Source organism: Thalassophryne amazonica, chromosome 2, assembly GCF_902500255.1.
Source record: "Thalassophryne amazonica chromosome 2, fThaAma1.1, whole genome shotgun sequence".
NCBI classification, from domain to species: Eukaryota; Metazoa; Chordata; class Actinopteri; order Batrachoidiformes; family Batrachoididae; genus Thalassophryne; species Thalassophryne amazonica.
Genome location: NC_047104.1, coordinates 37,754,026 through 37,898,204, shown reverse-complemented (window position 1 = coordinate 37,898,204; position 144,179 = coordinate 37,754,026). Strand labels below are relative to the sequence as shown.

At 45.3% G+C, this 144,179-nt stretch overlaps 4 protein-coding genes across 4 annotated transcripts in view; 1 reads left to right on the top strand and 3 right to left on the bottom strand.

The window, feature by feature from the left end:
* LOC117503539 (vacuolar protein sorting-associated protein 13C-like) overlaps positions 1-939 on the bottom strand; it is a 305,374-nt gene extending 304,435 nt beyond the window's left edge. Inside the window, 1 exon segment of the mRNA XM_034162801.1 lies at positions 759-939. Coding sequence (XP_034018692.1) covers positions 759-858 — 100 coding nt within the window. The 5' untranslated portion in view covers positions 859-939.
* A 37,425-nt stretch (positions 940-38,364) lies between these two features.
* On the top strand, positions 38,365-42,371 carry agrp (agouti related neuropeptide). Its single transcript, XM_034161027.1, has 4 exons — positions 38,365-38,423; positions 38,844-39,042; positions 40,671-40,762; positions 42,102-42,371. The coding sequence occupies exons 2-4, from the start codon at positions 38,904-38,906 to the stop codon at positions 42,291-42,293; spliced, it is 423 nt and encodes a 140-aa protein (XP_034016918.1). The 5' UTR covers positions 38,365-38,423; positions 38,844-38,903; the 3' UTR covers positions 42,294-42,371.
* An 8,828-nt stretch (positions 42,372-51,199) lies between these two features.
* On the bottom strand, positions 51,200-102,703 carry LOC117502033 (chymotrypsin A-like). The gene is made up of 7 exons (XM_034161016.1): positions 102,621-102,703; positions 97,773-97,879; positions 91,978-92,057; positions 83,769-83,847; positions 80,908-81,088; positions 66,164-66,288; positions 51,200-51,402 (listed from the first exon to the last, which is right to left on the bottom strand). Exons 1-7 carry the CDS (start codon positions 102,670-102,672, stop codon positions 51,244-51,246), a joined length of 783 nt encoding a protein of 260 aa, XP_034016907.1. The 5' UTR covers positions 102,673-102,703; the 3' UTR covers positions 51,200-51,243.
* A 40,658-nt stretch (positions 102,704-143,361) lies between these two features.
* The window catches only part of LOC117523487 (chymotrypsin A-like), a 13,431-nt gene continuing 12,613 nt past the window's right edge, over positions 143,362-144,179 (bottom strand). The window contains exon 7 of the mRNA XM_034185045.1: positions 143,362-143,588. Within this exon, the coding sequence (XP_034040936.1) occupies positions 143,427-143,588 (162 nt within the window). The 3' untranslated portion in view covers positions 143,362-143,426. The remainder of the gene's footprint in view (positions 143,589-144,179) is intronic.

Genomic DNA, 144,179 nt, shown 5'->3' with positions numbered 1-144,179 from the left:
CAGAGGTTTGAGCCTAAATATTGCATGAACGCCAAGTTAATGGAAAATAAGTCAAATCCTTCAACAAGTCAAAGAATTTTTTTAATACAATGAAAGTGTTTATACCAAACATCGAGTGAGGCCGAAGGCCGATGATATTGCCTTTTGGTGTCAGATGCCTGACTCCATAGGGATTAAATAAGTCAGGAGTAACATTTAAATGTTTTTAAATTACTGATCTACCAAAGGGAGTGGCAATATGGCAGCCGACGGCTTTACTTTCTGTCTTTGCAGACGAAGCGGTTTGTTTACTTGCGCTGGGAAGTGACGTTTGACGTCACGCCTTCACACCAACCCTCGTTTAAACAGCCATAAAATTAATGATAAAGTACTTATGTGCACGTATACAAAAAATAAAATAGAATGGCTGTGAGAACTTTTAAAGATCACCAGTCGCTTGTCATTTCGGCTTAAAGTAAAAGCACAATAGACTAATATGGTGAATAAAATGTCCCATTTTCTGCCTACAATTACAAGAATCAGGTGACAGGGTGGGAACACCGAACAAGGAAGCTGACACGAAAACTTACGTGTCATTAGGACAGGTTCAGTTTGTGAGACATACGACAAAGTTAAGCATGAATTCTGTCGTAAATCCCGACGTGTTCTGTTCTGTTGTGCGCTTTGTGTGTTGCTGGAGAATAATGAACGCGTTAAAATGTCACATTTTCTACGGAGTCTGGTCTGCTGTGGCAGTAACTGCTAATTAGCCTTCTTACCTCCCCAGATCCCGATCTTGAGTTGGGATTTGTCCAGATTCTCCACATAATCTCCGATAAATCTGTTCAGCAGGTCGCTGACCAGAGACTCGAACACCATGGTGGGACCAAACAAAAACGTTCGATTCCGCTGTCAGGATCAAGAACGATTAGCTCTGCGATCCCCTGTGAAGCTCGATTGATGATGTCTACAGGTCAGACCGTAAAATAAAAACGCTGCTAAATTTGCTATAAATATTCCAGTTGTTTCATACAACCTTTAACTTTTAAATTATATCTAACATGCTTCAAAATTAAATCCTACAAATAATCTGAAAACTGAAGAATTGTGATTATAGCATCACATTTTAAAATAATTAAATTAATTACAGTAATACTCTGAAGATAAGTAGAATATAAATTACAATTTCAAAAATAATTTTCTAAAACTTTCAAAAACTTGAAAGGATATTTGTAATTGCACAATAAATGTAAGGTTGGCTCATTTTCTTTTTTCAACTATCAAATGAGCATGTGGGCCTTAACCCTTCTTAAGAACAAATCTGTTCCTAAGTCCTCCTTAGGACGTTTTTACGAAGATTGTAGCATTCATGAATGTTTTCCTCTTCATCCCCAGACACTCGAATGAACACTCAGGAGTATTCTTACGCACATTTCAGTACTGACATGTTGTCACAGTGGTTGTGTTATGTGAAGGACATTAAAATATGATATTACGGTGATATGTCCACGTCTGTTCATTATTATATGTTATGTTTTGGTAATTTACAGAGTATTTTTATATTAAAATAAATTACATGTACGCTGTAAAAATGATAGCCCCTTTAAGTTAAGTGAACTTATGTCTTCTTGTTTACGTCACTTGTAATGGCAAGTTTAGGATATTGGACTCAAGTTTATATGTTTTTAAAATCTGAACTTAAAGCTAGCCATTGTCTTAACTAATTGTAAGTTGAAACAAAGCTTATCTTTAAGGTGAGTTAACTGATATTCAGTTGAATTAACTCACATTTTCAAGACAGCTGGTGAACCTCAGTTTTTACAGTGTGCCAGCACATTAAACAAGTAGAGTAGCAGCCGCACAGGGAGGGAATGGAAGCATTGCCTTCTGTATCCAGTTGATGGTACTCCTAAAAAGTAGGGTGGGGGGAAATTAAATATAAAATTATTTAGATTTTTCCCATAGCATACCTGAGAGTGCAGTCTCCCCAGTGATGGCCCTGATGGGCTAGTCCAACTTGGATAACTTTTGGGTATCTACTGTTCCTACTCCACTCCGCTGCGTCTTCCGTCAGGATTTTGAGATGTATTTTTTGGTGTCGGATTTTAAATTGAACCATTTCTTTTTCGCTTTTTCTTGCACTAAGTTGGTACCCGAGTTGCAACATTGACCTATCCCAAAGACCTGAATTTGAATTTTTTGAATTTGAATGAATTTATTCGGCACACACAGATCCAAAAGAACAAAAAACATACTACGGTATTATCTATAGTATCAAATGCTTTCTGTAAGTCTATAAAAACCCTACTGTGTATTTTTGTTTTCAGTTGCATTTGTCATATGTTCCACAAAATCAATTATCGCCAGTGTTTTGGTACAAATCCATATTGCTGCTCATTTAGTATGTGATGTTTGGTTATAAAATCATCCAGTCTCTTAATAAATACTTTTTCCAGAATTTTTGAGAATTAAGGTAGCAGTGAGATTGGCCTATATAATTTGAAAAAACGTGTTTATCACTGGACTTGAACACCACTTTAGCTATTTTCATTTTAGAAGGAAATCTCCCAGTCATTAATGACAAGTTACAGATATAAGTTAAAGGTTTAATGACACAATCAATTTTTTTTTTTTTATCAAAGACATATAAAAATTATTGTAATCAGTTGATTTTTTTATCCCTTTAGTTTATGTACTATGTCAAATATTTCATATTCATCAGTTTCTCTGATAAATATTGAATCTGAAAGGTTAGTCCTCATTGTCCTGTTATCCCAAGAGCTCGGAAGGGACAACTGAATTTGCAAAGAAATTTTCCCACATTGGCAAAATAATCATTAAAATGATCTACTATAGCTTTCTTTTCCTTAACCACTGTATCAGTATTTTAGTAAAAACATGTTGGATAATCTTTGACAAATTTTTTATTTTTGATGATTTCATTTAAGAGCTTCCAAGTATCTTTGATGTTTGTTTAATTTGTTTCCAACAAATCACTGTAATACTGCCTTTTGCAAGATCACATGTTATTGGTTAACTTGTGTTTATATGTCTTGGATTTACTCTCAGCCTCAATTGTTCTACGTTTTAAAAATTGCTTGTACAAAAAAAAAATATGTTTACATGCAGTCAGCAGTACCTTAGTGATCCGTGGTTTGTCAGTATTTCATCCAACGTTTAATATCAATGGACAATGTTTATCATTGCCAGACTCGGTTTAACTGCTTTAGGAGATAGACACACTAGAGGTGATTTAATTGAAATCTACAAAAACTTATATGGACATGAAAATATTAATTTAGAAATTTTCTTTGAAATGGCCTCAGAGGTCATGGGATGAGGCTTGAGGTTGAAAGATCTAGACTGAATATAAGGAAAAATGTTTTTAGTAATAGAGCTATTATGTTCTGGAATAGTTTGCCTTGGTATGTGGTTTCCTTGCCTAGTATGAATTCTTTTAAACAAAATTCTGATTTGTATGACAGGTTTGATTTGTATTGTAACCATTAGATTTTAATACATTATTTTCCTTTTTGTTGTTATGATGTGTTGGTATATACAAATTTGTATACTTTTTTACACATAAAATGAATTATGAATTATAATTATGCAGCATTACCTTCTCTTCTGAACTGCCACAGCTCTGAGCTGAAATGGATTTTTCTTTTGCTTTTGTTTCCTCTTTAATATGTATATATGTCACAGACATGAACGAGCGAAGCTCTTCAGCATCTCACCATGTAATTTAGGTTCTTCAGACTTTTTTTGAGTTAATGCTTCAGGGGATAATGCTTCCCATGACCTCTGAGGCCATTTCAAAGAAATGGCTAAAACCTTTCAGGCCCCCCCGCACTGCCTTTTTAAGCACTTTTCTTTATTTGCCTCTCACATGCCTGGAAGCTCCTCACCATCTAACCATGTAATTTAGGTCCCCCCCCCCCCCCCCCCCCAAATTACAGCCCTCTTAACCCCCTGCCACATTAAGCATTTTTTTTTAAATGTAGATGTAAATTAATATTCAAAGTTTTCAACTAGCTGACAGTAGGGCTGTACAATATGGCCAAATGATCATATCTCAGTATTGTCATATCAATATGATATATGATAGATATGATATGATATATGATAATGATAGGCTAGACCAGACCAAGCCGTGAAGACCAGACTATTCATTCTAATCCTGTGCATATGGGAGACAAAAGCCGTACCTACAGACCTGAAGGACGCCACCATCATTGCCATCTTCAAGAAGGGGGACCACTCGATCTGCAGAAATTACCACGGCATCTACCTCCTCAGTAGTGCCCAGAAAGATCTTTTCACGGGTGCTGCTTGACAGGCTTCTGACTGTCACTGAGGAGTCCTTCATTATCGGGTGGGGTAATGATCTCCTCTCAGAGTTCTTTGGATTGGTGTCAGACAGAGTTGCATTTTGTCCCCTCATTTATTTAATATCTGCATGGAGGACCTGAGCCACAGGCTAAATATATGCCATTTGGCTGCTGTTATAGTTGCATACTAATTAACCACATTATTTATGCAGATGACCTCATGCAGATTGCACACTCAGTGTGGCAGGGCTAAACAAACTGTTGAAAGTATGTGTTGTGAAAGTGTAGTGACACGGACCCACAACAGGGGGCGCAAATGAACGGCCAATAGATGAGCCAAAAGGTAACAATTTAATGTTGTGAAATGTGCACAACGAACATACAGACAATCTCAGAATATAATTACAGTCAATCCACAAGGTGACATGTGGGCAGGCTCGAGGATAGAAGACGTCTGTCCTGAGAAGAGCCGGAACCACACGATTTCCGCCGCCACAGAACCTGGTGAATACTGGAGCCGCCAAGTCCTGAATTCCCAGGTGATCACCGTCCCCGACTGTCGGATCTGGTACTGCTGGCGAGAACAAAGACAGTCAAGTGTGGGTGTGTGTACACCCAGTAACAACAGCGGTGGGAATGCCACCTCCACCTCTCACTCAATACGTGCTGCAGCGATCCCTCAGAGGAAAAAGAGTGCCGTCCTGCACAGCCTCCACAAACTAAGGACCGGTACTCCTGCAAACACTCACAATAGAAAGATTTAGAAAATACCAAAAAGGCTGAGGATATTACCTCCAATGAAGTATGATATCTCGGCAACGAGGTGGAGATGACGTCTGGTCTTTATGGAGTGAGAGGACATTGAGTAGATGGGTGACAGCTGTCAAGAGGTAATGAGTGACAGCTGTCACCCCCGGCTGCGTCCATGGCGGCAGCGCCCTCTCGTGCCTGAAGCCCGCACTTCAGGCAGGGCGCCCTCTGATGGTGGGCCAGCAGTACCTCCTCTTCTGGCGGCCCACACAAAACAGGACCCCCCCCTCAACGGGTGCCTCCTGGCGCCCGACTCGGCTTGTTGGGGTGTCGACGGTAGAAGTCGGCCAGGAGGGCCGGATCCAGGATGAAGCTCCTCTTCACCCGGGAGCGTTCTTCGGGTCCATACCCCTCCCAGTCCACCAAGTACTGGAACCCCCGGCCCATCCAACGGACGTCCAGGAGCCGGCGCACCGTCCAAGCCGGCTCCCCGTCGATGATCCGAGCAGGAGGCGAAGCCGGTCCGGGAGCACAGAGGGGTGAGGTGTGGTGAGGTTTGATGCGTGACACGTGGAAAACCGGATGGATCCGCAGTGAAGCCGGGAGTTGGAGCTTCACTGCGGCAGGACTGAGGACTTTGAGGATTTTGAAGGGGCCAATGTACCTGTCCTGAAGTTTCGGGGAGTCCACCTGGAGGGGGATATCCTTCGTGGAAAGCCACACCTCCTGCCCGGGCTGGTAAGCAGGGGCCGGGGATCTCTGGTTCTTGGTCCCGGGGCGATAGGTGATCCGGAAGTCAAAACGTCCGAAGAACAGTGACCAGCGGGCTTGCCTGGGGTTCAGCCGCTTGGCGGTCCTGATATACTCCAGGTTACGATGGTCAGTGAAAACCGTGAATGGCACAGACGCTCCCTCCAACAGGTGTCTCCACTCCTCAAGAGCCTCTTTCACCGCAAGGAGTTCTCGATTGCCGACGTCATAGATCCGTTCAGCCGGGGTCAACCTGCGTGAAAACTAGGTACACGGGTGAAGAACCTTATCTGTCTCTCCGCTCTGGGATAGCACGGCTCCTATCCCTGAGTCAGAGGCGTCCACTTCAACCACGAACTGGCGGCTAGGGTCGGGCTGCACCAAAACTGGCGCAGTAGAGAACCGTCGTTTCAACTCCTTGAACGCGGCTTCGCACCGATCCGACCAGGTGAAGGGGACTTTTGGAGAGGTCAGGGCTGTCAGGGGGCTAACTACCTGACTGTAGCCCTTAATGAGCCTCCTATAGAAATTAGCAAAGCCGAGGAACTGTTGCAGCTTCCTACGGCTTGTTGGTTGGGGCCAATCTCTCACTGCCGCAACCTTGGCTGGATCACGGGCGACGGAGTTAGAGGAGATGATAAACCCCAGGAAGGACAAAGACGTGCGGTGAAACTCGCACTTCTCGCCCTTCACAAACAGTCAGTTCTCTAATAACCGCTGCAGGACCTGATGTACATGCTGGACATGGGTCTCAGGATCCGGAGAAAAGATGAGAATATCGTCCAGATATACGAAGACGAATCGGTGCAGGAAGTCCCGCAAGACATCGTTAACCAAGGCTTGGAACGTCGCGGGGGCGTTGGTAAGGCCGAACGGCATGACCAGGTACTCAAAGTGACCTAACGGGGTGTTAAATGCCGTCTTCAATTCGTCGCCCTTCCAGATCCGAACCAGGTGATACTCATTTCTAAGATCCAGCTTAGTAAAGATTTTGGCTCCATGCAGGGGGGTGAACACGGAATCCAACAATGGCAACGGGTATCGGTTGCGAACCATAATCTCATTCAGCCCCCTGTAATCAATGCATGGACGGAGTCCGCCATCTTTCTTGCCCACAAAAAAGAAACCTGCCCCCATCAGGGAGGTGGAGTTCCGGATCAGCCCGGCAGCTAATGAGTCCCGGATGTAGGTCTCAATTGATTCGCGCTCAGGTCGTGAGAGGTTGTACAGCCTGCTGGACGGGAACTCAGTGCCTGGAACCAAATCAATGGCTCAATCGTACGGACAGTGCGGGGGAAGGGTGAGTGCCAGATCCTTGCTGAAGACGTCAGCAAGATCGTGGTACTCAACCGGCACTGCCGTCAGATTGGGAGGGACTTTGACCTCCTCCTTAGCCTGTAAACCGGGAGGAACCGAGGATCCTAAACACACCCGATGGCAGGTCTCGCTCCACTGAACCACCACCCCAGACGGCCAATCAATCCGGGGATTGTGCTTCAACATCCATGGGAAGCCCAAAATCACGTGGGAGGTAGAAGGAGTCACAAAAAACTCAATCGCCTCCCGATGGTTTCCAGACACCACCAGAGTTACTGGTTGTGTCTTGTGTGTGATTAAAGGGAGGAAGGTGCCATCTAGTGCCCGCACCTGCACTGGCGAAGGAAGCGCCACCAGAGGGAGCCCTACCTCCCTTGCCCATCTGCTGTCTAGCAGACTCCCTTCTGACCCCGTGTCCACCAGTGCTGGGGCTTGAAGGGTTAAATCCCCGCTCAGGATTGTAACTGGGAGTCGTGTGGCAATCTGTGTGTGTCTCACGTGAATGTTTTGACCCCCCCTTAGCCCAGTCTCTGAGGGCGGTTGTTGTTTTGGCCGTTTGGGGCAGTTTTTCTGTGTGTGCTCCTTTGAGCTGCAGAGAAAACACTCCCCGCGGATCAGCCTCCTCATTTTGGCCCTGTGCGTTTCCCTAACAACGTCAGCAGGGGGAGCTGTTGCCCCACGGAGCGCTGCGGCTGTGGAGCATGGGGAGGGCGGCCCCTTTTCGAACCCGGAAGGGAGAGGGGCGGCGCGTATCCGGTCACGTCCTTCGCCTCGCTCCCGACGGCGTTCCTCCAACCGATTGTCTAACCGTATAATGAGATCGATAAGCCCATCTAAGTCCCGCGGTTCCTCCTTAGCTACCAGCTGCTCCTTCAGGACCAACGACAGTCCATTAATGAAGGCAGCGCAGAGCGCAACGTTATTCCAGCCGGACCTCGCAGCCGCGATGCGGAAGTTGACTGCATAAGCGGCTGCGCTCTCGCGTCCCTGTCTCATTGACAGCAGCACAGTTGAAGCGGTCTCTCCTCTGTTAGGGTGATCAAACACTGTTCTGAACTCCCCCACAAACCCAGTGTATGCTGATAACAACCGTGAGTTCTGTTCCTAGAGTGCCGTAGCCCAGGCGCGTGCCTTACCCCGAAGCAGAGCAATCACATAAGCTATTTTACTAGCATCTGACGCGTACATGACGGGACGTTGTGCGAAGACGAGCGAACACTGCATGAGAAAGTCCGCGCACGTCTCCACACAACCTCCGTACGGCTCAGGAGGGCTTATGTATGCTTCAGAGGATGGTGGGAGGGGTTGTTGAACCACCACTGGAACGTTCATATCCTGCACAGGGTCGGCAGGAGGAGGAGCTGCAGCAGCGCCCTGAGCGCTCGCCGCCATCTGAGCGGAGAGAGCCTCCACCCTGCGGTTCAGGAGGATGTTTTGCTCGGTCATCTGATCCAACCGAGCCGTAAAGGCGGTGAGAATGTGCTGCAGCTCACCAATCACGCCTCCTGCAGATGCCTGCGCTCCCTGCTCTCCCATTGGTCGTTCAACAGCCGGGTGACGCCCCTCGGAGTCCATGACGCTGGCCGAGATATCCTGTTGTGAAAGTGTAGTGACACGGACCTACAACAGGGGGCGCAAATGAACGGCCAATAGATGAGCCAAAAGGTAACAATTTAATGTTGTGAAATGTGCACAACGAACATACAGACAATCTCAGAATATAATTACAGTCAATCCACAAGGTGACGTGTGGGCTGGTTCGAGGATAGAAGACGTCTGTCCTGAGAAGAGCCGGAACCACACGATTTCCGCCACCACAGAACCTGGTGAATACTGGAGCCGCCAAGTCCCGAATTCCCAGGTGATCACCGTCCCCGACTGTCGGATCTGGTACTGCTGGTGAGAACAAAGACAGTCAAGTGTGGGTGTGTGTACACCCAGTAACAACAGCGGTGGGAATGCCACCTCCACCTCTCACTCAATACGTGCTGCAGCTATCCCTCAGAGGAAAAAGAGTGCCGTCCTGCACAGCCTCCACAAACTAAGGACCGGTACTCCTGCAAACACTCACAATAGAAAGATTTAGAAAATACCAAAAAGGCTGAGGATATTACCTCCAATGAAGTATGATATCTTGGCAACGAGGTGGAGATGACGTCTGGTCTTTATGGAGTGAGAGGACGTTGAGTAGATGGGTGACAGCTGTCAAGAGGTAATGAGTGACAGCTGTCACCCCTGGCTGCGTCCATGGCAGCAGCGCCCTCTCGTGCCTGAAGCCCGCACTTCAGGCAGGGCGCCCTCTGATGGTGGGCCAGCAGTACCTCCTCTTCTGGCGGCCCACACACAACAATGTGAGCTGTTTGGTGACAACCACTGTGTACTATACAACCCCAAGAAGAGTGCTGTAATGTGCTTTAGGGCCAGCTATCTAAAAGGGGTAGATTTGACACGAAGCAGAAAGTTCAACCACATTACACCCATTTTGGCATCCCTTCACTGGCTTCCTGTCCCAGTGAGATCAGATTTTAAGGTTCTGCTACTAGTCTATAAAATTGTTCACGGACTGGCACCTCCCTACCTAGCTGACCTAATGAAACCTTACATACCGGCCCAGGCTTTGTGTTCTCAGGGTGCAGGACTACTTTGTGTCCCTAGGGTGAATAAGAAGTCTGCGGGTCACAGAGCTTTCTCTTCTCGTGCCCGTGTTCTGTGGAATGATCTCCCCGCATCAATGAAACAGTCAGATTCTGTGGAGACTTTCAAGTCCAGACTTAAGACGCACTTATTTTCCCTTTCGCATGGCTAGCATGCTGGCATAGTATAGTTCTGTGATTTTTACTCTTTTAATTCATTTTATTAGGAAACTGAACAGCCTCAACTTTACCTAAATTCTGGGTCTTTTAGTGAAGGGCTCGTGGCCGGCGATCACCTTAGTATTATGTGCTTTTCTTGTTGTTTAATGCTGACAAATTACACTGAATTTCTTGTCTCTCTGATGCCTGATTCTGTTTTTTTCTCTGTTTAAGGTGCAGCTCCATCCAAAGATGGGCGTGGTATTTGTGCTGGAGACCCTCCTGTCCTGTGCACCAACAGCATTTCCTGTATATTTGTTTTGTGAATTGTTCTGTAATTTATGTTTGTAGCATGGCCCAAGCAGAGGGTCACCCCTTTGAGTCTGGTCTGCTTGAGGTTTCTTCCTCAGAGAGAGTTTTTCCTTACCACTGCTGCTCTGGGGGTTAGTAAGGTTAGACCTTACTTGTGTGAAGCGCCTTGAGGCAACTCTGTTGTGATTTGGCGTTATATAAATGAAAATAAAATGAAATTGAAATAGATTTACTAGTGTTTAAACTAAACGGTGAAGTACTAAAAGAAGCTGACTCATGTAGATACCTCAGACACATAATCAGTAATGACCTAAGTGATGACCTTGATATAGCCAGACAATGCAGGCAGCTATATGCTCAAGGGAACATGATGCTACGCAAATTTCATGTGTAATCTTGATGTTAAAAAAAACTTGTTTCATTCATACTGCTCGCCTATGTACACAGCTCAACTTTGGTGGAACTACAAGAAATCATCTATGAACAAACTGTATGTGTCCTATCATAACATTTTAAATTATTCACTGGCTTCTCCAAATATTAAAGTACACTCTGCACCGTCCTTGACATACAGTGATGTCAGGCTGTGATCTCCACTGTCTTGGATTGATTCTTAGTAGTTGTTCCACTGAAAGAAAGAGGGACTTCCATCTATAGTGTCATTTGGGCAAATAAGTTGGAGCTTGCACTCCCTTTCAATAACCTTTGCAGCTGTGGAGGAGCAAGCACTTTTGTTCCACAGTGCCGAACACTTTGCAAATGTTGCACATGATATTTTTCTTGTTCATATGAGTTGGCTTTTGTGGCATCTACTGCAAGTTCAGGAGATGTCAACTGTTCTGTACCGCTCATCTTAGGTTCATAAACTTGAAGAAACGATGACGTCGCACTGGAACTATGAACATTTATTTACAGGACGTCCAAATAAAACAACCATCTTGTCGCCGTCATTCGTTCTACTTCTGCCTTGGCTGCCTTGCAGTCACAGGCTTTTAAATGGACCGAGCACCCCTGCACAAAACCTTAGTTACTGCAGTCATAGAATGTTCCAGACACTACAACAAGCACAACGATGATGCTTTGGGAGCTTATATTCAAAACAGGCATCCTGTTCATTTATGAGGCCTTGTACCTCCAACGCCCTCAAACTCTTTCAGATCCACATCTTCCTCAGTCACTCACATCTTCGTTCTCTCCCTCGTCTTGCTCTTCATCGAAAGTATAAACCCTGAAGGCCTTTACAAAATTTGAGGTGGTGTCTGTAGTGGATCACACAATCGTTTCACGAATGTTGTATTCATTATGGATGTCATTAAGAGTAGCTGTTAAAACGTCAAACGTATGGGATCCCTTAAGCCTCTTGCATGCAAGAGCAACCAAAAATCTTTCTAGGCTGTCTGACCCAAACCAGTGGGCGGTCAGTCCAATAATAGTCTGACGAAAAGCCATGTTCAATGTTCTGCATCACTTTCTTTACTTGTGCTTTCATTTCCTATTTTGTTTTTTCAGTTTTGGTTCTGACTGTTGTTCTTGACGTCACCATGTAGTTTGGCGTGGTATGCTGCATTAACTCCTTAAATCATGGTTGTTCCACAACTCCGAAGGGATGCAAACCCTGGACAACAAAGTGAAATACTGCCTGATCTGTGCTCTTTTTTGAGGCTTTGGTGTCCTGCAGTCTCTGCTGCTTATGTGCTGATGCACTCTCACCAGCAGGCAAGCTTCCCTTCCTCCTGATCGCGGATGTTGTCAGTTGAAGGTATCGGTCGAGATAATGTCCATGTGTTCTGTGAAAATAAAAAATATCAATTCAATGTTAGTTAATTACATAATTCTAACTCATTTACATAACACAATGCATATAAGTTGTGTCAGCATGCCCTTTGAGATACTATCAAATTCGGTAAATCTAGGTAATATATGAGTGATGGCAGTGGTGGGCACAGCTAACCAAAAAGTTAGCGTTGATAACCATTAATCTGATAACTGAAAAGTTATCTTTTAAACCGATAAACTGCTAAAAAAAAAAAATCTTTATTACAAATAACTGATGACTTTTAGTATTGATTTGGACGCGGCCACATCAGATTACACTGTCAGCTTCTGATAAACCAGTTTCACTTTCACTTTTCGCTGCTGGGTAAATTCAAGGATCACAAACACATAAGAACGCACGAAAAATGAATGAATAAAAAAAATATAACCCCAAACACTGTCATCACCTTTCAAAAGCAGTAAAACACAGTATTAAAAGTATGAACTAAAAAGCTGCTGCTTTTTTCACACGCTTTGAACCCTGTGACTTAAACAACCAAAATACATCCATTAATGCACGTTAGTGAATATAAATTCTTACCTGTTAGTTAGTTTCAGTAGGAGTCATATGAAGAAATAATCATCTGAAGAAATAATCCACATAAAGCGTCCTTTAAAAAAAAAATCCAAAAGTGTCTAAACAATCAAGAAAAGTCCCTCTGTACACAGTTGCCCCGTGAGCCCCCCCCCCCCCCCCCCACACACACACACACACAAGTCTTGGTGATTGAATTATACCATCAACCACAAAGAAATAAAATAAAATAATGTTAAAATTAGTCCATTTTGTTTTTGAGCAGACGACTCACTGTAGCGTCCAAAGTGAACCTGACCTACACTACCCACAACGCTCCCTGTGTCAACTGGCCAATCACATTTTGCGATTAATGATGACCTCATCAGCAAGTGACAGGCAGCCAGTCTTCCACAAACACAAAACAGATGGACTAAAATGTTTGATTTTAGGGTTTACAAATGTTTTTGACCATTAAACTTTGCTCACTTTACCAGCAAAAAAAAAAATTGTTATCGGACTGAAAGTTATTGGAACTAAATTTATCGGAAGATAATTGGTCTGATGATGGTTGCAAAACTTATCTGAAAAGCTAATCCGCTAGCAAAAGCATTAGCTTTGATAATTATCTGTTATCAGATTAGCTGAACAGTGCCCACCAATGAGTGATGGTACCCATCTCAGTAACAGGGTGTAGTGGCTGAGATAAGGCATGCTGAAATATATTTAATGTCATCTATTTTCTTCTTGAAATAATCTCAGAAATCTTCGGCTAGAAAAGGAGAGTGACTTACAGGTGTTAAATGTTGCCACTGTGCCGAACAGGAACTTTGAGTTATACTTGTTTTTGTTGATCAAATCGGACTATAGTCAATTTTGTAGTAGTGCATGCTTATAGTCTAGAATAGCATCGCACCATGCTAGGTGGAATACTTGTAGTTTTGAAGTAGGCATGAGGAATGCCAGATGACCCCTACCTGTGGTCCTGACACCTGCGTGGACTTCTCATCTTCTTTATATTATTATAATGTTTGATTTCCTATTTTCTCTTTCTTCAGCTTTGTAAAACTTTGCAAAACTCTTAGAATGGCCTAAGCAGTGGGTCACCCCTTTGAGTCTGGCCTGCTTGAGGTTTCTTCCTCAATATCATCAGAGTAAGTTTATCCTTACCACTGTCACCTGTGTGCTTGCTCTAGGGGTTGGTAAGGTTAGCGTTTACTTGTGTGAAGTACCTTGAGGCAGTTTTGTTGTGATTTGGTGCTGTATAAATGAAATAAATTGAAAAAATAAACTGAAATTGAATTTGAACTATGCCATTTTCGTTCTAGACCTCTAACCTTATGCTTGAGGCCATGTAGGTAATCATTGAACCTGTTATGTGTCGGACGCAGGACGGAGAACCGACCAGCGTTTGAAGGACCCAGTATGAAATAAGCAGAGCACGGTACAAAGGATAACAAAATTTAATGACATAACAGTGCGGTGCAAAAGTATAACAAATTAGAGCGCGGACTGGCGAGGTGGATATACGGTGCGCTCCCAGCTGCACAAACGGTCCGGAGCCAGAAACAGTTTGGACCCAAGGACCCCGCCGACACCCCCCAGGTGGCCGCGACAAACCGAGTCTGTGAAAGAAGAAATCATCATGTGAGTCCACACTCCACACACAGAGAGACCGCTCAAAGGTGTACACAAACAGCAAACACTTCCTGGCTTAATCACTAATCAGCTTCCCACCCTGCAGGCATGGAACACCCCGTTCACATTACTCACTGCAGTGGAAGCTGATTAAACGACTAACATAACAGCTCAATATAATAAGGTGTGAGGGACACCACATTTACTGACTGTACAAATGTTAGTCACAAAACCTGACGTACCTCAGGAAGTGTGCTGACGAGTGTGAGACCTCACCCCCTCCTCTTTCACAGACCATGGCATCAAACCTGGACGTTCTCTGCATCCATAATGATGAGATGGCTCTCAAGACGACGATCTCACCCGTCTGGTCACAAGGTCGAGTCTCTGGCAAATACACACTGTGTACTCCAGACTTAAATGCCACCATGCTCCAATCCGTGTAGATGCACCACAGCTGTGAGTCCTGACGAGCTGCACATGATCAGCCTCAGGTGATCAGGGTGAGGTCCTGATAACTCAGCCACACAGCCACTCAGTCCTGAACGCATGCCACCTGGAAGGAAAAACAAAAGACAGAACAGAAGACAGAAACAAAGGCAGCCAGGCACCCCCAGCCACACAACAGCACCCCACCCTCATGGGAAGCCTCCCGGCGACCACACAAACCTGGCCCAGGAGAAACACCCCCCTCCAGGGACCATGGCTGGAAACCGTATCTGCATTCATCTTCCAACAGAATCTTCATCTAACAGAACGGTTGACGTCTTCTCCTCTGACTGCATCTTTGCCCTTGTTTCTGTCAGTCAATTTGCACAGGTGTGGCCAGGAGTTCTTGAACCTGTGCGGTCAGCCTTCGTCCAACCATGTTTAAAATCTGATTAGTCATAAAACAAAAAAGACAAACACAAACAACCAAACCACCCCCCCCCTCCCCAGAGGACCGTCCCATCAAACCCCGGGAAGAGGAGAAAAGAAAAACAACCCAAACTTAAGCTTGCAAATAAAAACGCTAACACCCCCCCCCCCACGACATGTAGGGACCAACACCCCCCAGAGGACATCCCGCCAGCTCCAGGAGTAATAACCACAGCCGAGGTCCCTCTGGGATCCAAAGTCACCCACGGGGACTCCCAGCGCCTCCCAGAGGACCGTTCCATCAACCCCAGGAGGCGCCCCCCCTCATGACTAACGGACCCAGCCCCGGCCGTCTATGGCTAGATGGACCCACAGCCCTTTCCCCCCCAGAGGACACCACAGTCACACCCTGAGGGCGGAAACTGGGGGGAAAAACAAAAGAAAAAAAAACATACAAACAAAACAACCCCAGCCCCACCCCCTCGGCGCAGTGGAAACTGGAAGCACGTCCAGCGTCACCAACCATGACTATACCCCAGAAGTCAACCGGGAGGAGTGTAACAGCGGTTATGGCAGACGGCACAAAACGGCGCCACCCCTCCGACTTCCAAACCAGCCACCAGCTGCGGGTATATTCCACTGCCCCAAACCTCAGCCACGCCAATGGCAGACGGCTCAAAGGCGCGCTGAAGCCGGAGGTGGAACAGGGAATCAACAAAAAAAAAACAACACCCCGAACCCCCTTCCCCCCTCCCAGGTGCAGAGGCTACCTGGGAAACGCCCAGCATAACCAAACTGCACCACTCCAGCAACGCCGACAACCTACGGCTCACACGGCTGGAGCCAGAGGAGAAGAGAGGGAATAAAAAAAAAAATACCCCAAACCCCCCCCCCCCCCTCCCGGGTGCAGAGGTTACCTGGGAAACGCCCAGCATAACCAAACTGCACCACTCCAGCAACGCCGACAACCTACGGCTCACACGGCTGGAGCCAGAGGAGAAGAGGGGGCATAGCAAAAACAAAAAAAAGAAAAAAGAAAAAACAACCCAATTACCCCCCCATCACCCCCCAGAGGACCATCCCATCAAACCCTGGGAGGTGAAACCAAAAGAAATAAAAAGAAAGACTAACAGACTAACATAAAGTGACTTGGGTCTTTTTTTATGCTCCAGACAGACTGCAGGGTCACGACCCCAGACACTAATAGTGTAAAAAATCCCACACAAAAACCAACTCAAACACCCACAAAAAATGAACCAACACAAAACTAATAAGTGATTTATACCGTCAAGCTCAAACAAATGGAACACACCTGTTCCACCTTAAGAGCTATGACGGTAATGTGACTCAGTCACCAACAGAGGGAGCCAAAGTGCTAAAAATAAAAACCCCTTTGGTAACAGAGAAAACAAACTCATGCTGCTTTTCCTGTGCGCAGCTCTGTGTAACACACAACCAAAATATGTTTCAACTAAATTACGCCGGAGCTGACACAACAGACGCAGTAGTTATCTTCACCCGGGGAAACGGGGCTACAACTGTAACACAGGAAGCACAGCGACCCGTGGCACAGAGCTCCGCCGTGCACGTTCACCCATTACAGACACACTCTTGCAGCTCCCGTTTAAACCTCTTATCCGGTCAAAGTGTGACGCGAAGCCGTCGCCAGTCACACTCCACCACGACCCTCGGATAAGGCACAACACAGGAACACGGCTGCAAGAGAGCTCAAATCAGTATTCGATAATGGGTTCTCAAACACGCACCATCCGGGCGGAGATCACCCTCAACTGATCCGGATACCTTCTGAACGTCTGCTGCCGCATTCCCGGCGCATTACCGTCTCTGCTACCGCTGGGTCCGTGATGTTTGGCCAGAGACTACTGTTATGTGTCGGACGCAGGATGGAGAACCGACCAGCGTTTGAAGGACCCAGTATGAAATAAGCAGAGCACGGTACAAAGGATAACAAAATTTAATGACATAACAGTGCGGTGCAAAAGTATAACAAATTAGTGCGCGGACTGGCGAGGTGGATATACGGTCTGCTCCCAGCTGCACAAACGGTCCGGAGCCAGAAACAGTTCGGACCCAAGGACCCCGCCGACACCCCCTAGGTGGCCGCGACAAACCGAGTCTGTGAAAGAAGAAATCATCATGTGAGTCCACACTCCACACACAGAGAGACCGCTCAAAGGTGTACACAAACAGCAAACACTTCCTGGCTTAATCACTAATCAGCTTCCCACCCTGTAGGCATGGAACACCCCGTTCACATTACTCACTGCAGTGGAAGCTGATTAAACGACTAACATAACAGCTCAATATAATAAGGTGTGAGGGACACCACATTTACTGACTGTACAAATGTTAGTCACAAAACCTGACGTACCTCAGGAAGTGTGCTGACGAGTGTGAGACCTTACCCCCTCCTCTTTCACAGACCATGGCATCAAACCTGGACGTTCTCTGCATCCATAATGATGAGATGGCTCTCAAGACGACGATCTCACCCGTCTGGTCACAAGGTCGAGTCTCTGGCAAATACACACTGTGTACTCCAGACTTAAATGCCACCATGCTCCAATCCGTGTAGATGCACCACAGCTGTGAGTCCTGACGAGCTGCACATGATCAGCCTCAGGTGATCAGGGTGAGGTCCTGATAACTCAGCCACACAGCCACTCAGTCCTAAACGCGTGCCACTTGGAAGGAAAAACAAAAGACAGAACAGAAGACAGAAACAAAGGCAGCCAGGCACCCCCAGCCACACAACAGCACCAAGGCAATTGTGTTTTGGAGGGGTGTGTGGTTTTAGTATACGTGGAGTGATCATGTCGAGGGTGGTTGTGAGCACTAAGTTTAAACTGTCCACACAACTGTCTAGCGAATAGCCATTTTCCAAAAGTGATGCTAAGATATCAGGCAGCCTGGCAACAAGTTCAATTGTAGTTGAAGAGTTGATGTGTTGCCGAAACAATAAATAAGGTTCTTGTTCTTGGCAAGAAGACTGTAAACTTAATAAGTGAGTGATTGGAGACCACTGACGCAAGAGGCATGATGTCAGTATTTGTGGCAGCAATACCGCAAACGAGGACCAAATCCAGGGTATTTCCACTAATGTGTGTTGAACCCTGAATGCATTGCTGGAATCCTAATACATCCATAATCTCCATAAATGATTTGCAAAGGGGGTCAGAGGGCTTTTTTCCCCCCACACTTTAATTGACTTTTTTCATTAATGAGATAAACAACAAACTGCAAACATTTAACAACAGCCCTCCCTCCCACCCTCAACAGAACAAGATTATTCGCAAGGAAAAAAGAAAAAATAATTAAATGTTTAAATAAAAATAATAATAATAATAGTAATAATAATAATAATAATAAAAAATAAGATAAAATAAAATTGGACATCCAATCTCCAAGAATTCAAGCTAAAACAGTAAATGATCATAGATACACACATACATACATTTACATACCTACATATAGTGTACATAAAAAAAGAAAAATAAATAAATAGAAAGTTAACTTGGATTAGTTTAATTACAGTTGACATGGCAAATCCCAGACCTTCTTGGTACGATGATGGTGGTGGCACCAGTCCTTATCCAGTCATAGGCAGTTGTACATTTCAGTCATCCATAAAGAAAGAAGTCCACATCTCATAAAATTCCTCAGTTGTATCTCTGACTATATAAGTCAGTTTTTCTAACAACAGATTGCAAGACATCTTCCTAATCCACTGACTACAATTAGGTCCCTCAGTATCTTTCCATTTTAAAGCAATCACGCGTTTGGCTTGCAACAGCCAGAAATTAATACGTTTACATTCCTTTAAATTTGCAGAGAAACCTTCAGGGTAAATATGGAGCAAACATAGTCTCGCTTCCATTGGAATAATGCTATCTGTCAGTCTAGAGATCAGTTTGAGTACGTCTCTCCAGAACATCTGGAGTTTTTGACATTCCCACATGCAATGGAACAGAGTTCCAACTTCCCATGTGCATTTGACACAATTATCAGGAATATCTGGATTAAAGCAGTGTCATTTAACTGGTGTAATATATGTCCTGAGCAACCATTTATACTGTAACAGTTTGCCTCTGGTATTTACAGTTTGGGTTTGGGCCAGAAGGCATGTCTTCTCCCACTCCTCCATCGAGATGTCCTGCTATAGGTCATTTTTCCATGCAGATATAGGCTTATTTATATGAATGTTGAAGTCACCAACAGTCCGAATATTGCCATTTCACCTCTGTTTAAAGCTTCATCTGCACGAATCACACATTTAATGGAAAGAATTTGTGTTTTTTGACATGTTGATAATATAGTCGCATTGGTTTAAAATTGGGTGAAAAGACATTCAGACAGATATCATCCAGTTTTCAACCAAAAATCAATATTGAATTTACATCTTGTGCTCACTTGGATATATCAAAATCCTCATTTCTAAAGCTGCTGAGAACTCTCTTGACTTTGCAGGGCTGAGTTATGAGGCGGTGAAGGCTGCATGGGGTGGGGGGCGGGTTTGAACACTTGAACCTTCACAGCAGGTGGAAACTCTTGTGGTACATGTGTCTTTCCTGGACATGGTTCTTTAATTTGCTTCTGTTGGTTCTTGATTTTGACCTCCGTTTGTCCATCTGGATTTATGATATTTGCTCCTTGTTGACCAGGATGAGTTATGAGTCACAACCTTCTGCTGTGATAAATCCACACACTCAAAAGAGTTCTGACCTTTAACCGCTCTGCTCCCCCTGTCCTAGCAGAATGTGTGAGCTGAGGTTGGTGGGGGTGGGGCGTGGGGGTTGAGGAGAATGATGAAAGTTAATGACTGCTGACAGAGACCTGAGTGGAGCTGCTCTGATTTGATTTGTTCAGACACTGTTGCGAACCCGCTGGATGGTTCTCGTGGTTAAATGACACGCCGTCTCATTAATGCCTTCTAATCACAGCACCATGACAACCATTACTGTGTCAGGATGCGCCATCCCCGCACCACGCCGAAGCACTGTGCGCCTCAAATGCATCCTGCACCAATACCCAGAATTCATCTCTGTTTATGAAGGCTTCACCATTAAGTTGTAACCTTGTTAAATAAATCCTGTGTCAGAACATTTACGGACATCATTACAGAAAATCAAAGTGAACGGAAAACAACAAAGAGAAGGAATGAAATAAAATACAAACATCTCTACTCCTCCCAGAAGCATACAACGGTGCAACGCGCAGCTGAATCGGCCGCACAACGGAAGCTAACAATACCGAAAAATCTATCTATCTATCTATCTATCTATCTATCTATCTATCTATCTATCTATCTATCTATCTATCTATCTATCTATCTATCTATCTATCTATCTATCTATCTATCTATCTATCTATCTATCTATCTATCTATCTATCTATCTATCTATCTATCTATCTATCTATCTATCTATCTATCTATCTATCTATCTATCTATCAGTACAAATGTGTGTGTGTGTGTGTGTGTGTGTGTGTGTGTGTGTGTGTGTGTGTGTGTGTGTGTGTGTGTGTGTGTGTGTGTGAGATGTTTAAAGAAGTCTACAGTTTTGATTCTGTCTACACCTATTTTGAGGTGCTGATAGTTTGGGTCACTGGGTTCCTTATGAGCATATATAAAGTATGTTTTTTTTTTCACATTTAACAGAATATTCACATTCATTCTTCTATACTGCTTACAGTTTTTCTCAGTCGCTTTGGTGCATTTCTCACCACACAATTTATATTTGCACCACTGCTAAGGAGTTTCTCAAAACAATTAGTGCAAACTGCAAAACATAGTAGATAACCTGCAAAAGTGAGTCACTTGATCAAAATAGGTAGTTCATTCTTCAAAAGCAAGTATTTATTTCAATGAAAGGGTCAGTGATGTCAAAATGTCAAGTCCTGACACCAACAATCAAGTCAAATGGCTTGAACATGTTTTCATTGAGGTAGCAGGACTTGGAAACATGGAATACAAGGCTGGAAGCGAAGGCACAAGGCGCAATGATCTGGCAAAGGAGTAGTGCCACCAGTGGGACATAAATACACCCAGGTGATGAGATGCAGATTAGAAACAGGTGTATGGAAAGATCCAGAACTGGGTGTGGCCAAAACTGAGTGCAACGCCCACCACCAAGCACCAAGAGACACAGACAAGAGAGATAGGGACAGAAAAAGAGCAGGCAGGAAAAACCCAGCACCGAGAAAACCATAAAAACCTAAAGCACAGGTACAAAGCATGACAGGACCCCCCCTCTAAGGGCCGACCCCTGACGGCCCAGGGGAACCAGGGTGCTGAGCGTGAAAGTCCGCGACAAGGTCTGGGTCCGGAATGAAGCGGAAGGGGATCCAGGACGTTCCTCAGGCCCATACCCCTCCCAGTCCACCAGGTACTGCACCCCCCTCCCACGCCGCCGGGATCCCAGGAGGCGCAGAACAGAGAAGATTGGCCCCCCCACCCACAAACCGGGGGAACAGCCGGAGGGCACAAAGGGCTCGTGTGGAAATCTATCTATCTATCTATCTATCTATCTATCTATCTATCTATCTATCTATCTATCTATCTATCTATCTATCTATCTATCTATCTATCTATCTATCTATCTGTCTGTCTGTCTGTCTGTCTGTCTGTCTGTCTGTCTGTCTGTCTGTCTGTCTGTCTGTCTGTCTGTCTGTCTGTCTGTCTGTCTGTCTGTCTGTCTGTCTGTCTGTCTGTCTATCTATCTATCTATCTATCTATCTATCTATCTATCTATCTATCTATCTATCTATCTATCTATCTATCTATCTATCTATCTATCTATCTATCTATCTATCTATCTATCTATCTATCTATCTATCTATCTATCTATCTATCTATCTATCTATCTATCTATCTATCAGTACAAATGTGTGTGTGTGTGTGTGTGTGTGTGTGTGTGTGTGTGTGTGTGTGTGTGTGTGTGTGTGTGTGTGTGTGTGTGAGATGTTTAAAGAAGTCTACAGTTTGATTCTGTCTACACCTATTTTGAGGTGCTGATAGTTTGGGTCACTGGGTTCCTTATGAGCATATATAAAGTATGTTTTTTTTTCACATTTAACAGAATATTCACATTCATTCTTCTATACTGCTTACAGTTTTTCTCAGTCGCTTTGGTGCATTTCTCACCACACAATTTATATTTGCACCACTGCTAAGGAGTTTCTCAAAACAATTAGTGCAAACTGCAAAACATAGTAGATAACCTGCAAAAGTGAGTCACTTGATCAAAATAGGTAGTTCATTCTTCAAAAGCAAGTATTTATTTCAATGAAAGGGTCAGTGATGTCAAAATGTCAAGTCCTGACACCAACAATCAAGTCAAATGGCTTGAACATGTTTTCATTGTGACAGTTCACTCTGGAAGTGTTTCCTAATGCGAAATAAAAAGTTACATTTTGGTATTTTTACTTGAAAATGCTCAAGGCTGCATTATATACCATTTATGGTATTTTGAAAACTAAAGTAAAATTATACAAGACACTGAATATGCATTTTGCACATTTTACTTTACAGTATATAGCAGGGGTGGTGGCCAAGTGGTTAATGCACTTGCTTTCAGTTCAGAAGGTTCCGGGTTCAAATCCCACCCCTGCCACATTTCTCCATGTAATGTGGAGTTGCGTCAGGATGGGCATCCGGTGTAAAACCTGTGCCAATTCAACATGCAGATCCACCTTGGATTTGCTGTTGCAACCCTGAGTGCAAACAAGGGAGCAGCCGAAGGGACTTACTTACTTTCCAGTATATGCCCTTTGCAATTCTACTGTAATGTGTTCACAGCATTGTGCAAAAGAAAAAAAATAAATAAATAAAACATTTGCATTTACAGTTGTTTCATGTACATTTCAGTCCTTCTGAGGACTCGGTCTATGGTTGCAATTGATATGAATTGAATATTTCCAAAAAAGTTGTAATTTTCTAGAACTGCACTTTGTATTTCTCTCAGTCTTATGACATTGTTTACAACCACCATTGCACAAATGCCTTCTTCTTGCTGCAGAGTAAAAAGGGGACCTCTTCCACCTCTGCGAGGTTGTCTTGTAGTCCTACATGGTGCAGAATAAAAGTATAGTAAATATGGCAAATCTTTACAGTACTATAGTACGGCAATATTGTTCTACATTATGACACTACGACACAATATACCACACCAAATCTATGCTTCAATAAGGTTGTAAGTCTACATGTAAAATGTTACATGGTTATGTCCCAGTGCAAGCCTCATGTATGACAGCAGTGCAGAGCAAATTGGTTAGTGCTGAATTACTCTCAATTACAATATTCTCATCTGTTCTCCCGATGAAATGTTGGTATGACTGAACTGACAGTGGTTTTCCCAACATTTGGCTGCACCCTTCGACCAGCCTCAGCCATTGTGACGCCGTGATTGACAACATGATCCACAATTGTTGCCCTGATTTCATCAGGAATCTGCCTATGTGGTTGACCTCTTCTTCCCCGGTTCTGTACCCTTCCTCCACGCATCCTCACCCTTCTTCCACGAGGCTGACCTTCCATGTGTTGCCATATTGTAGATACAGTATGCACCTTGTGCCTATCACAACTCTTGGTTTATACATGCTTGTAAAGTGGGGGTTCATGGGATTCAACTGGGAGTGACTCTGAAAAAGTGTCTCATCATTGGTTGCAACTAATGCTTCACACACCCCTCTCATTACAGTTTTTTACAACCTCTATGACCTGTTTGTCAGAACCTTAAACACTTTTTTAAAACTGTTAATGCACATCACATCTGAAACACACAATTCGCCAAACAGGTAATTTCATACTCAAATTCACACAGTTTAAATAAACACAGACACACACTTTCAAAATACAATAATACACTAACACAGTTCACCAAATCTACCAAAGCACTGACACACGTCTTCCAACAGAAACATTTAGTCAATCACAGCACAATGTCATAAAAAACACTGGCAGCTATCAGGAATGGTGGACAGAAATGTCTGGACACAATTGCAGGACTCAACAACGTAGGTTTGGTTGGTAAAGGCGTTTACTGAAGGATTCAGTGGGGTCCGGTACACGGCAAGGCAGTCCAAAACAAGCAAACAGATCAAAAACATCAGGCTTAAGGCGTGGTCAATACAAACAGGCAGGTGGTCGAAACACAACGTGGTAGCAGGACTTGGAAACATGGAATACAAGGCTGGAAGCGAAGGCACAAGGCGCAATGATCTGGCAAAGGAGTAGTGCCACCAGTGGGACATAAATACACCCAGGTGATGAGATGCAGATTAGAAACAGGTGTATGGAAAGATCCAGAACTGGGTGTGGCCAAAACTGAGTGCAACGCCCACCACCAAGCACCAAGAGACACAGACAAGAGAGATAGGGACAGAAAAAGAGCAGGCAGGAAAAACCCAGCACCGAGAAAACCATAAAAACCTAAAGCACAGGTACAAAGCATGACAGGACCCCCCCTCTAAGGGCCGACTCCTGACGGCCCAGGGGAACCAGGGTGCTGAGCGTGAAAGTCCGCGACAAGGTCTGGGTCCGGAATGAAGCGGAAGGGGATCCAGGACCGTTCCTCAGGCCCATACCCCTCCCAGTCCACCAGGTACTGCACCCCCCTCCCACGCCGCCGGGATCCCAGGAGGCGCAGAACAGAGAAGATTGGCCCCCCCACCCACAAACCGGGGGAACAGCCGGAGGGCACAAAGGGCTCGTGTGGAAAGGCTTCACATAGCTGATGTGGAAGGTGGGGTGCACCTTCATGGACCTGGGCAAAAGCAGACGGACTGAAACAGGGTTAATCACTTAAGAGATGGGGAATGGACCAATGAACCTGGGAGTGAGCTTTCCCGGAGGAGGCCACCGATGGGCAGGTGGCGAGTGGAGAGCCAGACTTTCTGACCTGGGGTGTAGGCTGGCACCGAAGACCTCTTCCTATCGGCTGCGGCTTTATAGGCCACTGACGAATGTTGCAGAGCTCGACGAGCCCACTCCCAGGTTCGTCAGCAGCGAAGGATGAGGGACAAGGCAGAGGGCACCCGGGAGTTCAAGTCTGTGGGAGGAAACAAAGATGGCTGAAATCCATGTGACACATGAAACGGGGAGTAGCCTGTGGATGCAGATGGTAAGCAGTTATGTGCTAGCTCAAGCCACACTAACTGTGAGGCCCAGGTGGCCGGATGCTGAGAAGCCAGGATATGCAGGCCCTTTTCCAACTCTTGATTAACTCTTTCAGTTTGGCTGTTGGCTTCTGGGTGTTGTCCTGAGGTTAGGCTGGAGGTGACCCCCAACAGGTGACAGACCTCTTTCCAGAAACGAGAGAGGAATTGAGTCCCTCGATCAGAGACTATGTCCTGTGGGATACCATGCAGTCTAAAAACGTTAGTCAACAAAACTTCAGCAGTCTCTTTGGCGGTAGGTAATCCTGGCAAGGGTACGAAATGGGCCTGTTGTGTGTTGGGGGGTGTGGCTGGATGTTTTGGTGTTCTTTTCTTTTCTTTGCTCTTCAGGTGGCATGGAAACTGATTTGTCTGTGGAGAAGGTGCTGGCTGAAGAATCCTCACCCTCATCAACATCATGTGAAGCACCTGTGACTGGTGCTCACATGCAACCTTGAGGACTTTCAGCTGAAGCAGATAATTGGATGGCGTTCTGCTTTTAAGGCATGTGTGATTCAAGCAGAACTGCCAGGAACTCGACCTTGTGATGTTCGTTTGTGAGACGCTGAGGACCGCACCTGGGTTTGACACATCGAGCCGTGAAGCAGGGAAGGGTGAGGACACATGCTGTCAGCACACATTAAAGGTAATTAAGTATTTGACTAATTGTTGATAGTAACTTGGTGTTTTGTTACACAGTATACTTGAATTGTGATGAGAATTGTGCAGTTTGCTTCTCACTGCTGTGGCGTGCAGGATAAGTGATCCTCCACTTGTTGTGAGAAGCTGCTCATTTGCATAAAGATAAAAAGTACAGACCTGAATGTGTTGCTGATAGCGTGTGTCTTTTGAAAGACATTGTTGTAACTGCTGACTTACCTCACATCTTCTTTGCTTCACAGAGAGTCAGTTTGTCGTGTCCACCTGGGGGGTGTTTGTCTGGTGGTAGTGGGTCCAGGAGCGCCGGACTTCTCTCCTTGCGGGCGCTGGAGAGCGTGCCAACAGTCACTCCTCCAGAAGGACGTTGGTTTTGGTTTTGTACATTTTATTTAGGCACAGGTGAAAAATAAATTGTTTTTGTTGTTGGAACCGCTTTCTGGTTATTTTTAGCGCTGGGTTCTGTCTGACGCAGGTTCGCTCCTCAATCTGCGTCGACACATAACAGTAGTTCCCGGCCATTCCATAATGGACCCAGCGGCAGAAGCGGTTCCTTTTGTCGAAAAAGTTCAAGAACACTTGGAGAACATACGGGAGCAATTACAGCATCTCGCGAACCAAATTAAACAAACAGACGCCCGTGTTACGGAGCTTGCAGCGCAAGCCGTTCTGCTTCCTGCTGCTGCGGCACTATCGATACCGGTGCCGATAACTCCGTCACCCACAGGTTGGAATGCCGCAGTTTTACGAGGCGTATTTGTAGATGGGTTGGGTGAGTCATTGAAAGATGAGCTGGTAGTCCGTGACGAGCCAAACGAATTAGATGAGCTAATATCGTTGGTGATTCGTCTAGATGATCGGATGAAGGAGCGTGGACGCAAGAGAGGACGCCCATCAGAGCGGGTTTTTTCGTCTCGGGGCTTTCCCCGACACAGATCTGGGCCGCCTCTTCTTTGCCCCACTGAGGCTCCTCCGACGGGACCTCTGGCTCCTCCTGTTGACGAGCCCATGCAGCTCGGACGAGCAGAGATTACTGTATTGCCCCGACATGTAAACGTCAAGAGAAATAATGGTGACGTGTCTCCAAGTGATCCGGGACAGGCAACATAACACACATAAAAAAAAAAATAATAAAAAAAAATCTAGCATGGGTAAATGTTTTTTTTCCTTAAATAGGGGTTATAATTGTATGTGGAGTCAGAGGCGTATCTGGTGGAGTGACTGTTAGGCGGTTGGAAGTCCGCCTGAGCTCACGTCTTTATTAATTTTTTTATGTGTTTTTAGGTATTTTCTGTTTGGGTTGTTGGGTCGTTTTATTTTGTTGTTTTTTATTTCTCTACATCCCTAACCCCAACCTCACTTGCCCCAAGACCGTTTGTCTTGTGGGTGGTGGGGTGGTGCAGGTTGGTCACGCTGAGCATTCTCAGAAGACCTCTGCACCTAGGGGGGGGGTGTTAGAGGCGTTTTTTTTGGTTTGGTTAGGGCCCGGTTCCACGCCAGCCTCGGTGAGCCTTTGTACCGTTCGTCATTGGTGTTGCCGGGGTGTGGTGCAGCGGAGACTTACCTCAGTCGGAGGGGTGGGCCGATCTGTTGCCGTTCGCCATTTCGGTAGTTCCACCCCTCCCGAGAGGCTGGGGTATGGTCGAGTTGGGGCACCGGACGTATTTCCGGTTCTCTGCTGCGCCTTGGGGTTGGAGCTGGGTTAGTTTTTTTTCTGTTCCCTTCTCCGGCTTGATATTTTGAGCCGTTCGCCAAAATTGAGCCGCCGAAGGCTCTGGGAGGGACCTGGGGTCTTTCGAGGTGCCGGGGAGGGTAACAGGGTTTACGGTCATTTTATATCCCCCCAGGGTTGTTTTTGGTAGTCCTCCGGGGGTTGATGTTTGATTTTGTTCTGTTTCCTTCCGGGTTCCACCTCCAGGGTTGATGGGACGGTCCCCTGGGGGGGAATTGGCTTGGGGCCAACTGGCCAAGTGTGACCGGGTCTGGGGTTCCGGGGTTGTGGGGAGGGTACCTCCTGGGGTTGATGGTACGGTCCCCTGGGGGGCGCCATTTTGCTCCATGTATACCTGGGGACCTGTGTGGGATCATGGTTCTGGCTGTTCCTCCTGGAACTGGCGATGAAGGCCTTCTGGGGGGGGTTGGACTCTGCAGGTCATTCTGGGGGGGTTGTTTGTTATTTTTCTTTATGCATTTCTGTTTGTATTGTGTTTGTGGGGCTGTGTTGGGTTTTGGCGTTTGGGAGTTTTTCTTTTCTTCCCGGGGTTTGATGGGACGGTCCCCTGGGGAGGTTTTGGGTGGGTTTTATGTTTTTTTTGTGTGTTGGAGTGTATTGGGGTATGTTTTGGGGCTTTGTTGATTCCAGCCGGCCTTCCAGCTGCGGTGCCTGTCCTGCTGTCTGTGGTGGACCTTGGGAGCGTGGTGCTGTCTACTTCCTGACGTGGACCCTGGAGGGAGGTGCTGTTCTCGGGTTTGGTCTGTTCGGTCGCCGGGAGGCTTCCCGTTGATGGGGGGGTACTGTTGTGTGTTGGGGGGTGTGGCTGGATGTTTTGGTGTTCTTTTCTTTTCTTTGCTCTTCAGGTGGCATGGAAACTGATTTGTCTGTGGAGAAGGTGCTGGCTGAAGAATCCTCACCCTCATCAACATCATGTGAAGCACCTGTGACTGGTGCTCACATGCAACCTTGAGGACTTTCGGCTGAAGCAGATAATTGGATGGCGTTCTGCTTTTAAGGCATGTGTGATTCAAGCAGAACTGCCGGGAACTCGACCTTGTGATGTTCGTTTGTGAGACGCTGAGGACCGCACCTGGGTTTGACACATCGAGCCGTGAAGCAGGGAAGGGTGAGGACACATGCTGTCAGCACACATTAAAGGTAATTAAGTATTTGACTAATTGTTGATAGTAACTTGGTGTTTTGTTACACAGTATACTTGAATTGTGATGAGAATTGTGCAGTTTGCTTCTCACTGCTGTGGCGTGCAGGATAAGTGATCCTCCACTTGTTGTGAGAAGCTGCTCATTTCCATAAAGATAAAAAGTACAGACCTGAATGTGTTGCTGATAGCGTGTGTCTTTTGAAAGACATTGTTGTAACTGCTGACTTACCTCACATCTTCGTTGCTTCACAGAGAGTCAGTTTGTCGTGTCCACCTGGGGGGTGTTTGTCTGGTGGTAGTGGGTCCAGGAGCGCCGGACTTCTCTCCTTGCGGGTGCTGGAGAGCGTGCCAACAGTCACTCCTCCAGAAGGACGTTGGTTTTGGTTTTGTACATTTTATTTAGGCACAGGTGAAAAATAAATTGTTTTTGTTGTTGGAACCGCTTTCTGGTTATTTTTAGCGCTGGGTTCTGTCTGACGCAGGTTCGCTCCTCAATCCGCGTCGACACATAACAGGGCCATTTTTGAGAGATGATCCACAACCGTTAATACTACTACCCCTTAGAGGGCGTAAGGCCTGTGACAAAGTCAATGGAAATGTGAGACCAAGGTCTCGTTGGAATGGACAAAGGCAGTAATTTACCGGATGGTGAGTGTGTGGAGGATTTATGCATAGCACAGGTCTGGCAGGCCTTGATGTAATCGGTGATATCGGAAAGCAGGCAAGGCCACCAAAACCTCTCCTGAACAATGCGCAAAGTATTCTTGATACCTTGGTGGCAGGCAAACCTGCTATCATGTCCCCAGCATATAACTTCCCCTGTTAGAGAGGCAGGTACAAATAGTTTCCCCTTAGGGCACCCTGGAGGAATGGGTACATCACGTACAGCAGAACGAACCTTAGACTCAACATCCCAGGTGATGGCAGAAACAAAACAAGACTCTTGAAGGACTGTACTAGGTTCTGATGGAGCAATAGAAGGATCCCCTTGTCGGGAGAGTGCATCCGGTTTGCCGTTTTTGGATCGAGGGCGGTATGACAGTACAAAATTAAAACGGCTAAAGAAAATAGCCCAACGAGCCTGCCTGGAATTTAACCATTTTGCTGAGCACAAATACTCTAAATTTTTGTGATCAGTCCATACCAAGAATGGCACTTGTGCCCCCTCAAGCCAGTGGCGCCACTCCTCCATTGCCACTTTAACCACCAGCAGTTCTCGGTCACCTATACTATAATTACGTTCTGCAGGAGATAATTTTTTTAGACAAATAAGCGCATGGGTGTAATTTCTTGTCAGATGGGTCATATTGAGACAGGATCGCTCCAACACCTATGTCGGAAGCGTCAATCTCAACCCCAAACTGTCGGGCGGGGTTTGGAAGGAGTAGTATGGGGGCTGCTGTAAAGCGATTCTTTAGGACCTGAAAGGCCTCATCACACTCAGGAGTCCAATTAAAGGCCCGGAGGGATGAGGTGACGTTGTGCAGTGGTGCGGCTATGGAACTGAAATTACGGATAAATTTATGGTAAAAATTAGCCAATTTGAGAAATCTCTGTACCTCCTTTCGGTTCTTAGGGTTAGCCCAATCGTGAACTGCTGCCACCTTCCCTGGATCCATCCGAATCTCCCCCTTTGAAATCACGAACCCTAAAAACGACACCATGGATCTATGAAATTCACACTTTTCAGCTTTTACAAATAGGTGATTGCGTAACAGGGTCTCCAGAACTGAGCGAACGTGCCGCATGTGAGTTTCTTCATCTGGAGAAAAAAAATCAGAATATCGTCCAGATAAACAAATACAAACGTATTCAGGTACTCGCGCAAGACATCATTAACCAAATTCTGAAACACTGCAGGTGCGTTAGTTAACCCAAAGGGCATGACAAGGTACTCATAGTGGCCTGTGGGGGTATTGAATGCCGTTTTCCATTCATCCCCTTGCTTAATACACACTAAATGGTATGCGTTACGTAAGTCAAGCTTGGTAAAGATTGTGGCACCCTCTAGTAGTTCAAATGCAGTGGTGATGAGAGGCAGGGGATAATGGTTCTTGACAGTAACATCATTAAGGCCGCGATAGTCTATGCATGGACAGAGTGACTTGTCTTTCTTTTCCACGAAGAAGAACCCTGCCCCTGCGGGTGAAGACGAGGGTCGAATCAAACCTGCCTCTAATGATTCCTGGATATACTCATTCATGGCGATGCGTTCAGGGGCAGAGAGAAAACAGTTTTCCTCATGGAGGACTGGTACCGGGAAGTAGCTCAATGGCACTATCGTAAGGACGATGCGGAGGTAGCGATTTAGCTCTGGTTTTACTAAAAACCTCTGCAAGGTCATGATAACACAAAGGAACCCCAGTGAGATCGGAAGTAGATGTTAAGACTGTTTTAGTGGAACTGATTAGACACCAACCTGCACAGTCGGGTCCCGCGGACCAATTTAACTGTGGACAGTGCATTTTTAACCAGGGGTGCCCCAAAATAGCTGAATGAGTCATTTGATCAAATATGTGAAAACTTATCATCTCAGAGTGATTTTCTGCAATAATCAGCCGGACTGAATCAGTGCAATGAGTGATACGACCGAGCTCATGGCCATCCACAGCATGCATTACCACAGGATGTGGGAGACGGTTTAATTTAATATGTAGGGACCTGGCAAAAGAAGATTGCATCAAATTAGCGTCTGAGCCAGAGTCAATAAACACCGGCACCATACAGGATGAATGCTCTGAGAAAAACCTGGCTGTGATTACGTTTTGAGGAGTTACTGAAGAAATGGAATTCTGACTCGCCCGCAGTACCGGTTGTGACCGCGCGAGGGCACCCCTGGATTGACACTCAGTGACCACATGTCCAGCCCGCCCACAGTAAAAACAAAGGCCCAGGTCCAGTGGTGGGCACAGATAACCAAAAAATTAACTTCGATAACAGATAATAAGATAACTGAAAAGTTATCTTTGATAAAGATAAACCGATAAACCACACAAAAATGTATCAGAAGTTACAGATAATCGATAACCGATAAATTCCGGTGTTGTCGCCATCCGGAAGTCGATGGCGTAGTCAGCGACTCGTCTCCTTCCCGAAACGGAGGTGTTCCTTTGTCTCGCTTCCAAAGCGAATCGGTCGTGACGTGCGAAGCCTCCGCGCGGCTTTCCATGACAAAATCTCTTGTTAAAAGTGAAATCTGCTGGAAAATGGCTGATGTCCAGCTTGTGATAACCAGAGAAAGAGCACACGACGGTCTTGTATCCACAGAGCCATCCGTTTAGAAATGGTCCGGTGGCTTGTGCCGCGTCGTCGGAGCGCGGCGCGCCGAGCATCCTTGAAGGGGTCCTTAAAGCTGTACTAACAGACCTTATTCTCTGTGAAGCCCATAAAATTTTCACCGAAAGCCAGATAAATTTTTCGAATGGTTTCCAGGTGCCTGTCTCTAACAGCTTCTGAAAAAATTCTGATGGAAAAAAGTCCTTTTCATTCCGCCATTTCCAGACAATGAAAATCCGACGAGGGGGCGGGACCACTCCTTCCCAAGGCGTGCTCACAGGCGAATGACGTCACCGACAGGCGTGGAAAAACTCACGCATGCGCACGAGGGTTCAAGCATGTCTGACGTAAAAACATATGAATGAAATCCATATAGTTTTTGAAAAAAAATAAAAAGGACCGTTACTTTATTGACAGACCTCGTATGTACTCAATTGCTACATGTCCAAAAGCATGTGCACTTGGATGAAATGAACATGAAACTGCCACTAGGTTGTGCTCAAAGGACTAAATGTTGTGGAGGTTGCACTAAGTGTTGTGTACAGTTTAATACTGTTGTGAGAAATGCACCAAAGCGACTGAGAAAACCTGTAATCCGCATCTGGGCATTTTACAGCCCGCAGGCTGCATACGGCCCTTTGGCTGACTCGGACCGGCCCGAAAACACCTGGAAATTTGAGAATAAAATATTTACTATTCGACCAAGTTAGTGTTGTAGGTGACCTTTGTCCACCTCCCAAGCCATTTGTGGCTGTGTGTGCGTGTCCTCCAGGATATAGCAGAGCCTGGCAAGGAGCAATCGGCCCATGCCACACATCCTGGCACTGTGCCATTGCGAAATGCACACTACACAATCTGGCACTGCGCCATCGTGTAACAACAAAGCCTGGCACAGAGCAATCGCCTCACGCCATGCATCCTGGCACTGTGCCATTGCGTAATGCACGCCACACAACCTGGCGTGTTCGTGTGATCCATTGGGGACAGCGACGGAGATGGTGGATGGGGCCATGGATCCAGCGCTGGAGACATTTGGTTTTATACCCACTTTCAGTGCCGTGATCGTGAATGTTTCATTTTCACACTCATGCACTCTTGATGTGCAGGCCTTTCAGTGATAGCAAAGGTGCAGGATCATTTGTCCACCATTTCCAGACAATTTGTTTTGAGTTTTACTCCTTTGTTCAGCTGTCATCCTGTGCCGTGTGAATGGGCCTTTATGACTGAACTAAAATTTAATTTAATGAATTTAATTTGTTCTCGGAAATGATTAATCCAGTCATTGTGTACCGCTCCTCAAAAATGTCCACTCATGCCAATAAGAGAAAGGTGGATGCTGAATGCTGGATTTTGATGAAGTTTAATAAATCCAGGTCCAGGTCCTCTCTCACTGATGATCATCTGTCAGCTGAGCTTCACATCTCCACCTCAGACATGCAGCCTGACTTTGATACACTTGTTAAATATCAGACTAGATTTCTCTCACTGAACAAGAAAAAAAAGAACTGAAAAACACTCAAATGTGGAAAGTAGTGGAAAATACAAATGTAGTCATGAGGACATGATAAGAATTAGTGAACTGGGACACTTTTCTCTTTTTTCTGCACAGTTCAGTGGCAGTGATATTGTGACTTGTCTTTAATACCTGGTTTACAATGACAATTGGTGTGATGTCTTCAGAAAGTTAAGAACCTCCTTGTTCCAACAGTTTCAGTTTCAACAGTATATTAAACTCAAAATGTGTTTTGGGGTCAATGTGACTGAAAATGATCACAAATGTAATGAGTCAGAAATGTTTCACATTTTGTTCACTATTGTCTTGGAAAATTTGACTGAATAAATTACATTTTTGTAAGGTAACCTTTTTTTCATCGCCTAATCAGAACATCTAACAGTTTGTCGAAATAATGCTATTTACTGCTTTTTATATAGGAATGAAATTATTATTGTGCAAACTTGAGTTTAGCCTTTTGGCTCGGCCCTCCACAATATTTTCTGTTTCTCATTTGGCGCTTTGCACAAAATAATTGCCCACCCATAGATTAATCTATAGGCTAGCCATGCTGTGGCTGACAACCCATGTATGGAGAATGAGGTGGAGCATGGGCAAGACGCGGTGAGAACAAGCAACACACAAGTGCACCCACACCTCTTGTTATGCATTTTATGGCTTACAATGTCTTAAATGAAGGAGTGAGTAGCTATTGAGACTGAAACCATTTTTTTAAAAACTAGGCTGTAAACATGTTTAGTTCTGCTCCAAATTTGGACATTTTAACATGGGCGTCTATGAGAACCTGCTCCATGGTGGAGTGAGCCTCAATGTGATGGTTTGAACTATAAATAAAAAATCTGGAACAACATGGTGTAAAAAAACAAACAAACAAGCACACTGTTGAAATCAGCGCATCGCAGTGGTTTAAGTCATAAATAAACAACAGCACTTACGGAGTGCATACCCCCGCCAAAGAAAAACACTTGTTACGATGAAACTACGGCATAGAATACATTTAAACAAACCATTGCAATAAGGACATCAACACTGTTAATTTAGACTATAAATAAACTACAGCACTCAGTGAGTGCATACCTCCACCATCAGATCAGAACGTCCACAAGCAAAAAAGTTCACACCCAAAATGTCCACAAACTAAAAAGTCCACATGCCCAAAACATGCACAAGACTTTGCTAAAACGTCCACACTCTACTACAGTAATGATATTATATAAAATATGTTCTCTAAGCATTTTCCCACAAAAATTATTATATTTATTATATGAAATTATACATTGTAAATCAACAAAAAAATGTTATTTAAATTTAACAGTTGACAGTATTATCATGCACTCAAATAAACCAACAAAAATTATGCTTGTTATTAATTGTTAATTATCTTAACTATGTTATGTTAATTATGTTTGGTAATTACGTTTGCAAATCTTGCTGTAGTCAGCAACTACAAATCTTTAATTATTACTATAGAGCTATCGGAAATTTAAGACATGAGTGTTATTCTACAAATTCAAACTATGTGGACATGTGGACATTTTGGTGTGTACTGTGGATGTTTTGGCATTTGGACGTTTTAGGTGTGGACCTTTTGGCTGTGGACTTTTTGGTTTGTAGACATTTTGACTAGAAAGCATAATTTACAGCATACAAACTTTGAAATATACGGCTGTATATAATCTGGATACTTTTGAATCAGCCACCAAGGGCCTTTGCACATCCATAACATTATTCATTTGCACAGACGATAAAAAAAAATAAAAAATCAGGCGAAACTCACAAAAGCAAAGATTCCACAGTTTTAAACTGATTCAACAATGTTTTACCATTGACAAAAACGTTTGTGTGTTCAACTCGCACATGTGCACTCGGAACTCCAAACTCGCTTATTCAGTATTATATCATCATAAAAGACAGAGGAGCGATCAGAGCACTGGGTCTATATGAGCTGCTAGCTGATGCGTTCACTGCGCATTGGTCATTTCAAGGCGTCACGGCGTATCGCCTCGTTTCTGCTTAAAACTGACTTTGGAATGATTTAAGAGGTTTTACCTTGTCAATCTGATGGTTAATAATCCCATTAATCCATTTGATCGCTTTGGGTGAAGAGATTCCGTCTTAGACGAGCTGCTGAGTGCCGAAATGACGCATGCACAGTGGAGGCAGGGCAGACCAATTTTTAGGGGTGGACCGTTCGGTCTGCGACACCGGTTCATGATATGATAACAAAAAACAGAATCTTTTGGTATTTTGCTTGGAACAAAAACAAAATCAGAAACTTTATTGATGTTCCGGTGTCGCCCCTAAAAATTGGTCCGCCCTGCCTCCACTGTGCATGCGTTATGCATTTGGAGCTCAGCAGCTCGTCTGAGACGTACTGTCTTCACCCAAAGTGATCAAATGGATTAATATGATTATTAACCATCAGATGACAAGGTAAAACTTCTTAAATCATTCTAAAGTCAGTTTGAAGCAGTAACAAGGCCGTTTTAAGCAGAAATGAGGCGATAATCGGTGGCGCTTTGAAATGACCGACGCCCAGTGAATGCATCAGCTAGTAGCCCGTGTAGCTGCGGCGCTCTGATCCCTTCCGCCGTCTTTTATGATGAAATAATGCTGAATTTACGAGGTCTATTAGATAAGAAACCGACCCTTTTATTTTTTTTTAACTATATGGATTTGAATGACGTGCGATTACACCAATCATGCTTGAACCCTTGTGCGCATGCGTGAGTTTTTTCACGCGTCGGTGACGTCATTTCCCTGTGGGCAGGCCTTGAGTGAGATGTGGTCCCGCCCGCTCAGCTGAATTCCTTTGTTTCACACGCTGCTCGAGACGGTGTTGCTTTATCAAAATTTTTTCTGGACCTGTGAGGAATATCCTAGTGGACACTATTTTCGGTGAAAAGTTTAATGGCTGATGAGAGATTATGGGGTGTTTCTGTCGGTGTAAGGACTTCCCACGGAGTGGGACGTCGTGCAGCGCTTCCAGGCGCCGTCGTCGGCCTGTTTCGATTTGAAAACATCCTAATTTAAGGTTTAATTCACCCAGGACAACGTGAGAGAACAGAGAAGATTCAGAAGAGGCCGGCATGAGGACTTTATGCGGACATTCCACTGTTTAAGGACATTTTGTAATGAAAGACGTGCGCGCAAATTTGCCGAGTAGTCACGGAAACGACTCTGCAAATTTGCGTGCACGTCTTTCAATCTGTGTGCGCCGTGACAGGAAAAACACCTCCGTGTTGAAAACCATTTGTAAAATTCAGGCGGCTTTTGATGGCTTTCAACAAGTGAGTAACTGAGAAATTGTTTAACAGCTTGGGCATGTTCCAACTTGCCCGTTAAGGTTTCCAACGGAGGTGTTTTTCCTGTCGCGACCCCCCGCGGTCAGGTCCGGCCCGACATGCGACTCTGCCTGCACGTTCTTTCATTACAAAATGTCCGTTAACAATGGAATGTCCAAATAAACTCCTCATGCCGACTTCTTCTGAAAGTTCTCTGTTCTCTGACGACTTACTGGGTCAACAGAGCCTGAAATGTGGAAGTTTTCAACTTGAAACGGCGAGACGCTGCCGCCTCGAAGCGCAGATCGCCGTCAGGCGCCGTGGGCCGTCCTTACGGCGACACTACCAGACCAAAATCTCTCATCAGCCGTTAAATTTTTTTTACCGAAAACCAGCTGAATTTATCAAATGGTGTCCACTCAGTTGTGCCTTACAGTTTTGAAAAAATTTTTATCAAACAAAGCAGCAGTCTCTGAGCCATTCCTAAACAATGAAAAAATGACGAGAGGGTGGGCGACTCCTCACTCAAAGACTGCCCACAGGCGAATGATGTAACCGACAGGCGTGAAAAAACTCTCGCATGCCCAAGAGGGTTCAAGCATGTCTGATGTAATCACACGTGATTCAAATCCATATGGTTTTTGAAAAAAATAATAAGGTCGGATACTTTTCTAATAGACCTCGTATGTGGAAATGATTGTTGTACAAAAGCTAAGAGAGCTAAAAGATATCTGTCGCTGAGACAGATGATGACTGGAGTGCAATTTTAAGTAGAAACAATGTGATAATCAGTGAACCGCGGCTAATGATGCATGCACAGTGAAGGCAGGGTGGACCGATTTAGGGGGGACTGTTCAGTCTGCGACACTGGAAATCTGCTAGAGCCACTTTTCCGGTTTAAGGGGTTACAGCTCCTAATGCGGTGTACAGTTTGGACAGCACACCAGTCTGTCACAGGGACACATACAGAGAGACAAACGTTCATACTCTCACTCACACCTCCATCAATTTAAAGCTTCCAATCCACCTAACCTGCATGTCTTTGGAAGTGGGAGGAAATGGGAGCACCTGGAGGAACCTACTCAAACCCAGGGAGAACATGCAAACACCACACAGAAAGGGTTGGGCCGGAAGGGAACCTGCGACCTTCTAGCTGCGAGGCAACAGTGCTAACCACTAAGGCACTGTGCTGCCTGTAAGATACAATTTATCCTGAAATTAAATCACAAAAAGGAAATGGCATCAGTAAGGATTTTTGTAATGATGTTACCTTGATTCCTTCAGGTGGGTGATCAGGTTGCTGGTGTACAAAGAGGTCAGTGGATCGATTCCTGACTACATCTGCATGTCACAGTGTCTTTAAGCAAGACATTAAACACAAGGTTTGCTGTGTTGTGTTGCCATGAGAATGGTGATGGACAGAAAAAGGAGATGCTGGAAACACTCCCTGCCCTGAGTATTGCCCTGCCCCCCCTCCGTCCCCCAGCTTGGTCATGGTAGGTCATGTGACCACTCCTTCCCCTCCATGGCCTTTATAAGGTCCCTTTCAGAGAGATCGACACTGAGACGCTCTGGAGGCGACCACAGGTGAGATGGTGTCTGTCTGTCTGTCTCTTCCATGCTGACTGTCTTTATCTCATCAGATGGTGCTGCTTGGTGTTGAATCCACCACTTTACACAACTGCTTTGGGTCCTCCAGTCACTCTGACCTGTGCTCATCAGTCTGCTGCAGAGAGGTTATGTGGGCTTGTCCTTAGCCTCACCCATTAATTGGGGTTCTCAGCTCTGAGGCATCTGCAGGCTCGATTGTGCTCAGGAAAACGCACCACATGGTCATGGTGTTGTAGTGGAAATGTGCTCACAGTGCAAGTGGCGTGCCTCAAGTCTGAGACTGTTATTTGGCATTAAGTCATTCTAGCCGTACCCAGGGATGCTCTGGAGAGATCTGCTCTCAAAAACATCATCTGTGTCTAACAACTATACAGTAAGACATCCACTTTGTTTCAGAAGCTGCTGGTTGTCACGCTGAGGATTGTGGGTACTGTGGTTCAGATCGCCCCCTGCACGATGCTCATCTCTCTTATCCTGTGCTGCTGGGCGTTTGGTGTTGTCCACATCTCTACGGCTTTGGTTCATGGGAATGTCCAGCTGGACGAAGGCCCGCCCAACCCCCGCCAGCCCGAACCCGACTTCCTATCAGAAATCGGTGAGCACTGCCAAAATAAAATACCCTGCAATAGTTTGAGTTTATGTTCAGTGTCTTAAAACCTTTTGCTGCCATGTGTCTGTGTTTGTGTTTCACAGCTTAACCGCTCTGAAACAATCACAAAATAACATTATGTTTGTCTGTTTGAACAGTTTTGCTAAAGTGGAGAATGACACATTCTCTAACTGTTGCACTCTGTGTCTCATCACTGTTTCACTCGATCTGACTGAAATGTTCTCTCTGCAGCCAGGAAAAACATGCAGCCAAACGCCCTGGCAGTGACAACTGCTGGACTCAACTAGTGCTCAGGTTGTTCAAAAGTCAAAGCACTTTTGAATCCATTGATTCATATGAGTTAAAATCACAAAGCGTGACTTACCCGTGTTTGCAGTTAGCATTCTTGTTAGAATTTGGAGACACTGTGCATAGTGCAACGTTTGTCTGTTGCTTCACCAGTTCTACGGATTCATGGTGGAGTGGAACAGAGAAGAATTTCCTTAAAATTAAGATGCACTCTGTGAAAGAACACTGGAGACTCAAGCTTAGATCTGATTTGTTTTCTTGTACGATGATCCTACACTGTTCCTCTCCACCATGAAACTGTAACTAGTGATGTACCCGACAAAAGTTGCACTATGCACTTTCTTCAATCAAAGTAACTATCTATATGTACTACACAGCCATATTAATAATACAAAATCCTATTTGTATGTAGCACCACCGTGTTAGAGGTTATAGTTAAGGTCTGATTTTAAATTAATGTTAAAGTTTCTCCGCTGGCGTTTGATGATTTTACGCTATGACCTGTTGCAGAGTTTGAGATGCCGCAGCTTAAGTTATTAGGGTGTCAGACATTTGAGCCATTAGTACAAATTTGTATCCTAGTCTTTGTAAAAACTTACCACCCCCCTTCAAGTATTAAGTGAATTCTAAAGACAGATAATTACAAGTATTTTGGAACCACAGACAATGTTTACGATCACCACTTCAAAAAGGAAATTTTGGTGTTACATACGACTAGAAAACAAGTAAAGGAGAATACAGTCTTAATCACATGTACTAAATTGCCCGATTAGAAGCGTATTCATTTCGTATCAGTAATATGGGTATGTACAGATGCCACTGCTTCAGGGTTAGGTTAGCCTTGTCAGTCACAGCCACAGCTCATAACTCTTTCAGAGTTGTCATGGGTGTTTTGGTGGCTTCCCTCACTCATCTCCTTGTGCAGTCAGTTTTTGAGAACAGAGTAGTCTAATCAGATTCACCATGCCATTTGTATTTCTTAATGGATGATGTAAAAATTTAGTCCAAGACATGTTCAGTAACTTGGAAATGTTTGACTCATAACTTGTCTGGAGAAAACTGTCATGATTTAGTTTTGGAGGCACATATTTTTCCTGTTGCAGAGATTTGTTTTCACAGTGAGTGTAATTTTAGAAATGTTAGTATAAAATAACCCTAAATTATTTTTTAAACTTGAGTTTAAAAAAGTAAAAAAGCTGAAAGGACAACAAAGGTTTTCACAGCACTATAACTGCCCACAGCTCAACGTAACAATCTACTTGTTTTTAAACTCATAATTTGACTTTATGTCACTATAATGGGTTTTCCTGTCTTTGGTCCTCCAGAGAGAAGTCACGCCCACAGCTTAGACCCCGCCCTCCTACCTGCTGTCTCCGTAGAGGACCACTTCCTGATGGATGCAGGGTCGTATGATGAGGTAGAGGTGTTCATTTTAAGACAGACAGATTTTATTAGAAATCCATGAATACCAGTGGTGGGCACTGTTCCGCTAATCCGCTAACTGCTAAATGGAAGATGGACTGCATTTATATTAGCTCTTTTCCATCTGCATCAGACGCTCAAAGCGCTTACACATCAGTGCCTCACATTCAACCCAATGTGAGGCTGCTGCCATGCTAGGCGCCCAGTACACACTGGGAGCAACTAGGGAATTAAGGACCTTGCCCAAGGGCCCTTAGTGATCTACTGGCCAGTCGATGGCAGTTTTCATGGCAGTGTGAACATCATTTGCCACACATTCACAAGAAATGATGAATCACTTAGCAAACAGAATTTTCAGTTTTCAAATTGCCTTTTTTTTACAAATAAAAAAGTGACATATTTACTAATACAGATTTATTTGCAAAACTCCCTACATGTTGCAGTATATGGTTATACCGACCAACCAACCACTGACGTTAGGAAAATAATGTTCCCATAATGCATTGCGGCATGTGTGTCTAAACACTAAAACCTTCAAAATTAGTGCATTACTTTAAAACTAAAACATATAGCTGATATCTTTACTTTGTAAAATGACAGAAGTGATGTTGATTTCAATAACTTGTCCGGAATTAGTTTGTTTAAAATTATAACCATAAGTCAAAACTGTATGCCTGTGCATGACTCCAGTGATATGTTGGCAGGTCTGTATGGTGTGAAGATAAATTATCTTTATTTCCCTTCCTCTCTGGTCATCAGGTCTCTTTTGCTGAGAGAAGGCTGATCTGTGACAGAAGCGCTGAATCATTGTGTCAGTAGCTTCCAGTGTACTGAAGTCAATACCAAAAGTTATCGGTTTAGCTTTTATCTGTAGCTTCTACTATTTTTTTTTTTTTTTTAAGGGATTTATCGATTTAGCTTTATATGAGTTAACTTTTCAGTTAGTGGATTAACAGTTATCGAAGCTAACTTTTTGGTTAGCTGTGCCCACCACTGATGAATACACATCAGCTCCTTGTTGAGCTGAAAATATTCTGTTTCCTATCACCTACAGGTGTCTTTTATTCACTTGTGGGTTTGAGTTAAACAATCATGTCACCCATTTATATCTTGTTATATATGCTGTGAAATTATTCCTTTCCACTGCGCTTACGTACCTTTTTGTTGTGCTTGTGCATTTATGAGTATATGTCCACCACTGTACATGAGTTAACACAGTACACACTTCACATTGCATTAAATGTGAATGAATGCCGCTGGTCCACCCATACATGAATGCGGTCCCTCTGTGAGTTGACGTTTGTCACCATACATGCTTTTCTGCCTCATTGCAGGAGTCTGCTGTGGCCTTACAGCTGCAGGATCGGGCCATGCGCTTGCCGCGCCGCTGCATCCCTCACCAGCAGTCGTGCCTTGGCTACCCGTTGCCCTGCTGTGACCCCTGTGACACCTGCTACTGCCGCTTCTTTAATGCCATATGTTACTGCCGGCGTGTCGGTCACACATGCACGTCCAGACGTACCTGAAGCAGCTCATCCTGCTTTTCTTTATGTTGACGTTTTTAACTGTTCTGTTTGTATAATAAATGATGGATGATTAAAATGTATTTGATGCATATTTTAACATCCCTTGAAAATGCAATACATGTCACTCACTGCTATATTGTTTCAAACAAAACGCAACAAAAAAGCAATCTACTGAGCTTAAGTAAAGGCAATCATCTGCTTAAATATTAATGTTTAAGCTGGGTGTAATCCCTGTTAAATAGGGGACCAGAAGACACCCCAACCCCGGATGTGAGAGGGAATTTTTACCTCCTCAAAACATCAAGCTCATGAAATGTCACTGTTAGTATTCTATTTATAATTACACTTGTTTGAGTGAAGGAGCCATAAAACGAACATATAATAGAAATAACATTATGAATTATACGTCTCACTATGGAGACCATACCACAAAAAAGAATAACAAAAACATACAAACAAATAATAATAATAATATTATTATGAGCCGGTGTCTTGCGGGTGATAGAATCCCCTATCACTAAAGCCTGGCATTTCGGCCTGGAGACAGGAGTGGAAGTCACCCATGGGCTCAAAGAACTCACATCAGGCATATCCAAGGGAGAAAACCAGTTCACAGTTCGCAGTGGCGAGTATGATTGGGGTACCGCAACCAGGCACCAAGTCCTACGTGACTTCCTCTGCCTAACCACGGTCCAAAAGCCATCCTCCACAGCCGGCATTTCTAGGCTGATGCTAATGGGCACACTAGCCAGCACTAACCTCATCTGGAGTGCCCGTAACATCTATCTCCACTGAGCTGAGAAGCTGTTCTAGCTTACAGACACGGCTGTCTAAAAGAGCCACCCTATCTGCCAGCATCACGCAGGATTTATGTAAAGTGTAAAGCAGTGTACTTTGTGCACCAGAAAATTTAAGAGTATAGCCAAGCAAGCGCGAGCTAACTGCTAACGAACATGCTAACCACTCCTAAGGTTCACACAGGAGTAAAATACTGAGCTACAATTCACAGCAGTTACACTGAAAAACTAACAGAAGTATTACAGAAACGCGGGGGGGGGGGGGGGGGGGGGGGGGGGGGGGAATAACCTAGCCAACGGAAGCTAACCACTAGCAAAAATGCTAACCACTCCTAAGATTTACACAGGAGTGAAATAATGAGCTAAAATTCATAGCAGTTAAGGGGCTTTCACACTAGAAGCACCAGCCATGGCAGAAGCTCCGCAAATCAGTCTAAAAATCATTATTTTCAATTAGACGCGTAACCTTTTTGACGCGGAGGAAGTGTCGCATCACAAACCAAGGTACAACGACACTTCTGCCAGGAGCGCGCATTGCCGTTTGTCGTCAGGCTGCCGGGGTCAAAATTCAACCCAATCCATCTTTCACCGTTCTGAGCTGTGACGTAGCTTCGCGCTGTCCAATACAAATGAGGCATGAGACCAAAACATGGAAGACTACAGTGTAGAAACCAGATATATAACTGTGTCATATACAGATCAGTGGCAGAAATGTGTCACAGTACGGCTCATTTATACAGAGCAGTTTTTTTTATCTCAAAATTAATTTCTGATTCCTGTAAAAAAAAAAAAAAAAAATTAGAACACTTGTAATTAAAATAGTAATAAATAAATAAATAAATAAATAAATCAAAGACTCTTTAGAAACCTTTCTTTATCTGTAAATTAAATCCATAACTTACCTGTTGCTTCAGAGTAGATGATTTCTTGTTTAACATAAGGAATCTGGGACATTTCTTTTTAGACAAATAAAATAGCATGACATATGTAAATACTCAGGCAGATTATTCATATCTCATTTCAATCAGGAAAAACAGACACTGTAAATAAATGTAAATGTTTATTACAAATGCAACAGGAGATGATTTAACAATGACTGCAGTGTGATTGTAAAGTAGGATTTCTTAATTTGACATAAACCTCATGATGAAATCATTTTTTAATTGACTCATTTCAACTTCTAATTACATCAGAATATGTGATTGCCTTTAATGTTGTGATCAGGACAGAATCATTTCTAAAATATGAATTTGACTAGTGATTGTGAATGTTTTAAAATTGTGCACAATAGGGGGCAGACTTCTACTGCTGCAAATGTCTTTTGACTGAACTTTGATTTTGTGGACATTTTTAATGATCCATTAATTTCATGTTAAAATATAAAATGAAACAGCTTTTTAAAAATAATAAAAAAGTTGCTGTTTAAAGAGCCTTTTATTTAGAAGCAGGTGTTGGTTTGCTGGATTCTCGGGACATTTAACCAGATGAAAGTCTCTTGTGCAGCTTTGACCTCTGGTGGAATTGTTGAAGGCACTTTTATCCCATTTTGAAGAGCAGAGATGTTTTCTTCTGGCTGGACTTCATGGTGTTCAGCTCATCACTGGACGTTTTTGAAGTGCATCTGAATTTAGATTGCCTGCGCAACAAATGTTCCTGATTGTAGGACATATATTTTACAAATAATGAATGTTTATGAGTTCAATGGTACAAATATTTCATGAGGTGAAAGCTGGACCATACCATTCAACGAGGCATAGCCTCGTTGAATGGTATGGTCCAATTCATATGAGCAAAAACCTCCAGAGGGTTACAGAGATGGAAAAAGAATCAATGGAGGAAAAACACATAGACCCTCCTTTCAATGCCTGGGGCTTCGGCAAGGAGTGTGTACAAAACTCCCACATGGTGTAACACTATACTAACAGAAAAATAAAGCTAAATACTGTTAAAATACCGTCTCTACATCCAGGTTCTCACACAGTTGGCCTGGTGTGGGTGCAGGACTGCAAAACCTCAGTCGTAAAGGGATTTCCATCAAAATGTGTTTCCATGTTCCATTTAATCCATCATATAAAACCACAGGGATCTCCCCAGTCAATGGAATAACTGTGCCACAGCATCATCTCGCAATGTTTTAGCATGAGACCTGGTGGGAATCTGACCACACGCAAACCCATTTTTGCAGGGGAAATTTCACAAAAACAACTTCAGCTCTTTATTTTATCCTGTTTACATCCAGATGATACAAGCCATGACAAAGTGCAAGAGTTACACAAAGCCAGATGATCAGAGGACGATCTCTGAATTTTTTGTTTCGTCTTGGCAGTGACAGCAACCCATGTAGCTGAGGAGGGCCAGCTAGAAGAACATCCCAATGTGTCAGGGTAACCTACTTGATCAGAGCATTTTCTAAGAGGACACAGATTTACCATAGAGTGCCATACTGTCTGTGTTCTTCATAAGGGCCCCTTCTCACATAGGCTCACAAAGGAGGAATCGCATGCCACTCGGAGCCCGCCTCAAATGCCTTGTACAACTGTCGCCACAACATTCACACACACCAGCGGCTGAAAGACAGAGTGTGCCCTGTGAGTGCCCATTCGACCCCCTCTCGGCAGGTGTCAGCCAAATTCCAGGTACCACATACGAACATCCAACACCACTTGCTGGGTACTTAGAAAGGCGGGGCTGTTCGCGCTACCAGCATGATAGTGGAGAGCAGATGACCACATTCAAGCTGTCTGTGAAAACTGTCTAAGTGCCACACGAGTATGCCATAAACAAGCACACATATGTCAAGCAAGTGTGCCCCCCAACACATGCGGCGTGCATGTGTGTCGTGCCCCCCTGCCCCTCCAACATATATGGCATGTGAGTGTGTTCCTCCCCCCGCAACACGTGGCATGCGGGGGGAGGAACACACTTGCATGACATGCTGATAATTATGTACAGACAAAATCACATGGGGACTGGCCAGCCATGTCTGAGCGCACACAGCACAACAAGGTGCCTCTCAGCTGATTGCCGGCCAGCCACTCACTGACAACTGAAAATGATGGCTCAGTGCACACGACATGTTAAATTAAAAACACAGAGCCAGGACAAGTATATAAATGAATACTACAATAACTACATACATAATTACACAACAAATAGATAAAATAAACAATCACAGAACAAAGTAACAGAGAGTGACACTTTGTTCTGTGCGCTGATCAAAAAGGTGGGCATGTCTGCAAACAACAGCTACTGTTAAGATCTGTGGACCTGCAAGTCACAGCTGGAGAACACATACCGTTTTATGACAGAATGACCTTAACACTCTCCATCGTGAGGTGCGTGCATGTGCCTGCTGTCCTCATGTGGAAATACATAAAACATAACACCTTTGCAACGGGCTGGAGCGACCATTTTAGCTCGCACACTGGCAGGCTGTGCCATGTGAAAGGACTGGTCTGATCATGTGTGCACTCAGCTGGAGATCTGAATGTCACATCACCCATGGCAGACCACGTGTCCCTCCCAACAGCAGGTGGAATGTTTCACGGTTCCCCTTTTAGTTTTTTGTTTGTGGATTTTCTGACAGTTTCTGCAGAAACAGGAACAATCCAAAAATGTAAACTGTGCGGGTTTGGGCTGATTATATAAATGTTATTGTGGTTTCAGAAACACATCATCTGACTGGACACATCATGTAGTGATCCTTCTGCAGATGTCACCATTTGTGTGGCTGGAATTAATGTGTTTACATCATTGAATTGTAAATTTTGGGGCTGAAACTATTACCTCATAACCTGTCCTCCCTGCCTACACAGGAAATTTTGCTGAGTAAAATGTACTCTGCTGGGATAGCATTTGATCCCAGTCTAAATAGAGTAAATTACACTCTATCATAGACTGAATCAGCTCGACAGTTGCGCACACTGAATAGTCCGCCCCCTAAACATTTGTCCACCCTGCTTCCACTGTGCATGTGTCATGCTGGAGCCCAAGCCGCCTCTCCACCCAAAGCTATCAAATGGATTAATGGGATTATTAACCATCTAATGACAAGGTAAAACCTGAATTATTCTAATGTCAGTTTTAAGCAGAAACTAGGCTGTTTTAAGCAGAAACAAGGCTTTAAATGGTGACGCAATGAAATGTCCGACGTGCAGTGAATGCATCAGCTAACAGCTTGTGCAGTCACGGTGCTCTGATCACTTCCTCCGTCTATTATTATCAAATAATGCTGAATTTATGTGGACAGGATTGTTGTACAAAACCTTCAGATATCTGTCACTGAGATAGATGATGACTGGAGCAGAAACGAGGTGATAATCATGAACCGCGGCTGATCACGTATACGCAGTGACGGCAGGGCTGGCGGGGGACCGTTCGGTCTGCGTCACCATCTGGTCAATGCAAGTGGTTTTACTCCGGTAAGATTTGACTTTACACCGTGTTGAGTTGATTTAGCTCTGTGATAGAGTATAATTCACTCTATTTGGACTGGGATCATATGCTATCCCAGCAGAGTACATTTTACTCAGTTAAATTTCCTGTGTGTGTTAGCACAAATCTAGGGCTGGTGATCCCAACGTGTAACTGGTGGAATGTGTACAAAGCGGTTGGATGCCCCAGTGTGATAGCTGGCGCTTTCTGGAAGGCAAAGGTAGCTGCTGTCAGTCCCTGATAACAGGGAGGAAGCCCCGTCTCAGTGTTGTCCATTTGGTGCTGTAATATGCTAATGGTTGCTTATCTGTGGGAGTCTCCTGCATCAAACTGCACATGCAAATCCTGCTTTTTCTACAACATATAAATGAAACACTTTAGCATAGTGAGGATTACCCAGTGCTGGTGCAGTTTGCATGTCTGTTTTAGAGTCTGAAAGGCTCCTTCAGCTTCAGCAGTCCACTGCAACTCAGCTGAACCGCTAGTTTGACCTGCAGCTCGGACCAGGGGCCACATAAAGGGGCTGGTTTGATTGTATAATCACAGATCCACAGTCCAGCCAAATCCAACCATCCCCAAGAGCAACAGTATTTGTCTGACTGTCAGTGGTTTGGGAGCTTTGGTTATTGCCTCAATTTGTGAGGAAGCAACAGCTTGTTTGTTAGCACACAGCTGTCTGCCCAAGTATTCAACTTGTGACTGACTGAAATGTAATTCATCTTTACTCACTTTATCTCCCCTCCTGCGCCAAGTCTAACAGGACTGAAATAAAGTATTTTTCAGATTGAATTGTGGTAGCACTATGAACCAGTAGGTCATCTCTGTGTTGTTGCACCATGTTTGTCATTTCCAGGTGCTGTAAGTCATTTGAATTTGGCTTTTCAACTCGAAAAATGGGTGTGTTGGTTTTTTTGTTGGTCTTAATACACCTGCTGCTGCCAAGCCCTTAATCATGTGTTTTATACCCGCTATTTGGTGTGCTTTCAATGGATACTGCCTTTTGTATGGCAACACAACTCAATTTCAGTTTATTTTCATTTATATAGCACCAAATCACAACAAGGTTGCCTCAAGGTGCTTCACACACAAGGTCTAACCTTACCCCCAGAGCAGCAGTGGTAAGGAAAAACTCCCTCTGAGGAAGAAACCTCAAACAGACCAGACTCAAACGGGTGACCCTCTGCTTGGGCCATGCTACAGACATAAATTACAGAACAATTCACAAAACAAATACACAGGAAATGTTGTCGGTGCACAGAACGGTTTCCGGAACAGATACCACACCCATCTCTGGATAGAGCCGCACCTCAAACAGAGAGAAAAGGAGAAAAAAAAAAGCAGAATCAAGTATCAGAAAGACAATACAGTGTAATTTGTCAGCATTAAGCAACAAGAAAACAAAAGAAATACTAAGGTGATTCCCTATTTTTACTTTAATATGAATTGGCTGGGCTGACCTAAGTAATCCTACATCAGTTTTATGTTGTGCCCACAACTTATGTGGTATCTGTTGTGCCAATATTTTGTGATCTTCTGACAATAACAGTTGTGTAGGGGGTGTTTGACTTAATAACACGAGTTTTCCTATTCCCTCATCATATGTTTTCTGTTCTGTGTTGGGGGTTGGCTGGCATTGTTTTGCTGTTTTTGTGTTTATTTTCCTCCCAGGTGGTTTGGGACTGATCTCTGGGGAGAGTGTGCTGCAGAAGAGTCTCTCACCTCTGTCATGGTGATCTGTTGCACCTGTTGCGCTCACGTGCGGCTCTCTATCAGGACGATCTACGACACCTGTGGCATTCACGTGCAGATCTAAGGACTCTCAGCTGGTGCCAATTAAGAAATGAAGAGCTGCATTTAAGCCAGCAGTGATCAGGGCTGAATTGCCGGAGAATACGACCATGTGACGATCGTTTGGGGACACTGAGGGCCACTCCAGATTCTGACATTGCGCCTGTGAAGGAGGACAAGGGTGAGAGGCAAACGTGGTCAGCACACGTCAGAGGTGATTATTCTGAAAGGCTTATCTGTAATTGTAATTTTTTTGCGCAGCTATAATTAATATTGGTGAAAATTGTCTGGTTTGCTCCTCACAGCAGTGGCGCGCGGATTGATTATCCTCCACTAGCTGTGAGCAGCAGCCCTTTTGAACTAAGTCCGAAAGCAGACCTGAACGTGTAGCTGATAAGAGTGCCTCTAAATAATATTTCGTGGTAACAGTGTTGAATAACTTCACCTCTCTTCCTCCTTCACAGAGTACAGTCCTGGGAAAAGTCACCTGGGGGGGGGTGTCGGCGGAATTCCTGAGTCCAAAACGTTCGGGCTCCGATTTGTTGAGACACTGAGAAAGCGCGCCGCCTCTTCACCTCACCAGACTTTAGTATTTCATGTACAGCACAAGGGGAAAAAATAAAACTTGTTTTTTTTTTTGGACGGCTGCTGGTTATGTGACGCTGGGTCAGTGAGACGCTGGATCGCTCCTCAATCCGCGTCCAAACCATAACATTTTCAGTGATACTTTCAAATATCGTCCATTAGTGGAGGTGCTGACATGTGTGTTCAGAGTAGGCCGTCATATTGATACCTGCAATGCCGTATTTATCATATGTCCATTAGACAGCATGTGTGACATAGGGGCGGAGTCAGGCACTTGAAACCAGTGGCCTTGTTTGGGTGGAAGAATAACTGCTACCGCTGCTCCTTGTAGTCCAACATACACATTTTGACACGCCATAGCCAACATTTTTCCTGCGAATAACTCAGTCCAACATTCTTTAGTCAGTGTGTTGTTGTTTATCATCACACTTAAGGGTTCAATGCAAACTTTCCATGTGCTCCAGTGATGCACCAAAACCAAGTCAGCTGGCCACCAGATCCAATACACTGTTAAATGTGTGTTGATACAGGCTGCTGGGGCCCTGTCCGACCCTGAAATGGTGGCTGGGGTCCTGTAGGACCCTGAGATGGTGGCTGGGGCCCTGCCCGTCCCTGGGCTGGTGGCTGGGGCCCTGCCCGTCCCTGGGCTGGTGACTGGGGCCCTGCCCGACCCTGAGATGGTGGCTGGGGTCCTCTCCGATCCTGAGATGGTGGCTGGGGTCCTGTCCAACCCTGAGCTGGTGGCTGGGGCCCTGCTCGACCTTGAGATGGTGGCTGGGGCCCTGCCCGACCCTGAGATGGTGGCTGCTATTGTTGGCTGCATCGCTTGCTCTCTGTTGTTGGACTCCTCATGTCACAGTTTTTTCTTCGTTTCCTCTGCTTGCCTTCACCTAAATTGGGTGATCTCTGTAGCTACTTAGATAATCCATCTATTTATTTTCTTTTGCTACGCCCGCCTTTCCTCCTTGTTAAAGATAAAACATCTTGTTCTAGTCACGTTGTTTGTTTTCGTTGAGGTAAGCGGCAAGTTTTGACAGCAAGTGCTGTCACGGTGCATGGCTGCTATGGTCACTGCCAGAGGTGGCAGAATTTTTCCAACAACCTGTCATTGAAAACAACAGAGCATCCAATTTACAGCCAACATGAATGCAGCATAACACCAAGACACACAGGCACACATGTACACACACACACACACACACACACACACACACACACACACACACACACACACACACACCACACACACACCACACACACACACACACACAACGTGTTGGAGTTTTGGTTTCCACTTTGGTTTTATTTGAGTTCAGCATTAAAGTAAAAACCGATGTGAACAGTCTTCAGTTGGCAGCGATGGTCTGGTCTATCCAGGCCCTCAGCTCGGAGACGCGGGCGTAAATACCAGGTGAGGTTGAGCAGCGGGTGCTGCCCCATGATGCAACACCAACCAGCGTCCAGGCTCCGTCCTTCTGACAGACCAGTGGACTACCAGATTCAGCCTGAAAAACCAGAGACACCCAAGAGGTGAACAAAACACACTGAACCACTTTCACCTGTCAGTCAGTCCACTTTATTTTGAAAGGCAAAAGAGACTATCTACTCCACCTGCATCTCATACGGTCACAGCACTGACTGTAGATCAGATTTTACATTTATTATGTGACACCTACACTTTATCTTAAAAAATTAAACATTGCGTTGTTTTTATATATATATATATATATATATATATAAACAGGGTTTTCGATGTTAAATTTAAATGGCCACAAAATCTATAATCTGAATCAGATTTGGATCAAACTTTGTCAGTCGATTAAAGATACCATCCTACATAATGTTCTCAAATATGAAAGAAATTTGATCTTTTTTCACAGAGTTAAATGGAAAAAAATTAAAAATTGTGGGCTCCAGGCTGTTCACAAACAAAGAAACGGAAAAAATCATAACTTGGTTTTGCAAGTTCTCCCACTTAGAAATCATGGAGGGGTCTGAAATTTTGATCTTCGGTGCATGTCCACTGTGAGAGACATAATCTAAAAAAAAATAATAATAAAATCCGGAAATCACAATGTATGATTTTTTAATAATTTATTTGTATGTTACTGCTGCAAATAATATTTGAACACCAACCAACCAACAAGAATTCTGGCTCTCACAGACCTGTTAATTTTTCTTCAAGAAGCCCTCTTATTCTGCACTCTTTATCTGTATTAATTGCACCTGTTTGAACTTGTTACTTGTATAAAAGACACCTGTTCACACACTCAATCAATCACACTCCAACCTGTCCACCATAGCCTAGACCAAAGAGCTGTCTAAGGACACCAAAGACAAAACTGTAGACCTGCACAAGGCTTGGATGGACTACAGGACAACAGGCAACCAGCTTGGTAGAAGACAACAACTGTTATGATTATTTATTAGAAAATGGAAGAAACACAAGATGACTGCCAATCTCCCTCCCTCCCAAAGTGAGATTCCATGCAAGATCTCACTTTGTGGGGTAAGGATGATTCTGAGAAAGCTCAGAACTACACAGGAGGACCTGGTCAATGACCTGAAGAGAGCTGGGACCACAGTCACAAAGATTACATTAGTAACACATGATGCTGTCATGGTTTAAAATCCTGCAGGGCAGCAAGGTCCCCCTGTTCAAGCCAGCACATGTCCAGGCCCATTTTAAGCTCACCAGTGACCATCGGGATGATCCAGAGGAGGCATGGGAGAAGGTCATGTGGTCAGATGAGACCAGAATAGAGCTTTTTGGAATCAACTCCACTTACCATGTTTACAGGATGAGAACAACCCCAAGAAAACCATCCCAACCGTGAAGCATGGGGGTGGAAACATCATACTCTGGGGGTGCTCTTCTGCAAAGGGGACAGGATGACTGCACCGTATTGAAGGGAGGATGGATGGGGTCATGCATTGCGACATTTTGGCAAACCTCCTTTGGCAAACAACCTCCTTCCCTCAGTAAGAGCATGGGTCACGGCTAGGTCTTCCAGCATGACAATGACCCCAAACGCACAGCCAGGGCAACTAAGGAGGGGCTCTGTAAGAAGCATTTCAAGGTCCTGGAGTGGCCTGGCCAGTCTCTAGACCTGCACTCAATAGAAAATCTTTGGAGGGAGCTGAAACTCCAAACCTAAAAGATCTAGAGAAGATCTGTATGGAGGAGTGGACCAAAATCCCTGCTGCAGTGCGTGAAAACCTGGCGAAAAACTACAGGAAACGTTTGATTTTCGCAGGCGTTGAAATACTTATTTGCAGCAGTAACATACAAATAAATTATAAAAAATCATACATTGTGATTTCCGGATTTTTTTTTTTTTTTGATTATGTCTCTCACAGTGGAGGTGCACCTAAGATGAAAATTTTAGACCCCTCCATGATTCCAAGTGGAGAACTTGCAAAACCGCAGGGTGTTATGTATATATATATACACTCAACAAAAATATTAACGCAACACTTTGGTTTTGCTCCCATTTTGTATGAGATGAACTCAAAGATCTAAACTTTTTCACATACACAATATCACCATTTCCCTCAAATATGTTCACAACCAGTCTAAATCTGTGATAGTGAGCACTTCTCCTTTGCTGAGATCCATCCCACCTCACAGGTGAGCCATATCAAGGTGCTGATTAGACACCATGATTAGTGCACAGGTGTGCCTTAGACTGCCCATATATTTTTGTTGAGTGTATTATATATAATTATATATTATATATATATATATATATATTGTGTTACTAAGATAAGAACTCAAGTAATACACACACACACACACACACACACACACACACACACACACACACACACCACACACCACACCACACACAACACACACACCCACACACAACACACACACACACACACACAAACCCCAAAACAGATAAATACTGAAATTAATGTGAAGTGACACAGGGGAAAAGTGTTGTATGTATGTATGTCTGGTTATGGTTTGTGTTTTCAGTCCTTTGTTTTGTTTTGTGACATGATTTTTGGTTCGTATTGCCTCCTGTGTTCATGTGTGTGGGTGTATGGTATTCCCGATGTGTGTAGGCATGTCTCCCTCGCCTATCATGTTTACTGTCAGTGCCATGATTATGGGTGTATCCTCTCTCATCTCATGTGGGTGTGTCCTCTCTCATCCCGTGTTGGTGTATCCTCTCTCATCTGGTGTGGGTGTGTCCTCTTTCCTCTCGTGTGGGTGTGTCCTCTCTCATCTTGTGTGGGTGTGTCCTCTTTCATCTCATGTGGGTGTGTCCCGTTTCATCTTGCGTGGGTGTATCCTCTCTCATGTCATGTGGTTTTGTCCTCTCTCATCTCGTGTGGGTGTGTCCTCTCTCATCTTGTGTAGGTGTATCCTTTCTCTTCTCGTGTTGGTGTGTCCTCTCTCATCTCGTGTGGGTGTGTCGTGTTTCATCTCATGTAGGTGTGTCCTCTCTCATCTCGTATGGGTGTGTCCTCTCATTTCATGTGGGTGTGTCCTCTCTCATCTCATGCGGATGTGTCTTCTTTCATCTCGTGTGGGTGTGTCCTTTCTCATCTCGTGTGGGTGTGTCCTCTCTCATCTCCTGCAGGTGTGTCCTCTTTCATCTCATGCGGGTGTATCCTCTCTCATCTTGTGCAGATGAAATGTGTGCGGATGCTTCTCGTGCGGATGTGTGGGTGTGTCGTGTTTCATCTCATGTAGGTGTGTCCTCTCATCTCGTATGGGTGGTCCTCTCATCATTTCGTGTGGGTGTGTCCTCTCTCATTTCATGTGGGTGTGTCCTCTCTCATCTCATGCGGATGTGTCTTCTTTCATCTTGTGTGGGTGTGTCCTCTTTCATCTTGTGTGGGTGTGTCCTCTCTCATCTCGTGTGGGTGTGTCCTCTCTCATCTCAGCGTGGGTGTGGGCCTGTTTCAATCTCAGGCGGGTGTTCCTCTTCATCTTGTGTTGGTGTGTCCTGTTTCATCTCAGCGGGTGTGTCCTCTCTCATCTTGTGTTGGTGTGTCCTCTCTCATCACGTATGAGTGTGTCCTCATCTCATCGCGTGTGGGGTGTGTCCTTTCTCCCTCATGGTGGTGTGTCCTCTCTCATCTCTGGTGGGTGTGTTGTGTTTCATCTCGTGTAGGTGTGTCCTCTCTCATCTCGTATCGGTGTGTCTCTCTCATTTTATGTGGGTGGTCCTCTCTCATCCTGTGTGTGGTGTGTTGTGTTCTCTCGTGTAGGTGTGTCCTCTCTCATCTATGCCGGTGTGTCCTCTCTCATCTTGTGTGGGTGTGTCCTCTCTCATCTTTTGTAGGTGTATCCTTTCTCCTCTCGTGTGGGTGTGTCCTATCTCATCTCGTGTGGGGTGTGTTGTGTTTCATATCGTGTGGGTGTGTTGTGTTTATCTCGTGTAGGTGTGTCCTCTCTCATCTCGTATGGGTGTGTCCTCTCTCATCTCATGCGGATGTGTCTTCTTTCATCTCGTGTGGGGTGTCCTTCTCATCTCGTGTGGGTGTGTCTCTCTTCATCTCGTGCAGGTGTGTCCTCTTTCATCTCATGCGGGTGTATTCCTCTCTCATCTTGTGCAGATGAAATGTGTGCGGAGGCTCTCGTGCGGATGTGTGGGTGTGTCTGGTGTTTCATCTCATGTAGGTGTGTCCTCTCATCTCGTGTGGGTGTGTCCTCTCTCATCCCGTGTGGGTGTGTCCTCTCTCATCTCATTGTGGGTTTGTCCTCTCTCATCTCGTGCGGGTGTGTCCTCTCTCATCTTGTGTGGGTGTGTCCTCTCTCATCATGTGTAGGTGTGTCCTCTTTCATCTTGTGTGGGTGTGTCCTCTCTCATCTCGTGTGGGTGTATCCTCTCTCATCTCGTGTGGGTTTATCCTTTCTCCTCTCATGTGGGTGTGTCCTCTCTCATCTTGTGTAGGTGTACCCTTTCTCCTCTCGTGTAGGTGTGTCCTCTCTCATCTCGTATGGGTGTGTCCTCTCTCATTTCATGTGGGTGTGTCCTCTCTCATCTCGTGTGGGTGTGTCCTCTTTCATCTCGTGTGGGTGTGTCCTCTCTCATCTCGTGTGGGTGTGTCCTCTCTCATCTCGTGTGGGTGTGTCCTCTCTCATTTCAATGTGGGTGTTGGGTCTCTCTCCTCTCATGCGAATGTGTCCTCTTCTATCTCGTGTGGGCGGTGTCATGTTCATCTCATGTGGGTGTATCCCTCTCATCCTCGTGGGGTGTGTCCTCTTTCATCCTCGTGTGGGTGTGTTCCGCTCTCATCTCGTGTGGGTGTGTCCTGTTTCAATCTCGGTGTAAGGTGTGTCCCTGTTTCATCTCATGTGGGTGTGTCCTCTCTCATCTCATGTGGGTAGTGTGTCCTCTCTCATCTTGTACAGGTGTGTCCTCTTTCATCTCAGGTGGGTGTGTCCCTTTCCTCATCTCGTGCGGGATGTGCCTCTCTCATCTCGTGTTGGGTGTATCCTCTTCATCTCGTGCAGGTATGTCCTCGTCTCATCGTGTGCGGGTGTGTGTCCTCTTTCATCTCGTGTGGGTGTGTCCTGTTCATCTTGTGTGGGTGTGTTCCTCTTCATCTCCTGCGGGTGTGTCCTCTCTCATCTCGTGCCAGGTGTGTTCCTCTTTCATCTCAGGCGGGTGTGTCCTCTCTCATCACGTGCGGATGTGTCCTCTCTCATCTCGTGTGGGTGTGTCCTCTTTCATCTCGTGCAGGTATGTCCTCTCTCATCTCGTGCAGGTGTGTCCTCTTTCATCTCAGGTGGGTGTGTCCTCTCTCATCTCGTGCGGATGTGTCCTCTCTCATCTCGTGTGGGTGTGTCCTCTTTCATCTCATGCAGGTATGTCCTCTCTCATCTTGTGCGGCTGTGTGTCTTCTTTCATCTCGTGTGGGTGTGTCCTCTTTCATCTTGTGTGGGTGTGTCCTCTTTCATCTCGTGCGGGTGTGTCCTCTCTCATCTCGTGCAGGTGTGTCCTCTCTCATCTCGTGCGGGTGTGTCCTCTGTCATCTCATGTGGGTGTGTCCTCTTTCATCTTGTGTGGGTGTGTCCTCTCTCATCTCTTGTGGGTGTGTCCTCTCTCATCTCGTGCGGGTGTGTCCCCTCTCATCATGTGTGGGTGTGTCCTCTCTCATCCTGTGTGGATGTGTCCTGTTTCATCTCGTGTGGGTGTGTCCTCTCTCATCCCGTGTGGGTGTGTCCTCTCTCATCTCATGTGGGTTTGTCCTCTCTCATCTCGTGCGGGTGTGTCCTCTCTCATCTTGTGTGGGTGTGTCCTCTCTCATCATGTGTAGGTGTGTCCTCTTTCATCTTGTGTGGGTGTGTCCTCTCTCATCTCGTGTGGGTGTATCCTCTCTCATCTCGTGTGGGTTTATCCTTTCTCCTCTCATGTGGGTGTGTCCTCTCTCATCTTGTGTAGGTGTACCCTTTCTCCTCTCGTGTAGGTGTGTCCTCTCTCATCTCGTATGGGTGTGTCCTCTCTCATTTCATGTGGGGTGTGTCCTCTCTCATCTCGTGTGGGTGTGTCCTCTCTCATCTCGTGTGGGTGTATCCTTTCTCATCTCGTGTGGGTGTGTCCTCTCTCATCTCGTGTGGGTGTGTCCTCTCTCATTTCATGTGGGTGTGTCCTCTCTCATCTCATGCGAATGTGTCTTCTTTTATCTCGTGTGGGCGTGTCATGTTTCATCTCATGTGGGTGTATCCTCTCTCATCTCGTGTGGGTGTGTCCTCTTTCATCTCGTGTGGGTGTGTCCTCTCTCATCTCGTGTGGGTGTGTCCTGTTTCATCTCGTGTAGGTGTGTCCTGTTTCATCTCATGTGGGTGTGTCCTCTCTCATCTCATGTGGGTGTGTCCTCTCTCATCTTGTACAGGTGTGTCCTCTTTCATCTCAGGTGGGTGTGTCCTTTCTCATCTCGTGCGGATGTGTCCTCTCTCATCTCGTGTGGGTGTATCCTCTTTCATCTCGTGCAGGTATGTCCTCTCTCATCGTGTGCGGGTGTGTGTCCTCTTTCATCTCGTGTGGGTGTGTCCTGTTTCATCTTGTGTGGGTGTGTCCTCTTTCATCTCCTGCGGGTGTGTCCTCTCTCATCTCGTGCAGGTGTGTCCTCTTTCATCTCAGGCGGGTGTGTCCTCTCTCATCACGTGCGGATGTGTCCTCTCTCATCTCGTGTGGGTGTGTCCTCTTTCATCTCGTGCAGGTATGTCCTCTCTCATCTCGTGCAGGTGTGTCCTCTTTCACCTCAGGTGGGTGTGTCCTCTCTCATCTTGTGCGGATGTGTCCTCTCTCATCTTGTGTGGGTGTGTCCTGTTTCATCTCGTGTGGGTGTGTCCTGTCGTGCAGGTGTGTCCTCTTTCATCTCAGGTGTGTGTGTCCTCTCTCATCACGTGTGGGTGTGTCCTCTCTCATCACATGTGGGTGTGTCCTCTCTCATCTCGTGTGGGTGTGTCCTCTCTCATCTCGTGTGGGTGTGTTGTGTTTCATCTCGTGTAGGTGTGTCCTCTCTCATCTCGTATGGGTGTGTCCTCTCTCATTTCATGTGGGTGTGTCCTCTCTCATCTCGTGTGGGTGTGTTGTGTTTCATCTAATGCCGGTGTGTCCTCTCTCATCTCGTGTGGGTGTGTCCTCGCTCATCTTGTGTAGGTGTATCCTTTCTCCTCTCATGTGGGTGTGTCCTCTCTCATCTTGTGTAGGTGTACCCTTTCTCCTCTCGTGTAGGTGTGTCCTCTCTCATCTCGTATGGGTGTGTCCTCTCTCATTTCATGTGGGTGTGTCCTCTCTCATCTCGTGTGGGTGTGTCCTCTTTCATCTCGTGTGGGTGTATCCTTTCTCATCTCGTGTGGGTGTGTCCTCTCTCATCTCGTGTGGGTGTGTCCTCTCTCATTTCATGTGGGTGTGTCCTCTCTCATCTCATGCGAATGTGTCTTCTTTTATCTCGTGTGGGCGTGTCATGTTTCATCTCATGTGGGTGTATCCTCTCTCATCTCGTGTGGGTGTGTCCTCTTTCATCTCGTGTGGGTGTGTCCTCTCTCATCTCGTGTGGGTGTGTCCTGTTTCATCTCGTGTAGGTGTGTCCTGTTTCATCTCATGTGGGTGTGTCCTCTCTCATCTCATGTGGGTGTGTCCTCTCTCATCTTGTACAGGTGTGTCCTCTTTCATCTCAGGTGGGTGTGTCCTTTCTCATCTCGTGCGGATGTGTCCTCTCTCATCTCGTGTGGGTGTATCCTCTTTCATCTCGTGCAGGTATGTCCTCTCTCATCGTGTGCGGGTGTGTGTCCTCTTTCATCTCGTGTGGGTGTGTCCTGTTTCATCTTGTGTGGGTGTGTCCTCTTTCATCTCCTGCGGGTGTGTCCTCTCTCATCTCGTGCAGGTGTGTCCTCTTTCATCTCAGGCGGGTGTGTCCTCTCTCATCACGTGCGGATGTGTCCTCTCTCATCTCGTGTGGGTGTGTCCTCTTTCATCTCGTGCAGGTATGTCCTCTCTCATCTCGTGCAGGTGTGTCCTCTTTCATCTCTGGTGGGTGTGTCCTCTCTCATCTCGTGCGGATGTGTCCTCTCTCATCTCGTGTGGGTGTGTCCTCTTTCATCTCATGCAGGTATGTCCTCTCTCATCTTGTGCGGCTGTGTGTCTTCTTTCATCTCGTGTGGGTGTGTCCTCTTTCATCTTGTGTGGGTGTGTCCTCTTTCATCTCGTGCGGGTGTGTCCTCTCTCATCTCGTGCAGGTGTGTCCTCTCTCATCTCGTGCGGGTGTGTCCTCTGTCATCTCGTGTGGGTGTGTCCTCTTTCATCTTGTGTGGGTGTGTCCTCTCTCATCTCTTGTGGGTGTGTCCTCTCTCATCTCGTGCGGGTGTGTCCCCTCTCATCATGTGTGGGTGTGTCCTCTCTCATCCTGTGTGGATGTGTCCTGTTTCATCTCGTGTGGGTGTGTCCCTCTCTCATCCCGTGTGGGTGGTGTCCTCTCTCATCTCATGTGGGTTTGTCCTCTCTCATCTCGTGCGGGTGTGTCCTCTCTCATCTCGTGTGGGTGTGTCCTCTCTCATCATGTGTGGGTGTGTCCTCTTTCATCTTGTGTGGGTGTGTCCTCTCTCATCTCGTGTGGGTGTATCCTCTCTCATCTCGTGTGGGTTTATCCTTTCTCCTCTCATGTGGGTGTGTCCTCTCTCATCTTGTGTAGGTGTACCCTTTCTCCTCTCGTGTAGGTGTGTCCTCTCTCATCTCGTATGGGTGTGTCCTCTCTCATTTCATGTGGGTGTGTCCTCTCTCATCTCGTGTGGGTGTGTCCTCTTTCATCTCGTGTGGGTGTATCCTTTCTCATCTCGTGTGGGTGTGTCCTCTCTCATCTCGTGTGGGTGTGTCCTCTCTCATTTCATGTGGGTGTGTCCTCTCTCATCTCATGCGAATGTGTCTTCTTTTATCTCGTGTGGGCGTGTCATGTTTCATCTCATGTGGGTGTATCCTCTCTCATCTCGTGTGGGTGTGTCCTCTTTCATCTCGTGTGGGTGTGTCCTCTCTCATCTCGTGTGGGTGTGTCCTGTTTCATCTCGTGGTGGTGTGTCCTCTTTCATCTCATGTGGGTGTGTCCTCTCTCATCTCATGTGGGTGTGTCCTCTCTCATCTTGTACAGGTGTGTCCTCTTTCATCTCAGGTGGGTGTGTCCTTTCTCATCTCGTGCGGATGTGTCCTCTCTCATCTCGTGTGGGTGTATCCTCTTTCATCTCGTGCAGGTATGTCCTCTCTCATCGTGTGCGGGTGTGTGTCCTCTTTCATCTCGTGTGGGTGTGTCCTGTTTCATCTTGTGTGGGTGTGTCCTCTTTCATCTCCTGCGGGTGTGTCCTCTCTCATCTCGTGCAGGTGTGTCCTCTTTCATCTCAGGCGGGTGTGTCCTCTCTCATCACGTGCGGATGTGTCCTCTCTCATCTCGTGTGGGTGTGTCCTCTTTCATCTCGTGCAGGTATGTCCTCTCTCATCTCGTGCAGGTGTGTCCTCTTTCATCTCAGGTGGGTGTGTCCTCTCTCATCTCGTGCGGATGTGTCCTCTCTCATCTCGTGTGGGTGTGTCCTCTTTCATCTCATGCAGGTATGTCCTCTCTCATCTTGTGCGGCTGTGTGTCTTCTTTCATCTCGTGTGGGTGTGTCCTCTTTCATCTTGTGTGGGTGTGTCCTCTTTCATCTCGTGCGGGTGTGTCCTCTCTCATCTCGTGCGGGTGTGTCCTCTCTCATCTCGTGCGGGTGTGTCCTCTGTCATCTCGTGTGGGTGTGTCCTCTTTCATCTTGTGTGGGTGTGTCCTCTCTCATCTCTTGTGGGTGTGTCCTCTCTCATCTCGTGCGGGTGTGTCCCCTCTCATCATGTGTGGGTGTGTCCTCTCTCATCCTGTGTGGATGTGTCCTGTTTCATCTCGTGTGGGTGTGTCCTCTCTCATCCCGTGTGGGTGTGTCCTCTCTCATCTCATGTGGGTTTGTCCTCTCTCATCTCGTGCGGGTGTGTCCTCTCTCATCTTGTGTGGGTGTGTCCTCTCTCATCATGTGTAGGTGTGTCCTCTTTCATCTTGTGTGGGTGTGTCCTCTCTCATCTCGTGTGGGTGTATCCTCTCTCATCTCGTGTGGGTTTATCCTCTCTCATCTCATGTGGGTGTGTCCTCTTTCATCTCGTGTGGGTGTGTCCTCTCTCATCTCATGTGGGTTTATCCTCTCTCATCTCGTGCGGGTGTGTCCTCTCTCATCTTGTGTGGGTGTGTCCTCTCTCATCTTGTGTGGGTGTATCCTACTCATCTCATGTGGGTGTGTCCTCTCTCATCTCGTGTGGGTGTGTCCTCTCTCATTTCGTGTGGGTGTATCCTCTCTCATCTCGTGTGGGTTTATCCTCTCTCATCTCATGTGGGTGTGTCCTCTCTCAGCTTGTGTGGGTGCCCTCTTAGTGTCTTGTGCTTGTAGGTGTGTGCTGGCTCCATGCCTCTGTTTTGTGTGGGCGTTCCTCCCCTATCTATTGTGTGTGTGTTTCTATCCCCATTCAGTCTTGTGTGTGTGTGTGTGTGTGTGTGTGCACGTATTATATTTCCTTGCCTGTGTTCTGCCCATTATGTTCCGTCACTGGTCAGATTTGTTTGCCATTTTGTGTGCACTTATTGTTCAGTATTCCTCGCTGCCTTGTTGGTTTAGTTCTTGATCATGGTTTAGTTCTGATTATCTTTTGTGTTCAGATCTCCTTCTGATTTTGTTCTTTGCTATTGTGTTTGTTTCTACCCCGTTGCTTATTGTTCACTCCCAAGTTTCATGTTTGTTTTTGTACAACCTATTAAATTGAAGATAGGTTGAAGAGCATTTGCAAATCGTATTCTGTTTTTATTTACATCTCACACAACGTCCCGACTTCATTGGAATTAGGGTTGTGTTATCAGTATTATTATCAGTATTTTGTATTATCTCCTCTTCTGCAGTTATGTTTGGTTATTGTGATTATTTATTTTCCATTCACCCTTTGATGTATGTTGTTATTTTTCTTGCAGCTGTCATTTTAGTTTTTGTTGCTTGTGTTATGTTCATTTCCACGTGCACTGTTGTTTCCCGTTCTCATTTCTGCACACCTGTTATGATTTCTCTTTTTGCATTCAGGCACTCCCCCTTTTCCTGCAATTTAGCACTTCCTTCCTTCTCTTCTCTCGTGATTCCTCCGTGAGTATGTTAGTGAATTCTGATGTTAATACGAGGTCTATTAGCAAAGTATCCGACCTTATTATTTTTTCAAAAACCATATGGATTTGAATCACGTGTGATTGCGTCAGACAAGCTTGAACCCTCGTGCGCATGCGTGAGTTTTTCCACGCCTGTCGGTTGCGTCATTCGCCTGTGAGCAGGCTTTGACTGAGGAGTGGTCCACCCCCTCTGCGGATTTTCATTGTCAGGAAATGGCGGAATGATTTGGGCTTTTGTTCCATCAGAATTTTTTCAGAAACTGACTGGTAGCTGGAAACCATTCGAAAAATTTATCTGGCTTTCGGTGAAAATGTTACGGGCTTCACAGAGAATAAGGACTGTTACTACAGCTTTAAGGACGGCTGTAAGGACGCTCGGCGCGCCGCGCCACCATCGAGAGCCACAAGGCACCGTTTCATTTCTAAACGGATGGCTCTGTGGATCCGAGACCGTCGTGTGCACTTTCTAATGGTTATCACAAGTGTTGTGTGGGCCGCCAGCAGAGGAGGTACTGCTGGCCCACCACCAGAGGGCGCCCTGCGTGAAGTGCGGGCTTCAGGCACGAGAGGGCGAACAGCCGAGGTGACAGCTGTCACTCATCAACCATGACAGCTGTCACCGATCATCTGCATCTCACCTGGAATAAAAGCAGGAAGACACCTCCACCACATCGCTGAGATATAGACTTCAGCGAGAGGTAATATTCTCAGCCGTGTAACTAACTGTGTTTAGTCTGAACTCATTTTTGCAGCTGTTTTTCCTGTGGAGTGCATTGTCTGGAGATTGGCGTGACCGGCGACAGCTTCGCTTCACACCCCGCCAGATAAGTGCTTTGTGACAGGAGCTGCACGTGTGAATCGGAGGTGGAGGTGGAATTCCCACCAGTATTGTTACAGGGTGTACACACACCCACACTTGACTGTCTTTGTTTTCCGCCAGCAGTACCAGATCCGACACGCTGAGACGGTGGCCACCTGGGGACTTCGGGACTTGGCGGCTCCAGTATCCCTCGGGTTCGGTGGCGGTGGAAATCGTGTGGTTCCGGTTCGTCTCCAGACTGGCGTCTCCTATCGTCGAGCCTGCCCACACGACACCTTTATTGATTGACTTGTATTCATTCTGTAATCTGCTGTGTTTGGTTGTGGCATTCACAACAGTAAAGTGTTCAAATTTAACTCCTTCTATTGTTCGTTCATTTACGCCCCCTGTTGTGGGTCCGTGTCACTACACTTTCTCAACACACAAGAGCTGAACATCAGCCATTTTCTGGCAGATTTCACTTTTAACAAGAGATTTTGTCATGGAAAGTTGAGCGGAGGCTTTGCGTGTCACGACCGATTTGCTGATGGAGCGAGACAAAGGAACACCTCCGTTTTGGTCTCACAGGACGGCTTTGAGATGGCGTTCAGACAGCTGTCGGTGGTTTTTCCATCGAGTGATTATCCGAGAAATTGTGGATGTGCCTGGACATGCCAGAACATGTCCCGTGGCAGGAGGGGAGGGGGCATGGGAAGTTTCTGCACTGAAGGCAACTGTTTCTTCCACACAGCGCACCAGAGATGAGTTTTAATCCACCGGTAACGGCACATTTCCGTCCAGCTCTCGGGTTCAAATGGTCTGTGCCACAGAGCATGGATTTTTCGACAAAATGAACTGCATTGCACTACCAAAATCCTTCAGTGTTTATCCGGAGTTACTCCTGTGAGCGCCGCTGATAATATATTTAGAAATTTAGTTTATTTTACAGTTGAAAGGCTTCGTGTTTGCTCAGCAGGAAAACGGCGAGTGAGGGAGAGAGAGAGAGAGAGAGAGAGAGGGGAGAGAGAGAGAGAGCTAGGGAGAGAGGACTTTTAAATCAGTGTGTGTTCGCCACCTGTAGCCTTCTGTGGTCATGCTACATCACAGGAGTGCCGCAAGCGATCCAGGGTTTTTTTCTGATTGGTTAAAATTGTGTCAATGGCGGCATTTATGAAATTGTTTAATTCTGCTTAAATGCCAATATTCAAAGGCGGATATTTCAGTTGTAAGAGCTCCTTATTGTCATTGATACACATCAATTATTAGTTTATAGCACAGTCTATCTTCCCAGCTGTATTTCATCAGTGGTTTTCTTTTCCTTTAACACGCAACACAACTGTGACACGCACATGATGCTGATGCAGCCCAGTCTCGCTTTTTTTCGTGCTCCCGGCACGAAATTAGTCAAATTTTTATGACAGGGTTTTTTTAAACTCACTATTACTAACCCTACTCCTACCCCAACCCTAACCTTAACCATAACCTAATCTTACTCCTTCCCCCAACCGTAACCATAACCACCCCGACCCCTGCTTCACTTTTAATTTTGTGCAGCCATCAGCCAATTTGTGCTGCCCTGACGAAAATGAGGCACTTGTCACAATATTACAAACCAATAGATTAATGTATATTTCGTGCTGCTGAATCACGACAGGTTGTGCTGATGTGTCCCCATTTCTTGAAAGTACCCATCTATCTGCTGCAGTGAAAGAATGGGCTTTTTCCAGAAATCTGAAATGACACACTCATACGTAAAGGCTTATTATGCCTGAACATACAATAAAGAAATAATTTATTTTGTAACAACTGAAAGAAAATTTCTTAATTGTCTGAATTGTCTTAATTCAGAAAAAATGGACCTTTTGGACCTTTATAGCTCCAACAGTAATAATAAATAAACACACACACACACACACACACACACACACACACACACACACACACACACACACACACACACACACACACACACACACACACACACACACACACACACACACATATATAAAATGTAATCTAATAATATATAAATTATTACATTAATAATAATATATTATTAAATATATTTCAGGAACACCTCAAGAAAGCCTTTTGAGTGATATTTTGTGATTCAGTAAATATGTCAAGTATTTCAAACATTTAAAATTACTGAACAAACTGAAAAAGTATGGAATTTGACAAGCATTGTTGTCCTGCGTCTGTTTAGTGACAAACATGATTTTTGTGTGCAGGCATGTTAAATGGACTGCATTTATATAGCGCTTTTTCATCTGCATCAGATGCTCAAAGCGCTTTACAAATAATGCCTCACATTCACCCCAATGTGATGGTGCTGCCATACAAGGCACTCACCACACATAGAGGATTAAAGACCTTGCCCAAGAGCCCTTAGTGATTTTCCGGTCAGGCTGGGATTTGAACTGAGGATCTTCTGGTCTTAAGACCAATGCCTTAACCACTGGACCATTTTGCCATAGCTAAACAAAAGCTGATATGGCCATCAAGCTATGTATCAAATCCTCTAATCTACTGCAGACTTTAAAATGTAAAGCCCTCAAGCAACATCACTGACAAATAAGGAAGTTATGTTTTAGACCAGGAACTATCACTTGTTATTGGATTTTATTCAGAACTGCAGCATTAGAAAAAAGTGCTTGGTTTTGGTTCATTCCAGAGAATGTAAACTTTTCATACATATCCATATTTTACCATTTTCTTAAGATTTTCTAAATATTTCAAATGCTACTTGGTCTAAAAACTACTAAAAACCACTAAACTACTGAATCACCCACCTTGCAGGAAGAGGGTCCAGTGCAGATCATCTGGTTGGTGACCTGGTTTCCCCAGAAAGGGCGGCACTCGTCATTGGTTTGCAGTTGAAGGACGGCTTGCCGAAGCCCAGTGTTGGTGACTAAAGCTGCACCAACAGATCACAGGTCAGTTAAACCACTTGAAACTTTGTTTTCACTTTCCACTGTGAATAAAACCACTCTAAATGGACACAAAACACCTACACCTGCTGGCCAATATAAATATTACAGTGATATCCTCATGACATGAGAGACTACCTAGACCGTGGGCCATCAGTCAGAATTCTTAACTTTCGTGACCCACATCGAGTAACTAATAAATTTTCAAATAATATTGTCCAAAAACATATTTGAAAGCATACTATGTAACTTGGGAACCTAAGAATCCCACCATTATTTTAAAAAGTGAAAAAAAAATCTCCATAATTTTGACAAAGAGCCCTGAAAAATTACCCAATCACAGCGGACCTTTCATAAACGCATCAGACTATCCCATACAGAACAGTCAATCAGATCATTTGTTTCAACACAGCAACAATAACACCTATGTCGTGGGATGCCGATGCTAGTGGCAATGCATCTGAAGATGATTCTGAAGGTACACTATCTGGATTTTGCTGCATGCACGTCATCTCATCCCACAGCAGGATTATTCCTCTTTGGGAGAAGTCTTTCAAGAAATTCAAAGAATGTGTTAATCTTTGGAAACAAGCAAAATACGCGGTCGAAACAAAGGTAGCACACGACGCAGACTCCTATGCTTGGGATTGTGTACAGGTGCAGGCAGAGCTGCCAGGGTGTTTGCTGCCAGATGGAAAACTGCATGTTCATTGCGATAATCATGGTGAAAGAAGTGAGAGGTAATTTTTCATTATAAAGCTAGAAATTAAATTATTAATAGTGTATCATAAAATGCATATTGGTGGTTCAGATTCTACAGGCTGGTCTTCAGTTGAATGAATGATTGAAACATTGATATTTGTTCCTGTGTATTATAGGCCTAGGTCAACAACAAATGTTAATTCCATATAACTTATTAATGACCATTTCATGAATGTAGAAATGCAAAAAGGGAATATATTTTTGGATAAATGAAATATTGTTTATAGTGGTTGTTAAGTTTGTTGGTTTCTCTGAGTCTGTACTGAGTTTGTGTGTGTGTGTTTTACATTCTACTCTTCATGGGTAACAATGTTACTGTTAAATGATTAAATCATTGCTAAATGACATGAGGCTTTATGAGTAAAGCATATTTATGATAATGATCCTAATGCTATGATCATTATAATGTTATAAATAATGAAATGGTGAACTTTATAATTCCAAGCACACCCCTTACTGCTTTTAAAACAATTAAAAACAACACTAGTTATAGGCCTTAGTTGAATATAATTTTTCTTCCTCGAGCAGACTTTGTTTTATTTTGATTTTAAATAAGTTTGTTTTATATTTTCTAAACTGTCAGTACTTATTTTGTGTGGATTTAATTGATTCACCTAATCACTACACAGTATTTCAGATAAATAATTTTCTAATTTCTCTATTTTGTGGCCTTTTGGATGATGCTTATGGTTGTAAATATTTTCACGTGTAATTTGCCCTCATTATTTTGCTAACCTCAGGAGACAAGGGACACCAGGATGTCATAGTAAATTTTTGCCATATTGCCAAAAATAGCAATAAAAAGCTAGAAGATAAAATTTACTATTTTAGTTTAATTCTCTCATCTACACACACACACACACACACACACACACACACACACACACACACACACACACACACACACACACACACACACACACACACACACACACACACACACACACACACACACACACACACACACACACACACACACATACAATGGGGAAAATAAGTATTTGACCCCCTGTCAGTTTTGCAGGTTTTCCCACCTACAAAGAATGGAGAGGTCTGTAATTTTTTATCATAGGTACACTTCAACTGTGACAGACAGAATCTAAAAAAAAAAAAAAAAAAAAAAAAAAAATCCAGAAAATCACATTGTATGATTTTTAAATAATTAATTTGCATTTATTGCATAAAATAAGTATTTGATCCCCTACCAACCAGCAAGAATTCTGGCTCACACAGACCTGTTAATTTTTCTTTAAGAAGCCCTCTTATTCTGCACTCTTTACCTGTATTAATTGCACCTGTTTGAACTTATTACCTGTATAAAAGTCACCTGTGCACACACTCACTCAATCACACTCCAACCTGTCCACCATGGCCAAGACCAAAGAGCTGTCTAAGGACACCAGGGACAAAACTGTAGATCTGCACAAGGCTGGGATGAACTACAGGACAACAGGCAAGCAGCTTGGTAGAAGACAACAACTGTTATGATTATTTATTAGAAAGTAGAAGAAACACAAGATGACTGTCAATCTCCCTCGGTCTAGGATTCCATGCAAGATCTCACTTTGTGGGGGTAAGGATGATTCTGAGAAAGCTCAGAACTACACAGGAGGACCTGGTCAATGACCTGAAGAGAGCTGGGACTACAGTCACAAAGATTACATTAGTAACACATGATGCTGTCATGGTTTAAAATCCTGCAGGGCAGCAAGGTCCCCCTGCTCAAGCCAGCACATGTCCAGGCCCATTTGAAGTTCACCAGTGACCATCTGGATGATCCAGAGGAGGCATGGGAGAAGGTCATGTGGTCAGATGATACCAGAATAGAGCTTTTTTGGAATCAACTCCACTTACCATGTTTAGAGGATGAGAACAACCCCAAGAAAAGTTTCTGTGAACGCTCTCAGTTGTCCAGGTGGTTTCCATAGTAGAGAAGCTTGAATCTACGACTGGACTGGGTTGCTTGATGTGAGGACGTTTCGCTTCGCAGAAGCTTCCTCAGCTAAAATTCTTGCTCTGGTAGTCTGACTTCTGTCTTGACTCTTGTAGAGAAGAACAAACAGAAGCCACAAATGCTGGAGTTTTAAACCTAACCAGATCCCTCCTACCGAGAGGCAGACTGCTATTGGCTAGTGACTAAACAATTGCTTTAATTAGCACCTATTATGTTCTAGTTAGTACCCTCCTAATGACAGGGTAGCTGTCCCTCCTAACGATGGGACTGCCGCATCTCCTGACGGCTCTCCTGATGAAGTGAATGACTCATTACAATCAACAAAAGACTGAAACTGCTTTGACCTGAGTACCCCATTGTAAACAGGGGACAAAGCATGTCTAAGACCCCCCTCCCTGGTTAAGGCTGGGTTTCAACTGTTTCACATACAATGCCTCCATCACACCTCTCTCAAACCATTTCTTCTCTCTGGCTAAGATTTTAACTTCCTTGTCCTCAAATGTGTGGTTAGTGTCTTTATGGTGGAGATGAACAGTAGACTGAGGTCCACTGGCACCCTCTCTGCGGTGCTGGTATAGCCTTTTGTGTAATGGCTGCTTAGTCTCACCTATGTAGTGTTTGTTACAGTTTTCCTGACATCTGATTTCTTTGTTTGTAACTAGGGATCCTGTCCTTAGAGGGAACTAATTTCTGTCTCAAGATGTTAATAGGTTTAAAGTAAACTGGGATTTTGTGCTGTCTGAAGATCCTCTGTAGTTTTTCCCCTACTCCTGCTAAATAAGGGAGAGACACTCCTCTTCTTCTTGTCTCCGTCTCCTGTCTGTCTGGTCTCTTTGTTCTCTGGGACTTCTGCACTTTGTCCAGAGACCATCGTGGGTACCCACATACCGTGAGGGCTTTCTGGACAAGTTGTTGTTCTTCAGCCCTTCCCTCTGTAGTTGTGGGCACATGTAGAGCTCTGTGTTGAAGAGTCCTGATCACCCCGAGCTTGTGTTCAAGGGGGTGGTTTGAGCCAAAGAGCAGATATTGGTCAGTGTGAGTGGGTTTTCTGTAAACCCTTGTCTGGAGCTTCCTGTTCTCTCCAATCGTAACATCAATCATCAATCAATCAATTTTTTTTTTATATAGCGCCAAATCACAACAAACAGTTGCCCCAAGGTGCTTTATATTGTAAGGCAAGGCCATACAATAATTATGTAAAACCCCAACGGTCAAAACGACCCCCTGTGAGCAAGCACTTGGCTACAGTGGGAAGGAAAAACTCCCTTTTAACAGGAAGAAACCTCCAGCAGAACCAGGCTCAGGGAGGGGCAGTCTTCTGCTGGGACTGGTTGGGGCTGAGGGAGAGAACCAGGAAAAAGACATGCTGTGGAGGGGAGCAGAGATCGATCACTAATGATTAAATGCAGAGTGGTGCATACAGAGCAAAAAGAGAAAGAAACAGTGCATCATGGGAACCCCCCAGCAGTCTACGTCTATAGCAGCATAACTAAGGGATGGTTCAGGGTCACCCGATCCAGCCCTAACTATAAGCTTTAGCAAAAAGGAAAGTTTTAAGCCTAATCTTAAAAGTAGAGAGGGTGTCTGTCTCCCTGATCTGAATTGGGAGCTGGTTCCACAGGAGAGGAGCCTGAAAGCTGAAGGCTCTGCCTCCCATTCTACTCTTACAAACCCTAGGAACTACAAGTAAGCCTGCAGTCTGAGAGCGAAGCGCTCTATTGGGGTGATATGGTACTACGAGGTCCCTAAGATAAGATGGGACCTGATTATTCAAAACCTTATAAGTAAGAAGAAGAATTTTAAATTCTATTCTAGAATTAACAGGAAGCCAATGAAGAGAGGCCAATATGGGTGAGATATGCTCTCTCCTTCTAGTCCCCGTCAGTACTCTAGCTGCAGCATTTTGAATTAACTGAAGGCTTTTTAGGGAACTTTTAGGACAACCTGATAATAATGAATTACAATAGTCCAGCCTAGAGGAAATAAATGCATGAATTAGTTTTTCAGCATCACTCTGAGACAAGACCTTTCTGATTTTAGAGATATTGCGTAAATGCAAAAAAGCAGTCCTACATATTTGTTTAATATGCACTTTGAATGACATATCCTGATCAAAAATGACTCCAAGATTTCTCACAGTATTACTAGAGGCCAGGGCAATGCCATCCAGAGTAAGGATCTGGTTAGACACCATGTTTCTAAGATTTGTGGGGCCAAGTACAATAACTTCAGTTTTATCTGAGTTTAAAAGCAGGAAATTAGAGGTCATCCATGTCTTTATGTCTGTAAGACAATCCTGCAGTTTAGCTAATTGGTGTGTGTCCTCTGGCTTCATGGATAAATAAAGCTGGGTATCATCTGCGTAACAATGAAAATTTAAGCAATACCGTCTAATAATACTACAAGCATGTATAAAGTGAATAAAATTGGTCCTAGCACAGAACCTTGTGGAACTCCATAATTAACCCTAGTCTGTGAAGAAGATTCCCCATGTACATGAACAAATTGTAATCTATTAGACAAATATGATTCAAACCACCGCAGCGCAGTGCCTTTAATACCTATGGCATGCTCTAATCTCTGTAATAAAATTTTATATATATGTATGGGCAGAGATTGTTACCTCTTTGGTCAGGCGATATCTCGGCAAATGAGGTGGAGATGCCGTCCTGTTGATATACCTCCTTGTTAATTGGGATCAGCTGTCTCCAGTGATGGGTGGCAGCTGTCATCCTGGCTGCTCCTGTAAGGCGGCAGCGCCCTCCGGTGCCTGGAGCCCGCACTCCAGGCAGGGCGCCCTCTAGTGGCGGTGGGCCAGCAGTACCTCCTCTTCAGCGGCCCACACAACAGGACCCCCCCCTCAACGGGCGCCTCCTGGCGCACAACCGGGCTTGTCAGGGTGGCGACGGTAGAAGTCGGCCAGGAGGGCCGGGTCCAGGATGAAGCCCTTCTTCACCCAGGAGCGTTCTTCGGGGCCGTACCCCTCCCAGTCCACCAGATACTGAAAACCCCGGCCCATCCGTCGGATGTCGAGGAGCCGGCGCACGGTCCAAGCCGGCTCTCCATCGATGATCCGGGCAGGAGGTGGCGCCGGACCCGGAGTGCAGAGGGGTGAGGTGTGATGAGGCTTAATCCTAGAGACATGGAACACTGGGTGAATCCGCAGTGAGGCCGGAAGCTGGAGCCTCACTGCGGCGGGATTGATGACCTTAAGTATCTTATACGGACCGATGTATCGTTCTTGCAGTTTTGGGGAGTCCACTTGTAGGGGAATGTCCTTGGTGGACAACCACACTTCCTGCCCGGGACGATATGTGGGGGCCGGGGCCCGCCGCCGGTCTGCATGGTTCTTCGCCCTCGTCCGGGCCCTTAACAAAGCAGAACGGGCGGCACGCCACACCCGACGGCACTTCCGTAGGTGGGCCTGGACCGAGGGCACACCGACCTCCCCCTCAACCACCGGAAACAACGGGGGTTGATACCCCAAGCACACCTCGAAAGGGGAGAGGCCGGTGGCTGACGACACTTGACTGTTGTGGGCGTACTCGATCCAGGCCAGGTGGGTACTCCAGGCCGTCGGGTGCGCGGCTGTCACGCAGCGTAGGGTCTGCTCCATCTCCTGGTTGGCCCGTTCTGCTTGTCCGTTGGTCTGGGGGTGATACCCGGACGAGAGACTGACCGTGGCCCCCAGTTCCCGGCAAAAGCTCCTCCAAACATGCGAGGAGAACTGGGGACCGCGATCGGAGACGATGTCTGATGGTATCCCATGCAGACGGACGACGTGGTGGACTAGGAGGTCCGCTGTCTCCTGGGCCGTTGGTAGCTTCGGGAGGGCCACGAAGTGGGCCGCCTTGGAGAATCGGTCCACTATCGTGAGGATTACGGTGTTTCCCTGGGACGGCGGGAGGCCCGTGACAAAATCCAGGCTGATGTGAGACCAGGGGCGATGAGGCACGGGCAGCGGCTGTAGCAAACCCGATGTCTTGCGGTGGTCGGCCTTGCCCCTGGCGCAGGTGGTACAGGCCTGGATGTAACCCCGGACGTCGGCCTCCAGGGACGCCCACCAGAAGCGCTGCCGGACGACTGCCACGGTTCTTCGCACCCCAGGATGACAGGAGAGCTTAGAACCGTGACAGAAGTCCAGGACCGCAGCCCTAGCCTCTGGTGGGACGTAGAGTCTGTTCTTCGGTCCGGTTCCGGTGTCCGGGTCTCGTGTCAGGGCCTCCCGGACGGTCTTCTCCACGTCCCAGGTAAGGGCGGCCACGATAGCGGACTCCGGGATGATGGGATCCGGGGGATCCGACGACTCCGTTTTGACCTCATCTTCATCTTCATGACAAGGCATCCAATCTTTGATTTTTGGTCCCGGGACGGTAGGTGATCCGGAAGTCAAAACGGCCGAAGAACAGTGACCAGCGGGCTTGCCTGGGATTCAGCCGCTTGGCGGTCCTGATATACTCCAGGTTCCGGTGGTCAGTGAAAACCGTGAACGGCACTGACGTTCCCTCCAACAGATGTCTCCACTCCTCAAGAGCCTCTTTCACCGCAAGGAGCTCTCGATTGCCGACGTCATAGTTCCGTTCGGCTGGGGTCAACCTGCGGGAAAAATAGGCACACGGGTGAAGGACCTTATCGGTCTTTCCGCTCTGGGATAGCACGGCTCCTATCCCTGAGTCCGAGGCGTCCACTTCAACCACTAACTGGCGACTAGGATCGGGCTGCACCAGAACAGGTGCAGACGAGAAGCGCCGTTTCAACTCCTTGAACGCGGCATCGCAACGATCCGACCAGGTGAAGGGGACTTTTGGAGAGGTCAGGGCTGTCAGGGGGCTAACTACCTGACTGTAGCCCTTAATGAACCTCCTGTAGAAATTAGCAAAGCCTAGGAACTGTTGCAACTTCCTACGGCTTGTGGGTTGGGGCCAGTCTCTCACCGCCGCAACCTTGGCCGGATCAGGAGCGACGGAGTTGGAGGAGATGATGAACCCCAGGAAGGACAAAGACGTGCGGTGGAACTCACACTTCTCGCCCTTCACAAACAGCCGGTTCTCCAACAACCGCTGCAGGACCTGACGTACATGCCGGACATGAGTCTCAGGATCCGGAGAAAAGATGAGTATATCGTCTAGATATACGAAGACGAACCGGTGCAGGAAATCCCGCAAGACATCATTAACTAATGCTTGGAACGTCGCGGGGGCGTTTGTGAGGCCGAACGGCATGACCAGGTACTCAAAGTGACCTAAGGGGGTGTTAAATGCCGTTTTCCACTCATCTCCCTTCCGGATCCGAACCAGATGATACGCATTTCTAAGATCGAGCTTGGTGAAGATTTGGGCTCCATGCAGGGGTGTGAACACCAAATCCAACAGGGGCAACGGGTATCGGTTGCGAACCGTGATTTCGTTCAGCCCCCTATAATCAATGCATGGACGAAGTCCGCCGTCTTTTTTACCCACAAAAAAGAAACCTGCGCCCATCAGGGAGGTGGAATTCCGGATCAACCCGGCAGCTGATGAGTCCCGGATGTAGGTCTCCATTGATTCGCGCTCAGGCCGTGAGAGGTTGTACAGCCTACTGGACGGGAACTCACTGCCCGGAACCAAATCAATGGCACAATCATACGGACGGTGGGGGGGAAGTGTGAGAGCCAGATCCTTGCTGAACACGTCGACAAGGTCGTGGTACTCCACCGGCACCGTCCCCAGATTGGGCGGGACTCTGACCTCCTCCTTAGCTTGGGAGCCGGGAGGAACCGAGGAACCTAGACACACCCGATGGCAGGTCTCGCTCCACTGAACCACTACCCCGGACGGCCAATCGATCCGGGGATTGTGCTTCAACATCCAGGGAAATCCTAAAACCACATGGGAGGTGGCCTGAGTCACAAAAAACTCGATCACCTCCCGGTGATTTCCTGACACCACCAGAGTTACAGGTGGTGTTCTATGCGTGATCGGAGGGAGTAGGGAGCCATCTAGTGCCCGAACCTGTACAGGCGAGGTAAGCACCACCAGAGGGAGCCCTATCTCCCTGGCCCATCTGCTGTCCAACAGATTCCCCTCAGAGCCCGTGTCCACCAGTGCTGGGGCCTTCAGGGTTGAGTCCTCATAAAGGATCGTAACTGGGAGTCGTGTGGCAATGTGGGTGTGTCCCACGTGAATGTCTCGGCCCATCCCTAGCCCAGTTTCTAGGGGGCGGGCGTTGGAGTTTAACCGCTCGGGGCAGTCTCTCATATGGTGCTCTATTGCACCACAAACAAAACAAGCTCCGTGGGCCCGTCCCCTCTGTGCATCTGGTGCCCTAAATGTTGCCCTACTCGTGTCCATAGCTTCGTCAGCAGGGGGAGCTGTGGCCTCACGGAGCGCAGGGGCCGTGGAGCGTGGGGAAGGCGGAGCGCGGTCGGAACCGGAAGGGAGAGGGACGGCGCGTGCCCGGCCACGCCCTTCGTCTCGTTCCCGCCGACGTTCTTCTAACCGGTTGTCTAACCGTATGACAAGATTGATGAGCTCATCTAAATCCCGCGGTTCGTCCTTAGCCACCAGGTGCTCCTTAAGAACCAAAGACAGTCCGTTTACAAAGGCGGCGCGGAGGGCAGTGCTATTCCAGCCGGACCTCGCAGCCGCAATGCGGAAGTCGACTGCATAGGCAGCTGCGCTCCGACGCCCCTGTCTCATTGACAGTAGCACGGTTGAAGCGGTTTCTCCTCTATTAGGGTGATCGAACACGGTTCTGAGCTCCCTTACAAACCCATCATATGTCAGAAGGAGCCGTGAATTCTGCTCCCAGAGCGCTGTAGCCCAAGCGCGTGCCTCACCGCGAAGCAGGTTTATTACATAAGCTACTTTGCAAGCATCAGTCGCGTACATGACGGGACACTGTGCGAAGACGAGCGAGCACTGCATTAGAAAATCTGCGCACGTCTCCACACAGCCTCCGTACGGTTCTGGGGGGCTTATGTAAGCTTCAGGGGAAGGTGGGTGGGGTCGTTGAACGACCAGTGGAACATCACTGTTACGCACAGGGTCGACGGGAGGGAGAGCCACAGCGGTGCCCGGGGGGCGCGCTTCCACTTGTGCGGCGAGAGCCTCCACCCTGCGGTTCAGGAGGACGTTCTGCTCGGTCATTAAATCCATCCGAGTCGTGAAAGCGGTGAGGATCCGCTGAAACTCACCGATCACCCCTCCCGAGGACGCCTGCGCGTCCTGTTCTTCCATTGGCCGTTCAACAGCCGGTTGACGCCCCTCGGGATCCATGACGCTGGCCGAGATATCCTGTTGTGAAAGTGTAGGAACACGGACCCACAACAGGGGGCGCAAATGAACGGACAATGGAGGAATCAAATAACACTGTTTTTACTGTTGTGAAAGCAGGCACAACAACACAGCCGATTACAATATTGAGACTGAGTCCAATAACAACGGTGTCGTGTGGGCAGGCTCGACGATAGGAGACGTCTGTCCAAGTCGAACCGGAACCAAACCGATTTCCTCTGCCACCGAACCCCGGGAATACTGGAGCTGCCAAGTCCCGAATCCCCAGGTGGCCACTGCCTCCGCTCGTCGGATCCGGTACTGCTGGCAAGGAACAAAAACAGTCAGGTGTGGATGCGGCTGCACCCAGTAACACGGAGGGTGGAGAGTCCACCTCCACCTCTCGTTAACAATGATACAGGAGTGTAGGAAGGTGAGTACTTATCCAAAAGTTGTTCAGTAGTCAGCTGTCCTACAAATGCTCCACAAGAAATACAACAATGGTTAGTTATATGTATGGGCAGAGATTGTTACCTCTTTGGTCAGGCGATATCTCGGCAAATGAGGTGGAGATGCCGTCCTGTTGATATACCTCCTTGTTAATTGGGATCAGCTGTCTCCAGTGATGGGTGGCAGCTGTCATCCTGGCTGCTCCTGTAAGGCGGCAGCACCCTCCGGTGCCTGGAGCCCGCACTCCAGGCAGGGCGCCCTCTAGTGGCGGTGGGCCAGCAGTACCTCCTCTTCAGCGGCCCACACAACATCTGACTCTTTGTCAGCCTGGCTACAGTGCTGAAAAGAAACCTGGGGTTGTTCTTATTTTCTTCAATTAGTGATGAGTAGAAAGATATCCTAGCTTTACGGAGGGCTTTTTTATAGAGCAACAGACTCTTTTTCCAGGCTAAGTGAAGATCTTCTAAATTAGTGAGACGCCATTTCCTCTCCAACTTACGGGTTATCTGCTTTAAGCTACGAGTTTGTGAGTTATACCACGGAGTCAGGCACTTCTAATTTAAAGCTCTCTTTTTCAGAGGAGCTACAGCATCCAAAGTTGTCTTCAATGAGGATGTAAAACTATTGACGAGATACTCTATCTCACTTACAGAGTTTAGGTAGCTACTCTGCACTGTGTTGGTATATGGCATTAGAGAACATAAAGAAGGAATCATATCCTTAAACCTAGTTACAGCGCTTTCTGAAAGACTTCTAGTGTAATGAAACTTATTCCCCACTGCTGGGTAGTCCATCAGAGTAAATGTAAATGTTATTAAGAAATGATCAGACAGCAGGGAGTTTTCAGGGAATACTGTTAAGTCTTCTATTTCCATACCATAAGTCAGAACAAGATCTAAGATATGATTAAAGTGGTGGGTGGACTCATTTACTTTTTGAGCAAAGCCAATAGAGTCTAATAATAGATTAAATGCAGTGTTGAGGCTGTCATTCTCAGCATCTGTGTGGATGTTAAAATCGCCCACTATAATTATCTTATCTGAGCTAAGCACTAAGTCAGACAAAAGGTCCTGAAAATTCACAGAGAAACTCACAGTAACGACCAGGTGGACGATAGATAATAACAAATAAAACTGGTTTTTGGGACTTCCAATTTGGATGGACAAGACTAAGAGTCAAGCTTTCAAATGAATTAAAGCTCTGTCTAGGTTTTTGATTAATTAATAAGCTGGAATGGAAGATTGCTGCTAATCCTCCGCCCCGGCCCGTGCTACGAGCGTTCTGACAGTTAGTGTGACTCGGGGGTGTTGACTCATTTAAACTAACATATTCATCCTGCTGTAACCAGCACAGTCCAAGAAGGCTAAATGGTTGTTTCTGGCATCCTCACGTGTGAACTTGATATTGGAGTCCACCGAGTTGATGCTCAGTAAAGGCCTCCACTTCCTGTTGCTTGATTTTAACCCATGTGTCATTGACATATCTGAACCAGTGACTGGGAGAGATGCCTGTGAACGATGTCAAGGCTCTCTTCTCCACTTGCTCCATGTACAGATTGGCCACAATGGGGGATACCGGAGACCCCATCGCACAACCATGGATCTGCCTGTAGTAATTCCCCCTAAACAGGAAATACGTGGTGTTAAGATAGATCTCCAAGAGTTGGCAGATGTGGTCTAGTGTGAGTTTGGTCCTTTCAAGTAGAGACACATTCTCCAGCAGCCTCTGCCTCACAGCTGAGACGGCCTCAGCAGTGGGGATGCATTGTTCACCTGCATCCCCACTACCAGAGCAAGAATTTTAGCTGAGAAAGCTTCTGCAATTTGAAGCGAAACGTCCTCGTGTCAAGCAACCCAGTCCAGTTGAAGATTCAAGCTTCTCTACAACCCCACGAAAACCATCCCAACCATGAACCCTGGGGGGTGGAAACATCATACTCTGTGGGTGCTCTTCTGCAAAGGGGAGAGGACGACTGCACCGTATTGAAGGGAGGATGGATGGGGTCATGTATTGCGAGATTTTGGCAAACAACTTCCTTCCCTCAGTAAGAGCAATGAAGATGGGTCATGGCTGGGTCTTAAGCATGACAATGACCTCCAACACACAGCCAGGGCAACTAAGGAGGGGCTCCATAAGAAGCATTTCAAGGTTCTGGAGTGGGCTGGCCAGTCTCCAGACCTGAACTCAATAGAAAATCTTTGGAGGGAGCTGAAACTCCAAACCTGAAAGATTTGGAAAAGATCTGTATAGAGGAGTGGACCAAAATCCTTGTTGCAGTGTGTGAAAACTTGGTCAAGAACTACAGGAAACGTCTGACCTCTGTAATGGCAGATAAATGTTTCTGTACCAATTGTTAAGCTTTGTTTTTCTAAGGGGTCAAATACTTATTTTATGCAATAAAATACAAAGTAATTATTTAAAAATCATACAATGTGATTTCCTGGATTTTTTTTTTTAGATTGTGTCTCTCACATTTGAAGTGTACCTACGATAAAAAAAATTACAGACCTCTCCATTCTTAGTAGGTGGGAAAACCTGCAAAACTGACAGGGGGTCAAATGCTTATTGTCCCTACTGTATACCATGTCTGTATGTATATATATATGTATTTATATGTAAATGAAAACAATATGTTCTGCTTGGCGATTACAGTAATGATAGCATAATGAAAAACATGAAACTGTGAGGAATAATATACATCTACATATATATGCATGTGGTGTGGGTGGAGATTCTTATAATTCCTGTTCTCTGTTAACAGACAATTAATAAATGTTGCTGTGTAACTTTCCACATATTTGTACATGATTTTTCATTTCCTGACACAAGAGGGGGCTTTTCATATCGTTTATTATTATCAATTATGAATACTTATTAGTGTGCAACTTTTGTTCTTGCCAAGTTGTGAATTCTAGTTCAGTGATTTTATATCTCCTATCATTCAAAATTTCAAGTAGCTACCAACTGTGGGTCACGAAAAGTAAAAACTACACAAAATATAAACGCAACACTTTTGGTTTTGCTCCCATTTTGTATGAGATGAACTCAAAGATCTAAAACTTTTTCCACATACACAATATCACCATTTCCCTCAAATATTGTTCACAAACCAGTTGAAATCTGTGATAGTGAGCACTTCTCCTTTGCTGAGATAATCCATCCCGCCTCACAGGTGTGCCATATCAAGATGCTGATTAGACACCATGATTAGTGCACAGGTGTGCCTTAGACTGCCCACAATAAAAGGCCACTCTGAAAGGTGCAGTTTTATCACACAGCACAATGCCACAGATGTCGCAAGGTTTGAGAGAGCATGCAATTGGCATGCTGACAGCAGGAATGTCAACCAGAGCTGTTGCTCGTGTATTGAATGTTCATGTCTCTACCATAAGCCGTCTCCAAAGTCGTTTCAGAGAATTTGGCAGTACATCCAACCAGCCTCACAACCGCAGACCACGTGTAACCACACCAGCCCAGGACCTCCACATCCAGCATGTTCACCTCCAAGATCGTCTGAGACCAGCCACTCGGACAGCTGCTGGAACAATTGGTTTGCATAACCAAAGACATTTTGCACAAACTGTCAGAAACCGTCTCAGGAAAGCTCATCTGCATGCTCGTCGTCCTCATCGGAGTCTCGACCTGACTCCAGTTCGTCGTCGTAACCGACTTGAGTGGGCAAATGCTCACATTCGCTGGTGTTTGGCACGTTGGAGAGGTGTTCTCTTCACAGATGATGCAAAGGAGATGTGTTGCACTGCATGAGGCAAATGGTGGTCACACCAGATACTGACTGGTATCCCCCCCCCCAGTAAAACAAAACTGCACCTTTCAGAGTGGCCTTTTATTGTGGGCAGTCTAAGGCACACCTGTGCACTAATCATGGTGTCTAATCAGCATCTTGATATGGCACACCTGTGAGGTGGGATGGATTATCTCAGCAAAGGAGAAGTGCTCACTATCACAGATTTCAACTGGTTTGTGAACAATATTTGAGGGAAATGGTGATATTGTGTATGTGGAAAAAGTTTTAGATCTTTGAGTTCATCTCATACAAAATGGGAGCAAAACCAAAAGTGTTGCGTTTATATTTTTGTTGAGTATAGAAGGATTTCCATTGCTTGGCACACAGTCTAACCCTCTCATTTGTTCTGTCCCTGCAGTGTAGCACCTCCTGGTGGTCTCACCATTGTGGCATGTCAGGCCCCAGCCGGTGGTTACACACTTCATGCCTCCGGGAAAGTTGCCAGTGTTCTCAGCCATACACACCGGAGAAACGTGCATGGTCATCTCAGCAGGGCTAGACAGCTTGATGAGCACAATGTCGTAGTTCACGTTGTAGGGGTTGTATTTTGGGTGTATTCGGACCTTTGGGGACACTTTATATGTTAAGGACACTGAGAAAGTGAATGAACTTAAAGGAGAAGTTTGACATTTTTGAACCCAGGCTCTATTAAATGTTTGGAGGGTCATCTTTTCACTTGGAACAAAAATGAATTTAATTGGTACATTCTTGGCACATGAGACTTATACTATGATGCAACTAATATACAGAAAAATCATGTATTATTAATAATATTAATAATCATTATTGTAACCATAATTTAATTTCCCAGGAATTAAAGCACTAAACAAAATATACTCAATACATACATACTAGGCATGTGAATCTCATCACTGACAATTGGATACGCACCTCGATACACTACCAGTGATACAATACATATAGCGATACATGACGATATGATGCGATTCTCCCCTGTTCCTGATTCAATGCAAACTGATTCTTTATTGATTCCCTTATCAATACATCTTGTGATTTTTCTGTGTACAAAAATAGGCTTTACAGGTTTTCAATTTCAACATTTTATTGAGTCTTAAAGTGTAGGCAACACGTAATGCCATGTTTTCAAGAATATTTAAGACTAAAATTAAACAACAGTTTGAAATTTATCCTTTCCTGGTGTGCAGTTCTTGAAGAAATAAATATTCAGATTTTGAACTGCGCGCCACTAAAAAACCAGGAACTTCCCGGTGTGCCGACAATGGACAAGAAGAAGGAGGATCCACATCAGCTCTTGTATACGAGGTCTGTTAGAAAACTATCCGACCTTTTTATTTTTTTAAGAAACTATATGGATTTGAATCATGTGCACTTGCATCAGCCAAGCTTGAACCTTCGTGCACATGCATGAGTTTTTTCACGCCTGTCGGTTGTGTCATTCACCTGTGGGCAGGCTTTGAGTGAGCACTGGTCCACCCCCTGCATCGGATTTCATTGTCAGGAAAATGGCTGAGCGATTGGAGCAGCGCTGAATCAAATTTTTCCAGAAACTGTGAGAGACAGCCAGGTGGAAACCATTCGGAAGATTCAGACGGCTTTCGGTGAAGATACTCTGGGCGTCACACAGATTAAGGATCATTACAACCAGATTAAAGACGGCCCACAGCGACGCAGGGTGCGTCGCGCTCCGAGCGGATCGACAGGCTGAAATGACCAGATCATTTCCAAAGTGAAGGCTGTGTTGATCCGGGATGTCGTCTGACTACCAGAGAAATTGTGGAAGAGGTGTACATCAGCACGTTTGCGGCACATTCCACTGTTACAGGAGATTTTGTAATGAAAGACAGGACGGAGCCGCTCATGGCACACAACAAAAAGCACGTCCGTGTTGGAAGTCTCACAGGACAAGTTGTGACATGCCTAGCTGTTACACAATTTCTCGGATACTCACTCGACTGAAAAGCCACCGAAAGCCGTCTGAATCTTCCGAATGGTTTCCAACACCGATGTGCTTTTTGTTGTGCGCCATGAGCGGCTCCGTCCTGACGCACGAATTCCTCCGCACGACTTACATTACAAAATCTCCTGTAACAGTGGAATGTGCCGCAAAAGTGCTGATGTACACCTCTTCCACAATTTCTCTGGTAGTCAGACAACGTCCCAGATCAACACAGCCTTCACTTTGGAAATGATCTGGTTGTTTCAGCTTGTCGATGGCCGCTCGGAGCGCGGCGCACCCTGCGCCGCTGTGGGCCATCTTTAATCCAGTTGTAATGATCCTTAATCTGTGTGATGCCCAGAGTATCTTCACCAAAAGCCATCTGAATCTTCCGAATGATTTCCACCTTGCTGTCTCTCACAGTTTCTGGAAAAATTTGATTCAGCGCTGCTCCAATCGCTCAGCCATTTCCTTGACAATGAAAATCCGATGCAGGGGTGGACCAGTGCTCACTCAAAGCCTGCCCACAAGCGAATGACGCAACCGACAGGCGTGAAAAAACTCACGCATGCGCACAAAGGTTCAAGCTTGGCTGATGCAAGTGCACATGATTCAAATCCATATAGTTTTTTTTTTTTAAATAAAAAGGTTGGATAGTTTTCTAACATATCTCGTATATACTACATAAACCATCTGTGTTGGAAACAAAGTTACACACTGGAGAAAATATAAAAATTTCATCTGATTTTCTGTAAATAACTATCTGCTATTTATAAGCTTCCTGATTCAATTACATTTGGATTTTTCAGTATTAGTTGCAAATCTGTAATTTTATTAATGGTATAAACCATTTCACCAACAGAATGCTATTTTAAGGTGTGGACCACTGGGTGGCTTTTTAACAACTTGTTTTTACTTGCTATAGTGTCAAGTTAACCCAGTGATGCTCTCCTGGATCCTGGTCAGATTTTTCACCATATATCTATTATATCATAATATTAGATAGTGTTCTAGACAAATGTATGCCTCACATTCAGAAAGATGATATTGTTCTCAACATTTTGATACACAGCACATGTGCATGATACAAAAAGAAATTTCCTTAAAGGGGGATTTCTGAAGGTATGGTAAAATCAAGAAAATACCCTTAGGGCTCGAAGCCTTAACAAAGTGGTGAGGCCAGTCAAGTATCAGTTTGTAGACATGTCACTTCACTGTTATATACAGAATTCTCAGCTTTAAAACACTGTTTGCAAACATTCTGGCCAGTGAAAACTAGACCGAACCAGAAGAAACTTGAGTTGGAAAATGTGGGACAGACTGACCTTGCTCACTCTCAGGGCCTGGATGCTCTCGCTGTTGGAGGAGTGGTTGTGCTCACCCAGGATCACACGATGGTACGTCCTACAGTAATCACAATGAAACGCTTTAGTCCAAGTAGATCAGTGCAAACTGAATTATCTTGAAACAGGATCTGTTCTTTTTTACATAGATGTCCAATTAACTTCACACAATGGTATGTCCTGCAATAATCACCATGAAACACTCCAGTCCACATAATACCTATACATCAGAGCAAACTGAATGAATGTGAAGCTGGATGGAATCATTTTCATGTAGAAGTCCAGTTAAAAGCTCCATCAGTTTAATTCCCATAAATACTTTTTTCTCACATTGTACAGCAACTGTGACGAAATTATGAAGTTTTTATGATAAAAACAAGGGCAATTAGAGATTTCTGACGTCTGCCAATCCAGATCACCTCCAAAATTCAGTGGAGTCTTCCATGCCCTAATATGTATCTGTGGTGCAAATTTGTTGAAAATTCGCAAAGTAGTTTTGACGTAATCCTTAAAATCCTATAAAGTGAAATATTGAGTTAAAATCTGGATCTGGATCACCTCTAAAATTCAGTGGAGTCTTCCATGCCCTAATATCTATCTGTGGTACAAATTCCATCAAAATCTGTGCAGCAGTGTTGACGTGATCCTTCAAAGCCTATATAAAGTGAAACTTGATCCGGATCACCTCCAAAATTTAATGGAGTCAATGGATAATGTTTCACTTTATATAAACTTTGAGGGATTACTTTTAGCAGGATTACGGCACTATGGTGCTAGTGCAGTTTATGTGGCAGGGAGGGAAATTCCTCCAGTTGAGACTGTAGCCTGTTTCCGTAGACGTGTCCATAAAATCATAGCGGGATATGCTTTGCAAACTTAATACCCATTACTACATTGGATGACTTTGAAATTGAGGATGACCCGCTGGCTGTTCCAGCAATATCATATATTTTGTGTCTGCTACCTACAAGCCATGTGGAATGTCTCAAACGTAAACCTACTTCCAGGCATCTTATATATGCTACTCTGGAACCACCCCTAAATCCAAACAGTTCAACTGTCAATCCCACTGAGGTCCTTTGTCTGGGTCTCATTAACATAAGATCACTGTCCTCAAAATCATTGTTGATTGATGATCTAATTAAAGATCATCACTTAGATATGATTGGGTTATGTGAAACCTGGCTTAAACATACAACTGTCCTCCCCTTAAATAACTCCAGCCGACCGCATACACATTTAGTCACATCGCTCATGATGCGAAGCAAGGCGGGGGTGTTGCTATTATTTATAAATCTAGGTTAAGCTTATTAGCTGTTGGGGGTCACAAATATGATTCATTTGAAAATCTGATTCTCTGCTCTGCACACAATGCTATGTATTGCCAAGGTCAGAAGAATAAAAATCATCTGTGTTACTTTGTCACTAGTATTGACACAGTGCCTCTTTCATCAGTGGTCTCTGACCATTTACTTCTTAGGTTTACAGTTTCACTGCCGTGTTTAGTGGAACAACAACCTTGTTTATCACTGCGGTGATGCATCAACTCATTAACTACAACTGAACTTGAAGCTAGACTGCCTGATATCTTAGCTTCACATTTGGAAAATGCCCAATCAGTCGACAGTCTTGTGGATAGTTTAAACTCAGCGCTCAAAACTACACTTGACATTACTGTGCAACCTATATTAAAACCACGCTTCCAAAACACAGTCACTTTGGTTCAGTGATTACTTGCATGACCTCAAGCATAAGGCTAGAGGTCTAGAATTGAAATGGCATAGTTCAAAATTAGAAGTATTCCACCTCACATGGTGTGATGTTATCTTAGACTATAAGCATGCACTACTGGCTACAAAGTGGACCTATTACTCTGATTTGATCAACAAAAACAAGCATAACTCAAAGTTTTTGTTCAACACGGTGGCAAGACCTATTCATGGTCAACCACCTGTAAGTCGCTCTCCTTTTACAGCACAAGATTTCTTGGATTACTTCGAGAAGAAAATAGATGACATTAGGTTAAACATATCCCAGCATGCCTTAACCCAGCCACTACACCCTTCTATTGATGTAGGTGCCATCACTGATGTATTACCTAGATTTACAGAATATGATAGTCTCTCACTAGGCATGCTGACGAAGCCCGTAACATCTACAAAAAGCCCAACCTGCTTATTTGATCCCACACCAACAAAACTATTTAAGGATCTGTGGCCCACTCTTGGCCAACTGTGCTGGAAATGATTAATCTCTCATTAACCTCTGGATCTGTTCTGAAATGTTTCAAATCTGCAATGATTAAACCATAACTTAAGAAATCTAATCTTGACCCTAGTATATTGAAAAACTATCATTTTGCTCTAAAAGTCTGGAAAAAGTGGTTTCACAGCAGCTCACGGACCATCTTACTGAGAATAATCTCTTTGAGCCACTGCAGTCTGCTTTTAGAAAATATCATTCCACAGAGACAGCTCTCACTAAAGTGGGGAATGATCTTCTGCTTGCAATGGATTCAGACATCACTACAGTTCTGGTGCTGTTAGATCTTAGTGATGCATTTGATACCGTGGATCATCATATTCTACTCGATAGGCTGGAGAATCATTTTAGTATTACTGGGAGTGCCCTTGCATGTTTGACATCATACCTGACCAGTTGTTCTCACTGTGTTTTGTACAATATCACTACCTCTAACCTTAGTGACATGAAATTTGGGGTTCCAAACCCCCTGCTTTTCTTCTTTTATATAGCACACCTTGGGCACATATTGCAGCATTTTGGGAATACATTTCATTGCTATGCTGATGATACTCAGTCATACATGCCGATAACTGCTGGTAATCTCATCCACATAAAATCCTTAGAAGATTGCCTTGCATCAGTGAAAAGCGGAATGTCTAGCAATTTCCTACTTTTAAACTCTGAAATGATGGTTCTTGGTCCAGTGAAACATCGGCATCAATTTGACCAGCTAACGCTTAGCCTAGGTTTGTGTGTTATACATCACACTGACAAAGTGAGGAACCTTGCGGTAATTTTTGATCCTACGTTGTCCTATGTTGACCTCCACATTAGAGATATTACGAGGACTGCTTTCTTCCACCTGCGAAATATAGCAATGATTTGTTCCATCCTGTCTATGGCTGATGCTGAGACCCTGATTCATGCGTTTGTTTCTTCTAGATTGGACTACTGCAATGTTCTATTTTCTGGTTTACCGCAGTCCAGCATTATGGGTCTCCAATTGGTTCAAAATGCTGCTGCCAGACATTACACCCATTTTGTCATCTCTTCACTGGCTTCCTGTCCCTGTGAGATCAGATTTTAAGGTTCTGCTACTAACCTCTAAAATTGTTCACAGACTGGCACCTCCCTACATCGCTGACCTACTTAAACCCTACATACCGGCCCAGGCTCTGCGTGCTCAGGGTGCAGGACTACTTTCTGTTCCTAGGGTGAACAAAAAGACTGTGGGTCACAGAGCTTTCTCTTATCATGCACATGCTTTGTGGAATGATCTCCCTGCATCGATAAAACAGTCAGATTCTGTCGAGACTCAATATTTCTTCTATTTTCTTGTTGCTTAATGCTGATAAATTATACTGTATTTGTTGTCTTTCTGATGCCTGATTCTGTTTTTCCCTGTGTTTGAGGTGCGGCTCCATCCAAAGATGGTTGTGGTGTCTACTTCTGCAACCCTCCCATCCTGTGCACCGCCAAAATTTCCTGTATATTTGTTTTGTAAATTGTTTGGTCAATTGTGTTGGTCGCATGGCCCAAGCAGAGGGTTGCCATTTGAGTCTGGTCTGCTTGAGGTTTCTCCCTCAAATCATCAGAGGGAGTTTTTCCTTACCACTGTTGCCTGTGTGTTTGCTCTGGGGGTTGGTAAGGTTAGACTTTACTTGTGTGAAGCACCTTGAGGCAACTTCATTGTGATTTTGTGCTACATAAATGAAATAAATAAAAAAAAAATAAAGGGGGAAATGAGAAGATGCAGATTTTTATTTTATTTTACATATTGAGAATAAAGTTGAACTGGTACAAAAAACTGAAATACCATTTTGACAATATAGCGACAATAAAATTGACATTTCAAGATTTTATGTCAAACTTTGGAGAATAAATCAAAGCATTTGTGAGCATGGGCCATTTTACATTCTACTATCTAGGGCCTCTAAGATTGCATGTGGCACGCTCAAGTTGTTGCTTCCGCAGGCGCAGGGCCTTTCAGCTAGCGCATGCTGCGCCATGAATGCCGCAAGTGGACGCGGAAAATGGGGAGTTCTGGCTGAATATGTCTCACTGTCATACTTAAACTTCAAAATATACAGTCAAAAATTAATCTTGATGCAAAAAACCAAAACAAAAACAAAACAAAACTGTGAGGATTTTCTTTAGAAAACTGCTGTTTATAAATTAGCGTTTCTGATTCTCATTTGACACACATATCTGCACTCTGTCATCTTCCGTATTTTGGACTGATGCCTTGTTTCTGTTGGACGCATGAAGCTACATCACAGTGCACAACAATGAAAGTTAGATTGCGTTGAACTTTGACCGTCGTGAGATTGAGGTCAAGCGGCGCTGCACGCTCCTGATCGAGCATCGCGCAAGCTCTGCATTTGCACAACACAGTATTTCCGTGATGCTTCTCATTGAAAATAATGGGTTTTAGGGTGATGCGTGCGGTGTTTGCACACTCGGCATGAAAGGCCTTTTATTATAAATATAAGGACTGTGAAGAGATTGTGGCTGTTCAGAAGGACAAACGAGACAAACTTGGAGGAGTTGGTCCCATTTGTGCAAATTGAAACCATGATTAATGGACAGATGGTATCGATGTTTCCCCACAGTAAAACAACTGACCAAGTTGCTTGATCCTGTAGGTCTGGAAGTCAGGTGGGTGTGATACTGCCAAAACAAATAAACAAAACAAATTAATCTGATTTATTTTTTGTTTTATCTGGTAATACCAAAAGTACAACATCGTTCTCAACATTTCAGTTTTTCCTTGAAATACACAAATATTGTCAGGACGTGTGGCAGCCCGGCACCAGGAGCAGCTGGACCCACAATACAGACTCCCAGACTAGGCTTAGGTGTGGAGGAAATCATGGTCTTTATTCCAGGCTCAGGTATGGTACACATGTAATCAGTCAGCCAGGCAGAGTTACAAGCAGGGTCAGACTGTGACGCAGTAATGGACAGGCAGGCTTCTGTGGCACGAGCAAGCATGGACATCCGGGGAGAGGCAAGAGGCATAGTTGAGGAGAACAGTGCAGTAGTTCGATACACAGCTTGACTAAAACAGGACTGATAAACGGACGCTGGAAAGTGTACAGAGACAACAATCTGGCAGGGAAGTGAAGGACTGTGAGGTTAAAATACAGGTGGGCTAATCAGGATGTGATATGAGGAACAGGTGGTGTTAATGAGGTGCACGTGAGGAGAAGGATCTAGAAAGGGGGTGTGGCTTCTGGACAAAGAGTATGGATGGGCAAGATTGTGAGGAGGGGAGTGCACAAACTGGAGTGATGTAATAGACAAAGACACGTGAGCTGGTCCCAAGAGTGTGAGTGAAAGAAATGAGGCAGGTTCAGTGAACACAATCAAATATGAGTGAGGGACGAAGACATGATGGGAGGTGCAGGGGTGTGGAGTGGAAACAAATGGCATAAAACAGAACAGAGCTAAAACAGAAGTCAAGGGGAGAATATAATACAACAACAAACCGGGCATGAACATGAGAACTGAAAGAAAATAAACACCAAGACAAAACTAAAGTGGACTAAGAAAACAACGTGGCTAAACAAACTAAAAATAAAATAGAGACTGTAATTAACAAAACCTGACACTAAAGCACAACAGATAACAAATGAGAAGAATAAAATGGACAATGGCTAAAGTATAAAAGTTGCAAAGAAACAAAGTGGCAAAGCAAAATAGAACATATAATAAACACATGATGAAAATAAACAACTAATAAATCAAAGCGGTTACAGAAGATGCATCAAAGAAAGGGGCAAAAAAGGGATCAAAGCCTAGATCATGGACAAATCAGGCATGACACTCACTTTTTTGCTTTAATACTAACACTGTGTTGTATTAGTGTGTAATGTGTTATATTAACAAAATATAATCCCTCAAGTAACCTATTACACCATTCCTAATTTACCACCATTACCAGTCTTTTATAGCCAATTTCCGATAAAACTCCCTGACCCATGTTCAGCTCCCACAGTAAGCATCCTCCCTCACTGGGCTGCGACTGTCAGAGAATGGCTGGAGACATGAATTACGGACAGAACATGCAAATGAATGACATATTTGCAGTTGGTATCTCACTGAAGTGGTACCACTGACATGAAATGGTACAAATGACATGTCAGGGCATGTCAACCAAATGTCAGCTGTACTTCGCATGGACTTGGCGGCGAAGATGTCCACATATATATCACGTGAATGCCATTCAAATGCCATGTGACACTCTCACAATGTAGCCTTTGCAGCTGCAAAGGTCTGCTAATTTGGATGCAAATGCCATGCAGCACTGTCACGGATGTTTAATGTCACATGTGGCTGAAATGATGACACATTTGTGCACAAAGTGTTCAGCTGGTATTATCCTACTGTTATCCATGAGGCTGTGGAAATTCCCCTGACTGTACCCAGTAAGGAACAGTCCTGTAAATAATACAAATAAATAAATAAAATAAGATAAATAAAAAATAATTACAATCTAGTGGCTCTACGGAGGAAAAAAATACAACAGGAAGAAAACTGTGAACAGGGCATTCACCCACTTGCAGAATGATTTCCAGCAAGATGAAATGTAATGACCAGTGGCTCATGCCCTCGAAGAGGTCCACACACAGATCACGTGTGATGGCCAGCTGCAGGATGAAGTATGTAATGTCCATACCATCTAAGAACTCCTGGTTGCCACTGTCATGCACAGATTGTGCACAATTACCAGACGCATGATGAAATGTGTAATGTCCAGGTGGCAAGAGATCCTGGCTACATGCCACCATCATGCATGGATTGCACATGATCGCTAGCCACATGATGAAATATGTAATGTCCAGCAGGGAAGAGCTCCTGGCTGCCACCATCATGCATGGATTCTGCATGATCACTAGCCACAGGATGAAATATGTAATGTAAGCAGGGAAGAGCTCCTGGCTGCATGAATCATGCGCAACTTCCTCCTATGGACAGATGTCCTATGTTCTTGGGAATGACTGATATTCATCCACTACTGTGCTGAAGCATACCTCTGTGTGTGGGCTCCTGCTGTCCCAGCTGGCGCAGACAGCTGTGTCCAGTCAACTGACCATGCATGCACGCAGGTCGGCAGTTGAACTGTGGCTGCTGGACTTGACCTTGAAGTGCTATCTCTCTCCCATCATCTCCACTATTTTGGTGTGCACCCAAGGCAGTTTCTGTGTGTCTCCCATCTGGAATGTCAGAGCCTCATTTTTTTTTGTCTCCAGTCACACACAATATAGTTTCATCTATTGTCAACCCCTCACAAAGTCCTCTCTTGATTTTTGCACTTTCTAAATTGCGGGTATGACATTCAGAGGGCTTCCCCACATCTGCGATGACTCCGGGTGTCTGGGACTGTGTGGCAAGGACCCTCCAGACATGGTGTGTGTGACACAGTGTGACGCCCTGCAAATCAAGTGAGGGAAGAGTGACACCCAGGGAACATCACATGAAATGAAATGATATCCCTCGCTTGCCCTTTACGTGCTGTCGTAGCCCAGTGAGATAGGACCCGAAGTTACCAAAACCATGCAACAGACTAAAGATAGAAAATTTTGTCTCCCTTTAGTACATTCCTCAGGCCAATATTTGTCTTGTGCTGGTGGGTTGTGACTGTTTGAAACCAAACATGAAAATTATACATTCTTAGTTGGTGCTAATGGGGTGGTGGCCAAGTGGTGAATGCGCTTGGTTTCAGTGCAGAAGGTTCCGGGTTCAAATCCCATCCCTGCCACATTTCACCATGTAATGTGGAGTTGCGTCAGTAAGGGCATCTGGCGTAAAACCTGTGCCAATTCAACATGCAGATCCACCTTGGATTTGCTGTGGCGACCACGAGTGCAACAAGGGAGCAGCCGAAGGGACTTACTTTACTAGTTGGTGTTAATGTTGCACTAGTGTCTCCTGGTGGCCTCACCTGACATTGCAGTGAGCAGCCGTCACCACCCAGTTTTCACTGATCAGAGAACCGGTGCAGAACTGGAAGCCGCTAGATTCCTGACAACAAACAAACATAATCATAAACAGACACAAACACAACCAGAAATAAACCCCGACAACCATAAAATGCAACACACACACACACACACACACACACACACACACACACACACACACACACACACACACACACACACACACACACACACACACACACACACACACACACACACACACACACAACAGAACAGAACCCCCCAGCATTAACCAGTGTTAATGAAACACTGGTTCTGTTTCATTCCTCCTGACCACCAAAGGGCAGTGCTTAGCACCTGGTTTATCCCATGATTATCACAGAGGTTGAAATCTTATACCAGCAAACTCGCTTTAGTGAGCGTGACCTGGGTGATGTCAGTAAGGATATACAAGACCCAGCGTTCTGTTCTTTCTACATCTCTTACATGAGAGCAGATGATCGGAATATTTGAGATCACTTGCCTTGTTGGAGCGTCGCAAACATTTTGGTTGGAGAAACGCATATGCGTCCTCCAGAGGCTACGAGTAAACATTGGTGACTTAACTTGTTACCGCTAACGTTTTAGGGCTTCCTCCTGCACTTTCACCCGCTTCTACAGAGTGAATGTAGCTGCTCCTCACCCTGTGACGACAGCTGTATTATCAGCCTCTTCGAACTGCAACTGAGATTCGGTAAGTGCTGATTGCTCGTGACTTTGTTTGGAGGTCATTCAGGTGCTAAAGGCCCAGTCACACGGCACTTAACGAAGAGCAACAAAGCCCTGACGAAACAAGAAATCTGGACTTTTGTTGACTTTCGTTGGCATCGTTTAACCTTCGAGCACCTTCATTGCTGTAGCTGGAGCTTTGTCAGGATTTTTAAACTGTTGAAAAATTTGAACAAAAGGCAACCTCAATTCATCTGTGTTTCGTTTTGCTGTCGTTCTTGACATTTTTTAATCGTTTGTTTAGTTTTGTAATGTATTGTTTAATTTGACTTCGTTGGAGCAGCTGAATGTTTTCACACAGTGCAGAAGCCAGTTTGTGAGCGCTGAGGCTACTGCTGCATTCTTGTACCATTGGAAATTACAGAGCAAACTCAGCCTGCTTGCTTGGATTTTTTTTTTTTATCTGGGTGGGGAGTCAGGTTCAATGGGCTCAGACACCTTATATACGAAACAATTCATCTTTCGTGTGGATACAGTTCATTATTTTGCCACAAGCAACTGCTGAATTTGAAACAACAAAAAAGTTGTGTATTTTGCGATGGTATCTGAATGCAGCGGTAGCAAGAGCAGCAGCTCCTGCGTGCGCTTTTTATTTTTTATGAAATACAACAATATGAGTGTAGGAATGACAATCGAGCCCTTATGTACATGTGGCAAGGGATAGATAATTTAAAAAAAATTATGTAAAGAGCTGTTCTGGAAGGCAGAATTCACGTTGTGGATTAGCTGCAGCTGGTTGAAATAACCGCACATGTGAGTCAATGCCCGCGTTCACACGCACTGATTAATTTACTGCTCTGATATATTCAATCATCTTTACACTTATATTTATTCCCTGTTTTGACAGTTTTCAGTTATAAATCAATATATGGCTTAGTAACGTAATACAGTGATACAGCAGTGACCACAGCACACCAGAGGTTTTTTTTTTTTTAATTGGAGCAAGACGGAGCGCGCAGTGTGTCAACAGACAGTGTGGATTCTGATGATGAAGGAGATGATCCCTCTTTTGTTCTGGACGAGGAACCAGAGCAGGTGGTCCACCGACGTGCACACAGATCTCCACAGCTTCTGTTTGCAGTTTCTCCAGGACTCAGGTGCTATGAGCTCTGTCCCAGCGCCAAGTCCTGGAACTCAGAGATGCAGACACACACTGCTCCAGCTGTGGCTCCAGGCATATTTCATTAAAGCATCGAGATCGTGAGCTTCGGTTTTGTTAAGTTCCTCTTTCGTCCCTTTTACGCTCTTGCTTCGCAGACTGTTTGGTGATAAAAGCTCTTTCGTCCACCTTTTCTCAACGAATTGTGACTTTTTTTACTTTTTCCCCTTCGTTCAGGAATCGTCGTGTGCTGTGTGACTGGGCCATAAGCACCGCCCTCTAGCAATCAGGAGGAATGAAATAGAACGAGAGTTACACATGTAACTATGGTTCTATGAATTCTGGATGACCGCCAGAGTTGATTGTCACTCTGAGTCTAGTCCATAGATTCTGAAAGAACAAAATGCTGTGGAACACAGTCATATATTGTTACCGACACCACTCAAGTCTTGCTCACTAAGGTGACTTTGTTGGTATGAGACCCGACGTCTGTGCATGCCCGCGTGGGATAATCCAGGTGCTTAGCACTACCCTCTGGCAGTCATCCAGAATTCATAGAACCGTAGTTACATACCTAACTCTCGATTTATGGAGACGTGTTCACCCCAATAAGGCCCAAACATCCGCACAAAATGTCAAGATTATTTTAGATTTTCTTCTGTTCTTCACAGTATATGAATGTGGACAAATTTAGGGTATCTCAGATGTCCCAAAGCTCTCTGTTTTTGGAACAAGACTCCAAATTTGATGCCTGTAGCTGCTTCAAAACTCTGCAAATTACTTTAGTCTTAAATTGTTTAGTGATAAGGTTAGGGTTAGAATATGCACTTAATTTTTGTGAAATGCATAAAAGATTGGAAAGTTGAACAATATTTTGCTTCTTGACCATGGCTTTGTGCACTTGTGGATGCGTTGCGCAGTAGCAGAATTCTGATAGGGTTTGATTACCTCTGCCAAGGAGGCTATGTTTTTGGTCACGTCCGTTTGTTTGTTGGTTGGTTGGTTGGTTTGTTAGCAGGATTACTCAAAAAATCCTCAATCAATGAAATGAAATTTTTACCATGGGTGTATCTTGGCCTACCTTAGAAGTCATTAAATTTTGGTAATGATCCGGAACACGATTTGGATCCAGTAATTTTTTTTAAGGATTCTTTATCATTCAACATTTTTGCATCTAACTTCATGAAGACGGGTCACAAAGGCTGAACAAAAATTAAGTTACGACACAACAATAATTTTGCATTTGTTTCTCCTCATTGAAAAAACTTATTAGAAAATAAAAAAAAACTTGTGTAGTTCATGCAGTTTCTCTTTATAAATACATTTGCTGAAGATCTAAGGCTTTAACCCTCCTCTCTCGTATACGACGGCTGAGACCAAGCTTTACTAAATTATAAATAACTTTTTAATGATATGAGATAGAAACTTACTTTTTTGCTGAAAAGTTAACTCCACAGACTTTTGAGCCACTGTCCACCATCTTTGTACTCCTCATAAAAGCTGTGTGATGACGTGAGCAATGTGAGTGTCCAATCGGAATTGGTTCACCGTCACACGGTTTTCCAAAATCCAATCGTAGGGCAGATTCACCTCATGTGACACACCAAAGATTGTTTTTAGGAGTGATGTGTTACTAGTTTATTATAGTTGATATAGTATATTATAGTTTAATATAGTATTATATTATAGTTATTATAGTTTATTATTATAGTTATTATTATTATAAATGTGTGTGGAAAATTAATTCCACTTTACTTTTTCCTTTCTTATTTCTGATTGTAAACCTTTATTACACTTATAAAACACAGCTATAGCATCAGGGCCCCTGCTAAGGTTTTGGAGGCCCTAAGCATAACTGGTCAGGGAGCCCCCCCCACCCCCCCATACAAGAACCCCCCCCCCACACACACACACACACAAACACACATAGTGGCAAATTGTCGTCTCGTGTCAGAATCGAATGTGGGCTAGCAGTGCTACTTCAGTTAGGCACAGGGTTGCCAGATCGAGTGTTTTACCATCCAATTGGTTTGTTTAGGGTAAAAATATGGCACTAGACGAGTTTTTTGTATAGAATTGCCACACACATTTTAAAAATCAGTTCAAATTGCGCAGGATTTAGTGCCTCCATGCATTTTTGAGCATTTATTGGACTGGAAATCGTCACATCTGGCAACCCTGGTTAGGTGACACAGCGAACAGAGAAAGACACAAACAGGGCTGTACCATTTCAGGCAATCGGGGCGGGGGTGGATGGGGGCTTTATATTAGGCAAAAAAAACCTGTTAATTTGCCCCAATTAAGTAATGGGGTAGGGGCCTACACAATGTTTAAAGACAAAAACGATGGGCCTATTCATAAATAATTCATATTGATTTTGAAATGTAATCATCAGTGTTGCCACAGTTACTTTGAAAAGTAATCCAATTACTGATTACTGATTACTCCTTGAAAAAGTAACTTAGTTACTTTACTGATTACTCAATTGTAAAAGTAACTAGGTTAGATTACTAGTTACTTTTTTAGTTACTTTCCCCAGCTGCTGACAACAACCCTCTGCCACCTCAACATAACAATGATACCTGTTTTGCCAAAACTCACTTTATAGTCACCCTTTCTTGACTTCAATGAAATTAAATACTTGTTTTATAAAAAGTAAAATAATCTTTCTTGACCTCATATTTAACTGTTGACAGCACTGTAACAGTAAAACTTGCAATTTCTAACCTACATTGTTTGTAAATGTAACTATTAAATTCTAACATTTTTCTAACATTTAAATTCTCTATAAACATTTTACTTGTCAAAATTATTATTATTTTAAGTAGTTGTAGGAAAAAAACGGCTTCAAAACTGGACCTTTAATCTAGGGGTATTGGGGGGGCACATCCCTGCCCCACGCCCCCATTCCATATGGATTTGCCCCTGCTGTGGCGTTTGAGCACAAAGAATGGATAACATTTATTTATGCAGAAAACATGACCAGATTTACAGGTCAGAAAGTTTTATTGCGTTTTCACATCATGTGGTCCTCAGAAAGAGAGTTTAGGTGCATTTGAGTGGAAGATAGTGTTAGTTGTTGACACGTCGCGGAGGATCAGCTGTTTTTAACGAGACGATACGGAGCGGCTCAGCTCAGAATTCTAAATAAAGGAGAAAAATAAAGCATAAAAATGACTTTGTAAAGCTCAGTGCAGGTGTGCTGTTTTCACCGCGCTTTAAGAGATGAGGACGAGTCTTAGCTTAAAGTGGGCAGTTTAGAACCCCGACCTCCTGCCCACGGACCAAGTTTAATGCTGCTGTTGACCCACAATGCAAAAATAATAGTAACGCACAGTGACTTGGAGAAGTAACTTTAATCTGATTACTCATTTGGAAAGATTAACGCGTTAGATTACTCGTTACAAAAAAAGTGGTTAGATTAGAGTAACGCGTTACCGGCATCACTGGTAATAATGTAATAATTTCAACACATTTTTCAGTCAATTGGAGGCCCTGCAAACTAGTGCAACATGGTTGGTGCCCCACGCAGGCTGCGTAGTTTGCTTATGCCGAACGGTGGTGCTGTATAGCATATATATTTTGAAAGTACAGGTTGTCCTGAAAAAAAGAGACATAAAACTTGATTGTGGGATGTAGGGAGAGCTGTTATCAGCAATAATAAAACATTTATGCCAGGAGAGTGAACTGTCCAAAAAATGCCCTCGAACCCCAGAGGGTTAACCACTGAATCTGAAACATGACGGTAGATGCGTGAAACGACATGGAATAAGTCTCTTTGCCAAAGGGTATTCCATGTGACATCAGTGACCCTTTGGCCTTGGCAGAGGTTTGCACTATCTGAGTGCTTCTAGTTTCAGAATGTTTCACATTTATATACTGTGCAGAACATTTTAAAATCATAAATATAGTCAAACATGAATTGTGTACCTGCAGGGAAACCTGCCATGGCCATGAATGAGGCACCGCCTCCTCACATTTTGCAAAATAATCCGGTGAGCCGGTGATTACGGGAGGGATGGCAGGAACACCACAACCTAAACACCATAGATCTATTAACATTCATTCTTCACAAAGTTACAGATTTTTTTCTTTCTTTTTGCTGTTCTGATGCCTTGCTTGTGCCTGTTTTCTTGTGTTTTGTTTGCTTTTGGTTTTACTGTTTTTTTTTTTTTGTACATGCCCGGTTCTCCTTCTTGTGGCTCTTTCACCTTTTTCTCATTTTCCTTTCTGCACAGTTGCATGTCATCCATTCATCATGCATGCATGTCTTTAGCTTGTTCTTCTGTACAAGTTATTGAATGTAATCAGTGACCTACGGTGATGACTGGATGTCTTTGTTGCTATGTTTTTGTTAAGGATCCCTGGGTACTGCTGGAATGACTCTGAGTCAAATGTATGGTTACTTAGGGAGACTTATGAGTATTATTTGCATCATGAGGGAATGTATGTAAGCTATGACATTTTGGGCATGTGAGGTGTTTCTCTGGGAATGATTCAGCACCCAGGTGCTAGTGTGTTAATGACCACAACGAATGGAAGAGCTCACAAGGAACACTCATGTTTCAACTGGTGGGAGCAGATAGATGGCTACATTCAGGTCCAAGACCCAAGGTGGATATGTAGTGTGGTGGATATGGTGATGTCCAGCATTTGGTATGCTTATGTATTTTTGGTCAAAAATGAATGCTGTAAAAACAGAAAGTTGATAGGAAAATATTTTTGGAGAAATTAGGCACCATGGGGGTTTGGGGTTTTGGAGTTTAAATGTTGTTATTGTGGTTCATGTTAGTTTAACAGTGTTGTTAGTGGTATTGATTTACTGAGTTTTTGTAGTTCAATTGGTTTAGTCAGTTTAGTTAAGTGTCATGTTGCCTTTACCATGAGTGAGAAGGTTAGTGTGTTTGATGTCTTCTGACATGTCTCTGTTTGTGGGTGTGTAAAAATAAAAGTGTACATGTGTGCGTGTGTGAATGTGTGCATTTTCAACCACAGACAAACTGGACAGAACTGACATTTGCTGTTTGGTATGTTTATGTATTTTGGGTCCGATGACCGCCGCCAAAATGGAACATTGATAGGACTAATATTTTTAGAGAAACTACAGATGTTCTCTAACCCTCTTCTTTTTTGGCAGCTCAGTCTCGAAAGACCGTGTGACCCCAATTCCAATGAAGTTGGAATGTTGTGTAAAATGTAAATGAAAACAGAATACAATGATATGCAAATCCTCTTCAACCTATATTCAATTGAATACACCACAAAGACAAGATATTTAATGTTCAAACTGATAAACTTTATTGTTTTTGTGCAAATATTTGCTCATTTTGAAATGGATGCCTGCAACACGTTAAAAAAAAAGCTTGGACAGTGGTACGTTTACCACTGTGTTACATCACCGTTCCTTCAAACAACACTCAATAAGCGTTTGACACTAATTGTTGAAGCTTTATAGGTGGAATTCTTTCCCATCCTTGCTTGATGTACGACTTCAGTTGTTCAACAGTCTAGGGTCTCCCTTGTCATATTTTGCACTTCATAATGTGCCACACATTTTCAATGGGCAACAGGTCTGGACTGCAGGCAGGCCAGTCTAGTACCTGCACTCTTTTACTACGAAGCCACGCTGTTGTAACGTGCAGAATGTGGCTTGGCATTGTCTTGCTGAAATAAGCAGGGATGTCCCTGAAAAAGATGTTGCTTGGATAGCAGCATGTGTTGCTCGAAAACTTGGATGTACCTTTAATCATTGATGGTGCCATCACAGATGTGTAAGTTTCCCATGCCATGAGCACTAACACACCCCCATATCATCACAGATGCTGGCTTTTGAACTTTGTGCTGGTAACAATCTGGATGGTCTTCTTCCTCTTTTGTCCGGAGGACACAATGTCCATGATTTCCAAAAACAATTTGAAATGTGGACTCATCAGACCACAGCACACTTCTCCATGCTGCATCTGTCCATTTTAGATGAGCTCGGCCCAACGAAGGCGGCAGCGTTTCTGGATGTTGATGTGTGGCTTTCGCGTTGCATGGTAGAGTTTTAACTTGCATTTGTAGATGTAGCGACGAACTGTGTTAACTGACAATGGTTTTCTGAAGTGTTCCTGAGCCCACGCAGTAAGATCCTTTACACAATGATATCAGTTTTTGATGCAGTGCCGCCTGAGGGATCAAAGGTCACGGGCATTCATTGTTGGTTTTCGGCCTTGCCGCTTATGTGTAGAAAATTCTCCAGTTGTTCACAAAGTGGTGATCCTTGCCCCATCTTTGCTCGTGAACGGCTGAGCCTTTTGGGGATGCTCCTTTTATACCCAATCATGACACTCACAATTAGTGTCCTCAGTTTCCAAATGCTGATTGAGTGTTGTTAGAAAGAAAGGTGATGTAACAGAGTGGTAAACATACCACTGTCTCAGCTCTTTTGAAGCATGTTACAGACATCCATTTCAAAATGAGCAAATATATGCACAAAAACAATAAAGTTTATCAGTTTGAACATTAAATATCTTGTCTTTGCAGTGTATTCAATTGAAAATAGATTGTTTTTATTTACATTTCACACAACGTCCCAACTTCATTGGAACTGGAGTTGTATATAAATCGATAAGGTTGTTAGATGTTACAGGTTTTCCTTCTTATGTGACTGCAGAGGCCAATTTGTGACAGTCCTTGTTGCAGCATGGGCAGATAAAGTCAGATGCAGAAGGGTTGTTTGCAATGGCAGCAGACGTCTTTCGATTTCTTTTGTCTTCTGCATTTTTGGCTCTTTCAGAGTCGTGATGTGATTTGCCTGCTCAAAATAAGTAGCGCCAGGTAGAGCGGTCCATGGCTAGTGTTTCCCAGCTTGTCAATGAAATGTTGCAAGATTTCAGGTCCCTTTTGCAGGTGTCTTTAAAAGGCAGTAGGGGTCGTCCAACACATTTAGTTCCTTGGGCCAGTTGTCCAAACAGCATGTTTTTGGCATCTTATGAACTCTGCCTGTTTTTTTGCACCATGCCTCAGCCTCACATCTGCCTGCTACCTCCACCTCTGTGAATGTAAAACTGTCTCGAACCCCAGCCTGATTTTTTTGACAAGGCTTTTTCATACTCCTACGCTGTTGTCAGTGAGTTTTGCATTTGCGTCCATTTTTTTTCTGAGCCATCCCTCCATGGCCCCTGACAGAGGTGCTATTTCTCTCTCTTTGTCTCTGTCACACGTCTTCCTTCTGTTTCGTTCACAACCGACACGTCACTAGCAGTCACTGACCATTTTAATTGAGTTTGCCCCTTCTATGAGGACTGAGAAAGGCAGGTCAGACATTGTGGTCAGCTCCTGTTCTAGCATTGAATACTTGTAAAAGGTACAGGCCTTCAGGCTGACTATTGCCAGGTCCAGAGCCTCATAAAACTGGTCTTTCTCCTCAGAGGTGGAATAGTTACCACCTAGCTCCAGTGAGATGTGATCGTTTCTCCAACTGTTGGAAGCAACCCCTGGCACACTAGCTATACACCAATCAAGCTGCAGCTTAGAACTGGTAAATGTTACTTCCTGTGTTGTATCAACACCTTTCAATGATGCTGGAGTATCCTCTCCAGTGAAGGTACAAAGCCTGGGCAGATAGTAGGGAGAATCAGCTGTTGCCCATGCAGCAGAAGCCCCCCTCCACAAAATTGGTGAGTCCAAGGGAATGACAGACGCCTATACAACTTGACACCAATGGCATTGCAGGAATTGTCAGAATGATGTTGATTGCAACATCAAACCACCTTTGGGACCCCACCTGAAGATTTGCTGTCGGGGTGTGCTCCCTTAGTCTTGCCCTAGAAGGGTATAGCCACAAAGTAGTGGATTTTTGAAATTTGACATTTCCTTTCCTAGGTGGGCTTCCATCCAAGGTTAACTAGCCTCATTAGCCTGAAGCAACTGGTTTTAAGGTGCCAGCAGTCTGCATTCACCACCTGATTGGTGGTCCGCTGGACTTAGAGCTAAATCACTCATGAAGGCCAGGGGCTGGGCTTTAATTGACAGAGTTGACCAGAGACACAAGCCATGTGGGCATTTCTAGGGGAGTGGGTGCTTATCTCCAAAACCAACCCCAGTAATGTCAACTTTTGAGGTCCAAAGGTTGACATGGGTAAGTATTTGAGGCAATGATTTCACACACCTGTCTACTCTCCGTGGCAGTGATTCCACATCCCCATGGTCCAATCCTGATTATGGATCAGTGCAGCTTTCCAACCCTGAATCCAAAGCAGCTAAAGGGCAGTGTGCCTCTTCAGCTCCAGTTGTGACAGCTGATGGTCTGCATGAGTCACCAACAACTGAGTCTGGGGCAACTAGAAGTCATTCAACCCTGTCCTGATGCAGCCTCCATCACCAGTTGGCTGTTGTGGCTACAAATCCACCCTCCAGACATCTGTGCCTCCTGCTGCCATCCTTCAGCATTTGTCACAACCTCCTGGTTGCTCTTGCTCTCCCTTTGAGTTTCCCTTGTGTGTCTTCTCTTCTGTTTGCTTAACTATAACATTTTTAGTGTCTTTGAATTTATTTATTTATTTCTATATTTAACAATGATTTTTGCATAATACAAATTCTTACAAAATGTCTTTATGGAAAACTAAGTTAACGGAACATTTTCTGCACTGCTATGATGAAGACAAACTATGAACCGAGCAGCTGTTTGAAATGTGGGTGACACAGTCAACCCTGCGGCTCATAACATAAGCAATCTGTTCAGACTGTAATTACCCATGATGCTTCACTGACATCGTGTGAGTGTGTCTGACTCACTGTAGGTGGCGCCAATGAATGCGAGGCATGAAAGGATCCACAGGAAGGCCATGGTTCGATGATGGCTGTCCTATCACACCCAGAGCTTTTATAGAGGACTTGGACATCTTATCAGAGGACGCTGGGAGTCTGGACACATTGAGATCATGTGCACTTTTCCATTTGGCTGGAATTGTCAATCATTAACTCATTGTGACATTATCAAAGCCTCCAGGACATGTCAAAACATGTTCCAAATAACAGTGGAATAGAATCCAACATATATCAAATCATTATTTTATGCATATCTCAGTTGTTTGCTGTTTTCCACAGACAGTTAATACTAAATGTTACGTCATAAAAATGATTTCACTGGCTTCCTGTAAAACTTTCTACAATTATTAGTTTAATATTTCAAACACACATATTTCATACTTGAATCTGAAGAAATGATAACATGATATAAAGTCACAGTTATTAAATAAATGCATGCTTTACTATGTGTCAGAATCAGACTGCTTTTGCTGTCACTGCACAGCTCTATAATGAAATTAGATGCTTCTCATCAGTGGAGCATACAAACAGTACAATGCATCGTTCAGCATATAAATATATAAACAAATAGTCAATATTGCATTATCTGTAGGTCACTCTAATAACACTCCAGTTCTCCACTGGCTCAGAGGACTAATTTTCATCTCTTAAACATTACTCGAGGCCATCAAATATGGACACTGGGCATTGTGAAAACTTTACGTCCATCTGTCTGTCCAGTCCTGTTACTGCCAGAGTCTCATTACTGGGACACAGATCTTAGACAAGTTCAAAGATGGCTAACAGTTATCTATTTTAAGAGGTATTTTAACAGGTTAAAAGTCATATTCTGTTTCATTCTGTTCCTGTTTTTTTTTTTTTTTTTTTTTTTGAGGGGCGGGGTGACAGCCAATCAGAGTAGAGTGTCACCGTGATGTCAGTTGGTAGTCTAGCTAGCTGCAAACTCTGTTTCATTTGTCTCTAACTATAACCTCTTTGTCATATACTATGTAAAACCTACAAGAAAACTGGTAACACCTCTGGAGTGATTTACAAGACATTAAGAGAACGTCAGTGTGCACGCAAACTTCCACTACCTCATAGCTAACTTCCGCTCTTGTCAAAAGCTCATGTGTGCGCACACGCATACCCTCGTGCAGATGCCATTAAAACATAAATATTGTTTATGATTGATTGATTGATTGATTGATTGATAGAGGGGCTTGAATAATTGCATGTAAGACAACAGGATCTTAATAATTAATGTAAATAACAATAAATGCATAATTGATTTTACATACATACATATGCAGTATATATATATATATATATATATGCAGGGGTGGTGGCCAAGTGGTTAATACGCTTGGTTTCAGTGCAGAAGGTTCCAAGTTCAAATCCCACCACTGCCACATTTCTCCATGTAATGTGGACCTGCGTCACGAAGGGCATCTGGCGTAAAACCTGTGCTAATTCAACATGCAGATCCACCTTGGATTTGCTGTGGCGACCCTGAGTCCAAACAAGGGAGCAGCCGAAGGGACTTACTTTTATATATATACAGTGGTTTGCAAAAAGTATTCAGCCCTTTGGTATTTCACACATCTTAATTTGTTTATGACATTTCATATACAAAACGTAAATCAGGCTTCTCAATATAAAATTTCTAAAATGATCTAGACTCAAACTGAACGTAAATCTCTACAACTTGATATAAATTAATTAAAAATATAAAAGCCAAGATGATGGGTTGCATAAGTCATCAGCCCCTTTGGTATAATACCTGTAAATAATCAGTTTAATTGCCAGTTTTCTTCAGACAAGACAGGGGATGGATACATGAACATTTCCAAGCCACTGAATATGTCTTGAACTTTACTTACATCAGTTATGAAGAAATACAAACATTATGGCACTCTGTGGTAAATCCGTGTAGAGCAGACAGTTCTCAAAAACTGAGTGACTGTGCAAGAATCTCCTCTGTACCACTTGCATGAAATGTTGATATGTATGTACAGACATGATCACATGCGGGGACCGGCCAACCACGTCTGAGCGCACACAGCACAGCAAGGCGTCTCTCAGCTGATCGCTGCCCAGGCACACACTGACAGCTGGACATGACGGCTCAGTGCACATGATGTGTTACATTAAAAACACAGAGACCACAGCCAGGACAGGTATATAAATAATTACTACAGTAACTACATACACAATTACATAACAAATAACTAAAATAAATAATCACAGAGCAAAGAAAAGGAGAGTGACACTTTGGTCTGTGGGCTGAATGAACAGATGGGTGTTTCTGCGTGAGCCGCTGCTGTTGAGATCTCTGGACCTGGACATCACAGCTGGAGAACACGTGCCGTGTTTTGAAGGACATGACCTTACAACCGTCCATCATGAAGCACATGCGTGTGCCTGCTGTCCTCACATGGAAATACATAAAACATATATCCCCTTTGCGACGGGCTGCAGTGGCCGCACAGCGCGCACCTCGACAGGCTGTGCCAAGTGAAACGGACTGTCAGATCATGTGTAAAATCAGCTGGTGATCTGAATGTCATGTCACCCACGTGTAAGCTATGGTCCACATGACGCGGTGTCTGTCCTTCAGTGCACTGCCGGTGCACTGCTGACTGGACAAGCAGGACTGGCTGGACACATGCGTGGGGCCAGCAGATGTGGACATAAGAGCGTACTGCTTCATACCTGTAACTAAATATTATACATTGTGGAGTTTTTTTCCTCACAGCAGCGGCATCCAGAGACAAAGGGAGTGTGTCCCCTTGTGCCCTGCATCTGTTCAGATATGTGTGCTCGCAAGTCACAGCTGGGGAACACCTGTAGTGGCTGGTAGAATATGACATCGCATAACTACACCATGAAGCGCGGACGTCAGCTTGCTGTCCTTAAGTGAGAATAAATTAAAACATATCGCTTCAGCTGACTGCTGCGTCAGCGCACCACAACACTGGTGAATATCGTGCCATGCTGAGAATCACAGTGAGGTGTGTGTCACTCTGGAATTTCCCCACATTGTAATAATTAAAACATATCACATTTGCAACACGGTCACCAGTGGAACACTGTGCACTGGACACACCATGCCGGCTGATGTGTGCATGACACAAGAGTCGACTCTTCATGAGATGAGAGCCCAGCCGATGTCTTCATGAGAGGAGGTAATTCATGTAAAACAAAAGGGTGAACATTAATCCACGTCATTTCATTACTTCCTGGTGTACATCTAGGCGGAAGCTAACTCCACTCTTTATAACAGGAATGAAGTATTATGAATTGTGGTGTTTTATTAATTTTTTGGTCCGCTGCTGTGTGCGCGACTTTCCAGGAGCTCGCACTGTGTTCGTGCGGGCGAACATGAGCGTGCACGAAACCATCGCTGCAGTATCGTGCACACCTGTCTGACCGTACGTCCCTCCCGACAGCAGGTGGAATGTTTCACGGTTCCCCATTTTGTTTTTAGTTTGTGGATTTTCTTCCGGTTTCTGCGTCTTTCGTGTTATGTGTGAAGGGGCCCTAAAGTAACTATGCTACTTTTTCAAGGAGTAATCAGTAATTGGATTAATTTTTCAAAGTAACTGTGACACCACTGGTTGTGGAATTTCCATTTTTTCTTTTAGAATTATTTTTTTAAAAACAAACAAAACATTGTTTTTATTAATAATGCCTTTCAACTGCATTGCACACTTGATGTTGGGAAGGTGTAGTGACACGGACCCACAACAGGGGCATTAATGGACAGACAATGGATGAGTCAAAAAGTAACAATTTAATGTTGTGAATTGCACAACGGAATACAGACAAAAACAATAGAGGATTACAGTCAATCGTATACAAGGTGACGTGTGGGCAGGCTCGAGGATAGAAGACGTCTGTCCAAAGAAGAGCGGATCCCACACGGCTTCCACCGCCAGCGGATCTGAAGAACACCGGAGCCGCCAAGTCCCGAGTCCCAGGTGGCCACAGTCTCCAGCTGTCAGACCAGGTACTGCTGGCAGAAACAGAAACAGTTAATGGTGGGTGTGTGAAGACACACCCAGTAATCGTCCCTTGGTTAGTTCCTCCGGGAGGGAGAACCTCCACCTCCAGAAACAATTTCACCCGTGCAGCTCCTGTTGGTCTCTTTCCTGGATGGAGTGAGAGGTGAAGAACGTCGCCCTCTCACTGTCCGCCAATCCAGCCTCCGACAGAGCCCGCAGGAACACGGCTGCACACAGAACAATGTTTTTAGTCTCAATATAAATCGCAGAGAAGGTTACCTCAATTGGTAGGTGATTTCTCGGCGAGGATGTGGAGTTGCAGCCCGGCCTTTATAGTGATGGTGATGAATGACAGCTGGTGTTGATAAGTAACAGCTGTCACTCCCAGTGGCTCTGATGCCCTCTCGTGCTTGGAGCCTGCACTCCAAGCAGGGTGCCATCTGGTGGTGGTGGGCCAGCAGTACCTCCTCTTCAGCGGCCCACACAACAGGACCCCCCCCCAACGGGCACTTCCTGGCGAGAACCAGCGTTTCAACTCCCTAAACGCGGCTTCGCACTGATCCGACCAGGTGAAGGGGACTTTTGTGGAGGTCAGGGCTGTCAGGGGGCTAACTACCTGACTGTAGCCTTTGATGAACCTCCAGTAAAAATTAGCAAAACCGAGGAACTGCTGTAGTTTCCTACGGTTTGTTGGTTGGGGCCAATCTCTCACCGCCGCAACCTTGGCCGGATCAGGGGCGACGGAGTTGGAGGAGATAATAAACCCCAGGAAGGACAAAGAAGTATGGTGGAACTCGCAATTCTCGCCCTTCACAAACAGCCGGTTCTCCAACAACCGCTGCAGGACCTGACGTACATGCTGAACATGAGTCTCAGGATCCGGGGAAAAGATGAGTATATCGTCCAGATGTAAAACCGATGCAGGAAGTCCCGAAAGACGTCATTAACCAACGCTTGGAATGTCGCAGGCGTATTGGTGAGGCCGAACGGCATGACCAGGTACTCAAAGTGACCTAACGGGGTGTTAAATGCCGTCTTCCACTCGTCTCCCTCCCGGATCCGAACCAGGTGATAAGCATTCCTAAGATCCAGTTTAGTGAAAATTTGGGCTCCATGCAGGGGCGTGAACACTGAATCCTACAGAGGTAACAGGTATCGGTTGCGAACCGTGATCTCGTTCAACCCTCTGTAGTCAATGCATGGACGGAGTCCGCCGTCTTTTTTGCTCACAAAAAAGAAACCAGCACCCATCGGGGAGGTGGAGTTCTGGATCAAACCGGCAGCTAATGAGTCCCAGATGTAGGTCTCCATTGATTCACGTTCCGGACGTGAGAGGTTGTACAGCCTGCTGGATGGGTACTCAGCGCCCGGTATCAAATCAATGGCACAATCGTACGGACAGTGCGGGGGCAGCGTGAGTGCCAGATCTTTGCTGAAGACGTCAGCGAGATCGTGGTACTCCTTAGGCACCGCCGTCAGATTGGGGGGGACTTTAATCTCCTCCTTAGTTGTCACACCGGGTGGAACCGAGGATCCTAAACACTCCCGGTGGCAGGTTTCGCTCCACTGCGTCACAACCCCAGACGGCCAATCAATCCGGGGATTATGTTTTAACACCCATGGAAAACCCAAAATCACTCGGGAGGTAGGAGGTGTTACATAAAACACAATCTCCTCCCTGTGATTTCCAGACACAACCATTGTCACTGGCTGTGTCTGATGTGTGATTAGTGGAAGAAGGGTGCCATCTAGTGCCCGTACCGACAATGGTGACGGTAAGGCCACTAGAGGGAGCCCAACCTCCTTTGCCCATCTGCTATCCAGCAGATTCCCCTCTGACCCAGTGTCCACCAGTGCTGGGGCGTGAAGGGTTAGATCCCCACTCAGGATCGTAACTGGGATGCGTGCAGATCGTAGGGGTTTCCCCGCGTGAGTATTATGACCCACCCTTAGCCCAGTCTCTAAGGACGAGTGCTGCTGTTTTGACTGTTTGGGGCAGTTTTTCTGCGTGTGCTCGGTTGAGCTGCAGAGAAAACACTCCCCACGGACCAGCCTCCTTTGTCTCTGATCTGATCTCATTTTGGTCCTGCTCATTTCCCTAACAATGGTAGCAGGGGGAGCTGTCGTCACGTGGAGTACCCTGGCTGTGGAGGGTGGGGAAGACGGCTCCCTTTTGGACCCGGGAGGAAGAGGGATGGCTTGTGCCTGACCACGCCCTTCATCTCGCTCCCGTTGATGTTCTGTTATTCGGTTGTCTAACCGTGTAACCAGGTCAATAAGCCCGTCTAAATCCTGCGGCACGTCCTTCGCCACCAGGTGCTCCTTAAGGACCAGAGACAGTCCGTTTATGAAGGCGGCACGGAGTTCAACAGCATTCCAGCTGGCTTGCGCTGCCGCAATGCGGAAGTCGACTGCATACTTAGCTGCGCTCTGGCACCCCTGTCTTATCGACAGCAGCATGTTTGAAGCGGTCTCACCTCTATGAGGGTGGTCGAACACCTGTCTGCACTCCCTCACAAACCCAGTATATATCGTTAGGAGCCGTGAATTCTGCTCCCAGAGCGCCGTAGCCTAGGCGCGTGCCTCTCCTCGAAGCAAATTTATTACGTAAGCCACCCGGCTGGCGTCTGACTCGTACATGATGGGACGCTGTGAAAAGACGAGCGAACACTGCATTAAGAAGTCCGCGCACGTCTCGACACAGCCTGCGTACGGCTCCGGAGGGCTTATATAAGCTTCAGGGGATGGTGGGGGGGGGGGGGGGGGGGGGTCGTTGAACGACCAGCGGAATGTCTGTTTCAGGCATCCGGTCAGCAGGAGTAGGTGCTGCAGCAGCGCCCTGAGCATGCGCTTCCACCTGGGCGGTGAGAGCCTCCATCCTCCGATTGAGAATAACATTCTGCTCAGTGACTAAGTCCAACCGAGCAGTGAAAGCGGTTAAGATTTGCTGCAGCTCACCTAACACGCCTCCTGCTGACGCCTGTTCACCTCGCTCTTTCATTGGCTGTTCAAGCGATGGTTGACGCCCCTCGGGATCCATGACATTGGCCGAGAAAACCTGTTCTGAAGGTGTAGTGACACGGACCCACAACAGGGGGCGTTAATGGACGGACAATGGATGAGCCAAAAAGTAACAATTTAATGTTGTGAATTGCACAACGGAATACAGACAAAAACAATAGAGGATTACAGTCAATCGTATACAAGGTGACGTGTGGGCAGGCTCGAGGATAGAAGACGTCTGTCCAAAGAAGAGCGGATCCCACACGGCTTCCACCGCCAGCAGATCTGAAGAACACCGGAGCCGCCAAGTCCCGAGGTCCAGGTGGCCACCGTCTCCAGCTGTCAGACCAGGTACTGCTGGCAGAAACAGAAACAGTTAATGGTGGGTGTGTGAAGACACACCCAGTAATCGTCCCTTGGTTAGTTCCTCCGGGAGGGAGAACCTCCACCTCCAGAAACAATTTCACCCGTGCAGCTCCTGTTGGTCTCTTTCCTGGATGGAGTGAGAGGTGAAGAATGTCGCCCTCTCACTGTCCGCCAATCCAGCCTCCGACAGAGCCCGCAGGAACACGGCTGCACACAGGACAATGTTTTTAGTCTCAATATAAATCGCAGAGAAGGTTACCTCGATTGGTAGGTGATTTCTCGGCGAGGAGGTGGAGTTGCAGTCCGGCCTTTATAGTGATGGTGATGAGTGACAGCTGGTGCTGATAAGTGACAGCTGTCACTCCCAGCGGCTCTGACGCCCTCTCGTGCTTGGAGCCCGCACTCCAAGCAGGGCGCCATCTGGTGGTGGTGGGCCAGCAGTACCTCCTCTTCAGCGTCCCATACAACACTTCACATCTTGCTGGTTTCTGGGAAATGTTTACACACAATCAAAACACAGTGTAACATTTCAAATATTATGTTTAATAAAATGTGAAGTCATTATATACCATTCCGTGCAAAATTCTGCCTGAAGATGGGGTGGGCAGATGCACAAGCACAGCTAATATTATTTTTGTTGGAATCCCCACCCCTCCATATACCGTACAGTAGTGTTCAGAATAATAGTAGTGCTATGTGACTAAAAAGATTAATCCAGGTTTTGAGTATATTTCTTATTGCTACATGGGAAACAAGGTACCAGTCGATTCAGTAGATTCTCACAAATCGAACAACACCAAGCATTCATGATATGCACATTCTTAAAGCTATGAAATTGGGCTATTAGTAAAAAAAAAAAAAAAAGTAGAAAAAGGGGTGTTCACAATAATAGTAGCATCTGCTGTTGACGCTACAAACTCAAAACTATTATGTTCAAACTGCTTTTTTAGCAATCCTGTGAATCACTAAACTAGTATTTAGTTGTATAAGTTAGTTGTATTCATGATTTCTTCACATCTGCGAGGCATTAATTTTCTTGGTTTGGAACCAAGATTTTGCTCGTTTACTAGTGTGCTTGGGGTCATTGTCTTGTTGAAACACCCATTTCAAGAGCATGTCCTCTTCAGCATAAGGCAACATGACCTCTTCAAGTATTTTGACATATCCAAACTGATCCATGATACCTGGTATTTGATATATAGGCCCAACACCATAGTAGGAGAAGCATGCCCATATCATGATGCTTGCACAACCATGCTTCACTGTCTTCACTGTGAACTGTGGCTTGAATTTAGAGTTTGGGGGTTGTCTCACAAACTGTCTGCGGCCCTTGGACCCAAAAAGAAGTTGATGTGTTCTTTGGCAAATTGTAACCTCTTCTGCACATGTCTTTTATTTAACAGAGGGACTTTGCGGGGGATTCGTGCAAATAAATTAGCTTCACACAGGCGTCTTCTAACTGTCACAGCACTTACAGGTAACTCCAGACTGTCTTTGATCATCCTGGAGCTGATCAATGGGTGAGCCTTTTCCATTCTGTTTTTTCTTCTATCCATTTTGATGGTTGTTTTCCGTTTTCTTCCACGTGTCTCTGTTTTTTTTGTCCATTTTAAAGCATTGGAGATCATTGTAGATGAACAGCCTATAATTTTTTGCACCTGCGTATACGTTTTCATCTCTCCAATCAACTTTTTAATCAAACTACGCTGTTCTTCTGAACACTGTCTTGAACGTCCCATTTTCCTCAGGCTTTCAAAGAGAAAAGCATGTTCAACAGGTGCTGGCTTCATCCTTACATAGAGGGCACCTGATTCACACCTGTTTGTTCCACAAAATTGACGAACTCACTGACTGAATGCCACACTACTATTATTGTGAACACCCCTTTTCTACTTTTTTTTTTATTAATAGCCCAGTTTCATAGCCTTAAGAGTGTGCATATCATGAATGCTTGGTGTTGTTGGATTTGTGAGAATCTGCTGAATTTACTGGTACCTTGTTTCCCATGTAACAATAAGAAATATACTCAAAATCTGGATTAATCTTTTTAGTCACATAGCACTACTATTATTCTGAACACTACTGTAGTTCAATAAAATGACTGATTTCATCACAAATAACATATAAATCACAAATAACTCACCCATTTAGTGCCAAATCTGTTCCGCCTTGTGCACAACTCTCATCCTGCAAACTTTGGAAATTGATGTCATGCGACTACTACCACCGCACACTGATGATGCGTCATTAAGACGTGAAGTGACAAGAAAAATGCCGTGAATTTTTTTTACTTTTTGCAATCACAAAATTAATGGGATCACAAAATTAATTTATTTTAGAGTGGGTGTTTATCCAAATTTCATAAACTATATGATTTTAGAGTACCAGCACATGCTTCCACTTAACTTGACATGTAGACAACAGACGCTAACAAACACTTGTGCAGCTCCTGCCCTCCCCCTTTGCTGTACAGAGCAGCGAATGGTGGCAAGCACTGTGCTATGGGTGCTGGTGTGAAAAGCTGGTTCTACTGCAATAGTGTATTGACAACTACACTAACAGTCAAACATCAAACAAGTATGACAGCACAAAATTCAACAAGTTAGCAAAAGTTGTGCCTTACTAGTATAAAAGCAACAATGCCATGTTGGACTCTCATTTTCATCCTTGAGCATGTTTGAGCTCTTCACAGTGAGTAGAAGTCTAGTGTGATGTACATCATGTGCTGTAAAGCCTTCAGTATAATTCGCAGTTCTTGAAAGAGGTTCTCGTGCACGGTATACCACAGTGACATTGTGCAATATTCGGTGTTTCATTCTCACAGCTATAAATTAGTTTCTTGCCCTCACCATGTGTTATACGCCGCACATGCCTGAGACAGCGAGATAATCCCTCTTTCAATAAAGAAACACAAACCAGGAGTTTCACATATTTTAGTGGAGGGTCTTTTTGCAAATGTGTAAAGGGCCTTTCACATAGCGATTGAGTTGCACGTTGATTTTCACATTCACAGGTGTTTTGACATGTCTGGAAGCACAAAACACGGAGATTCTTTTGTTAAACCTTGGTCCCACTGAATCATAAACCATGAATAATGACCCACGCATGGGTGTGTCAGTGATTATTCGAGGAATGGTCCACATTTTAAGCAGTCACGTATCTGCTGTTAAGGCTATGTGCCTCTCTGTACCTCACATGTGCCATGCATCAGCCTCTAGTGAGGCTCGTGTTGCCGCATACAATCCATATAGCTCCATGTAACACAACATTGGTGCACGTATAAGCATAGGTTTGGTCCAATCCCCCAGCCCTCCCACATGTGGTCCCTTTAAAGTGTGGGCTTTCAATTCACAGCATCCATTTAAGAGGCTGTCAAATTTTTTAAACGCAGTCCAAAAAAAGATGCTCCTGTACAGTCCGGCCGATGTGTGCATCCGTGCTCCAGGCTGCTGTTTATCTGTGTTCCATAGTCATTAAATGCAACAGTTTTGCTTGTTCGTCCAGCTCTCTGGCTTTATTTCTTATTTCTTCTTCTTATATCTTATTTCTTTTAATTTTTTGTTCGTCCATTAATGCCCGCAAAATCGCTCTTTTGTGAGCTCGACTTCTGCGTAAATGCTCGTCTTGAGCGCGAGTTGTGTCAGCGTGCTCCATTATAACAAGATGTTAAATCTATCATAAACATATTTTTACAGCTACTTATAAAGAAGGAATGGACATGAAACTGTTTTACCAAGCATGATCCAACTTTTAATTTTGTGTTCATGTCTGCAAAATTGCTCTTTCGCGAGCTTGCGTTCTGCGTAAATGCTCATCTTGAGTGAGAGTTATTGTGTCAGTGCGCACACAGGAGCGAGGAGCCCATCTAATCCATTATAACAAGATGTTAAATCTATCGTCAACATACTTTTACAGCTGCTTGTAAAGAAGGTCCTACTCTGCCCAGAGTGGGACCATATGTTCACTGTCAGTGTTAATTTAACACTGGTGATTTTTCTAGGTTCCTGGGGAGTCCATATGCTGGAGGATGAAGTGGAGGATTGTGTTGATAACATCGTCTACTGATCTGTTGGCTCTGTACATGAACTGCAGGGGTCCTGCTGAGGGTCAGAGATTTAATTTAATTTAATCTTTATTTAACCAGGTTAGTCCCATTGAGATCAAGATCTCTTTTGCAACGGACACCTGGACAATTATAAAGTTTCCAATTCACCTAATCTGCATGTCTTTAAATGTGGGATGAAACCCACGCGAACATGGGGAGAACATGAAAACTTTACACAGAAAGGCCACGGGGGGAATTGATCCCATGACCTTCTTGTTGTGAGGCAACAGTGCTAACCACTTAACCACTGTGCTGCCAGATGGCCTTGAGGTGTGTGAGGACAAGGTGCTTGAAGGCCTTCATCACCACAGAGGTCAGGTGCGATGGGTCTGTAGTCATTAAGTCCTGAAGTTCTTTGTTTTTTGGGGATGGGGATAATAGTGGAGGCCTTGAAGCATGCTGGTACCTGGCATGTCTCCAGTCAGGTGTTGAAAATGTCTGTGAACACCGGGGACAGTTGGTCTGCACAATTCTGGATGGGAAGACAGAGTCAGGTTCAGCTGATTTGCGTGAGTTTTGCCTCTTAAAGATCCTGTTGACATCTCTCTCATGAATGGAAAGAGGTGTGGTGGGGGAGGGGGTGCTGGTGGGTTGAAGCTGAAGGTTGTTGTTGAGGATGGTAGTAAGACTGTCCCAATTTTTTTTTCAAATCTGCAGTAAAACCTGCTCAGTTGATTTGCTAAATGAGGGTCCTTGGCAAAGCGGGTGAGGTTTTGTTTGTAGGTGATGATTTGTCTTAGACCTTTTCAGAAAGAAGTGGAGTCATTGGCTGAGAACTGATGTTGGAGATTCTCAGAGTACAACCATTTAGCTTCCCTGACTGCCTTCCCAAATGCGTACTTTGACTCTTTAAACCTGACCTTGTCACCTCTCTTGAAAGTCTCCTCCTCCTGCATCCCCACTGTCTATGTTTACGACTGAACCAGGGTTTGTTGCTATTATACCTCACCATGGTTCACGATGGAATGCACCAGTCCTCACAGAAGCTGATATATGAAGTCATGGCATCTATGTACTCATCCAGACTGTCGGTGGCAGCCTTGAACACATCCCAGTCTGTTTTTCTAAACATGCCTGATGATCCTCCACAGCCTCACTGCTCCACAGTTTAGATGTCTTCACTACAGGTTTGCAGAGCTTTAGTTTCTGCCTGTAGGTGGGAATCAGGTGGACCATGGCATGGTCAGAGTGGCTCAGAGCTGCGTGGGGGAGGGCATGATAAGTATGGTTCATAGTTGTGCAACAGTGATCCAGAATTCTGTCCTCTCTGGTCGGACATTTGATGAGCTCTCTGTATTTGGGAAGTTCATGGGAGAGGTTATCTTTGTTGAAGTCGCCCAGGACAATAACTAAAGAGTCCGGATTAGTCCTCTCCACGTGCAGTATCTGGCCTGCAAGTATGGTTTGTGCCTCATACATGTTAGCTGGCTGTGGGATGTAAACACTGACCAGAATGAATGAGGTAACCTCACGGGATGAGTAGAACGGTTTGCAGTCAATAAAAAAAGTTTCCATATCAGGAGAACAGTGCTGATGGATCACTGTCACATCATTGCACCAGCCACTGTTGATGTCAAAACAGATTCCACCACCCTTCATTTTGCCGGAGAGTGATGCGTCTTGATCCACTTTGAAAAGCTGGAAGCCCACCAGCTGCAGCGCAGAGTCCAGTGTCGATCCGCAGAGCCACATCTCCATGAAGCACAAAACAGCAGATGTAGTGAAATCTCTGCTTTTCCACACCCGTAGCTGGAGTTCATAGAAACCACTGATCTCTACAAAACAGATCAGTGCAGAAACTACTGATCTGTACAAAACAGATCAGTGCAGAAACCACTGATCTCTACCAAACAGATCACTGCAGAAACCACTGATCTCTACAAAACAGATCACTGCAGAAAAAACTGATCTGTACTAAACAGATCAGTGCAGAAACCACTGATCTGTACAAAAGAGATCAGTGCAGAGACCACTGATCTCTACAAAACAGAAACGTGTCACAGGACTGCTCATTTATAGAGCAGTTTTCTGAAGAAAAATCCTTGCAAATGTTTTTTTAACTAAAAATTTCTGATAAAAAAGTTTAGAACACTTGTAATTAAAATAGCTAAATAAAAAAAAAAATTCTTTAGAAACCTTTCTTCATCTGTAAATTAAAACCACCTGTAACAACATTTATTTTTAGACAAATAAAATAACATGGAAATTTGTACATTTTTTAAAGTCTGGTAGATTATTCATATCTCATTTCAACCAGAAAAACAGACACTGTAAATAAATCCAAATGTTTATTATAAATGCAACAGGAGATAATTTAAGAATGACAAAATCATTGAATCATTTCAACTTGAAATTACATCAAAATTTGTGATCGCCTTTAATGTTGTAATCAGGACAGAGTCATTTCTAAAATATGAATTTAACTAGTGATTGTGAATGTTTTAAAATTGTGCACAATAAGGGGAGAGTTTTGGCCTGTGCAAATGTCTTTTGACTTTGATTTCATGGACATTTATAATGATCCATTCATTTATTGTTAAAATATAAAATGAAACAGCTTTTTAAAAAATAATAAAATAGTTGCTGTTTAAAGAGTCTTTTATTTAGAAGCAGGTGGTGTTATGCTGGATTCTCTGGACCAGATGAAGGTCTCTTCTGCAGCTTTGACCTCTGGTGGTGTTCAGAGACACTTTTCTCCTATTTTGAAGAGCAGAGATGTTTTCTTCCGATTGGACTTCATGGTGTTCAGCTCATCAGTGTTGTGTGGGCCACTGAAGAGGAGGTACTGCTGGCCCACCACCACCAGAGGGCGCCCTACCTGGAGTGCGGGCTCCAGGCACCAGAGGGCGCTGCCGCCTCACAGGAGCAGCCGGGGTGACAGCTGTCACTTATCTCCGACGACAGCTGTCATCAATCACCAGCGGTATATCAGCAAGACGGCATCTCCACCTCATTGCCGAGATATCGCTCTACTAAGGAGGTAATATTCTCAGCTGACTGTGTTACTTGTGTGAGTTGGACAGTATTCATTCTGTTCCTTTTTTCAACGAGAGGTAGAGGTGGTTTCCCACCATACGTGTTGCTGGGTGCACACGCACCCCCTTCTAACTGTGTTTGCTCCTCGCCAGCAGTACCAGATCCGACACGCGGAGGCAGTGGCCACCTGGGAGTTCGGGACTTGGCGGCTCCAGTATTCCCGGGGTTCGGTGGCAGAGGAAATCGTGTGGTTCCGGTTCGACTTCAGACTGATGTCTCCTATCTTCGAGCCTGCCCACATGACATTTTGTATTTGACTTCAGTCACTATTGTAATCTGTTGTTGTTGTGCATTTTCACAACAGTAAAGTGTTGTATTTGGCTTTACCCATTGTCCGTTCATTTGCGCCCCCTGTTGTGGGTCCGTGCTCTTACACTTTCCCAACAGGATATCTAGGCCAACGTCATGGATCCCGAGGGGCGTCAACCGGCTGTTGAACGGCCAATGGAAGAACAGGGCGCGCAGGCGTCCGCAGGAGGAATGATCGGTGAGTTGCAGCGAATCCTCACCGCTTTCACGGCTCGGATGGATTTAATGACCGAGCAGAACGTCCTTCTTAACCGCAGGGTGGAGGCTCTCGCCGCGCAGGTGGAAGCGCGCCCTCAGGGCGATGCTGCGGCTCTTCCTCCTGTCGACCCTGTGCGAAATAATGACGTTCCACAGGTCGTTCAACGACCCCTCCCACACTCCCCGGAAGCATACATAAGCCCGCCAGAGCCGTACGACGGTTGTGTGGAGACGTGCGCTGATTTCCTTATGCAGCGTTCGCTCGTCTTCGCACAACGTCCTGTCATGTACGCGACAGATGCTAGCAAGATAGCTTATGTAATAAACCTGCTTCGCGGTAAGGCACGCGCTTGGGCTACAGCGCTCTGGGAGCAGAATTCACGGCTCCTTCAGACATATGATGGGTTTGTGAGGGAGTTCAGAACAGTGTTCGATCACCCTAATAGAGGAGAGACCGCTTCAGCCGTGCTGCTGTCAATGAGACAGGGGCGCCGGAGCGCAGCTGCCTATGCAGTCGACTTCCGCATCGCGGCTGCGAGGTCCGGCTGGAATAGCACTGCCCTCCGCGCCGCCTTTGTAAACGGACTGTCATTGGTTCTAAAGGAGCACCTGGTGGCTAAGGACGAGCCGCGGGATTTAGATGGGCTTATTGATCTCATCATACGATTAGACAATCGGTTAGAAGAACGCCGTCGGGAACGAGACAAAGGGCGTGGCCGGGCACGCGCCGTCCCTCTCCCTTCCGGTTCCGACCGCGTTCAGCCCTCCCCACGCTCCACGGCCCCTGCGCTCCGTGTGGTCACAGCTCCCCCTGCTGACGAAGCTAGGGACACGAGCAGGGCTACATTTAGGGCACCAGATACACAGAGGAGGCTGGCCCGCGGAGCGTGTTTTGTTTGTGGCTCGATGGAGCATCAGGTAAGAGACTGCCCCGAGCGGTTAAACACCAAACGCCCGCCCCTAGAAACTGGGCTAGGGGTGGGTCGAGACATTCACGTGGGACACACCCACATTGCCACACGACTCCCAGTTACAATCCTGTATGAGGATTTAACCCTGAAGGCCCCAGCACTGGTGGACACAGGCTCTGAAGGGAATCTGTTAGACAGCAGATGGGCTAGGGAGATAGGGCTCCCTCTGGTGGCTCTTACCTCGCCTGTGCAGGTACGGGCACTATATGGCTCCCTCCTCCCTCCAATCACACACAGGACACCACCTGTAACTCTTTTAGTGTCAGGAAATCACCGGGAGGAGATTGAGTTTTTTGTGACTCCAACTACCTCCCGTGTGATTTTAGGGTTTCCTTGGATGTTAAAACACAATCCCCGGATCGATTGGCCGTCCGGGGTAGTGGTTCAGTGGAGCGAGACCTGCCATCGGGTATGTTTAGATTCCTCGGTTCCTCCCGGTTCCCAGGCTAAGGAGGAGGTCAGAGTCCCACCCAATCTAGGGACGGTGCCGGTGGAGTACCACGACCTTGTGGATGTGTTCAGCAAGGATCTGGCGCTCACCCTTCCCCCCCACCGTCCGTACGATTGTGCCATTGATTTGGTTCCAGGCGGTGAGTTCCCGTCCAGCAGGCTGTACAACCTCTCACGGCCTGAGCGCGAATCAATGGAGACCTACATCCGGGACTCTTTAGCCGCCGGGTTGATCCGGAATTCCACCTCCCCGATGGGTGCAGGTTTCTTTTTTGTGGGTAAAAAAGATGGCGGACTTCGTCCATGCATTGATTACAGGGGACTGAACGAAATCACGGTTCGTAATCGATACCCGTTGCCCCTGTTGGATTCGGTGTTCACGCCCCTGCATGGAGCCCGAATATTCACCAAACTAGATCTCAGAAATGCGTATCACCTGGTTCGGATCCGGAAGGGAGACGAGTGGAAGACGGCATTTAACACCCCCTTAGGTCACTTTGAGTACCTGGTCATGCCGTTCGGTCTTACAAACGCCCCCGCGATGTTCCAAGCTTTGGTTAATGATGTCTTGCGGGATTTCCTGCACCGATTCGTCTTCGTGTATCTAGACGATATACTCATCTTTTCTCCGGATCCTGAGACCCATGTCCGACATGTACGTCAGGTCCTGCAGCGGTTGTTGGAGAACCGGCTGTTTGTGAAGGGCGAGAAGTGTGAGTTCCACCGCACATCTTTGTCCTTCCTGGGATTTATCATCTCCTCCAACTCCGTCGCTCCTGATCCGGCCAAGGTTGTGGCGGTGAGAGACTGGCCCCAACCCACAAGCCGTAGGAAGCTGCAACAGTTCCTCGGCTTTGCTAATTTCTACAGGAGGTTCATTAAGGGCTACAGTCAGGTAGTTAGTCCCCTGACAGCCCTGACCTCACCAAAAGTCCCCTTCACCTGGTCGGATCATTGCGATGCCGCGTTCAAGGAGTTGAAACGGCACTTCTCGTCTGCACCCGTTCTGGTGCAGCCCGATCCTAGCCGCCAGTTAGTGGTTGAAGTGGACGCCTCGGACTCAGGGATAGGAGCTGTGCTGTCCCAGAGCGGGAAGACCGATAAGGTCCTTCACCCGTATGCCTATTTTTCCCGCAGGTTGACCCCGGCCGAACGGAACTATGACGTCGGCAATCGAGAACTCCTTGCGGTGAAAGAGGCTCTAGAAGAGTGGAGACATCTGTTGGAGGGAACGTCCGTGCCATTCACGGTTTTCACTGACCACCGGAACCTGGAGTATATCAGGACCGCCAAGCGGCTGAATCCCAGGCAAGCCCGCTGGTCACTGTTCTTCGGCCGTTTTGACTTCCGGATCACCTACCGTCCCGGGACCAAAAACCAGAAATCGGATGCTTTGTCCCGGGTACACGAAGATGAAGTCAAAACGGAGTTGTCGGATCCACCGGAACCCATCATCCCGGAGTCCACTATCGTGGCCACCCTCACCTGGGACGTAGAGAGAACCGTCCGGGAGGCCCTGGCACGAAGCCCGGACCCCGGAACTGGACCGAAGAACAGACTTTACGTCCCACCAGAAGCTAGGGCTGCAGTCCTGGACTTCTGTCACGGCTCTAAGCTCTCCTGTCATCCAGGGGTGCGAAGAACCGTGGCAGTTGTCCGGTAGCGCTTCTGGTGGGCATTCCTAGAGGCCGACGTCCGGGACTATATCCAGGCCTGTACCACCTGCGCCAGGGGCAAGGCCGACCATCGCAAGGCTTCGGGATTGTTACAGCCGCTGCCCGTGCCTCATCGCCCCTGGTCCCACATCGGCCTGGATTTCGTCACGGGCCTCCCGCCGTCCCAGGGCAACACCACCATTCTCACGATAGTGGACCGATTCTCCAAGGTGGCCCACTTCGTGGCCCTCCCGAAGCTCCCAACAGCCCAGGAGACAGCGGACCTCCTGGTCCACCACGTCGTCCGGCTGCATGGGATTCCAACAGACATCGTCTCCGATCGCGGTCCCCAGTTCTCCTCGCACGTTTGGAGGAGCTTCTGCCGGGAACTGGGGGCCACGGTCAGTCTCTCATCCGGGTATCATCCCCAAACCAACGGGCAAGCAGAACGGGCCAATCAAGAGATGGAGCAGACCCTGCGTTGCGTAACAGCCGCGCACCCGGCGGCCTGGAGTACCCATCTGGCCTGGATCGAGTATGCCCACAACAGCCAAGTGTCGTCCGCCACCGGCCTCTCCCCTTTTGAGATGTGTCTGGGGTATCAGCCCCCGTTGTTCCCGGTGGTTGAGGGAGAGGTCGGTGTGCCCTCGGTCCAGGCCCAGCTGCGGAAGTGCCGTTGGGTGTGGCGTGCCGCCCGTTCTGCTTTGCTGAGGGCCCGGATGAGGACAAAGGCCCATGCAGACCGGCGGCGGACCCCGGCTCCTACGTATCGTCCTGGGCAGGAAGTGTGGTTGTCAACCAAGGACATTCCACTGCAAGTGGCCTCCCCAAAATTACAGGAACGGTACATAGGTCCATTTAAGATCCTCAAGGTCATCAGTCCCGCCGCAGTGAGGCTTCAGCTTCCGGCCTCACTGCGGATCCATCCCGTGTTCCATGTGTCAAGGATCAAACCGCATCACACCTCACCCCTCTGCACTCCGGGTCTGACTCCACCTCCTGCCCGGATCATCGATGGCGAGCCGGCTTGGACAGTGCGCCGGCTTTTGGATGTCCAACGGATGGGCCGGGGCTTCCAGTATCTGGTGGACTGGGAGGGGTACGGCCCCGAAGAACGCTCCTGGGTGAAGAAGAGCTTCATCCTGGACCCGGCCCTCCTGGCCGACTTCTACCGCCGCCACCCGGACAAGCCCGGTCGGGCGCCAGGAGGCGCCTGTTGAGGGGGGGGGGTCCTGTTGTGTGGGCCGCTGAAGAGGAGGTACTGCTGGCCCACCACCACCAGAGGGCGCCCTACCTGGAGTGCGGGCTCCAGGCACCAGAGGGCGCTGCCGCCTCACAGGAGCAGCCGGGGTGACAGCTGTCACTTATCTCCGACGACAGCTGTCATCAATCACCAGCGGTATATCAGCAAGACGGCATCTCCACCTCATTGCCGAGATATCGCTCTACTAAGGAGGTAATATTCTCAGCTGACTGTGTTACTTGTGTGAGTTGGACAGTATTCATTCTGTTCCTTTTTTCAACGAGAGGTGGAGGTGGTTTCCCACCATATGTGTTGCTGGGTGCACACGCACCCCCTTCTAACTGTGTTTGCTCCTCGCCAGCAGTACCAGATCCGACACGCGGAGGCAGTGGCCACCTGGGAGTTCGGGACTTGGCGGCTCCAGTATTCCCGGGGTTCGGTGGCAGAGGAAATCGTGTGGTTCCGGTTCGACTTCGGACTGATGTCTCCTATCTTCGAGCCTGCCCACATGACATTTTGTATTTGACTTCAGTCACTATTGTAATCTGTTGTTGTTGTGCATTTTCACAACAGTAAAGTGTTGTATTTGGCTTTACCCATTGTCCATTCATTTGCGCCCCCTGTTGTGGGTCCGTGCTCTTACACTTTCCCAACAATCAGTGGAAGTTTTGGAAGTGCATCTGTATTTAGGTTGTCTGCACAGCAAATTTTCCTGATTGGGACAAATAAAAAATATTTGTTAACATATAAAGAAACATTACAGTTTATATATATATATATATATATATATATATATATATATATATATATATATATATATATATATATATATATATATATATATAAATTTTTTATTTTTATTTATTTTCATTTATATAGTGCCAAATCACAACAGAGTTGCCTCAAAGCACTTCAAACAGGTAAGGTCTAACCTTACCAACCCCCAGAGCAACAGTGGTAAGGAAAAACTCCCTCTGAGGAAGAAACCTCAAGCAGACCAGACTCAAAGGGGTGACCCTCTGCTTGGGCCATGCTACAAATATAAATTACAGAACAATTCACGGACAAATATACAAGAAATGCTATTGGTGCACAGGACAGGAGGATCGCCAACATGAATACAACTCCCATCTCTGGATGGAGCTGCACCTTAAACAGAGAGAAAAAACAGAATCAGGCATCAGAAAGACAAAAATACTGTATAATTTGCCAGCATTAAAAAACAAGAAAAACAGAGAAATACTAAGGTGATTGCTGGCCACTAGTCCTAAACTTCATTAAAAGACCCAGAATTTAGGTAAAGTTGAGGCCACAGCCCGCTCCAATTACGAATAAATGAATTTAAAGAGTAAAAAGCGTAAAACAAAGGTTTAATTAGGTCAGCTAGGTAGGGAGGTGCCAGTCTATGAATAATTTTATAGGTTAGTAGCAGAACCTTAAAATCTGATCTCACTGGGACAGGAAGCCAGTGAAGGGATGCCATAATGGGTGTAATGTGGTCGTGTAGTGTGGTTGTGTCAAAAGTCTGCTGCAGCATTTTGAACCAATTGGAGACCCCTAATGCTAGACTGCGGTAAACCAGAAAATAGAACATTGCAGTAGTCCATTCTAGAACAGATAAATGCATGGATCAGGGTCTCAGCATCAGCCATAGACAGGATGGGATGAATCTTCGCTATATTTCGCAGGTGGAAGAAAGCAGTCCTAGTAATATTTCTAATGTGGAGGCCAAAGGACAATGAAGGATCAAAAATTACCACAAGGTTCCTCACTTTGTCAGTGTGATGTATGACACACGAGCTGAGGCTGAGCGTTAACTGGTCAAATTGATGACGATGTCTCACTGGACCAAGAACCATCATTTTAGTCTTATCAGTGTTTAAAAGTAGGAAGTTTCTAGACATCCAACTTCTCACTGCTGCAAGGCAGTCTTCTAAAGATTTTATGTGAACGAGATTACCAGCAGTTATCGGCATGTATAACTGAGTATCATCTGCATAGCAGTGAAAGGTAATCCCAAAATGCCGCAATATGTGCCCAAGGGGTGCTATATAAAGGGAGAAAAGCAGGGGGCCTAAGTCAGACCCCTGTAGAACCCCAAATTTCATGTCACTAAGGTTAGAGGTAGTGTTACTGTACAAAACACAGTGAGAACGACTGGTCTAGTATGACGTCAGCCATGCCAGGGCACTCCCAGTAATCCCAAAATGATTTTCCAGCCTATCAAGTAGGATATGATGATGCACTGTATCAAATGCAGACTGCAATGGCTCAAAGAGATTATTCTCAGTAAGATAGTCTACAAGCTGCCGTGACACCACTTTTTGCAGAATTTTAGAGAAAAATGATAGATTTGAAATTGGCCGATATGTTTTCAATACACTAGGGTCAAGATTAGGTTTCTTAAGTAATGGTTTAATCACTGCTAATTTGAAACATTTAGGAACAGATCCAGAAGTTAAAGAAAGATTAATAATTTCCAGCACACTCGGCCCAAGAGTGGGCCACAGGTCCTTAAACAGTTTTGTTGGTATAGGATCAAATAAACAGGTTGTGCTTTTTGTTGACATTACGAGTTTTGTCAGCATGCCTAGTGAGATACTATCAAATTCTTTAAATCTACGTAGGTAATACCTTAGTAATGGTGCCCACCTCAATAGCAGGGTGTAGTGGCTGGGTTAAGGCATGTCAGGATATGTTTAACCTGATGTCTTCTATTTTCTTCCCAAAGTAATCCAGGAAATCTTGTGCTGTAAAAGGAGAGCGAACTACAGGTGGTTGTCCATGCATAAGTATTGCCACCGTGTCGAACAAGAACTTTGATTTATGCTTGTTTTTGTTGAGGTCCGCTTTGTAGCCAATAATGCATGCTTATAGTCTAAGATAGCATCACGCCTTCAAGGCGAAATACTTCTAATTTTGAATGACGCCATTTCTGTTCTAGACCTCTTGCTTTATGCTTGAGGTCATGCAGATAATCATTGAACCAAGGTAACTGTGATTTGGGGGAGCATGGTTTTAACACAGGTGGTGCAATCATGTCGAGTGTAGTTTTGAGCACTGAGTTTAAACTATCCACAAGTCTGTCTACTGACTGGGTATTTGTCAAATGTGAAGCTAAGACATCAGGCAGTCTAGCTTCGAGTTCAGTCTTAGTTGAGGAGTTGATGCATCGCTGTAATGATATATAAGGTTGTTGTTCCACTAAACACGGCAGCAAAAATGTAAACTTAATAAGTGAGTGCTCAGACACCGGTGATGTAAGAGGCATGTTGTCAATATTCATGACAGCAGTACCACATGCGAGAACCAGATCCAGGGTATTTCCACTAATGTGCGTCGAATCCTGAATGCATTGCCGAAATCCTAATGCATCCACAATTTTCATAAATGATTTGCAGAGGGGATCAGAAGGCTTATTTATATGAATGTTAAAGTCACCAATGATCAGAATGTGTTGGGAGGGTGTCGTGACACGGACCCACAACAGGGGGCGTTAATGAACGGACAATGGATAAGCCAAAAAGTAACAATTTAATGTTGTGAATCGCACAACGAAGTACAGACAATAACAATATTGTGGAATGTCAATTATACACAAGGTGACGTGTGGGCAGGCTCGAAGATAGAAGACGTCTGGCGAGAGAAGAGCCGGACCCCACACAGCTTCCACCACCAACGGATCTGAAGAACACCGGAGCCGCCAAGCCCTGCGCCCCAGATGGCCACTGTCTTCAGCAGTCAGACCCGGTACTGCTGGCAGAGAACAGAAACAGTATTGATGAGTGTGAGTTTGCACACTCAGTAATCCCACAGTCTGTGTTCTTTTGAGAGGGAGCACTTCCACCTCCAATCACACACTCGTGCAGCTCCTGTCTAATCACTTATCTGGTTGGGGTGTGAAGCGAAGCCGTTGCTGATCACACCAAACGCCAATCCCACAGATAAGGAAAACACCACAGGAAAACGGCTGCAAAGAAGTTCAGATTATAACTCAATGTATTAAGTCAGCAGAGAAAATTGTAGGTGGTAGGTGATTTCTCGGCGGGGAGGTGGAGTTGCAGTCCGTCTTTTATGGAGGTTGATGTAGATGAGTGACAGCTGGTGTTGATGATGCGACAGCTGTCACTCCACTGGTTTCGGCGCCCTCGCGTGCTTGAAGCCCGCACTCCAAGCAGGGCGCCATCTGGTGGGGGTGGGCCAGCAGTACCTCCTCTTCAGCGGCCCACACAACAGAATGTTATCTACACTAGTTGACAAGTTAGATATAACATATATGTATATATATATATATATATATATATATATATATATATATATATATATATATATATATATACCTTCACAGCAGTGATATTATTCTCACCTCGATAAAGCTGCAGAACTAAACTCCGCTGGGCACACTGGGACTTTGCATATATCTAAAAAGTGGGAGATTTTGGACTGAGTGGGTCTGCTCCATCACCCCGGCTGCCTGCCTCGTTCTGCCCAGGGATGATACCCGAACCTCGGCTTCTCAAGTTGTCAGTCTTTCCTCGGTCAACGTCACTCCTGAAAAGTAGCTGAATAAAGCTTCTCCCAGCGGGGTGATGGGAGAATCGTTTTACTGCTGTTTTTTAAAGCTTTTTTGTGGTTCTACATATGCAAATGCAAGATGGTGATTGCTTCGACTTTTTCCGGGTTGTGAAAACAGCCAGAGTGTGATGTAGCCACAATCTCCACCCCCCTTGCCACCTCTGAAGCGAAGCGTCTGATGTCACGATGCATTGTGAAGCTTTGACACATCGGGTTGACGCTTCCAGTGTGAAAGGCCCTTAATGCATTACTTCAAGCCCTCATAACCACCAAGAGACTGGGCATGCAGAGAGAGGATCTTCAATGGAAGATCCGCCATCCCAGGTCATGTCTACCATGAGCATATTCAACATCTGTGTGTGTGCATAGTCTTCCTGCAACACTGACGTTAGTTGGTCAATTACACCCACGGTCTTTTTGAGCATGTTGGTATGGGTGTTAAGGATTACCACGGTGTCTCGTATGGTTTGTCTGATGGCCTCAAGACCTTCTCTCTGTACGTTAACCTGAGCCTGTATTTCAGGGATTACCTCTTGGAGCTCGCTAACGTGTCTCTTTACCGTTGATAGTGTGACGGTGTTAAATGCTGATAAGCTGAAACTGAAGAGGGATCCTACAGCTGAGGCTGCCATTAGCAGACCTCCAATGAACCTCTTCTCTCTTTTGTTGAGTCCACTCAGTTCTGCCTGCATTACCGTGAACCTCTACATCTGGCATAGCATGTGGACTATGTCTGCCTCAGCATGCTTCAGGACAGACTTGGTCCACCGGCTACCTGCCCAGGAGACCAGGTTCACCACTGTACTGCTGGCGAAGTTGGCCCTGTACACTTCTGTGGGGTCGAGCCTGATGAACACCCTCTGTGTGTGCAGGCGGCAGTTTGTTATCAATAAGCTGGGCTGGTCCTTCAGGACGATGCCCGATTCTGGTCCGGATTCAACCACGTCTGGGGAGCTGTTGGTGATGGTTGCACTGAGGAGCAGCAGGGTCACGAGCCAGGTCATCCTGGCCAACACAACAAACATGGTTAGAAATTTGTCTTAAAAGGGTTAGAGATTTTTCTTTTTCTTTTCTGGCTTATAGCACAGAGTGTAAGCTATCTGACTGATTCTTAAATAGAGTGTTAGGCTGTCGCCTCTTTTTCTTTTTGATGTTGAGGACGGAATTCACTACGGTGGTGCTGGTGAGATCACCTGAGTTGTTTTATTTGTCCTGTTGGAAGTTAAAGTTATTTTCTTAATTTGTCTCGATCGGTGTGATTGGATTGTTTGGGACGCAGCAGGTGTCGATATTTCTTTGCGTCCTCTCAACCTAATGAGTGGTTTTAAGTTCTATCGGTGACTGTGATGTCCCTGGCGAGTCCCATGGGGTTTTTGTGAGGCTTAATTTGGTTGCAGTGTACCCATTTGAAAACTGGTTCTCCTTGACCCTTGCTGACCTTGATTTGGTATACGACGGCGGAGAGTTTGTCAGTAAACAAATACGGTCCGGTCTAATGGGGTAGCAACTTGCGAGTTAGCCTGGTTGTTTTCTGGCTGGGTTGCCCGAATGAGTAGTACCAAACCTTGTCCCCCACTTTTATCTCATGGTGGATGCCTTCTGGTCATAGTAGGCTTTTTGACCTTCTGTGCTTTTGTTCAAGTGTTTTTGAGCAAAGGAGAAGGTGGCTTTCAGATGTTCAGTCAGATCAGTCATGTATTGTTGAGCCGTGTACGCTGTTGCCATGTTTGCCTCACCTGGCTGGTACAGCAGGTGGAGGGGGAGCGTCATTTGATGGCCTGTCACCATTTGAAAAGGGGAGAACCCCATCGATTCGTGAGGGGTCGCCCTGATGGCCATGAGGACCAGGGGAAGTTTCACATCCCAGTCTCTGTGGTTGTCTGCCACATATTTGCGCAGGATGGTCACCACAGTTCAGTTGGCCCTTTCCACCTGTCCTGACAACTGAGGGTGGTGGCTGATGTGGAAGTTCGCCTTTACCCCCAGCACTTGCCAGAGCTGTTGCATGACTTCGCTGGTGAAGTGGGTGCGTCTATCCGAGTTTATGAGGATAGGTAGTCTAAATCGTGAAAAGATGTGATTCATCAACAAATAGGCTGTTGTCAATGGGTGGGTGGGTGGGTGGGTGGAGCAAAAGTGCCTCATCGAATCCCCACGGCGTGACATCCTGAGCACCTTGCTTGGCTAGTGTGTCAGCCAAGTCATTAAATTCTTTGTCTTGGCCTGGTGTGTGGGAGTGACCTCTGACCTTTTTCCAGTATATCTGGAGGTCGTGCGTAGTTATGAGGTGATCACAAGCCGCAAACAGTTCTTTGTGTTTGACCAATTTCTTGTTGGAGGTCATGAAACTATTGCATTTCCAGCAGGGTAGATGGCACAAAAAGCTAAGGCGTGCATAGTTCGAATCTGTGCATAGCACAAATGTTTTGACATTTTGCGCTGCAGCTAACTGGCATGTTATGAGTATGCCCGAAATTTCGGCATACTGAGATGACTGTGGTCCCAGCTGGAATTTTTGTGGCTCATGTGGTGTGTTGTCAATCCACTCCTGCCCGGGCGACTGTTTCATGGTGAAATGAGCAGCCATCCACGTACGCAGTGATCATGCCTTGGCAGGCATTGTGGTCGAAGTAGTGGTGATTAGGGGAGTCGGGTGGTGACACGTCTTTGTTAAACGGGTTTGCAGCTGGTGTGTCTTCGGTGCAGCGCTGGCAAGCAGCTAATCCTGTGCCTCGGGGAGTTTTGCGGTCTTGTGCATACCACACCTCCATGTCAAAGCTTTGCAGTGCCATCAACCACGAGGCAACTCGTGAGTTGGTTACTACACCTTCTCGCAGTCTTTGACTGTTAAGGAATGTCACTGGTTGATGATTGGTTTCTACAATGACTTTCTGTCTGCCCAGATAGTTGGCGAAATGTTTCACAGCCCAGACTGTTGCTAGTAGGGCTTTTTCGCAGTCACTGAATTTAAGTTCTGGCGGTTGTAGTGTTTTGCTCGCATATGCGACCACTCACCTATCTTTGTCATACGCCTGGTACAGTCCCGTGCTTAGGCATTGATTGGAGAACCCCACCTCTAGGTGGAATTCTTTGCTACAATCAGGGTATGCTAGGCATGGGGCTGAGCAGAGTTTGTCTTTCAGAGCCTGCATGGCCTGCTCTTGGGGTTCACCCCATGGGAACGGCGTATAATTTGTGAGCAGGTCTGTCAGTGGTTTTGCCAAATCTGCATAGTTTTCAATGAATTGGCGGGAGTAATTGCACACTCCCAGAAAGCTGCGCAGTTCTGTTAGGTTCGTAGGCATTTTGAATGTTGGTGATGCCTTGGACTTGTCCAACTTGTGGTTGCACTCCATCTGGTCCGACAAGGAGGCCCACATAACTGACCTTGATCCGACACCACTAACACTTTGAAAGTGAGATTTTTGCACCAGCATTCGTGAGTTGGCTCAGGATGTGGTCTATCTCATCCAAATGTGTGTCTAATGTTGGGTTTCGCATTAGGACATCATCAACATAGATAAGGGTGCCTCACTTTTTTGCATCGGGGCACGCCTTGTTCAAGAAGATGTTAAATTCTGCAGGTGAGTTGGCATAGCCAAATGGGCACCTGGTGAAAGTGTACTGGAGGTTGGCGAAGGTGAATGCCAGTTTGAGTTGATCGTCTTCATGGACAGGGATTGTCCAGAACCCGGAGGCCACGTCGAGTGTGGAAAAGTATTTTGCGTCTTTTACTTTAGGAAGTTCCTGCTCTAACCGAGTTATCGGCCATCGGGATAGCGACACCTGTTGGTTGAGTTTGCGGTAATCGATGGTAAGTCTCCACTTACCGTTCGGTTTGATTACCGGCCATATGGGGGCTGAATAGGTGCTGTTGCACGGTCTTATGATCCCTTTTCCTAATAGGTCATCTATGATTTCCTGTACAGGTTCATAGGATGCCAGAGGAATTTTTTACTGTCGCACGAAGGTGGGCGGTGCGTTTGGAGGAGCTGGGATGTGCACAGAGTGGATGTGGGTGAGTCCACAATCCAAGGAATCATTAGCAAAGGATGCTCGGTATTTATAGAGTAGGTCTCTTAGACGTCCTCGTTCCTTATGATTCTTTAAGGCATCTGCTGCTGCTATGACTTGTTCTATCTGAGATGCAAATTCAGAATGATAACCTGGGTTAAGGTTCAGAGCTGGCTCAGTGTCATTTCCAGCATTTGTTTGGTTTTGCGAGTCGACCGTGAGGACCGTAAGGGTCTGGAGGACCATGTAGTCAGGGTCATCAAGGTCTATTCTGCTGACAGTGTCTTCCTCAGAGATGTTTGCTGGAAATACAGCGATTGCTCCTGAGGGTTTGGAAAAGACAGCCCCCTGTTGTGAACAGGGAAGAAAGAAGTGATGGAGGGACTTGGCCAAGAACTGGGATGTTCAGCTCAAAGTCCTGGAATTCAGTGCTGATTAACCAACCTAGTGTTGTGGCTTTGGGGATCAGGATATCTTCGCCAGTGTCGTTATGCACCATCAAGCGAGTTGTCCGATTTCCTAGGCTCAGAATTGGAGTGGCTTCCAGAGATAGTCCCAGTTTGGTGAAGAGCTGGGATGGCTGGAAGACTGCCTGTGAGTGTCGGAGCCGTTGTCCTGGACATATCTCGTGATGTGACCATCACTCACTACCTGACATGCATCAGGGATCAATTGTCCAGACCTTAGATACTCTGGATCGGAGTAAGCGGGGTCACCGCGTGCTCTGGTCAAGGACCAAAGGACCTGATTGACTCTGTCAACCTGTACCTCCAATCGGACAAGGAGGTTGCCTCCTATGTAGACCGAGTGTGGTAAGTTTGGAATGACTAAGAATGAGTGGCTCAATTCTCGTCAGTTCCAGCGCATTCTGAGTGTGCAGATTCCAGTTGCCTTGAGTACGGTCTGGGGTAGAGGGTCCTTTGGAAAACGGAAAGATTTTTCCACATCTAAAATGTCTGGATTGGATTTGCTCAATGAGTCAAACAGACTTTGACTAATAGCTGATCTTTCGGCCCAAAGAGCCAGAGCTACGTCAGCAGTGTGTGTGTTTTCCAAATGGAGACCATCTACTACCAGAGGGCAGTACTTACTCGCATTAGTTTCCTCTGACAGCTTACAGATGAAAGTGTCCTTCTCGGCCAGCAGTGCCTCTGGGGACCATGAAGCATCCCGCGGGTCGACAGCCGACGGAATGTCCGCTGTGACTATGTCGCATGGGGGTTCTGTATCATCTTGGATCTCAGTGGCATAACATTGGAGCTTTGCTGGTTGAGTCACCTCAGGCAGGTGAGGGTGACGGACCTGTGCCCACAATTTTAATCCTTTGAAATTGATGAGGGGTTCAAATCGGTTGAGAAAATCTTTCCCTATGAGGAAGGGAATGTGTCAAGTGCTGATATGTACACGGGGTGTACCAGACTCATGGGTCCAACAGTGATGTTGACCAGAGTCATTGAGGACAAAGTTGCTGGGTTGTTTGTGTAGGGCTGGATCTCCATCGAACATGGCGATAGTTTGAGGTTTCTGTTGGCCTGCCGTGCTGCTACCTGCAGTTGTTTAAGCAGTGAGGTAGACATCAAGGTGACATCGGCAGCAGTGTCGAGAAGAGCCTCATATCTTAGTGAGTTTTCCAGGATTAGGGACAAATAAAATTTCTTTGCAATCCCCTTCTCAGAGAGGGTGCCTAAGAATTTCCGTACGGGTGGTTGTACAGTTATAACGGACGCTGGATCAGCACGTGATCGCTTGTCCTGATCAACCTGGACTACTAAGATGGCACTGGGAGCACCAGACTTGATCTCTCCTGGTTCTTGGTCCCCATCTGAAAGGTACAGTGTCTCAGGACGTGGGTCCTGGGATGGTGACGCAAACAGGTTGTCTACACTCCGGTATAGGTCTTCCTCAGAGTTTGTGAAGACAACGGGTGGGTGGTTGGAGCTATGCGGTTTACACACAGCACGTTGCCTTTCTTTTTGGCCTTTTCATCCTCAAATTCCTGGAGGAGGCCTTTCATGATCCTCCGGATTTCTTGGTGGAGGCTTGAGTCCACATACTTACCTAAGTGCTTAGACCGGTCTATTTCTCTGGAGTCTCGGTTCCAAGTGCTCTTATTGTTGCGTCCAGGTGGTCCCTGATGTGGGTGTCTAGAACCCTGCCATCCTTGGGATCGGTCACCTGGGTACTCACGTCTGTCATTGGGGTGATCTTCCCATGTGGTGGGCTTCTCCCACTGTCTGGGTTTGAACTTATTTCCCCAATTTTCAGCAGTTTCGGAACCCTCTCTGGTTCCGAAGTCACTTTGGTTTTGTTGGGACCACTGCGGTTTTGCTTGTGGTCCACTTCGATCCTTGGGTCGGTGTTGGGAAAGTGTAGGAACACGGACCCACAACAGGGGGCGCAAATGAACGGACAATGGAGTAAGTCAAAATAACAAGCTTTACTGTTGTGAATGTGCACAACGAATACAACCAATCACAGCAATGGACAACAGTCAATTCACAAAAGTGTCGTGTGGGCAGGCTCGAAGATAGGAGACGCCTCTCCAAGGTAAGACCGGAACCACACGGCTTCCTCCGCCACAGGACCCCGGGAATACTGGAGCCGCCAAGTCCCGAACTCCCAGGTGGCCACTGCCTCCGCGTGTCGGACCTGGTACTACTGGCGAGGAACAAAGGACAGTTAGATGGGGGCGCGTTTGCACCCAGGACTCCGAACAGCAGGGAAGTTACCTCCACCTCTCGTTGGAACAGTAATCCACAAACTAAGCACAAATCCAAAAAGATACACTCCGTAGCTTCGATACGTTACCTCTCTGGTAGAAACGATATCTCGGCAATGAGGTGGAGGTGCCGTCCTGCTGATATACCCCACAGATGATTGCCGTCAGCTGTCTCAGGTGATGGGTGACAGCTGTCACCGTAGCTGCTCACGTGAGGCGGCGGCGCCCTCTGGTGCCTGGAGCCCGCACTCCAGGCAGGGCGCCCTCTGGTGGTGGTGGGCCAGCAGTACCTCCTCTTCAGCGGCCCACACAACAGTCGGCTTCTGACAGATTGTTTCATCTGTCGAGGGGAGGTAGTGGCAGAGCCAGTATGAGGTTTAAATGACCCCCCGGAGGTGCCTTCAAGCTCGAGGGTAGGCCTAGGTGCTTCAAGGCTGAGGATCATTTTGTCCTCGGATTTACCCTCTCTCTTAATTTGTTTAGCAAAACCTTTCATAGCAAGGTCATGCAGGTACTGTATGGGAGCCTCATTGGGATCTCCCAGGATTCCCAGATGATGACTCGTGTTAGGGTGGAGGTTCTCAAGGAACAAGGTTTTAAAATTAAGGTCCTCTTCCATACCTGGTTCATTTTGGGTGCCGAAATAGGTACAGAGGAGCCTGTTGTAATATTGTTGGGGCGGTTCATGCCTGCCTTGTTTGACGGCCATAGCGGCGGCTAGGCCTGTCTGAACGGAGTGATCCGAATATTGTTTTTCTAATGCTAAGCTAAGTTTAGCAAAGTCTTGTCATACCTCGGCGGGTTGACGCTCAACGAACCAGCTGACCTCGTGGCTGGAAGTCCACTTGATGAGGTAGATGTAATGTTCACTGGTAGCATGAGTGAAATCCCTGAGGTAATAGCGTATGTCGTTTAACTATGCACATGTGTCAGGGGAGCCTCCTGGAGTTGGCTCATAATGGTTAATAAGCCGTGCAATCTTGTCCAGCTCTCTGTCATTAAGGACTGTGGTAGGACGCATCTGAGTGGGAAGGAGAGGCGGTGTCTCTTGATACCCATGATAAGGAGGTTGGAACTCCTGAGGATGCGACATGGGTCCTGACAGGGGTTCAGGGCGCACTTCTTTGCGGTCTGTGGTGGTGAACGTTTGCGTTGCGCTTTTCCACATGACTTTTTGTTTAGGGCCTCCCGGTGGTTGGGAGTTTAATTGTCGTTCACGCTTTAATGATTGCACTTCAGCATTGAGGTGCTCATTTCGTTCTCGAGTATTGTCTAAAAGAGTTTGTGTATCTGTCAGACGTCTCAGCACCTCGTGAGTCTTCAGCTTTTCAGACTCCAAAATGTCTTCATGCTTTCCAGCATGACTCTTCAATGTTTTAAGCTCACCATACGCCTGTTGGAGTAAATCATGAGCTTCTCCTTGTTCTCGATACGTGGAGCTAATTTCAGCTTGTAACTCCTTAATTTCATTGTCGCGTTCCTGAAGAGTTTCTTTCAGGAGTAAGGTTTGGTCTTTAGCTCCAGGATTAGATGCGGTATCTGATTCATCGGGCTGATCTGGGGAAGCCTGTAGGTCTTCCAGTTTTTCTTCAGCAAGGGTCAAAGACTGTTGTTTTTCTTCTAATTGCTTTCTCAGGAGTTTATTCTCCTCGCGCAATTCGACATTTTGTTCCTTCTGCCTTTTTATAGAAAGAACTGATTTGTCCATGAGTGATTCCGCATGTTTGAGCTTCAGGGCTGTGGCAATGGCTAGCTTGCTCAGCACTGTAGCCAGGTTTTTCTTTTCCACAGTTTCTGCTAATGTCTGACTGACGAGTTCAGACATTTCAGCAACTATTCCTTCGCGCGTGGCTTGTTGCATGTTGTGCAATTAGCCAGGCAATATTTCGGTGGTCAGGTCAGATAAGACCTCTTCTAAAAGCTCACCTGAGTTGCTACGACCTTGGCTTTCCAGGTCGGTAGAAGTTCTTGGTTTGTTGTCACTGGGCGTGGCCATGTTGACTTTCTGGGATGACAATTAGACAGCGTCCACCAGAAACAAACAATAAAGAATTGACAACAAAATAAGATGAGCGATAATAAAAATATTTACCAATGATCCAGCTGCAGAAGTGTGAAAGGGATTAGTGTGTCAACTGCAGGCACAACCAGCAGTAGAGAATTCACACGAATGCAAAAGGAGGAGTGTTATTCGTTGTATTATGTAGACACAAGTTGAACTTTTCTTCGTTTAGTTATTGTGATGTAACACCAATATTCTCTGTTTAGAATTGCTATGGGTTACACTTTGGTAAAGCTTCAGCGCTTTCACTTTAAAAAGAAATCACTCCTGAAGGAGGTGTTCTTTTAATGAGGTAGGAGTGTTATAAACAATAATTTTTTTTCTTTATTGTTATTTAAATGATCTCCTTATTAATCCTAATTAAATAGGATTGAAACTATAGTTCATTAGCTAGTTGTGAAGACAACACGATTAAATGTGTGTGTACACTTGATTAGTATCAAGACAACAGAATAAAAGATTAATATTTCCAATTAGAATTGGAGGAGCGACTTAAAAAAGTTTTAAAAAAATTATTATGCAAGATAAGACTGGATAATAAATGTTTCAGTTACTAGTAGTTATTCTTTTAAGTGGTACGAAAAAGTTAAAAGTCGCTGGAAATTATTTACATGCAGTACAGGCTAGTTACCAGCAGTCGGCAGACTATCCGGTTACTGTAGCATGCTGTTATGTGTTAGCGGGAGCTAGGCTAACTGGTCAGGCACTTAGCTGTGGTGGTCAGCACCTGGGTTAATTCAATGATCGGAGCCTCAGCGTTTGAGAGCAGTTAACGGCCTGTTAGCACGCTATTGGCTCCGGCTTTCCGATGGCTGATTAGTGTTCAATCTGAGTTAAGGGGCCGTTAGCACAGCTGTAGAAGCTAGTGTGTGTTAGCGCTCTGTTAGCAGGCCCGTACTGTCACGTGTCACGCTGACAGCGGAAATCGATTGAACGAAATTACACGGACTGATTAACATGCAGGTTTCATGCAGTTAGGGAGCTTTAGAAGCAGCTTGGTTCACCAAGTAATGCTTAATGAAAAAAATCGTTATGACTTTCAACACCGCTTGTGGGCCGCTAAGCCATTCAGAGTGGGTGCTAAGATGGCGACTGTTTACGTCGTGCCACGTAGCGCAGTTTGACGGCAGTGCGTCAAGCTGTTGATGACGTCATGACATCGGTGCGTCGTGACATGTTTCGCACACAGAGGGGGTTTGAAGCAGGCAACGCCTCCTCTTCAAACTTTTCCTCTCAACAACAATAAATTCTTAAAAACGTGCTTGTTTTTCCACAAAATGGCGGACGCGGCGGTCCTTTGGAACAATACACAAGATGGTGGACATGGGGGTCCCCCTCCCTTTTCTCTCAACAAGCTTTTGATCAGGACGTCTCCTGGTTAGGCAAGCTACCACTGGCAATCCTTTCTGGACTATAGGCTCAGTGTAACATCAGAATCTCAGCTCACGCAAACTGTGGCTGGAAAATCGGAGCACAGTGTGCTGACTGACTCACAAGGTTTGTGACTGGTTAAGTAGCTAATTTAACTAGTTCCTTGGAGTCACGAATACATTGATTACAATAATTGTAATCTCACAATTTTGCAATATGTATCTGGGTGACCAGTTTAAATCTGGAACCTCGCAGAATTTAACTGTCACCGAGGCCTTACATTAAACATGAATTTCTCATGTGAAAATAACACAGCGCTTTCTTTTTTCTCTTTTTTTCCTCTCTTTCTCTCACATGCACACGCACACAGTTGAATAAGGACAGATTAAGTTGCTCTATACGCTTCAAACTTAATTGACTGTATTTTCTGTATGACTGACAGAGGTTCAGACCTGATAAGTGCGCCTCACACAGGCTTGCACCAATATATGAGGGTAGGCTGAAAAGTTCTAAGGCTCACTATGAAGCAGTTAATGTATTACTCCTTCATGGTGAGCCTTAGAACTTTTCAGCCTACCCTCGTACTGTAGGAACAGAGGCCACAGGATGAATATAATAATGTTTTGGAATATTGAAAATTATCACTCGTGGATAATTTTACCTCGGGGCACCACCGAGTTCAAAGTATAGTTTAAGCATTCATTAATTGATTAGTCTCAATTTAATTACTCAGTCTCAATTTCTAAAGGATAAGCTCCGCAGGTCAGATCCTTCACCCTCTGTAAAACCATACAAAAATCACAGACAACTTCACACGTTTAAGATATTTATTTAACCATGGCAGGAGTTAAATAACAGGACCTATCACAGTGATCAATTTAATGATGACGACATTCAATGAGCAATGATTATATGATGTTCAGATAATTTGGTTTTGTAGCGGGAGTTTTAGGAGTAAGATTCCTCCTAATTTAACAGGTAATTTACTTTGGTATTATTAACCTGAGAGAAGATTAATGATTTTTAATAGAGTTAAATAAAGCCACTCTGTTTATCTAACAACATAGCCCGGTCTTTCTTTGCACAGTGCAGCGGGTCTCCATGAGGTCCGATGCTGGAATCGTCTGGTTCAGTCAACGCTGTTCGCCACACAGCTTCATCAGGGACCTTGACAAAGAGGCTCTGCCGGTCCGACCCGCTCGGTCTTGTCAGCGGCGGGGATGATTTCTGTTATTGTGCTGTGGTTTCGTGGCGGCAGTTCAAGTCGCTATTGAATGTCTCAGCTGACCTGCATGTTTTTCTCTGCAGTGCTCTGGAGTATGGCTTGTCAGAAAAAAGGTTTGAGCGTCTTTATTCTCTATCAAAAATCAAAAATTCGCCTTTTGACGTGGTATTTTGGAAGCTTGGTCAAATCAAAGCTCAATGTAAAAATAGCTGACTTTAGAAGAAAAATGTTTGAAAGGAATTTGGAGTTTGAAGAAGAAAAAGGTCTTAAGTTGAAAATTCGAACAAGGAAGTTAAATGCACCGGCGCGTTTAATTTGACAAAGGTTGCAAAAGTTATCTGTCGAAAAAGTAAGTGCAAAACAAAAAGGAGTTTAAGTAGCACGTGGCTTTTAACAAAGAGCCATAAATTTTGTTGACAGCCAGGCGCGTCTTTAGACTCAAGAAGCGCACAGCAAGAAGCAAAAAAGTGAAGAGAGGAAAAGAGTGAGAGAAAAGAGCAAGAGAAGAGAGAAGAGCAAGAGAGAAGAGAGCAAATTCCCGGGCGCAAGCTCTTTTAAAGGTTTAACAAGCCCCACCCCCAAGAATTCTGGGTAACGTAATTTCTGGAGTTTCCTTTCTCTAGTTTTATATATATAAATCAGTGTGGCTCCAACATTCCGCTTTGAAACCAAATCAAGTCCTGTAGAATAAATCTTGCAACTGGTTTACCTGGAATTATATACCACACACATATATGTAAAAGAACACACTAAGTAAACGTTCCCCAATGAACAGAGTATAACACATCAAATATAATACTTTCATGCATAAATAGAAAAGAAAGAGTGACATGTTTCCTTGTCTCTTTTTTCTTTTGTTCTTTTGTTACAACAATACAACTGAATTTCCTTTGTAAAATGTTAGGATTTTGAGTCTGCAGGAATCAATAACCTGTCCTTCCCAAATCGTCCCACAGGGGTCACTCTTGTTCCAGGGTTAGATTCGGATTTATCTAGCATGAAGGTGAAAGGGGTAATATTGGGTTAATTTCAACCAGAAAACCTTTGCAATAATCAGTGAATCAAGACTAATCCTTCAGTGAGCTGTTTTCTTTTGAATCTAGTGTGAAAAACCTTGTTTTAGGACTTTTGGTGAAGAAAGGGTCTTTCTGTGGAGGTTTTTTATGTGAGAGGGGAGTTGAGTTGCATCTGGTTTGGGGTGCTGATAAGAATTCACAGCTACGTGTGGAATGCTCTTTAGGTAATCTTAATGTTATGTGTCGGACGCGAGCGGAGAACCGACCCAGCGTTTGACAGGACCCAGCATAAAAGAAGCAGAGCACGGTTCAAAGGAAAACAAGTTTTAATTAACATAGTGTATTAAGTGATAATAACTCAAACGTCAACGGTCTGGTGAGGTGGAAAAACGGCACGCTCCCAGCAGCGCAAAAGGCCTGGAGCCACAGCAATTCTGGATCCAAGGACCCCGCTGACACCCCCAGGTGGCCGCGACAAACTGAGTCTGTGAAAGAAGAAACCGTAAGGTGAGTCCAACACTCTCCACACAGAGAGACAGCTCAAAGGTGCATACAATCAGCAAAATACTTCCTGGCCTAAATGTAAAATCAGCTTCTCTCCCCGCAGGCACAGTTCAAAACTCCACTGCAGTAGAAGCTGATTTAGACGATTAGCATAGCATAACAGCTCAATATAACAAGGTGTGAGGGACACCAAATTTACTGGCTTTACTTCATGAAAGTCACAAAAACCAAAATACCTCAGGAAGTGTGCTGAAGAGCGTGAGACCTCACCCAATCCTCTTTCACAGACCGTGGCGTCAAACCTGGAGCGGTCTCTGCGTCCGTAGTGGTGAGATTGTTCTCCCAACGTCGATCTCACACGTCTGGTCACAAAGTCGAGTCTCTGGCAAATACAAATAAATGCAACATGCCCTGATCAAGACAGATGCACCACAGCTGTGAGTCCTGATGAACTGCACGTGATAACAAGCCACAGGTTATCAGGGTGAGATCCTCAAACTCAGCCCTACGTCAGCCACTCAGTCCTGAACGCATACCACCTGGTGGGAGAAACAGAAAACAAAAACAAAGCCAGCCAAACACCCCAGCCCACAACACTTAAATCCTGAATGTGGTGGGGGTTTGTTGACAGATCCAAGCTGTGCATGGCTTAGAGCAGGGGTGGGCAATCATGTGCCATAAAGGGCCAAGACACTGCAGGTTTTCCGTGCAACCAATCGCCTCAGCAGGTGATTTCATTAATGATCAGGTGTCTCAGCAGGTGATTTCATTGACAGCCAGGTGTTTATGTTCAGAGCAGAAGCTCATCAGCAACCCACCTGCTGAGGTGATTGGTTACACGGAAAACCTGCAGTGTCTCGGCCCTCGATGCCCACCCTTGGCTTAGAACATCTCCTCTTTGACACCTGGAGATATACCAGGCCTTGCTGTATGGAGTTTATCTTTCTTTGAAGAAACTCAATGACCTCATCTTAATGCAAGCTTAAGATGTTGGCTGTTTGGTCACAGCTTTCCGCTACAATTTTCTCACTTTTCTCTCCTGTGTAAGCACTCTTTTTTTTTCTTCTGGGCGAGAAGATTATAAACAGACACACGCAGAACTCTCCCTTCGCTCACTGCCTCTGGAGGATGCGGGACCCGCAAAGAATCCAAGTCCTCTCTCGGTGGCCACGGAGCTCTGCGGCTGTGGTCAACATCCGCATCAAAACAGCAAGCGTAGTCTCTGGACCTGTTGCCAGATTTGGCGCAGCTCCGCACAACAGACAGGAGGGCAGTGTGAGTGGCCCGCTGCTGTCTTTTCCGAGCCCGCAGACTCAGTAAGCGCATCGGGGGCAGTGAGAGCAATCGCGGTGATGCCGACCGGCAAAACATGCAAAATTGCACAAAAAAAAAAAAATCTGCGAAACTGCGAGGCCGCGAAAGGTGAACCGCATTATAGCGAGGGACCACTGTATTTTCAAATTATTTACTTATTTAGAATAGTCAGCACATTTGTCATTTAATTTATGAGAGATATGCACTTTAATTTTACACTTTGCGAGTAATTATAATTGATAAATGGCTTGTTCGGCCGATAGTCGATTGAAGAGGAACAATCAACTTATTTCATTTAATTTATACAGCACCATATAACAACAGAGCTGCCTCAAGGCACTTCACACAAGTAAGGTCTAACCTTACCAACCCCTAGAGCAAGCACACAGGTGACAGAGGTAAGGAAAAACTTCCTCTCATGATATTGAGGAAAAAACCTCAAGCAGACCAGACTCAAAGAGGTGACCCCACTGCTAAGGCCATTCTAACAATTACAAGGTTTTGCAAAGTTTAACAAAGCTGAAGAAACAGAAAATAGAAAAACAAACAACATAATAATATAAAGAAGATGAGAAATCCACAGGCATCAGCACCACAGACAGTGGTTGTCCACGCCGTCAGTGGGCCTGTCCCCGCGACAGGGTCACTTTCAGATGCAGACTACAGTATGCAGCACCCACCTCAGGCCTTGCACCTCACAGCCATCCAGGCCCTTCAGGTTGGATCTGTCTGTCGTCCAATACCTTAGGTATAATTCATCAGCAGTAAATCAACAGGGAAACAAAGAAATTACTAAGGTGATCACGGACTGCTAGCCCTAAGCTTCACTAACAGACCCAAAACTCAAATAAAGTGTTGGCTGAGACCTGTTCCGTTGATAATAAAATGACTTTAAAAGGATAGGAAGCATAGTACCATACTATGCCAGTATGCTAGCCATACAAAATGGAGAATACGAGGTCTGTTAGAAAAGTATCGGACCTTTTTATTTTTTTCAAAAATCTGATGGATTTGAATCATATGTGCTTACATGAGCAAACCCTGAACCTTCGTGCGGCGATACGTTTCTAACAGACCTCGTAGATGCGTCTTAAGTCTAGACTTGAACGTCTCCACAGAATCGGACTGTTTTATTGATGCAGGGGGATCATTCAAACAAACAGGTGCATGATAAGAGAAAGCTCTGTGGCCTGCAGACCTTTTAGTCACCCTATGGACACAAAGTAGTGTCACGCCCTGAGAACGCAGAGGCCGGGCCAGTACATAAGGTTTCATTAAGTCAACTAAGTAGGGAGGTGCTAGTCCATGAATAATTTTCTAAGTTCATAGCAGAAATTTGAGCAGCATGGTGGCTTAGTGGTTAGCACTGTTGCCTCACAGCGAGAAGGTCATGGGTTCAATTCCTGCCTGTGGCCTTGTTTGTGTGGAGTTTCCATGTTCTTTCCGTGTTTGTGTGTGGTTCCTCCAGGTGTTCCGGTTACCTCCCACATCCAAAGACATGCGGGTTAGGTGGACTGGGATCTTTAAATTGTTTGTAGGTGTGCGAGTGGGTGTGAATGTGTTTGTTTGTCTGATTGTGGCCCTGTGAGAGACTGGCGTCCTGTCCTGGATGTACCCTGCCTCTCGCTCTATGACTGCTGGGATGGGCTTTAGCCCCCATGACCCTTAATTGGACTAAGCGGTTGAAGATGAGTGTGTGTGAGTAAAATCTGTAAAAATGAGTAAAATCACTTAAAATCTGACCTCACTGAGAGAGGAAGCCAGTGAAGCGACACCAAAATGGGTGTAATATGGTTGAACTTTCTACTTACTGTCAAGAGTCTGGCAGCCGCATTTTGAACCAATTGGAGACCCCTAATGCTGGATTGCGATAAACCAGAAAATAGAGCATTGCAGTAGTCCAATCTAGAAACAACAAATGCGTGGATCAAGGTTTCTGCATCAGTCATAGACAGGATGGGATGGGATGAATCGTCACTATATTTTTGCAGGTGGAAGAAAGCAGTTCTTGTAATATCTCTAATTTGTAAATCAAAGGACAACGTGGGGTCAAAAATCACCCCAAGATTCCTCACTTTGTCAGTGTGATGTATGACATACAAATCTAGGTTAAGCGTTAATTGACCAAACTGATGCCGATGTCTCACTGGACGAAGAATCATCATTTTGGTCTTGTCCCAGTTTAAAAGTAAGAAATTGCTGGACATCCACTTTTTCACTGACGCAAGGCAGTCTAAAAATTTTTTATGTATGAGATTACCATCGGTTATCGGCATGTACAACTGAATATCATCAGCATAGCAATGAAAGGTAATCCCAAAGCGCTGCAATACGTGCCCAAGGAGCGCTGTATAAAGCAGGGGGCCTAAGAAGGACCTCACACACGGACCCCCCTGTGGAACCCCAAATTTCATGTCACCAAGGTAGTGTTGTTATACAAGACACTGTGAGAACAACTGGTTAGGTATGATGTCATCCATGCAAGAACATTCCCAGTAATCCCAAAATGAAACAGTGAGGTTGTTTTATTGCAAGAACAGTAGGTTCGGCACAATGACCTTCACACAACAGTCATCAAGACACACATGTTGAAGCTACAATTTGGTTTTATTAGAGTTCATCATCAAAGTAAAAACTGATGTGAATAGGCTTCAGTTGGCAGCAATGGTCTGGTCCATCCAGGCTCGCAGCTCGGTGACACGGGCGTACACACCAGGGATAGAGGTGGAGCAGTTGCCGCTGCCCCATGAAACAATACCAACCAGAGTCCAGGCTCCACCCTTCTGACAGACGAGAGGACCACCAGAATCACCCTGAAACACCAGAGAAGCCCAAAAGGTAAACAAAATTTATTCACTTTCACTTATTAGTCTGTCTACTTTAACCTGCCTATTATGTTGAACTGAAAATAAGACAACTGACTTCCAGCTTCAAGTCATTGATTCACAAAGCTTATAAATTATTGCAAAAGCCATTTTACTTTTTATTGTCATCTGCACCTTGTTTTTCTGCACCTATGTTAAAAATTTAACATATTAACTGTTATTCTTCTGACTAAATATTATAAAAAAAAAGTTAACATTTATTCACTTAATAAAATGTGTTTATTGCAAGTAATTGCAGTTAGGAATCGGGCCTCCCAGCATGTTACAGGTTCATAGCCCCCCTTGCCCATATTCCATCGACAACTGGAGTTACAGTGCATCCAGAAAGTATTCACAACACTTTGCTTTTTCCACATTTTGGTTTATTACAGCCTTTATTCCAAAATGAATGAAATTCATTTTTTCTCTCAAAATTCTACACACAATACCTCATAAAGACAATGTGAAAAAAGTTTCACATAAGTTTTCACAGCCTTTGCTTTGAAGCTCAAAATTGAGCTCAGGTGCATCCTGTTTCCA

Coding starts and splice junctions, on each gene's coding strand:
- agrp (XM_034161027.1), top strand. CDS start 38,904: ATGCTCATCTCTCTTATCCTGTGCTGCTGGGCGTTTGGTGTTGTCCAC. Junction 39,043..40,670: donor CGACTTCCTATCAGAAATCG/GTGAGCACTGCC, acceptor TTGGTCCTCCAG/AGAGAAGTCACGCCCACAGC. Junction 40,763..42,101: donor ATGCAGGGTCGTATGATGAG/GTAGAGGTGTTC, acceptor GCCTCATTGCAG/GAGTCTGCTGTGGCCTTACA.
- LOC117502033 (XM_034161016.1), bottom strand. CDS start 102,672: ATGGCCTTCCTGTGGATCCTTTCATGCCTCGCATTCATTGGCGCCACC. Junction 97,880..102,620: donor ATTCATTGGCGCCACCTACA/GTGAGTCAGACA, acceptor TATGGTGTTTAG/GTTGTGGTGTTCCTGCCATC. Junction 81,089..83,768: donor AGGCCCTGAGAGTGAGCAAG/GTCAGTCTGTCC, acceptor GTGTCCCCAAAG/GTCCGAATACACCCAAAATA.